Source organism: Geotrypetes seraphini, chromosome 19 (genome assembly GCF_902459505.1).
Source record: "Geotrypetes seraphini chromosome 19, aGeoSer1.1, whole genome shotgun sequence".
In the NCBI taxonomy this organism is placed as follows: Eukaryota; Metazoa; Chordata; class Amphibia; order Gymnophiona; family Dermophiidae; genus Geotrypetes; species Geotrypetes seraphini.
Window position 1 is genome coordinate 12,579,532 of NC_047102.1, and position 129,657 is coordinate 12,709,188.

The 129,657-nt window shown below is 43.5% G+C and overlaps 2 protein-coding genes across 4 annotated transcripts; one reads left to right on the forward strand and one right to left on the reverse strand.

Moving 5' to 3' along the window:
* The first annotated feature begins 396 nt into the window (after positions 1-396).
* On the forward strand, positions 397-29,489 carry MDK (midkine). Of its 2 annotated transcripts, none has more exons than XM_033927870.1 (5): positions 397-545; positions 24,313-24,389; positions 24,574-24,735; positions 26,612-26,773; positions 28,747-29,489. In XM_033927870.1, the coding sequence occupies exons 2-5, from the start codon at positions 24,314-24,316 to the stop codon at positions 28,773-28,775; spliced, it is 429 nt and encodes a 142-aa protein (XP_033783761.1). In that variant the 5' UTR covers positions 397-545; position 24,313; the 3' UTR covers positions 28,776-29,489. The 2 variants fall into 2 exon arrangements, with proteins under 2 accessions (XP_033783761.1, XP_033783762.1); XM_033927871.1 differs by having other exon boundaries at positions 399-545; positions 28,750-29,489.
* Positions 29,490-32,449: 2,960 nt separating this feature from the next.
* CHRM4 (cholinergic receptor muscarinic 4) lies at positions 32,450-81,901 on the reverse strand. 2 transcript variants are annotated; one of them, XM_033927882.1, is made up of 2 exons: positions 81,685-81,901; positions 32,450-35,410 (listed from the first exon to the last, which is right to left on the reverse strand). In XM_033927882.1, exon 2 carries the CDS (start codon positions 35,368-35,370, stop codon positions 33,934-33,936), a length of 1,437 nt encoding a protein of 478 aa, XP_033783773.1. In that variant the 5' UTR covers positions 35,371-35,410; positions 81,685-81,901; the 3' UTR covers positions 32,450-33,933. The 2 variants fall into 2 exon arrangements, with proteins under 2 accessions (XP_033783773.1, XP_033783772.1); XM_033927881.1 differs by having other exon boundaries at positions 81,247-81,901.
* Positions 81,902-129,657: the final 47,756 nt, after the last annotated feature.

Genomic DNA, 129,657 nt, shown 5'->3' on the forward strand with positions numbered 1-129,657 from the left:
TTGCAAAATGAAGTGGGTATTTGCAGAGCAGTGCTTAGTTCTCCATCTGGCAATAAGTGTGTAAGTGCACTTATGGTAGTGTTCTACACTTCTATGTGCACAGCGCCTAGTTTATAGGACTATCTGGGCCTGTTACTTAAGAGCAACCCATAAAAATGTCCATTCCCCCTCAGTCCTCTCTTTTTCAGAGAGTGCAGGTACCTGGGTGCAAAAGAAGTACCTGCATGCAGTTTGCAAACTGTAGCCAGCCCCTTTCCCAGCTCTGGGCTCCAGCTTCTGGAGCCGCCCAGTTCGCTTTTCCTCGTCTAACGAAGGGGGGCTGCGGTGGGGGGGGGAGGGGCTTTGTCTGCAGAGGGGCGGGACCCAGTTGAGCAAAGTTTGGGCAAACTACCTTTTGTTGGCAGCTGGGGCTGACGTCACGCTGCCTCCCTGGAAAGGTTGGTGCACATGTGACCAGCTCAAACTAGTTCTCGGGACACAAAGAGAAAGGAGACCAAGGAGGGGAGAGGAGAGGAGCCGGCCGAAAGCGAGCAGCAGCCAGACAAGTAAGTGGGAGAGGCACCGCTGGCCACAGCTGCACCACCTCTGCAGGGTGCAGCTGCGCCCCGGGTGCTGTCCAGCTCTTCCCGAGTCCCTGGACCCTTGAGCGACCAAGGGGCTCCCCCCTCCCCCGAGTCCACTTCTTGGACATCTGCGCTTTCCTTTGTCTTAGTCTTGTGATTCCCCCCCCCCTCCCTCCCTTCCCCCAGCAAGACGAGGAATCTCGAGTCTTTCCAACTTCAGACCATCCCAGTCCTGTTTGCAAGGACAAAAGTTCTGCAAATCGGTTGGCAAGAGAGTTGAGTTGAGCCTACCTAAGCCACCGGCACCTCTTCTCCTGGGTAAACAGTTGGCAGCCTCTCCTGTCTGCAGAAGTTGGTTGGAAGTTTTCTGCTTCCAGGCTTTGGTTGATGTCCACTCCCTCTCAGTGTCAGGTTTTTCTTCATCAACCTATTGGGCTTGATCTTTGCCTAAGAGGTTTAGGAGTAGGTGATACCCTGGGCTTGGACTAACCTGATAACATTTGTGCGCTCTTCCAAGGTGGCCACAGATTTTTATAGTTCTACAACAAGCCAGGCTTATAATAAGGTATCGCCCATGGGTGCTAGTTGAGGGGGAGGGGAGGTCTTGAGCACCATCAAAACTGAGAGCAATCCTTCAGTGTGTCCAGAGGAGGTATCGGTTAGGTTGAGTATAGCACCCCGAGTGTTTTGAAAATCTGGCTCCTATGGCTATTCTCAAAAATGTAACACTTTCTTCCCTCTATATTCCTCCTCTAACCCTTACTACCGTGTTCCCTCTTTATACTAAGTTCCTTTAAACCTTCTTCTTACTAAGCTCCCGTAAACCGTGCCGAGCTCTACGATTGTGGAGATGATGCGGTATATAAACTTAAGGCTTAGTTAGTTTAGTCGGGCTTTGTTTCTAGGTTCATAAGCCAGACTGGCACAGAAACCTCACTGCTTGATCCCAAGAGACAAGAAAAACACAGAACTGGAAGAAAAGCGGTATTTGTACATTTCTTTGACTATCATTTTAGTTTATTACTGCAGGCAATTTTTTGTTTATTTTTTTTTTTTGGGGGGGGGGCTACAGGTAAAGAACAGAAAAAGATCAAAGTCTGAGGGAGAGAATTCATTGACCAGGGCCATGAGGTCAACTATGTTAAACGCCATAAAATCCTCCTTTTCTGTTGCAGGACCACTTTTGGGAAAAGGTATATCTGGAATAATTAAGATTGTGCAAGAATGTGTTACGGTTTAGGAAATTACTTAAAATGCATTTCTTTATTAAGGCGTTTGCCCAAAGTAAAATTGGGAAGTTAGACCTCGGCCAACTGAGACCTTGCGAGAACAGGTGAAGAGCCGAGTAGGATAATTTTATTAATTCTACATATCATGATTGTGGTGTTTGTTTTTATTATTATGGCTGTTTTATTGGGAGCTGCTTAGGCTTTTTAAGTGGGTTATAAATAAATAAATAAAATGAGACAAGGAGGAGAAAAGTGCACTGACGGTAGAGAATGGAATAAGGAAAGGGGACAAGGGCAGCGAGAAGAAAAGGATAGTGAACCAACTGGGGAAGAAGGGGACAGCTTAGTGGTTAGAAAAGGAGGTTCTGAACCAGGGAAGCCAAGATTCAGGTCCACTTCTCTGGCTGACACTTTCTCACCTTGGCAAGTTACTGTGGAATAGAAATCACTGGTGTGCCTGAAAATGTCTTTTTGTTGTCTTGAGCTGGGAATTGGAAAAGGTGATAAGTATGTCTGAAATCCAAATCCAGGGAGAGGATAGAAGGGAGCATCAATGATGGGAAACTAGGACAGGGAGGGGAGAAAAAAGGACGTCAGTGGGGGGTGAATGGGACAGAAGGAAGGAGAGAATGGGAAAGGAGAGGAGGAAAAAGGATGTCAGCGGGGGTGCATGGGACAGAGGGAAGAAGAGGGAGAGACTTGGAAAGGGAAAAGTGGGAAGATGGCAGAACCAGGGGAGAATGGAATAGGGAGAGGAATCATGGGAGGGAGAGGAGGAAAAAGGACATCAGCGGGGGTGAATGGGACAGAAGGAAGGAGAGAATGGGAGAGGAGAGGAGGAAAAAAGACATCAGCGGGGGTGCATGGGACAGGGGGAAGAAGAGAGAGAATGGGAAAGGGAAAAGTGGGGAGATGGCAGAACCAAGGGAGAAGGGAATAGGGATGTTCTCATGGGAAGGAGCCTTTGAAACATAGAGGAGAGGGCATGGAGCATGTGACAGGCAAAGGAAGGCAGAATCCATTTAAGAGGGGAGGGGGCCACAGGAGGAGAACACGGGAATAGAAGAGGAGGGGACACCAGCAAAGGAAATTGACAGAGAAAGGGCAGGGGGAGAAAAGGGAGCTTTCTAGTGTCTAGAGCAGGGGGTTCTTAACCTTGGGTCCATGGATCCCTAGGGGGTCCCTGAGGGTCAGTTAAAAATTAACATATTCATTGCATGTAAAGTTGTGTTTATGTGAATATTTCTGGGGAAGGGGGTCCATAGCTTTCATCATATTCTTAAAGAGGTCCGTGAAGAATCGCTGGTCTAGACTCTAGAGGCATCCTGTTCTCTCTGGCTCCTACAGAGTCAGTTCACCGTTAGTCCTTAGTTGGAAGTTTCTCAGTGACGCTGCTTTGGTTGGGAAGTTATGTCTCCACCCCCCTCCCCTATTTCAAGACTTTCTGCAAGGTATATTTATTTGCTTCTGTCTACAATAGATGGACGTTTAGGGACAGATATTTTTTTTTCTTTTAAATGCTCTTTTTGGTCATGTCCTCAAAGGCAGAGCATGTAGTAAGCTCCCAACAGAGAGCTTGAGGGATGTCGTGAGTGTCCATCTTCATATAAAACCTTTAAAATTTTTAAACTTAAGCACTTGAAGCAACGAGGTTCTCCGTTTAATCACCATAGATTGATGTGGGCTGTAACAGGAGTTTGGCTTCCACAACACATGAGGAGCTCATTAAAATTCCAGTTTGAGCAATAATCCTTCACTCCTCTGCCCTGTATCTTTTGAACACACCCCTTCCCGGAAAAAAAAAAAAAAAAAGTCTCACAGTTGGAGCCGGAGGGCTTGATTGATGGTAGGTTTCTCGGGAGGATGGCTGACACGGCGGTAGCCTGGCACAAGCTGGGTCAGAGCTCTGAATAATCAGTGAATGTGTTGGTGCAGGTATGGCTTTTCTCAACATTGGGTTCAAGAGATAAACACAGTGTGAAAGGGCAGAGGATCTTACACCCAGAAGAACATTAACTATCCAATTGAAGTTCCCTAATCGTTGTTTGCTTTTTAATCTGGTCTAGTTCCTCTTTTGTTTTCTTCCTGCTCAGTTGGAAGCAATGCCTGGATCCTATACCCAAAAGCCTGGGGGAATTTTCTCACTGTTTTAAGAACCGCCTTCATCCCACGGTTTTCTAGTCCAATCTGTGTTTGGATATGGATTTTTCTACAACTCTTCTCCTGTCGGGTTCACTTCCGAGGCCTGAAAATTATAACCTTAAATTACATTAAGATATTCCTTGGGGATAGTATGACGAGAAAAGCTCCGACAGTCCCGAGGCTCAGGATCCACACAGGATCCATCCATCCTTCTGGAACCCTGAAACAGGCACTCTAAATCCAGGTCCCGGATGTTCGTGACTGCTGCTGCCATCCCTGGAGGCTGTGGATTTTAAGGTTACCCTATGGCTCCAGAAAAAGGAGGACGGATTGAGACATTCGGGTTTTTACTTCCATTGCTTTCAGTGGGAGTAAAACCCGGATGTCTCAATCCATCCTCCTTTTTTTGGAGCCATAGGGTAACCCTAGACTAGGGGTGTCAAAGTCCCTCCTCGAGGGCCGCAATCCAGTCGGGCTTTCAGGATTTCCCCCAATGAATATGCATGACATCTATTTGCATGCTTTGCTTTCTTTGTATGCTAATAGATCTCATGCATATTCATTGGGGGAAATCCTGAAAGCCCGACTGGATCGCGGCCCTCGAGGAGGGACTTTGACACCCCTGCCCTAGACTGAATTCTTCCTGTATAACACCCCCCCACTCCCAGCCGACCCGGTGTGGAAATGAAGCTTATCTGAGAATCTAACCTGGACTGAGATGCTGCCTGAAACAATATGGTAGATGTGTGAATCAGCCACTCGCTTTTGGCCTTCCTCCTACACTTCGCTAAGTTCAAAGACTCGTGCGCATTTATCTGGGCAAAAGGGAGACTGAATGGTTCTGAGGAACAGTTCACTTACCTGTAACATAGGTTCTCCATGGACAGCAGGATAAGGCAGCCACATATGGGTGACGTCACTGACAGCTCCCATTTGTCGGAAAAGCCCGCCTGGTTGTGGTTAGTCATAAGAACATAAGAAGTTGCCTCCACTGGGTCAGACCAGAGGTCCATCTCGCCCAGCGGTCCGCACCCGCGGCGGCCCATCAGGTCCACGACCTGTGAAGTGGTTTCTGAACACCTCTACAACCTACCTCAAGTTCTATCTGTACCCCTCTATCCCCTTTTCCTCCAGGAACCTATCCAAACCTTTCTTGAACCCCTGTTCGAGCTGGTTAAAGGAGGACACCAGTAAAGGTGTACGGAAACAGGTTTTTGTTTTACTGAGGTAGCACAGATGTAACATCTCGAGGGCTAAAATGGACTCCGGTATATTGAGTGAGCCGCCTTGCCCCTGAGGCAGGCGAAGGGAAACCCAATTACGGCCTCAACCCAGCCGAGCTAGTTATTACACTGGGTTCCTGCAAGTAAGATGTTACACTGCGCTACCTCAATAAAAGTAAAACCCGCTTCCCTATATCTTTACCGTGGGGAAAACGCATCAGTAAGACCAAGCTGCGCGTTCCTCGGCCAGAGAGTCACCGTATGGGGCTGACTCATCCTGTTTGTCTTAGGAGAAAGTGCAGTTGCATACCTGTAGCGTAGGTTCTCTGTGGACAGCAGGATAAGTCCACCACACAACCCACCCGCCTCCTCTACAGGCCAATCCACTAGCTAAGAACAACCTGAGGAAGGAAGGGGAAGTGCCTGGTCATGCCCGGAGGGGGTCCTAGCAGCACAGAAGCGCAGAGAGAGAGAGAGAGAGAAAAAAAAAAAGCCAACCTCTGAGCTATTGAAGTGCTTATCCAACAAATGAGAGCTGTCGGCGACATCACCCATATGTGGCTGACTCATCCTGCTTGTTCTAGGTACCATACATATGTCTCCTAGGGATTACACAGTTCACATATGCTGGACAGCGTCCAGAAGGGTGACTCATGCATGTTCACACTTGCACGGCTGCAGGAAATGCGTCAACTGTGAAACACAGTTTAATTGCATTTCTTCGGAAATAATGTTTCTTAAGGGACAGTGTTAGGTGGGATAACAAAGGTGTTCCTTGAGGAAATTGAATCTTTAAATAGCCTGTAGATAAGCTCTTTTAAGTGTGACTGATAGACTGAACAACACAGAAACCCAGGAACTTGAGATATATATATAGAGAGAGAGAGAGAAAATGTATCAAGGTATGTTTGATCACAGCACACGCACAAAAATAAAACCTCTTTACAATCTGCCACTAATTTGAAGTGAAATATGAGTGCATGAACCTTCAGAAAAGAGGTGCCATGTTTGTCGGCCACTACTGAGAGGAAGCCCATTTCCACTCCCACCACCCAGGGCCGATGGGGCAGCAGGAGGGTAATTGGGGGTGCTCTTGGGCCCCCATTGCCTCTGGGTTCTGTGTTAGGAGTCGCTGCCCAGGAAAAGGATCTAGGTGTGATTGTTGAGGGTACGTTGAAACCCTCAGCTCAATGTGCGGCGGCTGCTAAGAAAGCAAATAGAATGTTAGGCATTATCAGGAAAGGAGTGGAAAACAAAGATGAAGATGTAATAATGCCCTTATATCGCTCTATGGTATGGCCACACCTTGAATACTGTGTGCAGTAGAGGAATTAGAAAAGGTACAGAGAAGGGCAACAAAAATGATAAAAGGGATGGGACGACTTCCCTATGAGGAAAGGCTAAAAGTGGCTAGGGCTTTTCAGATTGGAGAAGAGATGACTCGGGGGTGATAATGATAGAGGTCTATAAAATAATGAGTGGAGTCGACCAGATCTCCACGTGCGCTTAAACGGAGTGTGCGCTTACTAGGAGTAGGGAGAGGCTGTAGTTAAGCCGGCTCAGTTTAAATATGGCGCCTGGGCTGCTGGAGCTATGCCCTGCAGCTTGAGTGGAAGCGGAGCGCTCACTTTCCCAGCGGTCCCAGCGCTCACTTTCCCAGCTGTCCCAGCGCTGTGTGAAGCCTATCCATTTCCAGTCAGAACGTGATTGCATATAACCGGAGTTAACGTAACGTGAAAGAATAGAGGTGGGACTGAGTGCTTATCCGAATTGCAAATATCCGGAGTTTACGTCCATTGACTTTAATGTAAAAAAAAACAACAAAAAACGGGACCGTGGTGGTAGGGTGCGGATAACCGAAGCGTGCGCTTAACCGACGGTGCGCTTAGGTGGAGTTGACTGTAATAATGGTCAGCCAACGCGCAGAGGAACGCCCCGACGTGAGAAGGCCCGAAGCAGCCCGTGTAGATTGCTTCCGCGACGCTGCCTTTTGGAAGTAGGCAATGGTATGTCAGTCTCGCGGTCGGCGTGGAGAGGGAGAGCTGGAAGGGTTGGCGGGGGTTTCGGCTGTGCGGCAGGGGGGATAGAAAGATGCTGTGGGTTTTGTGATTGGGCAGTTTCCCCGACAATAAGACCTAGTGCGTTTTTGGGGCCCAAAAATAATATACGATAGTGTCTTATTTTCGAGGAAACACAGTAGTAGAAGATCTGTTTTAATTTGCAGAAGAGGTTTGTATTTCATAATTATGAGCGGCCCTGACTTTTTGCATAAAAAGGAGTGGGGGGAGGTTAGATTGTTTACTGTAAAGTTTAATAATACTTTGTATATGTCATATATATATGAGACAATCAAATCTCGATAAATAAAGTACATTATATTTACCGCATGCGAAGTTGTGTTTATGTGAATATTTCTGGGGAAGGGGGTCCATAGCTTTCATCAGATTCTTAAAGGGATCCGTGATTCAGAAAAAGGTTAAGAATCACTGATTTCAGGATTTTCATATGTTGATATATATTGCTATGTATGTGGAGGAGACAAGAGTTGTAAAGGAGAACCTTTGGGCCACGAGATATTGTGCCTGAATTTCTATAGAAAATATCTCACACAGGAACAGGGGAAACAAATTCACAAAATACAAGAGAGCAAAACCAAGGTGGAAATGTCCAATCAGAATGGTGCACAAAAAGTGTCTTTCAACTCATCTGATTAATCCAATATCTTTATTCATCCAAAGTAACTCATTGACTCCATCCAAATTCACAAAATACAAGAGAGCAAAACCAAGGTGGAAATGTCCAATCAGAATGGTGCACAAAAAGTGTCTTTCAGCTCATCTGATTAATCCAATATCTTTATTCATCCAAAGTAACTCATTGACTCCATCCAAATTCACAAAATACAAGAGAGCAAAACCAAGGTGGAAATGTCCAATCAGAATGGTGCACAAAAAGTGTCTTTCAACTCATCTGATTAATCCAATATCTTTATTCATCCAAAGTAACTCATTGACTCCATCCAAAGTAACTCATTGACTCGACATGTACATGTTTTGGCTTCCCGGCCTGCATCAGGAGTCTTGAAAGTCTTTGGGGATACAATGGGATAAGCTGTTTAGTTTAGTAAAAAGTAGAAAGTACTTTTTACTTGCAGCAAGGCCGCGTCGTTACTTAGTGCTACGAAGATTCGAAGCAACGTTTTGAGTGGCTGGTATAAGATCTCATATCCCATTGCATCCCCAAAGACTTTCAAGACTCCTGATGCAGGCTGGGAGGCCGAAACATGTACATGTCGAGTCAATGAGTTACTTTGGATGGAGTCAATGAGTTACTTTGGATGAATAAAGATATTGGATTAATCAGATGAGTTGAAAGACACTTTTTGTGCACCATTCTGATTGGATATTTCCACCTTGGTTTTGCTCTATAGAAAGTATCTGCCAGGAGCATTCATGTCTTTGCTGAATCTCTGAATTCAGGACAGGATGATTGCGGTTTGGAAGAGCAGAACAGACCAGACACAAGGGTTGGGCTGAGGTTGAAGATGTGTGTGTGGTGGTGGTGGTGGTGGGGGGGGGGGGGTATATACATCATGGAAAATGCCTTTTCTGCTCTCTTCAAGGGCTCTACTAAAATACACAGTCCCCGGGAGCTTTGCCTTGCTCCCCATCTCCTTGTGACACTGTCACGGGCCTTTACTTTGCGAGTCCTGCCAAGTCGCAGAACAGTACTCAGTCTGTCCAAATGCGCAATTAGCTTGGATCGAGATGAAAAAGAAAAGTTCTGAGACCAAACTAAGAACAGATTTAGGAGAGAGAAGCCAGTGATTCTCCTGTGACAGCTGTCAGCTGTGCTGGTGCTCTGGATTGGAAATGATCACTAGCAGGGGTTTGATATTTGGATGAAGGGGTGTCATTCTGTGCCTCATCCCTTGTAGACGGCACAATACAGCCTTTGCAGACTTCATTTAGGGCCTGACCGGGCTTCATATCGATTCATGGGGCATCTGCCTGAGCGGCACTCAGCTTCTTTGTCAGAATCAGACTGCTGTGGGTTGTTATGAACTGTCTCTGAAGTCCTTAAACTAAACAGCTTATAAACAAAGCTATTTAAATAAAAGAACCCGGCTCTGAACAGCCAGACTGTAGTTGGAAAGTCGTTGTTTAAACATGATTAAGGGTAGGGAGAGGGAATTATTGTTTATTGCCTGGAAAGGTCAGTATGTGGACCAGTCAGACAGTGTGTTTACACTGGGGAATGTGGAAAAGATGAGAGTAGTAATTTGAAGTTAACAACAGAGAAATTTAATTTTAAAGGAGAGCTGATTTAATGTGGGGATGATAAGGATGTAAAATCCACACAGGGAGTACTTTCAAGAGAAAGGGGATCGTTTCTTGATTATGGACTTACTAAGGGATGTGGTGATGTAATGTAGCCCTAGGTGGCGCCAGACAGCTCTAGGTTGAAGCCAATGTCTGTGAGCCACTTCAGCTAAACACCCCTTGCTGCAATATGGTACATGGCTGCAATATGGTACATGGCATGGTTGTGTAGGGGGGGGGGGGGGAATGGCATGATTTATGGGTGCCCTGATGTGGGTATAGTGTGAGGGTGGCAAGGTTACATACATGGGCACTAGAATACTTTTATGTTTGTGGAGCCAAACAAGTTCACCCTCTGCCCCTGCCATCAAACTCCAGTCTAGACCAGTGGTCCCCAACCCTGTCCTGGAGGACCACCAGGCCAATCGGGTTTTCAGGCTAGCCCTAATGAATATGGATGAGAGAGATTTGCATATAATGGAAGTGACAGGCATGCAAATCTGCTCCATGCATATTCATTAGGGCTAGCCTGAAAACCCGATTGGCCTGGTGGTCCTCCAGGGTTGGGAACCACTGGTCTAGAATTTCAGTGCTCTTCAAAGAGAGAAAACAAGGCAAACAGACATCATTTGTAATAATTCTCATGCTTTAGAAAAACTGGTTTAGAAACATAGAATATGAGGGCGGAAGAGGGCCGGCGGCCCAACAAGTCTGCCCACTCGAGAACCCTCCCTCCCTGGTGTACCCATCCTTTATGCATAACTCTGTAGCGCCCCCACCTGTTTGTCCCATCGACTTTTGAAGTCGAGCACGCTACTAGCCTCGACCACATGGCGTGGAAGTTTATTCCATCGACCAATCACCCGTTCGGTGAAGAAGTATTTCCTGGTGTCACCATGAAATCTTCCCCCCTTAAGTTTTAGCGGATGCCCTCTTGTTACCATGGGGCCCGTAAGAAAAAATAATTCTTCCTCCACTTCAATGCGACCCGTAATGTATTTGAATGTTTCTATCATGTCCCCCCTTTCTCTGCGCTCCTCGAGAGAATATAGGTGCAGTCTACTGTCCCAGTGACCCGCCTCATTCTGTTGCCTATGGAGCGATATATGGATGCCCTGATGTGAAGGACCTTGTGCTGGTAGGCTGGTAGACTCAGTTCCAGTCCTTAGGCAGGCCAAGTTTTCAGGATATCCACAATGAATATGCATGAGAGAGATTTGCATGCCAAAGAGACGGTGCATTCAAATTTCTCTCATGCATATTCATTGTGGATATCCTGAGAACCTGACCTGCCTGTGGACCTTGAGGGCCAGAACTGAGTAGCCCTGCCACAGACGTCCGGTTTTCCTTTTGAGGACACGTTCGGGGTTTCGGACGGCTTTTCAAAACCCGCCACTTTGTCCGGGTTTTGAAAAGCTGTGTCAGGCAGTGAGAAAGTCCGCGCATGCACGGCCGTCAAGCGATGATGTCACACGCATGCTTGTGACATCATCGCATGATGGCCGCGCATGCGCGGACTTCCCGACAAGAGCAGGCAGGGGGGGCGGGGCTAGGGCGGGTGGGCGTAACTAGGGGCGGGGCTGGGGGGCGGATTTTCCGCAAGGAAAATTTGGCAATCCTATGTGTGTGTGTACACCAGAGTGTTGGGCAATTTCTGTGACATTGTTATGCAGTTGTGGCCTAATGATTACCATGATCTACACACCGTGCGATGAATGGTGACCTTTACGTAGAGTGGTAGGTGAGAGTAGTTGTGTGAGGTAGTGAAATAGGTATTTGGGTGTGATGCAGTGTGAGAATCAGTATTGGGGGAGGGATATAGAGTGAGGATTCTGTATAGAGACGTTTGGGCATAGTGCAGGATGTGATGATCGTAAGGTGGCCAAACGGGTTGAAACGGTGACGGCGAAAGCTAGAAGGATGCTGGGGCGCATAGGGAGGGGTATGGCCAGTAGGAAAAAAGAGGTGAGACCTCATTTAGAATATTGGGTACAATTCTGGAGACCCCACCTTCAAAAACATATAAAAAGGATAGAGTCGGTCCAGAGGAAGTCTACAAAAATAGTCAGTGGTCTACGTCTTAAAGCATACGGGGGAAAGACAAGAGAGGGAAGGTCTGATAGAGAGGTTTAAATACATACATGGAGTGATGGGATAAAGGTGAAAGGGGGATAGATTCAGAAGAAACCTCAGAAAATACCTTATCACGGAAAGGGTGGCGAGTGAATGCATGGAACGGCCTCCCGGTGGAGGTGGTGGTGAAGAAAAATGTATCTGAATTTAAGGAAGCTTAGGACAAGTACATTGCATCTCTAAGGCAGACTAGAGAAGCCATATGGTCTTTATCTGCCTTCATTTTTCTGTGTTTTATATGATTTATGTGAGTGTCAGTCTGGGTTTGTGGGTGTGGTGCATTGTGGGATTGGGGTCATTATAATTTTTGCACATGGGTCTAGGGTCAGTATGGATTTGTGGATATGTTGCTGTGTGGGACCGGGGGGGGGGGGGGGGGGTTAGCATGGGGTTGTGAGTGTGGTGCAGTGTGGGATGGGGTCAGTATAGATTTTTGGACACGGTTCACTGGGTTTGTGGGCAGTGAAAGTTTGAGTTGCGAGATGGTTTTGTGTGTAGTAATTCTCGCATGGCGGACTACCTGGACGCTTGCGCCCGGAGCGCCACAATGTATGAGAACGGATTACTTGAATAATCTGAGACAGGAAATAAAAAAAGGCCGTAAACTCCTTCCTGTAACTTTTTGCCTATATGCTGTGATTGCAGCCCTGCTCCGTTCTCATCAGTTCCTGTGTGAAAGAGCTCATTTCATCTCAGTTTAAACCAGGAGTCTCAAAGTCCCTCCTTGAGGGCCGCAATCCAGTCGGGTTTTCAGGATTTCCCCTATGAATATGCATGAGATCCTATGTGCATGCACTGCTTTCAATGCATATTCATTGGGGAAATCCTGAAAACCCGACTGGATTGCGGCCCTCAAGGAGGGACTTTGAGATCCCTGGTTTAAACTATACCACTGCGTTTGGGGATGGTTTCAAGTTTTTATTGATATTTGATGAATCGCTTATTCAATTTACTAAGCGATGTACAACTTTCTAAAAAGAAACCTAGTTACAAAAACCAACAAAATAACATCATTCTTACAAGTATATAAAACAAACATGAGTCGGGGAGTAAAGGAGGGAAAAGTTACAATTCTTTCTTAGAGGGAATAAACAAAAAAAGGGAAAGACGAAAGGGAGGGTAAAGAGATAAAGACCTAAAGCATTTTGTCGTATGTCTAAAATTTAAATGTTAAAAGCGTCTTTAAAAAGGTAGGTTTTTAAGGATTTTTTAAAGGAAGTAAGGTCCTTTTCTTCTCTAATGTATTGAGGTAATGAGTTCCACAGTTGAGGAGCCATTACCAAAAACATATCGTGGGTTTTTTTTTTTTCTTTCTTATCTTATTTTCAAGCCCTGCTGTTTTTTCCTACCGGGACCAGCAGAGTATGTGCGCCTTTGGGAGGCAGGGAGAGCTGGCGGTTGTGCTTAGCAGGGGAGACTGTGTCCTCTTCAAGGAGACGGGGAGAGAGGAGGTCACTTACCCTGGAAGCGAAGGAATGTTGTTTCAGGTGTTACTGACAGATGTCTTTGGTCATTTCTGAGTCCTGGAGCTCTCCATAGCCCCTCTCATCCCGCCTCTTTCCCATTCACCCTGCTTCTCCTTTTTTTTTTTTACTTTATTGAAAAATAATGCATTTAAAATCATCTAACTTATACAATTGTATACAAAACAATACATTGATATATTATATATCTTATATCATAATAAATAGTAAACATTTTTCCAAATTATCAATGATGACTAATATATCTCAACCCTCCCAGCCCGCACTCCTCCCCCACCCCGGTGGAAGGATGCGTGCAGGAGATTCATAAGATGTGGGATAAAAAATTACACATCAAAGATCTATGGGACTATCGTTTTGAGAATTAATCCAAATTTCATATGCATTCCAAATGGTGTTATAATTCTGTATCTGATTTCTCTGAAGAGCAGTTAATTTAGACATCGGCTATATATTGAACTTTAGCCAATACCTGCTTCTCTTTTTCTTCCTCGTTTTCAACCTCTCTCATCCTTTCCTGGCCCTTTTCCTCTCTCTCATCCTTCAGTATTCCCCGCCACATACGTAGGAGTTAGCTGTAGTGCTGTGGTCTTTGTACTCGTATGTTAATGTTTTACTTTCATGGGGAGGCAGCATTCTTAGGCTCCCCGTGGGACACCTTTTGTCTATTTTATTTTTAATCTCCTGTTTTATTTTGGGTTAAAAAAAAAAGGCTCCAGGTTTTCTGAGCGCCGCATTCTTTCTCCGCCTGATGAGGGCTCCATGGTAGCTCGAAAACTCCCTCCCTCCCTCCTCCAGATCTTTGCGCCTTCATTGGCGCAGGCCAGGAATGCCAGCACACCTGCTGAGCTGGAAGGCTAGGGGAGGCCGAGAGTCCTAGCTCAGCACAGAAAGCCGCTGTTTGGAAGCAGTAGGGGTGTGCTATAGTGAGGACTATTTCTGTGTTTCAGACCCCCCATGAAGAAGGGCAGGAGGACAAAGAGCAGTGCAGAAAAGAAATATGCCCCCAGCACCCCCAACGCACACAGGCACTCTTATTTTAAAGGAAAAAAAGGCCTGGCGAAGCAGTGGCCTCCCTTCCCACTAAAGAATGAGTGGAAACTCCTTAGGGAGGCTGAAATAACAGGCAATGTTACAACTTGCCACAAAGCCAGACATGTAACTTGACAAGAGATAAATAGAGAAGATCAGCAGAAATGTGGGAACTGGCTTCATTTCCCTCCTCATATGTCTTCTATTACTTAAACTATTTGAATGTGTGTGTGAGAAAGGGGTCAGGCATCGGGCTAGGATTGCCATGAGGGACTGCACGTGAGTGCGCGTGTCTATTCTAACATGTTACTACAACCCTGGGCCTCTCTGAGTCTTTACTTGAGTTGATCTCTCTCCACCCATCTGCATGTCTCTTTCTTAACATGTCACTGCAACTCTGCGTCTCTCTCTCTGAATCTCTGCGTGAGTCGATCTCTCTCCTTGAACCACCTGTGTCTTTCTTTCTTAAAGTGTCACTTCAGCCTGTGTCTCTCTGATCCTCGATTTGAGTTGATCTCTCTCCTTCACGCATCTGCGTGGCTCTTAACATGTCACCACAACTCTGTGTCTGTCTGTCTGTCTGTCTCTCTCTCTCTGAATCTGTCTTTCTTTCTTAACGTGTCACTTCAGCCCTGTGCCTCTCTGAGCCTCGATTTGAGTTGATCTCTCTCCTTCACCCATCTGCATGGCTCTTAACATGTCACCACCACTCTGTGTCTGTTTGTCTCTCTCTCTGAATCTCTGCTTGAGTCGATCTCTCTCCTTGACCCGCCTATGTCTTTCTTTCTTTCTTAACGTGTCACTTCAGCCCTGTGCCTCTCTGAGCCTCGATTGGAGTTGATCTCTCTCCTTCACCCATCTGCGTGGCTCTTAACATGTCACCACAACTCTGCGTCTCTCTCTCTCTCTCTGAATCTCTGCTTGAGTCGATCTCTCTCCTTGACCCACCTGTGTCTTTCTTTCTTAACGTGTCACTTCAGCCCTGTGCCTCTCTGAGCCTCGATTTGAGTTGATCTCTCTCCTTCACCCATCTGCATGGCTCTTAACATGTCACCACAACTCTGTGTCTGTCTCTCTCTCTCTGAATCTCTGCTTGAGTCAATCTCTCTCCTTGACCCGCCTGTGTCTTTCTTTCTTAACGTGTCACTTCAGCCTATGTCTCTCTGAGCCTCGATTTGAGTTGATCTCTCTCCTTCGCCCATCTGCGTGGCTCTTAAAAACCTCCATAGACTTCAGCTAATTCAGAACGCCGCGGCTAAGCTTATTTTCGCAAAAGGCAAGTTCGATCATGTCTCCCCACTCCTCTCCAAGCTTCACTGGCTCCCAGTATACTTCAGAGTCCTCTTTAAATGTGCCTGCTTAGCCTTCAAGATCCTACATGGCGTCCTTCCTCCCGTTATCCCACTCTTTTGGAATTCCTCAAAACCACACTCCACCAGCACTGACCCCTGCGGGACGCCACTCATGACCCCTTTCCAGTCAGAGTAGTGTCCTTTTACTCCTACCCTCTACTTCCTGTCCGCCAGCCAATTTCTGATCCATCTGTGCACGTCCCCTTCCACCCTTCCACAGTTTCCTTAGTAGGCGCTCGTGGGGTACCTTGTCGAAGGCTTTTTGGAAGTCCAGATATATGATGTCTATGGGGTCACCTTTGACAGGTGGTAAGAAGGGGGTGCTCTTCAGAGAAAGTACAGGTACCCAAACAGTCCAATTCACCCGCGTTCATCGACAAGCTTCCCGGAATCTGCGTTTCACTCCTCAAAAATCTGTTTTCTGTCCCCTCTATTCTGGAACTATTTCTCGATTCTGCCCGCAAAACCATTTTCTCAGTCGCTGTCCCCCCCCCCCCACCTTATGGAACGCCCTTCCGTCAGATCTTAGACAAAGAAACATCTCTTGGAAAAATTCCAATGTAAACTAAAAACATTCCTTTTTAAAGACACCTTCTCGGTTTGATTCCGTTCACTTAGAGCCCTATGTACTGAAATGAAACGCTTCTTTTGGAGCGACCCCTACTTAGTGTGCTATAGCCCCTCCGTTTCTTCCCTCCCTTTTTTTTTTTTATTTTTTCATTGTATTTAAGCTGTTACCTTTTCCATTTTGTTCCAGGAAGTCTATTTGCTCTGTCGTCCTCTCCACTTTTTAAAGTTTGTTTTATCTTAACAATATTCTGATAATTGTAAACCATTTAGGTATGTTTTTAACAAACTGTATATCAAGGATTAAATAAACTTGGAAACTTGGCTCAATTATAATTAGCTACATGACGGAGAGACTATAATGAAAGTGTAGCCCTGGGATCAACATCTGCCCAGAAGGCATCGACAGTCTGGCAGAATATGCAGATTTCTGTAAAACCATGCAGTGAAAACATGCGTTGTCAGCAATGTAAAGCAAAATTTGGCCATGATTTTGGCATGCAAAAGAATGGATCACTTAATACCAGGCCTAGATTTGCCCCGTCCTCCACATTTCTCTTCCCACGGGAACCCCTGCAAGGAGATATAGGGGGGAGGGAGAGAATGCCTCAGGGCCTGTCAGTACGTGAAGACTTGCAGGCCTTCCATTGAATTATCTAACTGGAATTGTTGCAGCTACAAGATCGGCACTGCTACAAAAAAAAAAAAATTAAGTGATACCACAACTCAGGTGTGGTAATACAACTGAGGGCGAGGAGGATGAGGGTGGGCAGGCAGTGGGAAGGAATACCCCTACTCTACAGTTTTTCAGAGGTTTAACTCCCCCACACACACATTTCCTGTAGTACTGGGCGTCTGACACATTTTAGTTGCTTGCCCTGGATCGGTGGCATGGAATTTTGGGTTTTTGCCAGGTACTTGTGACTTGGATTGGCCTCCGTGAAGACTAGATGGACCATTGGTCTGATCCAGTAAGGCTTTTCTTATGTTCTTAAGTATAGGACAGTCGCGCCATTGTGACATCACTGGTGAGGTTGGCTCTTAGGCACTGGTGCAATTGAGGCATTATGACGTCACAATCTCAGCTCTGGAATGTTGCTACTGTTTGGGTTTCAGCCAGCGACATGGATTGGCCTCCGTGAAGACTGGATTCTGGGCTCAATGGACCATTGGTCTGATCCAGCAAGGCTATTCATATGTTCTTACAAACTGGCACATCTGTTCCACTATCGTTTTGTTTTACGAGTTACCACCACCCATTTTGTAGGCAGTAAGGGCTCATGCAGTCAGTGGCGTGGTAAAGGGGGGTGGGCAGTCCACCCAGGGTTCACTTTTGGTGAGGGCGCAGGTACCCGTCCTCCTCTCCGCCCCTGCCACGTATGCACGCCGCTTTCCTTCCCCGTACCTCTGTAACGTTCCTGGTGTGAGAAGCAACCCCCAAGCTGCTGTCATGCCAGTGTTGACTCTTCATCTGACATCACTTCCTGGACCCACGCCCAGGAAGTGGCATCAGAGGAAGAGCCAACGCTGACATGACAGCAGCTTGGGGGTTGCTTCTCACACCAGGAACGTTACAGAGGTGCGGGGGGAAGGGAAATGGCACGCTTGCGGCAGGAGAGAGCGGGGAAGGAGCGCGTGGAGGTGGGGGAGCCACTGCATGCCGTATTCGCCTGCTAATCAGTTAGCTCGCAGTAATGTAGCTGGGCTAACTGGTTAACACTGGTCTTCTCCTGACACCCCCTCCCAAAAATAAGAATAAATTTAAGTGTGCACACATTTTGAACTTACCACATAGTACTCCATGTCTAGCTATGTTAGGCAGGAATTTTATTTAAGATAGACAAATGAAGTACATTTGGAATATGGTTGGTGGTGGCGGCAAATCTCAGTTTGACGTACCTCGTGTGGCCTTTTCCAGCTGTTGTCAGTGTACGTTTGCTGCTTCCGCTATTTTGGTCTGACGCTCCATCAGGAATTAGCTCTGCTTGAGTCAAACTCGAGCTTCTGTAACTCTTGAGGAAAGCATATTGGAACGGGCATGTTCATAGCCTCTGGAAAATCATTTACAAGTCTGCCTTGTACAGACAAAATGTAAGAACATAAGCAGTGCCTCCGCCGGGTCAGACCATAGGTCCATCATGCCCAGCAGTCTGCTCCCGCGGCGGCCCAAACCTGTCTGAATCACCAGAAGGGGCCCCCTTGCCACCTTGGTTTCCCATTTAAGTCCTATCTTCCCATCGAAGTCCTAACCCTCCGGTCTTGCACATGCACGACCTGGTCAGGTTTCTATACTTATTTCCTGGATACTTCTCTCAGTATCCCACGATCCCTTTATCCCTCAGGAATCCGTCCAATCCTTGTTTGAATCCCTGTACCGTACTCTGCCTGACCACTTCCTCCGGTAGCGCATTCCAAGTGTCCACGACCCTTTGGGTGAAAAAAAACTTCCTTGCATTTGTCTTGAACCTATCTCCCTTCAGTTTCTCCGAATGCCCCCTCGTACCTGTTGTCCCCTTCAGTCTGAAGAATCTGTCCCTATCCACCCTCTCTATGCCCCCTCATGATCTTGAAGGTCTCTATCATATCTCCCCTGAGCCTCCTTTTTTCCAGAGAGAAGAGCCCCAAGAGCCCATCAAGACAGGGTAGCTGGCTTTGATTTCTTACCTTTCCGAATCTGAGATGGAGGTGAGTTTCAAGCTCAGGTATTTCCTCGCCCCAGAGGGCTTGCAGTCTTAAATTTGTATGCAACAGAGGGTGAAGTGACTTGCCCAAGTTCACGAGTGGGGGAAGCAGGCTTTGACGGCCGGCTTCTCCTGAGCTACTTAACCTGCTGGTTTTAACCACTAGGCCGCTCCGGCCCTCTGGTAACGTAATTCATTACATGTTCCGTAGCTGAAACATGTCAGATAGTCCATTTAGTTTGGAGGTGACCTAAACCAATTCCAGTTCAGTCCAAGATCCTAGCTATCTTGCGAGCGGACTGCTGGGCACGAAGGACCAGCGGTCTGACCCAGCAGCGGCAATTCCTATGTTCTTAAGATAGCAATTCATGAAATAGCTCACTGGTAATGCAGTAGGTCACTCGCTGCTGGTCTCATGGTTTTTTCTAGAACATTCTTCAATGACCAGCAGGATACCATCGACTGTACAAGTATTGCCTGAGCATTTTCCCAGCAGCATCTGTCTGAAAGATGGCTTTGCATGGGTTTGTAGTTCCTTGGGCTTAGTAGGGATAAAGTTTGTTATTGCTTAAGGAAAGGCTGTCTATCAAATAAACCATCTTCATTTGTCTAAAAGGGTAAGTTATCAACACAGTAAAATGTGTTTTTTTGACTGTTGACCCCAGTCATTAGTCATTGTATAAAGTGAGACCTGTGCAAAAATAACATGAGTTAGTGATAATATAACACGTCTTCATGGCAACACACGTTGATAACTTCCGCCCTTGGTGTGAAGACTTTCAGTTTCCGGTAACCAAAGCTGGTCCTTGTGGCATCATAATGCCTCGTTCCACCAATGCCTAAGAGCCAACCTCATCAGTGATGTCACAATGGCTTGACTGTCCTATTACTTGGCTCACTTTTATTACATATAGCAGTGATTTTGATCGCTAGACACTTCTTTCTTCGTTAATTAAGGAGGGGGAGTTATCGGTGCAGCTAAAGTCAAGGCGTATTATTTTGCTGTTATCTTGGGTTATTAGTAACTAGGTCTTATTGCATAAATGGGGCCTGAGCTAAACTGGCCTATGTTAGATAACTTCCCTCCCCCCCCTCCCTAAATCAGTTAACGGGAAATGAATTGTAAGCCAGGAAACACTTTGGGCTACTCTTTGAAAAGCACAGCTCAGACACATTTAAGTTTAAGGTGGCCATTAAAATTCAAATGACATTAGATTCCTGCTTCTCTTTGGACCATGTCACCCTACACAACCCCACAAGAACGACCAGAAACAAAAACATCTTTGCATACCCAAAGATTACAGGCTGCAGATACAAATCCTTCTTGGACAGAACCTTTCAGTTCCAAGCGAACAGACAGCAAACCTGGCTGAAAAACCACATAAACGAACCAAATATGACTTATAATACTTTCCGCAAATCGATCAAAACCACCCTATTCGCTAAATTCATTGACTAAAACGGTCCCCTCCCCCACTAAGACCCCTCTCACGGATGTTCTAAATCTTTCAGACACTCATTACCCTTAGATCTCCAATTAATATGTAAGTTTACCATTTAGACTATTGTACTGCATTTAGACTCTTTGTTCGGTACTGTATTTAAACTTATTGTATGGTATTGTATTTAGACTCACTCTACTGTATTATATGTGGATTTATTGTATTGTATTAGTATTGTACTGTACTAAGACCTTTGTTATTCGCTGAATGTCCAGCCTTCTTACAATGTAAACCGCCTAGAAGTCGCCTGACTATGGCGGTATAGAAAAATAAAGTTATAACAAAAATGAAATGTCCCCACCAACGCAGACCACTTTAGGGCAGATAGAAATGGTTTACAAGCAACATCATGGGAAAATCAGATGTGTGTGAAGGAAAGAAGCGTCTTCCCTGGAGGTCCAAATGATTCCCTGCTGGATTCTAATTTCAGGGTCTGAGAATGCAAAATGTACAGACTTTTCACCACAGACATTAGTGTGCCATTTTCTGTGCAAAAGGCAGAACACAGGAGAAACTGTCGGTTCTGTAGCATTTTGGGGGTCTTCAAAGATAAAACAAAAAGAATATATGGAAGTGTCAGGCGACTCAGGGATTTTTATTTTTGAAGTTTTTGCAAAGACTTCTTGAGCTTTTTGTAAAATAATGGGTTATAACTTTCGTTCTGTGCAGCTTACCCTACTTCCATTTCCTTTTAGGGTTGTAACTGCCGCTCCTTGAAAGTTGCCCTTTCTCCTTGTCTTTTTTAGGGGCTGTTGCTGCTCCAGAGAAAATATTTCTTCACTCACAATGTTAATAAACCTCTGAGATTCATTGCCAGAGAATGTGGTGAAAGCAGTTAGGTTAGCAGGGTTTAAAAAAAATATATAAAGGCTTGGATAACTTCCTAAAACAGAAGTCCATAAGTTATTATTAAGATGGATTTCAGGAAATCCACTGATTATTCCTCAGATAAGCAGCATAAAATCTGTTTTACTCCTTGGGATCTTGCCAGGTACCTGGGACCTGGGTTGGCCACTGCTGGAAACAGGATGCTGGGCTGTCCCAGTATGGCAACTCATATGCTTATGTTCTTTTCATTTTAAGGTTGTAATTGCCACTCTTTGCAGGTTACCCCTCTCTATGCCTTTTTTTTTTTAAGTGTGAAATATGCTGAATGGTAGCGATAGCTAGGCTGACAGAGAGTTGCGTGGGGACAGAAATCCCACCCATCCCCGCCAGGATCCTCTCCATCCCCACCCGCCCCGTCAGGATCCTCTTCTTCCCCACCCGTCCCCGCCAGGATCCTCTCCATCCCCGCCAGGATCCTCTCCGTCCCCACCCGCCCCGTCAGGATCCTCTTCTTCCCCACCCATCCCCGCCAGGATCCTCTCCGTCCCCACCCGCCCCATCAGGATCCTCTTCTTCCCCACCCATCCCCGCCAGGATCCTCTCCGTCCCCACCCGCCCCGTCAGGATCCTCTCCGTCCCCACCCGCCCCGTCAGGATCCTCTCTGTCCCCACCCGTCCCCGCCAGGATCCTCTTCATCCCCACCCGTCCCCGCCAGGATCCTCTTCGTCTCCACCCATCCCTGCCAGGATCCTCTCCATCCCCGCCAGGATCCTCTCCGTCCCCACCCGCCCCGTCAGGATCCTCTCCGTCCCCACCCATCCCCACCAGGATCCTCTCCATCCCCGCCCGTCCCCGCCAGGATCCTCTCCGTCCCCACCCGCCCCTTCAGGATCCTCTTCTTCCCCACCCATCCCCGCCAGGATCCTCTCCACCCCCGCCCGTCCCCGCCAGGATCCTCTCCGTCCCCACCTGCCCCGTCAGGATCCTCTTCTTCCCCACCCATCCCCGCCAGGATCCTCTCCGTCCCCGCCAGGATCCTCTCCATCCCCGCCCGTCCCCGCCAGGATCCTCTCCATCCCCACACGCCCCGTCAGGATCCTCTCCATCCCCACCCATCCCCACCAGGATTCTCTCCATCCCCACCCGTCCCCGCCAGGATCCTCTCCGTCTCCACCCGTCCCCTTCAGGATCCTCTCCGTCCCCACCCATCGCCGCAAGGAATTACCTCCATCCCCGCCCGTCCCCATAAAATTTCCTTCTGACAGAATCATCAATTCCACAGTTTCTTTTGTGTTTGCGCTGCTGTTTTCCTTGTGGAATCTCTTTGGTGGAACCCTTTTTTTGTTTTCTGTTCAGGTAATTAACTTATAAACCCCCTCTTTTACTAAGGATGACGTGTCCATTATATTATATGGACGAACCCTGCTTCCAAAGCCTTCCATCCCTGTTGGAGTCCCGTTGGCTAGAGGGGGGTCCCCGTGGGAGTCCCGTGGGTTAGGGGGGGATTCCCGCGGGACTTCCACGAGACCCGCGGGATTCCTGCGATCCCCGTTCCCGTGCAGACCTCTCGTGTGAAAATCATTTAAGTTTTACTTTGAATGAAAATGCTCTGTACTTTTATTCAAATCCTCTTGCTATATAGGACTCAATTCTGTAAAGGGGGCCCAAATTAAGGCTCCCCCAAGCACGGACCAATTGCCATTCTATACACCGCGCTTAAATGGGGGTATCATTTATAGAATACCATTTAGCATTGGGATCTACGCCCAATTTTGAGTGTGGGGGATTTACACCAGCTAAGCCCTGGCGTACGTCCTCATGCCTAAATCGGGTGCGGATCCCTCAAATTCTGTCACACTGTGCGCAATTCCTAGAAATGCCCTTAACCTGCCCGCCCCCTTCTCCTGGCCATGCTCCTTTTCTGTTCCCCATGAGAAAAGTTATGTGCGCGTCATTATGGAATTGCAACTATAAAGGAGCGCGCGCCTTCTAATTATGACTGATTAGCGCCGATAATTAACGGAACCCGGTTATCAGTACTAGTTGGATCATTACGCAATGAAATTGTGCGTGCGATTCGGGCATGACCCAAATGAACGTGTACAATTTTCAGCACTATATGTAAAATTAGGAGGATAAAGATCCGTCGCATCTGTTCCAGGCTTTTTTTTGAATACCGTTGCCGATTTTGTGCCCACAGCAAAGCTAATATTTGCCCAGAGGTTTGAAGTTTGTGGGAGGGGTTGCCCTTCTTCCATATATCTATTGGTGACTAGAAGATATTATATTTGTCCATGCCATTGCAAGAGCTCGGTGACAACTCTTGACCTTCTTAAAGCTCAGCTTTGACCTTTGAGAAGATCTTCTGGCTAAATCACATCACAAACTTCATTCTCTAACTTCCTTGTGCTTCGCATTTTGCATGCAGGTCATCGAAAACATGTTACTTAGGAATACAGAAGAGTTCAGCAGATAAAGACCATCTGATGGCCCTCTCGTTCTCTCTACCTTGGAGAGGATGAACAATCTGTTTTTATCTGCTAAGTCTATTTCCGTTCATTATCTTGAATGTTTCGATCATGTCCCCTCTCACTCTCCTCTTTTCAAGGGAGAAGAGGCCCGGTTTCTCTAATCTTTCACTGTACGGCAACTCCTCCAGCCCCTTAACCATCATAGTCGCTCTTCTCAGGAGTCTGCTATGTAAGTCCGACGGCGGTTCAACCGTTTCCCACATTCACTGCTTCACCAGGGACAGATTGTAAAAATCATAGAATATGCAGATTTGCAGTCTTCAGTAATTATTTCCACATGGAGCCGGATCCTGCATGCTCCGTTCTCTGATGAGGCAGTGAATGTGTGATGCTTACCGTGTGCAGCTCTCCGCCAAGCCACCGTTGGACTTACATAAGGACTACATAGCAGACTGCAGCTTAAGGGTCTCTCTGGGCCTTTGGCCCTGCTTTTTTGGAGCTCCATGAATATGTAGTTACGGTTTTTAATTCTGGTAAAAAAAAAAATTAATTCACTTGATTTTTGCAATTAATAAATAAAATAATAAAAAACAAAAAATTAACAAGGTTTTTTTGGACCGAGGATAAAAATCATATCCCCGTAAGTCTCTCATTGGAGGGTGAGGGTTGGGTGTTTTTTGGTAAATGTATAACACCAATAGTATATGAACTTTCTCTCATTTTGGGGGGTAATATTTTTGTTTAATTGAGTAAGTTATTTTTTTTCTCCTTTCTCTTTTCAGAATGCAGTTGCGTGGGATCATTTTTATCCTGCTCTTGGCCGTTATTGCAGTTTCCAGCGCAGCCAGGAATAAAAAAGGTAACGTTGCTTTTCTTTTTATGTGGAGGAGGACAGAACTAGTTTGTTTGGTGGTTGTTGTTGTTGGGGTTTTATTTTTTTTTTTTTGGTGGGGATGGGGGGTTGGCATAACAGGATACAGCAGACATTTTGGAACGTGAGCATATCTATAATGTATCATAGCCGTTGTTTCTTTCTTGTATAGAGAAAGGGAAGAAGGGGGCCTCGGATTGCGCAGAGTGGCAATGGGGGCCCTGCACCCCTAACAGCAAAGACTGCGGGTTGGGTTTCCGTGAGGGCACCTGCAAGGAAGAGACCGCCAGACTCAAGTGCAAGATCCCCTGCAACTGGAAGAAAGAGTTTGGAGGTAGGAACCAAGTGATTTCTTCTTCGTAACACGGCGTAGTAGATGTGGGCAGATAAAGACCTGCACGACCCATCCAGTAACCGCAGTTGAATCTGGCACTCTACAAAGGTTCCATTTTTTTCTTGATTTGTATCACTTAAGCTCTGTCATTGCCTGCCAATTTTGGGGCACAGACCGTAGAAGTCTGTCCAGCACGGGTCCTACTTCCCAACTAAAGGAATTGCTGCTGAAGCCTACCCCCTGCCTTGATTCTGATCTGTTTGTTGCCCCTGCGCGATCATATTTCCCAACCTCCGAAGCCGCTGTCAAAGCGCACTCCAGTTATGAGGCCACTTAAGTTTTTGCTTTAATTGGATTCCAGCCTTCCTCTAGTTGGGGATCTCAAAGTCCCTCCTTGAGGGCCGCAATCCAGTCAGGTTTTCAGGATTTCTCTAATGAATATGCATGAGATCTATATGCATGCACTACTTTCAATGCATATTCATTGGGGAAATCCTGAAAACCCGACTGGATTGCGGCCCACAAGGAGGGACTTTGAGATCCCTGCTCTAGATAATGATCGTCTGCGTTTATCCCACCCATTCTTGAATTCTGTCATCTTTTTTGTCTTCACACCCTCTTAGGGGAGAACATTCCAGGCATCCATGAAAAAGTACCGTATTTTTTGCTCCATAAGATGCATTTTTTTTCCTGCAATAAAGTGGGTGGAAATAACACCCCCCCTCCCCATGTACCTCTCTCCCTGCCCCCTTTCTTTCTTTATGTCTGTCTTTATTTCTGTCTCTCTCCCTTCCTTTTACCTTTATTTATGTCTCTCTCTCTTCCTTTTACCTCCCCCCTGTCCAGCAGCACCCCTTCTCCCTTACCTGCTCCCCCTGTCCAACGTCTGCTAGGCCGGGCAGCCTCGGGGCTTTTGCTAGGCCGGGCTCGGATCGCATTATTGAAGTGGGCCGGCCTAGCAAATGACCCGCGGCTGCTTGTTGAAACCGTGGCGGCTGCTTGTTGAAACTGTGGCTGCTGCCGCTGCTGGTCCGGGGATGGGAAGAAGAGGCATCGCGGCAGCTAGTCAGAAGGCAGGAAGTAAATCGGAGATCAGAGCAGGAAATCAGCTGAGGCCGGCATCAGAGATCGGGGCAGGAAATCAGCTGAGGCAGGCATTGCGCATGCGCGGGCATGGCACCACAGATCACGGACCCACCGAGTTTGAAGTGCGCATGCGCGCTAAGGGTTTTATTATAGCGGATAAGACTGATATAGAAAGAGGAACGCAGGGTAAGCAGGGGCAGTTCTTTGCAAGAAGAGGAAAAAGAGTTTGCTACAAACTATTAACCTCTACGCTTTCTCCTTTCACTCCTCTTCTCTCCTAGCTCTCTGTCTGCCTTTCTCTTGCCTTGCCTCCAAATGCCTCTAAATGAGTTTATTTTGCACGTTCTGTGACCAGAACGAACATCACCCTTTTAACCCTTTCAGGACCAAGGGACATATTTGTCCCATAACTTTAAAATCCTATAAATTTTGATTGGGATAGTCTACAGTTCTAAATTTGATATGTACGGATTCCATATGATACTGCCTTTATGTAAACAAACTGGTTCCGACATTCATTCATTAGCGTCGTTGCCAGATTGACGAGAAGATTCACTTGCCACACTGTCCATAAGCCAGAAGTGTGATTTTTAAAAAAAAAATAATGATATTTCACAAAAAAAAATCAATATTTTGGCATCTGCAAGCCCTTTTTACCATAAAAATGTCATCAAAACCACAAAAATTGGCCTATGATCCTTATGGTCCTGAAAGGGTTAATAGGGTAGGTGGGGTGTGACAATTCAGCATTCTCATCAGGCCCCCCCCCCCAATCTTTTCTGTCTTTCAGCTGATTGCAAGTACAAGTTTGAGAGCTGGGGTGGTTGTGATGCAGCCACGGGGATGAAGGCCCGCTCTGGAACCCTGAAGAAATCTCTGTACAATGCCGAATGCCAGGAGACCATTCAAGCGACCAAACCCTGCTCTCCCAAGACCAAGTCAAAACCCAAAGGTGAGTCACAGCATCTGCCAACTTGACCCGTTTTAGCTTTGCAAACCGGTGTCAGTCTTCAACCTGAGAATGGTGCCTGGGCTTGACTCGGTATAATAATTCTCAGTCCATGTGTCAGACAAGAGCCGTTTCAAACTAGGTCATATGAGTGAAAAAAATATATATATTTTTCAGCTTTATATCTGCTTAAAAATGTGCATATTGAACAATGTTTGTATTGGTTCCAAAGTGCAATCAGTTTGAAGCAAATTGCCCCGGTGTTCTAGAACAGTGTTCTTCAACCACCGGTTCATGGACCAGTGCCGGACCACAGAAATTTCCTGCCGGTCCACAGGGCCAGCACGTGCATCAGGCCCAAAACAGTGTTCTTTAACCGCCGGTCCACGGTGCGATCGATGCGGCGTTATCTTCGAGCCAGCTCCCTCTTCCTAACTGATTCAGTGCACAAAGCCACGGGCATCCTGCGCCTGAACCGGAAGCCTTCTCCTGACTTTGCAACGTCAGAGGGAAGGCTTCCAGATGAGGCACGGGACGTGCAAGGTGCAATTAGTACTATTATGGGGGCGGGGTCTGGGGGAGGACATTGGGTAGAAATGGGTGGGGTCTGGCCCACGACTTAGCCCAGTGTTCTTCAACTGCTGGTCCACGGACCGATGCCGGTCCATAGAATAATTTTTTTTTATTTCTGCCGGTGCATAGGTGTACAAAGGTTGAAAAACACTGTTCTAGAAGACATGAAATCCAAAGAGGGCGCAGAATGAGCCAGGTCTTCAAACGAACCATGTAGACCAGGGCTGCCCAATTCCGGTCCTCGAGATCTACTGGCAGGCCAGGTTTTCAGGCTATCCACAATGAATATGCATGAGAGAGATTTGCCTGCACTGCCTTCTTGGTATGCAAATCTCTCTCATGCATATTCATTGTGGATATCCTGAAAACCTGGCCTGCCAGTAGATCTCGAGGACCGAACTTGGCAAGCCCTGATGTAGACGATGCCAAATCCCGAGCCTTTCCTGCTGGTGCAGAGGCGTATAACAGGTTCAAGGTGATTTACAAGATATCATGGAGAAGAGTTACATTACATAGAAGTACATTTCATGATTTGGCATCGTCTGCATGGACACTGATCGTATTCAGAAATGGAGATTTACGCCTGGCATGGACTCCTGAAGTAGGTACAATTGCCGAAACATGGACCGGGTCGGGCCCACTGCAAATCTGCATGCGCGGATATCCTCTCCCAACCTGATTTCTTTTTAAAACTCGGACAAAGTGCCGGGTTTTGAAAAGCCATCTGGAACCCCCAGACGTGTCCTCAAAAGGAGGACGTGTCCGGCAGAAATCCGGACGTCTGGTGACCCCAGCTAGGGTGAGCATGCTGGTCATAGGTGTTACTTCTTCAGCAGGTGGATTATTGCTGTATAAGGATAGTAATTTTGGAGGTGGTCATGGTGGTCTCAAGCGCACAGAAGGTAGTTTTGGGTGCTGGTACGGTTCATAGACAACGGCGCGAAAGACAAAGGCGTGCGCCGAAGAAAATTACAGTTTTTAGGGGCTCCGACGGGGGGTTTTGTTGGGGAGCCCCCCCAGTTTACTTAATAGACATCGCGCCGGCGTTATGGGGGGTTTGGGGGGTTGTAACCCTGCACATTTTACTGTAAACTTAACTTTTTCCCTAAAAACAGGGAAAAAGTTAAGTTTTCAGTAAAATGTGGGGGGTTACAACCCCCCACAACGCGGCGCAATTTTTATTAAGTAAAGTGGGGGGTTCCCCCCCCCCACGCCCCCCCAGTCAGAGCACTAAAAACAGTAATTTCTCCGCGCTGCGCTCAATTGTCTGGGCGCGCCTTTGTCCTGGCGCGCTTTTGACCTGACACCTGCTGGTACAGTAGCTTGGGCATGGCTGGCACGCTGTGATCATCTCGGACACCGAAATCTTTTTCAATGTGCCCTCTTTGTGTTTTTGTTTCAAGCAGCAAAGAAAGGGAAAGGGAAGGAGTAGAAGAAAGGAGCTGAAGGGAGCCCTGCTTCCGGACCATGCCTGGGACCTCTCCTTGGAGCTACAGCCCCTCTCCCCCCCACAACCCCCCCTCCCCCCCCCCGGGCTCAAGCCCTTCCCTGATGCACTCTTTAATTGCTAATCCTTGTAGAAAATTCAGAGGAAACCCGGAGCAGAAGAAGAGACCAACATTTGCCTTAAAATACTTTCTCCTTGCTCTCTTTTTTTATGGCCGATTTAGTGGAATTTTTTTTTTTTTTGTCTGTGTGTCATTGTTGGTTTTCTTTTTGTTTAAATGTACAGCGGGAAACCTTTGGAACGAAGGTCCTATTCTGTTGCTTTTGCTGTTCCTGTTGAATTTGGAAGAGCCATTCCGACCTTTTTGCGATTCTGCTGCATATGTGCACCGGAAAACTGGGTCTAGGACAGTGAGAGAGAGAGAGAATACCACTATGTATCCAGGCCAAGAAAGCCCAACTTAGCTAGTGAGGCAAGAGGAGCCGTGTCATTTCTCCCCTTGTGCACTATTACCCTGCTCTTATGTGTATAATGTAGCCTGATCTCACCTCCACAGAGGCCCTGCGTAACAGGGGGAGGTGGATGGGGTAATAAGGTACAGAAGGAGAATTCCGTTCTTCTGAGCCAGGAACATCACACAGAAAAGCACATGTGTAGGTATCTCACATGAAATCCTCTGTATCCTTGTAAAAATTGCAACGTGAGAGACAAAAAGGAAATTAGAGGCAAGACAAGGGAACCTCTCAGCTTTTAGCCTTATTTTCTCTTTGCCTCCTGGCTCCTTCGCTCTCTGGCATGTTCCCTGCTTGTCTTATCAATCAATGACGGAGCTTTCGGTCTGTGGAAACACAGGGTCAGCTCTTTTTTTTTTTTTTTTTATACGTCATGTTTAAAATTTCCAATAAAATTTTTTTTTAAAGGATCTCTTTGTTCTCTCTCCTAGCCTTTCCTGGTACTGACAGCAAATCCTATAGACTGTTAACCCCAACCGCTTGACCAAGGAAGTCTGTTAGAGGCAAAGTCTAGCATAGACTGACCTGAGCTCAGGTTGCTGGATCATTGGTCCTAGCGCTTGATCCTTCTGGTGGACTCTCACGCTTCCTGAGTGTCCGTTCAGTTCCAGGGAGGACTGAGGGCCTAGAGTCTGAATTAGAGAATGACACGGGGAAAAACTTATTCCCATCCCTGTGGGAACTCATTGTCCCGTCCTGTCCCCACAAGTTCTTTTCCCTGTCCCTGCCCCTTTCCTGCAAGTTCTGTCCTCATCTGCACAAGCCTCAAACACTTTAAAATCATAAAATCTTTTTTTTTTTTTTAATTTTATTGTGACCCGTTCTGGGCTCCTGGGGAGGACGGGCTATAAAAGTGAACAAATAAAAAAATAAGTAGCAACATTCTGGAGCTCAGATTGTGATGTCATAATGCCTCATTCCACCAATGCCTAAGCTCCGTCCTCAACTGCACAAGCCTCAACCACTTTAAAACCATAAGTAGCAACATTCTAGAGCTCAGATTGTGATGTCATAATGCCTCATTCCACCAATGCCTACGAGCCTTCCTCATCAGTGATGTCACAATGGCTTCATTGTCCGACACTTGGCTCACATTAGAACATAAGAATTGCTATACTGGGACAGACCAAAGGTCCATCAAGCCCAGTATCCTTTTTCCAACAGTGGCCAACCCAGGTCCCAAGTACCTGGTAGAAACCCAAAGAGGAGCAACATTCCAGAGCTGAGATTGTGATGTCATAATGCCTCATTCCACCAATGCCTGAGAGCCAACCTCATCAGTGATGTCACAATGGCTTCATTGTCCGACACTTGGCTCACATAAGAATTGCTGTACTGGGACAGACCTAAGGCGTTGGCAACAGTGTCTAACCCAGGTCCCAAGTACCTAGCTAGATCCCAAATAGTAAAACAGATTTTATGCTGCTTGTCCTAGGAATAAGCAGCGGATCTCCCCAAGCCATCTCAATAATGGCCTTTGGACTTCACTTTTAGGAAGTTATCAAAACATCCCTTCTAAAGCTAACAAAGCTTTTAAACCACCACTAACCCAAACAAAGTGAAAACAGAAAGGGACCCCCTGTGTGCCACCTGCATCAATCGTTCTATTGTTCAGTATTTAAATGAGCCTCTTAGGCGTGAATTCCTCCTCATTCCGGACCCTACTGGGCAGGAGATTGACAAACCTGCCTAGTCAGATGCCTTGTTTCTAACAGAAAGCAAGCTAGTATATATCTGACAGGGCAGGCGTCAAGGCTACCATTCCTGTTCATAAGAATAGCAAAGCAAGAACTCAATCTTTCCTTCTTGTGTATCGGAGCGGTCCCAGGTTTCTAGGGTGGGACAGATGAGCCTACTGCCAGCATGGAGGACCCAAAGGTGGTGTCCAGCCCGGCTGCAACATCCTTAGTAAACGTGAAGGTTAACCAGTGATTCCCAACCCTGTCCTGGAGGAACACCAGGCCAATCGGGTTTTCAGGCTAGCCCTAATGAATATGCATGAGAGAGATTTGCATATGATGGAAGTGATAGGCATGCAAATCTGCAGGGTTGGGAACCATTGCTCTAGATCAGTGATTCCCAACCCTGTCCTGGAGGAACACCAGGCCAATCGGGTTTTCAGGCTAGCCCTAATGAATATGCATGAGAGAGATTTGCATATGATGGAAGTGATAGGCATGCAAATTTGCTTCATGCATATTCATTAGGGCTAGCCTGAAAACCCAATTGGCCTGGTGTTCCTCCAGGACAGGGTTGGGAACCACTGGGTTAGACCAAGTGGCCATCCTGTAAATTTCTGCAGGTGAGACTGCCTTAGAGTAGATAGAGAAGGGGTAGGAGACAGTGCGAGGAGGGGATGAAAAGTAGAGATGAACCAGGAGAAGGTGAGCTCTGAGAAGAGGGCATGTATACATGGGGAGGAGAAGGGGACAGGCGATTTGGGGAATGGCACATGGAACTGGTTTGCTGGAAGAACACCACACAGTGACTGTCTATTTATATAATCCTTTATTTCAATGAGTAGTAGCTGTAATTAGAGAATGATGCGGGGGAATTGTGTCCCCCGTCCCCATGAGATCTATCTCCATCCCCGTGACTTCTGTCCCTGTCCCATTCCTTCAAGCTCAGTCCTCATCTGCACAAGCCTCGAACCCTTTAAAATCCTAAGTAGCAACATTCTAGAGCTCAGATTGTGATGTCATAATGCCTCATTCCACCAATGCCTGAGCTCTGTTCTCATCTGCACAAGCCAACATTCTAGAGCTCAGATTGTGATGTCATAATGCCTCATTCCACCAATGCCTAAGCTCCGTCCTCATCTGCACAAGCCTCAAACCCTTTAAAATCCTAAGTAGCAACATTCTAGAGCTCAGATTGTGATGTCATAATGCCTCATTCCACCAATGCCTGAGCTCTGTTCTCATCTGCACAAGCCAACATTCTAGAGCTCAGATTGTGATGTCATAATGCCTCATTCCACCAATGCCTAAGCTCCGTCCTCATCTGCACAAGCCTCGAACCCTTTAAAATCCTAAGTAGCAACATTCTAGAGCTCAGATTGTGATGTCATAATGCCTCATTCCACCAATGCCTAAGCTCCGTCCTCATCTGCACAAGCCTCGAACACTTTAAAATCCTAAGTAGCAACATTCTAGAGCTCAGATTGTGATGTCATAATGCCTCATTCCACCAATGCCTAAGCTCCGTCCTCATCTGCTCAAGCCTCAAACACTTTAAAAATCATAATTGTTCGAGGCTTGTGCAAATAAAGACAGCTTACAGGGATGGAGATGGATCCCAAGGGGATGAGGACAAATTTGTCCCCATGTCATTCTCCAGTTGTAATACTAATTTTAAAAAAATGCAATGTATTGTGGGAAATGCTATGCAAATTATGATTCAAGACAAGTCTGATAAATAGGGCAAAGCAGCCTTGTTATAAATTGCACAGTATTTCCTGTATGAATCATATGCAGCATATACTCGTACCCACACACACACACACCCGGGGGTTTGCTCCTAGTACAGCATGTATGTACGCTAGTCCCCAGGGAGAGGTGATTCTGCTGCTTGGCTGCTACTGAATTCCGTTCATTGTGGGGACATTTATTTAAATGTGTATATGTGCAAATTCCCTCTTATTCACCTTACAGCACTTAGGGAAACTCAAGCATTCAACTGTATATGAAGGAACAGAACCCTGCATGCGGGGATGGGCTATTCACAACTTGACAATGTCCCAGAAACCAGCAGCCACCTGCTTCCAGGCCCAACGGGATCAATTACACACTTTGCTCTTCTGACAGGGAGCTTGGATCAGAAAGAAGCAGGGGCTGGTTCCTGCGATTTACTCCTCTGGCCACAGGTAGATCTGGCATGGGCCGGACGAGTCAACACAAGCTTAAGTCACCCAGACCAAAGTTAGGCCATGCTTTCCCATGGTCCTGAAGTGACTAGTGGGCTTCGTTGTACTGTGCCTGCACACAGATAACATGGCTTCTAGAATCTAAATCCCAAGAAGACTCGGGGCTGATGTTATGATGAATTGTTGGTTTGAATATTCCCAGAGTCCTCTGCTGACATCCTGAATATCAGGAAAGGAGAGTGCACATTGAGGATTTCCTCTTTTAAGGGCATCTTTTGGCAAATATCTGATTTAGTTTGCCCTAAAATGTTGATCCCTCTTTAGCCAACAGAGACTTCCAGAGGGTGAGACATGAAGGGCACTTTCTAAACATTAGTCTTTATCAGCAGAGGGCAAATCACCGCTGTAAAACTCATCTGGAGCTTGGAGATAGGTCTCAGTGGCTGTGTAGCTACAGATCATGGAATCAATCTCTGTTGAAAACCAGTTTAATGGGTTCAAGGGTGCTCTTGTTCTTAGTTCTTTCCAGTGTGTAGCAGAAGTGTACAAAGTTCCATACTTCTACACCTCAAAAGTTCCTGGCATTAGTTGTGAAAGAGTTAAGTTTGATGATTGTTCCCCCCCCCCCCCGCAGCTTCCACTAGTGTCCAGGAAAGAGGGGTTCCTTTCTTCTGAGGAGTGAAATGAAAATTGAGGAGGGTAAACTCCCCAGCCCAAAGAGTTGACAGTGGCAAGTTCCTGCTGTTTCCAGTTAGTCCTCCATCACTTATCTGGCAGTTCCAATATTCCTGTACTGGCACATGAGCAGATGCTTGAAGGTCTTCTTGAAGGTAGCATTGCAGAGAGCATAGCACGCCGGATTTATCGTACTGTTGACATAGCAAAGCCAATAGCCAATAACCCATACTGTCTCTGGTACACATGGATTGCAGAAGGTGCTGATGAGAACCATCACATTATAGGGTGTCCAGGTGAGGATGAAGGCTAGCAAAATGGCAAAAATAGTGCGGGTGACTTTCTTCTCCCTGGCTGCCATCTGCCGCTTCTTGCGCACCTGGTTTCTGGCAATGTTGGCAAACTTTCGAGCCACGTTGGTTGGACGGGTGTTGGGGAGAGTAGCCTTGGTTGAGGATACCACTTCTGGCGGTATGATTTCAATGGCTGTAACGCACTCTGTGCCAGTCTGCTTTGTGACGATCTTGATTTTAGACCACTTAGAGGAAGGATTCAGGCGGGGATGGGTTGGACTGTGCCCTGTTCCACCAGAATGGTCTTCCAGCAGCTGCTTCTCTTTGTTGTTCTGGGAGATACTGACGGTGCTGGATTCATTTGATGTCTCTTTTTCTTCTGGCTGGCCCTCAAGGTCAGGTCCCGTAAAGGATTTGTCATCCACCTGCCCCGTTTGCACGTCTTCTTTCACCTCCACTGCCCTTTTGGGCGAGTTGTTGTTCTGCTTGATTAAGGGGCTCTTCAAGAACGAGAGGGGCTTAGGCTTCTTCTCTGACCTGGCTTCAGGCCTGTGCTTTTTGACCCTGCTTCTGCTGGCCAAGGAAATATGAATGTACAGTACTGTCATAATGACCACTGGAAGATAGAAAGCAGCAATAGCAGTGCCAAAGGTCACAACCGGGTTGGAAAGAAACTGAATATAGCATTCCCCCTCCAAAACTGTCCGCTTCCCAACAATGAACTGCCAGAACAAGATGGCAGGAGCCCAGAGCACAAAGGAAAGTATCCAAGCAGCTGCGATCATCAGCCCTGCCATTTTGGTGGTTCGTCTTGCTGGATAGGTCAAGGGTTTGGTGACGCAGAAGTACCGGTCAAAGCTAATGATGAGTAAGTTCATCACTGAAGCGTTGCTTACTACGTAGTCTAGAGACAGCCAAAGGTCGCACACCACAGCACCAAGTGGCCAGAAACCTTTGATGATATACACTGTGTACAGGTTCATGGAGAAGACGCCAATGATGAGGTCAGCACAGGCCAAGCTGAAGAGAAAGTAGTTATTGACAGTCTGAAGCTGGCGATTCACCTTGATGGACAGCATGACTAGAATATTGCCCACCACAGTGACGAGGCTCAAAGATCCCGTCACCGTGGCAATGAAGATCATCTCCACCATCTTGAACTGGACAGTTGGTTGCTGGATGGCCACGCCATTGTGGCTGCCGGTGGTGACATTGTCGTAAGTGTAGTTCTCCATCTTTATATGCCAGTCCTGGAACTGATGTTCTGCAGGGAGCCTACAAAGGGAGGGAGAGAGACAGAGGTGAGAAGGATGACAGCGTAGGCTTGACGTTTCATTGACAGAGCCATGTGTGGGTGCTAGTTCTCAAAAAGCTACAAGGCAGGATTGAAGCGCATTGTGAAAGTTTTATATAGAGGTCTCAGTGCAGAGCTGGGTGTGAGGGGGGTGTGTCTGTCTCATTTTCAGAGATGTGAGAACAGGATTAAGGTGCAATGGCAGAGCTGTGTTTGGTGGTCTCAGTACTCGAATACTATGGATGTCTGCAGGATAAGAGTGAAATGCATTAGGAAGGATTTGGTGTAGGCCTGGTAGATCTCTGTGAGGATTTCGGTGCTGGAACAGCAGGGGGAGCTACAGGACAGAGAAGAAACGATTGACAGTCGCAGTTGTAGGACAGGACTGAGGTGAATTGGCAGAGCTCGGTGCAGTCTCAGTAATGAAACAGCAGGGAGCGCTGCAAAGCACAGAGAACATTTTCCTTTCTCTAAACATATGTATGGGCAACATGCTCAACACTTTGTTTTAAAAACATTTGTGTGGTATCAAGAAAAGAGGTTCAGATTTTGCATTATCAAAACTGATTAAAAAAACAAAACAAAAAACCCAGCAACAAGCAAATCCTTTACTCAAGAGTGCGCTTCAAAAATGAACTCAGTTTAGGCCTTGAAAATAGAAATGCTGAAAAAATGGGCTGGACCAGGGGACTCGGTGGCATGCGGGACCTGATTAAATCCCTTACTTGAGACTTCTGTTCCCTGATTTGTTCCCCGGAGCTGAGGATGCTCCAGCGACAATAGTGACAGCCTCTGGAGCAGGGGGACATCCACCTAGCAACATCTAGGGCAGGGGTAGGCAATTCCGGTCCTCGAGAGCCGGAGCCAGGTCAGGTTTTCAGGATATTCACAATGAATATGTACGAGATGGATTTGCACGCACTGCCTCCCTGAGATGAAAATCTATCTCATGCATATTTATTGTGGAGATCCTGAAAACCTGGCCTGACTCTGGCTCTCGAGGACTGGAATTGCCTACCCCTGATCTAGGGGGATAAATCTCTATAGTCCTCTTAAAGTTTGGCACTGGGATGATGCGCTGAATGCTAATTCTATACGCAAGCAATTGCTGTTAGAGAATACTGGCGTAAAGCATAACTTCAAAAGCACGGCATTTATAGGAGTTCACGCCTAACTGCTGTAACCTCTGTGCACGAGTGACCTGCCCACGCCCTTCCTTTTGTACTTAAACACCTTGGATTTTGCACTCACAGTTTATAGCAGGGTTGCCCAAGTCCGGTCCGCGAGAACTACTTGTAGGCCAGGTTTTCAGGCTATCCACAATGAATATGCATGAGAGAGATTTGCCTGCACTGCCTTCTTGGTATGCAAATCTCTCGCATGCATGTTCATTGTGGATAGCCTGAAAACCTGGCCTGCCAGTAGATCTCGAGGACCGGACTTGGGCAGCCCTGGTTTATAGCATACCAACGTAGGCCAGTTAAGCACATAACTGCTTTTCAGTGCCAAGTAGGACCAATTATACCAATTAATCAGATGGCCATAACCTGCATAGTCAGCATAAAGTTGCATGCACGTGTTTTTAGGAGTAAAGGGCTAGTGCTTGATTTAGAACCCAATGATTACAGAGTCCTTGAATCAGCCCTGACCTGATTGGTGGCTTGGCTAGTGATTGCAGAGTCCTGGGAGTGGCCCTGGAGTGTGGCCTCTAATCTGAACGGAGGCGCAGCAGTTTGATGACTTGACTAGTGATTGCAAAATCCTGGAGCATGGCCAGGGGCCTGAGCTGACGCTCAACACGAAGAATGACTCGGCTACGTGACCTAGGAAGGAAATCAGTTGCATGGAAACCTCTAGGTAAGAGGAAGATTCAGTATCAGCTGCTACTGAGCTAGAAGGCCAAAAGTAATTGAATAAACCTGTCATACTCCCCCCCCCCCCCCCTTAGTTAACATATATTTGTTTCACATTGTTTAGTCTTATATTGGGATTTATTTTAGTATTTATACACTGCTTAAGCCTACACGGTTTACATTCAGGTACTTGTCCCAATCTGTCCCAGTGGGCTCGCACCTGGGGCAATGAGGTGTAAAATGGTTCGCCCAGGGTCACAAGGAGCAGCCCTGGGAAGTGGAACAATTGCATTTCTAGATGAGTGCATGTGAGATTAGCATGGATATCACAGAAATGCCAAGTGACCTAGTTCCGGGCTGGAGATTGGAGGACAGTCCTGGATTTCTGAGCATCCCATCCAGGTGCATTATGGGAGTTGCAGCACTAGTTCCAATGGGAGTATCAGGCATTACAAATCCCACTTTTTGGGGATGTAATTTCAAACCAGGGCTGGTTAAAAAGTCTTTAGTCTAGAACTGGGTAACTTGGCATCTCTGATATTGGTTTTAACAAACAAAAATGATATTGCACAATATAAAGTACTACAACTGTATATTTATAGGGTTTAAGAATCTGAAATTCCCCCTTGTGACCACCAGGTGTCCTCCTTACTCTGCATATACACAGAAGATAGGCTATGTTATGTGAGGCTATGAAACAGAATACACAGATGCTGCATGGCTCACACTTATATATGGCAGTACATGAAAGTACCTGAGACATCCATCCTTATGTTAGCCAGTTACAGGCACAGCATAGAAAAGGCATGTTTCAGGGCATAAGAATGATTTCACCCATCCAGTGTACTAGCTGATTCTTCCACAGTGCTTTACTTTAGTCATCACCTTTCCTGAACCTTATCCCACTATGCTAAGCATACCTGTCAGCTGTCAGATCGCAAACCTGACCCCCACCTGCAAGAACTAGCACTTTATCCTAAGATGAAGAAATAGAGTCAGGAGGTTCATAAGGTCTATGTGCTGACGCCCAAACCCCACTCACAACATATCCAACAAACAATGATAACCTATTTTGGTTTGCTTTGGTAGCAAATAGAGTTGCACATCAATTAATCATGATTAAAATTTTTAATCGCATAAAATGTCCGTCCCTCCCCCCCCCTTTTTCACATTTCCTTCTGTACTCGTACAGTGGCAAATATAGACAGCAGAAGAAAATTCTTGGAACTGACATGTTTTAATTACTAAAATGAAATAAATCATTTTTCTTACCTTTGTTGCCTGGTGACTTTATTTTTCTAATCATTTCATTCCATCTTTAAAATCACCAGGCAACAAAGGTAAGAAAAATGATTTATTTTCATTTTAGTAATTAAAACATGTCTTTTCCAAGAATTTACTTCTGCTGTCTATATTTGCCACTGTACAAATTTAAAAGGAAATGTGAGGGGGGATGTTTTATGCCATTAAAATTTTTAATCGCGGTTAATCGATGTGCAGCCCTAGTAGCAACCAATCACAAGGCGTATGACTTCAGAATGCTGCTGCTGCATGGCCTCTGATAGGGTTATATGGGTAAAGGAAATAGACTATGAAGGGCAGAGAGTGAATAGCGCCCAAGACATGCTGCTGTCTCTTGACCACATACCTCCTGTACATTTGGATATCGCTAGCAATTCGGTTCGTTACTGAGCAGAGATCCCTCCTGCCATTGTATAACTAGATTTATGTCTCGGACAGACAGCCTCAGAGGTGTTTACTCAATTTCACTGCGTGTCAATGGAAGTGTTCTACCCTTGAGACAAGATCATGGAATCGGAGTGAGCAGCTGCCAGCAGTCCTGAAGTCATCAATAACCCCTTTCTAGTGGCTAAGAACAAAAAACTCAGCTGAATCCATGTAGGGAATAGTATCATATCATATAGTCCTATTTCTGTGATCCTTTTCAACCAGCCAGGCCTCCCCCCCCAAAAAAAAACTGTACAGGTTAATTCTTTATAAATAGCTATTCAGGGGCTCCTTGAAGGAGAGTACTCTGCTCTTTTTTCCCCTGGGTGAAAGACTCCAGCACAACACTGAAGCCTTGAAAAGAGGAGACTGAGAGGGGACATGATCAAAACACTCAAGATACTGAAGGGAACAGACTTAGTAGATAAAGACAGGTTGTTCACCCTCTCCAAGGTAGAGCGAACGAGAGGGCACTCTCTAAAGCTGAAAGGGGACAGATTCCGTACAAACGTAAGGAAGTTCTTCTTCACCCAGAGAGTGTTGGAAAACTGGAACGCTCTTCCGGAGGTTGTTATAGGGGAAAACACCCTCCAGGGATTCAAGACAAAGTTAGACAAGTTCCTGCTGAACCAGAACGTACACAGGTAGGGCTAGTCTCAGGGCGCTGGTCTTTGACCAGAGGGCCGCTGCGGGCGCAGACTGCTGGGCACGATGGACCACTGGTCTGACCCAGCCAGCAGCGGCAATTCTTATGTTCTTATGTCACCTTTACATTAACAGAGAAAACTGCAGAAGAAAAAGAAGCAGATAAGGGACCAAAATCCCTGCAGACCATGAGGCAGCTGCATTGGTACGAGCAGGCTAGGATGCCTGAGAAACCTACAGTAGGCTGGTTATGATCCCAAGCAACTGGGTAGATGTAAGAGGTCAGATTTGCTGTGAGTTTGGTAGTTTAGATTTTCACAAAGCTTGGCTGAGACCTCAGGAGGAGGTGATGTTTGAATTGCCTCTAGGACGCTGTGTGATTATGATTTTGAGGAAGGGAGGGGAGGGGGAGGGAGGAGGATGATGAAAAATGTCTAGATAAGGAATGATAACCCATAAGCTGTGACAGGCAGCTAGAATATCTCCATAGCAGTCTGGATGGGAATAACTGCTATTACCTGCTCAATTACAGTGCGGAGCAGATTAGAGAATGGCACGGGGACAAATTTTTCCCTGTCCGCACGGGAACTCATTTTCCCCCACAAGTTCTTTTCTCTGTTCATGCCCTATTCCTGTAAGCTACGTCCTCTTCTGCACAAGCATCAAATGCTTTAAAATCCTAAGTAGCAACATTCTAGAGCTCAGATTGTGATGTCATAACGCCTCATTCCACCAATGCCTAAGCTCTGACCTCATCTGCACAAGCCTCGAACGCTTTAAAATCACAAATGTTTGAGGCTTGTGTGGTTAAACTAGAGCTTACACGAATGAATTCCTGCAGGGACGGAGAAAAAATGTGTCCCCCTGTCATTCTCTAGGTGCAGTGTTACAGATAGAAAAGGTTCTTCAGCAGAAGAGCCTGTGATTTCTAACAGATTAAAGCATTGCACCTGGAGTTCTTGGCATAATAGTTACAGTGCTGGAATAAAGTACCCTAGTGACATAGTAAACATTGGCAGATAAATGACCTGTGTGGTCCATCCAGTCTGGCCAACAAGGTGGCCAGAACTGTGTCTGGCATTCTGCACAGGTTCCACTTCATGATTAGATATTGGCATTATAAACAAGGCAGTTGGCGCCTTGCTCATGTCAACTAGGCAGTTATGAGATGCAATCTTGGAACTTAATACTATGATAACGTTGCTTTCAACCCTAAGAAAGTCCTCCCCTCCCTCCTCCGTCGTGTCTGACCCTTGGATACTCCGAAGACCAGTCCTCGCCTTGCTTCCCTGTTTTCCACGGTTTCTTTCAATTGCTTGATGTTCATTTCCTTGCCATTCTTGATGGTATCCAGCCAACGGGCCTTTGGTCTCCCTTGCTTCCTTTTACCACCGACCATTCCGAATAGCACTTCCTTTTCTAGTGAATTCGCCCTCATCACATGTCCAAAACAGGTCAGTTTCTATCTGGCAATCTTGCCTTCCTAGGACAACTCTGGGTTTATATGAACCACTAACTAGCATCATTTATTTGATAATAGCAAGTTTATGATTTTACCCCCTCCCCTATAGATAAACGCAATATTTTCTATCATGGCATATGCTTTGAATGTTATATACCATACACATACTTAATCTCTATATCTCCTTGTCAATTTTGGAGCACAGACTTTAGAGGTTTGTCCGACACTGGTCCTACATCCCAACTATCGGAGTTGTCATTGATGGCCGCTTCAACCTTGATCCTGATTTGTCTTTTGCCATTTATGGGACCCAGATCGTAGACGTTTGCTCGGCATTGGTCTTACTTCAGAACCTCTGGACCTGCCGTCAAAGCTTACTCCAGGTATGGGATCATTTGTTTTAATTTGATTCCATTTTGTATCAAAAAATTAATTCTATGACAGAATATATCAGAATCCCTGGAGAAAAAAACATCTCTAGCTCTTTTCACTTTGCATCTTGGTTTCCACGGCGTGATACAAACCATCTCTTCTTATCCCAATCCCTCAGACCCCTTTCTTCGCCTTGTACCTCAGGCTTCACTACTACACTTCACCCTCCGTAGGGGATCAGCTTGGCTGCAAATTCAGAAATACCACAAATAACTTTTTGTATGTTCTTTGCTGTTTTTCTGTAAAAAGCCCGAAACCCCCCCCCCCCCAAAACCGCAAATAAAATTACCTGTTCCTGTCAAGAAAATGCTGCAATTTCCTTTGTACAACGCTGAGAGGATCGATTTTCTCTGTGCATCACTGGGAGCTTCCTTTGATGTAAATTTAGGGGCGGAGCCTGTGCACGAAAAACCCTGAATAACCGAAACTGCGGACAACGAAACCACGAATATGGAGGGAGAAATGTACATATATTCACACATCCCTGCCCCCCCCCACCAATTTCTTATCTTTTCCCCTGCATCTCAGACATATCCCTATTATCGCCTCCTTTCCTTACACCCCAAATCCCATCATGGACAGGACCATACCTTTTCTGTTCCGAATCCCACCCACCCCCATCCATGGACTCTCTATGCTTAAAAATAAGGAGTTCCACGAGGCTACGAAAGAAAATATGGTTAAATGTGTGACATATTTGTTCCTTAACGATGTAAAGATGAGAATGACCGTTTCCGGGACTAAACCCTGAGAGGTACTATACAGAAAAGATTCTGATCTCCTCATTATCCAACTGCTGCAATGTGTCCCAAGGCACCAGTGGAAAGGGCCTGTCAACGAGGAGACAACAGGCAAGAAGACGGAGCAAAGATTTCTAAGATAGGACAAGCAAGCGGCAACCTGAAAGTCAGAGAGAAGGAATGTTAGGAGACGGACAGAAGAGGGAATGTGTGAAAAAAACAGCTCCGGGTTCTCGTGTGTCTGCAAATGAACAGGGATTCGCTAACATTAACCTGCAAAATCTCTCACTTTGACACTTTATGATCTTGTTTTTTTTTTTTATGATTTACTGTCTCTTCCTGGAGACTAGAAAGTGTTTTCCATAGCTCTCGGGCCGTGCTTATTTTCCATTACGGTCTAGAAAGTTCCTCCCCTTGTCTTTCTGGTACAGGCTTTCATCGGTGAAGGAGCGGGGCCTTTCGCTAACCAGAGGCATTGCTATGAGATGGCTGAGGGGGGGGGGGGGGGGCAATTGAACAACAGAAGGGAGCGTGGTAAGTTCCAGACCACTAGCCCTCTTATTTGAATCGGGATTTAACTCGTACGTCTCGGCAGGGGCTCTAGGGGCGTCACATTCAGGATACAGTAAGTTCTTCCCTGCCTGCGAAGGGCATAAAGGGGCCGTCACTAAAGTGCACTAAAATCTGGGCTTAACGCAGTATGACGCAAGATTTTACCACGCGCTAAGCCCAGATTTAACCCAGTACCTGGGGGGGGGGGGGGCGTTTCCTCTATTTTTACTGGAGATTGAGCATTAATGTTACCGTTAGAACATGGTACCTACAGGACTTGCAGGGCCTGATTCTCAAAAAGGTGCACTAGAAAACTTTGTAACATTCTCCTCGCTACTGCCACTCATCTTATAACGGGAAAGATAATACTAAGCTTCATTTTAGCGAGTGGCGGAGTTATGTGTGCTCTGTACGAGAATATGAAAGTATTATCGCTTTATAACCTTGTAAAATAGCACACTTTTGTAAAACTTGGGCACCCTTTGATAATTTCTGTAACCGCTATTGCGATTTTTACCTTTTTGTATAGTTTGCAGCTTGACCGCATATTTAAGTAACTATCTATATAGATATACATATATCATATATTGCATGTAAATATGTTTATGTGCATCTATTGTTAAGTTTAAATAAAAAAATGTGCATCCCAATGGCAGGCAGTGGCAGGTGTCTGGCAGCCAATCAGGATGCATTTACCATATTCTCTAACACTGTGCAAATTCTAGGGACGTCCACGATGCACACATTTCCGCACACCCTTTTGGAAAAATTTGCACGCACAATTTAGGGTTGTCCAAAAAAACCTAAAGTTGGAAAAACTGCGAATTGAAGTTTGTCCTGTGAATCGGGTTCTGCTTGATCAGAAAATAATTTTTAGAAGCCCGTCCTGGGGCCGCTCAAAGCTACTGATTACATAAAGCTCCATTTTTCTTAAAACGGGAATAGGGCTGGAGATATGGTAGACCCTGATCAATTTTCAGAGGGTTGTGTTCCTGAGGAGCTAGCTAAATTAAAGTAGACAAAGCGATGGAGCCAGATGATGCGTAAATTGAACCACCAAGAAGCTGAACTCTGCATACAATGCAACACCACTGACTGTCTTTTTCAGTGCTTCTCTAGAATTGGGAGTGGTGAGAGGCATGTCCTGTAGGCAATCAGCCAGCGCCTCTCCTCCCTGGCCCTCTTTCCTGTTGTCTCCCCCCCACTGGCATCTCAAGGCCCGTCTGGAGGGCCTTCATGCATACGCAGACGTGGGTGTAATGACATCATCCCCGCAACGTCCGTGCACTTCCAGAGGCCTCAATCCGTGTGCCGCAGCTCGAGAAAGTTTGTGGGTCCTTGCTCTAACAGAAAGTGTGTGGCATTTGCTGATGACCGTTGCAATCTGGTAGTTGGTAGACTTGATGATGCAAAAAAGGAGCATCTGTCCTGCTAAGCTGAACCGAAGCAAAAAGGGGCTTTGCATAACCTATAACCTACAAATAAAGAAGAGTGCGCATACACAGGGATATGACAAGTCAATAGTGTGGCAGAACACCTGAAATTATACTTACAGCCACACTGGAGTCCTATCAGTTTTGTCTGTAAACCACCATTCTTCAAACTGTTGCACTACCAGTGGGAAAAGTGTGATAACACCATGGCTGCTGATATTTCTGGCTATAACACAGTAAAGTACACCTTTGTGCTTCTAGGGCAGACATGGGCAACTCCGGTCCTCGAGGTCCAGAATCCAATCAGGTTTTCAGGATTTCCCCAATGAATACGCGTGAGGTCTATTTGCATGCACTGCATATTCATTGGGGAAAACCCGATTGGATTCTGGCCCTCAAGGACCGGAGTTGCCCATGTCTGTTCTAGGGTGAGGTGGAAGCACGGGGTTAATAATTGCTTCTGTCTTTCTCTGGGGACTAGAACTTGTGTTTGTTTGGGGTTTTGGGGTTTTTTTTTTTGCTGTTTCTGAATCGGAAAACACCTTCTTCTGCAATACACAAGTGCAATCCATTGACTTACATCTGTTATGATGCATAGCACTACGGAAAACAAAAAACCACATCTTTTGTGCTTCAAGGGTTTCTGAAAACAGGTTATTTTTGAAGATGAGCTCTCTCTCTCTCTCTGAAGTCTTATGCTTATCTGAATTTGCGCTTGTAAATCACCAGCACCTTTATCTTTCAGAGAGATATAGGAACAGATTTGCAGACTAAGCACTCAGCTTTCCAGTCATCTTGAACCTTCTGAAAGCATGGAAATTTTCTCCTCATTTCCTAGCAAAGTGACGCTTGCATTTGGCATTTAATTCACAGATTAATTTAACTTCATATTATAGAGAATTACACTGGCTTCCTGTTGAGGCCAGAGTGCTGTTTAAAGATAGGATGTATGTGTTACAAGGCCGGGCGTGGTGTGGCCACGTTTGATCACTTTCATTTTTTTCCAGTTTCAGACGCTCTTCACGTATATTAACTACATTTGAATTTCCCTCGGCCAAGGGACGTCAATATATAAGATATCATAATCGATTGCTTTTGTATCCAAGCTGCTACTTGGGATTCTGACCTTTGTCGACTATTTTCCACCTCTACGCCTTATGCGAATTGTTAAAAACTTACTTGTTTGCTAAATTCTTATCATCGGAAAGTCTAGAAAAAATGTATCTTAGAGTTCGCTGATGATGTTCCGCTTTTTTAAATTTTTTATATTTTTGTAAAGTGTTAACCGCAAGGATCCGTAAGGTTTTGCAGTATATAAATGTTGTTATGTTATGTTAATACAATGTCACATCCTAAGCGCTCCTAGGTGCTGTTAGGTGGAATTCTTTAAGCAGCGCCTAATCTAATCTAAATCTTAGACTTATATACCGAATCATCTCATAAAGTTAAGAACTCGATTCAGTTTACATAATTAGAGGATGTGATAGGCCAGAGCACATTACAGGGGTTCAAGCAAGGTTTGGATAGGTTCTTAAACATAGAAACATAGAAATAGACGGCAGATAAGGGCCACGGCCCATCAAGTCTGCCCACCCCAGTGACCCTCCCTATCTATCTTTGCGGATAGATCCCACCTGTCTATCCCATCTGGCCTTAAAATCTGGCACACTGCTGGCCTCAATCACCTGAAGTGGAAGACTATTCCAGCGATCAACCACCCTTTCGGTGAAGAAGAACTTCCTAGTGTCACCGTGCAGTTTCCCGCCCCTGATTTTCCACGAATGCCCCCTTGTTGCCGCGGGACCCTTGAAGAAGAAGATGTCTTCTTCCACCTCGATGCGGCCCGTGAGATACTTGAATGTCTCGATCATATCTCCCCTCTCTCGACGTTCCTCGAGTGAGTAGAGCTGCAATTTCCCTAACCGCTCCTCGTACGGGAGCTCTTTGAGTCCCGAGACCATCCTGGTGGCCATTCTCTGGACCGATTCCAGTCTCAGCACATCCTTGCGGTAATGCGGCCTCCAGAATTGCACACAGTACTCCAGGTGCGGCCTCACCATGGATAAGGGGATCGAGGGGTACAGATAGAACTAGTGGTATGTTATAGATAGAACTAGAGGTAGGTTACAGAAATAGTCAGAAACCACTTCACAGGTCACAGACCTGATGGGCCGCCGCGGGAGCGGACCGCTGGGCGCGATGGACCTCTGGTCTGACCCAGTGGAGGCAACTTCTTATGTTCTTATTACAGAAAAGAGAATCTGTTAACACTCGTTGGAACTATTACCTAAAAAATGCTGGAACAAGTCAGTTTTCAAGGTTTTTGCGCTGAGCAGGAATTTGCGCAGTGTTATAGAACACCAGGGATGCACACCCAAATTAGGCGCCAAGAATGACACCAGCCATACGTCCTGGCGCCTCCATTTAGGTGTGGGAGTCGGCACTCCGCATTTTAATTTCTGTCGGTGTAAACCACAGACCTTTTGGCCTCGGCCAAGATTTAGTCAGTGACATGTAAGATCGAAGTGAGGGCGGGAGGTGATCCTGGTGTGAGATTTTAATCTGCCGGACGTTGATAGGAGCATTCCATCTGCAGAAACAGAAGCAGAGACGATTCCTAAATAGGATATGGAGAAAGTGCAGCCTTCCTTGGTTTGAAAGGATTCACAGCTTAAAGATAAATATTCTTCCTTGAATTAATTACCGTTTCAGATGCGGCCCGTGGAGGTCCAACGGATTGTATTGTGAAGTTTACAAAAGGAGATATTTGATCTTATCTAAAGCTGACAGCCACTGCGAGTTGCTTAGGCAGTGCTTTGCTGTTGTAGGGAGGGAAGGTCAAATTGTAAGAACTCCAGCTTCAAACGACGGCAACATGTTATTCTTTCCAAAAAAGAGACTTTTAGCAACAAACACCCCATCAGTAGAATGCCTTAGATTCCTACAAAGTATGAGATAATAGGAGCGCACCAGTGTATTGATTTATCTGTACTGATACGGGACAGGTTTAAGAATGCCGCAAGATTAACGAGGGACTTTTTCTGGTCCTGTGGCTCTGAGAGGCTTTTATCGATCAGGGAAATTTAAGTTAAGATTAGAATAGATGGTCTTTAGCAGTCTTATTCAAAAATTCCAAATAAATATTAATAACGATTGCCCATCTGCAGGCATGCCACCTTTTCAGCTGAGGGTAAGTAAAATATCACTTATGCTGGCCACAAATGTTAATGGGAAAATTAAGACCTCTTAGTAACTCACCCCACCCCCCCCTTTTAAAAAAAAACCGTAGCGTGTTTTTTTTTAGCAGCGGCTGTGGGGGTAACAGCTCCAATGCTCATAAAATTCCTACGGAGCTGTTACTGCCGTGGCTGGCACTGAAAACTGCGCTACGGTTTTGTAAAAAAAAAAGGGAGGGGGGGTCAGCTAAGAAGCCCTTATACTGACATGCACTAACATAAGAACATAAAAATTGCCATACTGGGACAGACCAAGGAGCAAATTCTATAAACGGCATCCCGATTTTAGGTGGCCTACTGCTGTCTAACCACCAATTGGGATGCACATTAAAAAAAAAAAATCATCCCAGGCAGGCCGCCTACATTGTAGGAGCCTCCATGAGCCTAGGAAGGCGCATAGAGATGCCTAAGCTCGCCTAAGGCTAGGCGTGGGTGTGGTTTCACCCAGAAGTATCCTTAGATGAGCTTAGGTGCCCCTAGGCGCTTTCCTAAGCCCGTGATAGGTGCCTGAAATGTAGGCCAGCAAAATGTTAGGTGGGCTTAGGCGTCTGTCCATGAGGATAGCCGCAAATCTATATAGGACACCCATGTGCGATTCTCTAAAGCTGCTTAGGTGGCTTCTGAGACTGGGCGTCCTACACAGAATCTGGCCCCAAAGGTCCATCAAGCCCAGAATCCTGTTTCCAACAATGGCCAACCCAGGTCCCTAAGTACCTAGCTAGATCCCAAGTAGTAAAACAGATTTTATGATGGAAATCCTAGGAATAAGCTGGATTTCCTCAATCCATCTCCATAATGGCCTGTGGGCTTCTCTTTTCGGAAATTATCCAAACCTTTTTAAAACCCTGCTAAGCTAACTGATTTCACCACATTCTCTGGCAACGAATTCCAGAGTTTAATACACGTTGGGTGAAGAAATATTTTCTCCAGTTTAATCTTCTACGTAGTAGCGTCATTGCATGCCCCCTAGTCCTAGTATATTTGTAAAGAGTAAACAAGTGATTCACATCTACCCTTTCCACTCCACTCCATATTTTATAGACCTCTATCATATCACCCTCCTCTCCAAGCTGAAGAGCCCTAGCCGCTTTAGCCTTTCCTCATAGGAAAGTCGTCCCAACCCTTTTATCCTTTTCATCGCCCTTCTCAGTACCTTTTCTAATTATGCTGTATCTTTTTTGAGATATGGTGACCAGAACTGCACATGGTATTCGAGGTGCGGCCGTCCCACGAGACATAGGCTCCCCCCATTATCAAGGCGCGTTAGGGTTTTTTTTTTTTATCGCCGGCCACTGCAGTAAAAGCTCCAACGCTCATAGGAATTCTTTGAGCGTTGGAGCTTTTACCGCAGCAGCCGGCAATAAAATCCCTAAATGGGGGACTTAATGTGTGGTAACTATTACTATATGACTATACAAAGTAGGGTAAGTATAGTCAATTACTGATATTCAATTCATTAAAATGCTATACCAAGAATACCATAACATAAAATTAATTAAATATTTAATTTAAAGATTTCTTTAATTCAATTCCTATCCTAAAAACTAACAAAATTTATTTCATCTACATTTAAAATCTATCATAACGTGTAATACAAAGTGCAAAGTGCTACTAATAACAAAATCAAATAGGCTCGGGAAAGCTACTGTTACTGTCTAAAGCTTTTAAATAGAGTCCATCAATCAATCTTCAAGGTTCTTAATGATGTTAAGTTTTGAAGCCCTTCAGGCCCAATGAAGCTTAGTTAACTTGATGATGAGTCAATTAAATATCTCCCAATATCTCCTTGACTCTCAGCCGGAGATCTGTATCAGAAGTAATTTCAGGTAAAAGTTATAATTTTAAATAATTTAAACAGTGGTAAGTTAGGTATTCATAACTAGGAACTGAGGATTAATGGTTATTGAATGTATTTGACTAGTGTAAATGCACTAGTTGTAGTATTTAGAAAACTCTTCTTGGTATCTTAGCACTTATATCTTCAACCTCCCTGATGATGGACTCAACTGAAACTCAGCTGGAGTTGGACGCTTCTGCTGATTGAACCATATAAGTAATTAAAACTGGAAAACTTTAAAGATTAAGAAGAGAGAACCTCAGAACTGATTAAGCATTTCTAATTGGATCATTAATATAAGGAACAACTGGCTTGGTCAAGCTTACAAATTACTACTCAATGAGATATTGGGTCTTTAATTGACTCATCATCAAGTTAAGTGAGCTTCATTGGGCTTGAATGGCTTCAAAACTTAACATCATTAAGGACCTTGAAGATGGACTCTATTTCAAAGCTTTAGAAAGTAACATAAGAATTTACATAAGAACATAAGTTTTACATAAGAACATAAGAATTGCCACAGTTGGGTCAGACCAGTGGTCCATCGTAACAGCAATCCACTCGCGCAGCGGCCCTTAATCAAAGACCAGCGGCCACCTGCATATGTTCTGGTTCAGCAGGAACTTGTCTAACTTTGTCTTGAATCCCTGGAGGGTGTTTTCCCTTATAACAGCCTCCGGAAGAGCATTCCAGTTTTCTACCACTCTCTGAGTGAAGAAGAACTTCCTTACATTTGTACGGAATCTATCCCCTTTCAACTTTAGAGAGTGCCCTCTCGTTCTCCCTACATTGGAGAGTGTGAACAACCTGTCTTTATCTACTTTGTCTTGAATCCCTGGAGGGTGTTTTCCCCTATGACAGATTCCAGAAGAGCGTTCCAGCTTTCTACCACTCTCTGGGTGAAGAAGAACTTCCTTACGTTTGTACGGAATCTATCCCCTTTCAACTTTAGAGAGTGCCCTCTCGTACTCCCTACCTTGGAGAGGGTGAACAACCTGTCTTTATCTACTTTGTCTTGAATCCCTGGAGGGTGTTTTCCCCTATAACAGCCTCCAGAAGAGCGTTCCAGTTTTCTACCACTCTCTGGGTGAAGAAGAACTTCCTTACGTTCGTACGGAATCTATCCCCTTTGTTATTAGTAGCACTTTGCACTTTGTATTACATGTTATGTTAGATTTTAAATGTAGATGAAATAAATTTTGTTAGTTTTTAGGATATGAATTGAATTAAAGAAATCAATAAATTAAATATTTAATTAATTTTATGTTACGGTATTCTTTGAACTTGGTGGAAAATATATGTGCCTGGGTGTGTCTACATCATAATCGCATCTCTAACCTGTCTCTTATAGAATTACCCCTTAACAACCAGCACAAGGATTTCCTATTAGTGACTGGATAGAATTAAAAATTCTTGTTATGATATTTAAGTTTTTACAGGGGATGGCTCCAGCCTATCTGTGTCTGTGGATTTGGCACTATATGCCAACTCAATGTCTCTGTTCACCGAGCCAAGTCTTATTGGAAGTGACAGCAGATATTAGCCTGACATCTTCTAAAAATAGAGCTTTTTCTTCTACTGACCCAAGGCCCTAGAATCAGCTCCTTTGTGCTGAAAATTAAGTCTGATCCTTTTTTGGAAACACTTGTGAGTCTTTGTGCTGTTTTTAATGTTTGATTTGGTTATTGTTATATTGGAAAAGGGAATTGTACACCACTTTTTTGTGGCTACACATTCAAAGCAGTTTACATATTGTGACAAGGAGATCCCTGTCATGTCATGCAGTGCTCTAAAATTTCCCCTAAACCGGCTCCTAGAAACAGGCAGGGAAGGGAAACAACCCTGCAGAATAAACCCCAAGTGAAAGGTAGCACTGTCTTGACCCAATAATACTTGCCTAGCTCTAGTTTAAGAACTGCTAAGGGCAAAGAACTACAAGTTCCATCATGCACTGGACAGGTGGTAGCAAACCCCAAAAGTGGATTAGCTCCTGCAGTCAGCAGGGAAGTTTCCATGGCTCAACAGCAAAGAGCCACAGAAACACAGCTGAACCTAGAGACAATCAGCCCAGAGTTAGAGAAAATGGTGTGGTCTCTAGGCAGTGGAGGCAGCCACAAACTTTTGACCAACCTGAATCCTTGGAAAGAGGCAGACCTGGACAAAGCCAGGGTTCAGAAGCCAGCATTTCCCACAGAAAGCAAGGAGAAAACCTCAGGGCTGAAACTTCTAGACATGCTTCTGAAGGTAATGATGAATTTGAAATAAAAATGCCAGAAGAAATGTTTGCAAATGATGTTGTAATGGAGCCTGAGTTATGCTTATTTGAGAGCATGATTGCAGAGTAAAGTCTGGGGAAAATAAATGCTGTTTCTGATAAGGTGGTGTTGCCTCACAAAACTATTGATAAGAGTCAAGCATTACTGCTTCTGACTGAATTAATGATAACAGAAGAGTTGGAATTACTGCTTCTGAATTTTGCAACAAATCATAGGAGTACTGTGGGAGAACCTGGCTGAGCAGTGCAAGCAGGTTTCAGGACTTAAACTTGGAAAGTTTTGTTTTTGTGATTTAAAGACTGGAAGAGCACATAGCTGGGTGAAAGCACCTTTTTATGGAGTTCTTGATTTGCCATCAATTGTTGGGCAGGGGATCTAAACAACCCAGACCTATAAGGGTAGGAAGAATCCCATGCTCAGGGTGGTAAAGCTGAGTGCACCCTGAGAATTGCTCCTGAGCCCAGCTGTGGAAAAAATGCCAGATTGTTTGGAACTGTAAAGTTAATGAAGCATGGTGGGCTAACAGGCTGAAAAGTTTGTGTTTGTTCTGCACTGCGCCAGAATATAAAGAGATAGTTCACACTGAACACTTCTTTCTTGATTTTTATTTGATGTGGACACCCCTCTACCCTCCATACCTCGCTCAACTACTTGACCGAGGTTTGGATGACCTGGGTCTGGGCTCTGGCTAATCAAGTCCAGGCCTTACCCAGTCACAATATATACAAGAAATTATTTTGTACCAGGGGCTATGGTGGATTACGTGACTTGCCAAGGGTCACATGCAACAGCACTAGGATTTTGATCTCATCTGTCCTAGTAAGGCAATTCTTATGTGAGCTGAGTAAAGGACCATCAAGCCTTTGTGACATCACTGTGTAGTGTAGGTTGGCTCTTAGGCATTGGTGGAATGAGGCATTATGACATCACAATCTGAGCTCTGGAATGTTGCTACTCTTTGGGTTTCTGCCAGGTACTTGTGACCTGGGTTGGCCACAGGCTTGATGAAAGGGAAAGGGAATGGGGACTTGTATACTGCCTTTTTGTTGCTTTGGCATTTCAAGGCTTACCTTCAAAGCGGTGGGCACGGGAGGATTGAGTGACTTGCCCAGGGTCACAAGGAGCAGCTCACAACTTCTGGGTTGCAGAGGCAGCAGCTCTACCACTAGGCCACTCCTCACCTCAATTCAGTAAGCGCAAATTGTATACATATAACATAGTAAATGACGGCAGATAAAGACCTGAACATAAGTTATGCCCTTTTAAAAAATACATGATTAAATTAACTCGTCTCTTCTTTGATATTTCTGGGCCATAGACTGTAAAGTCTGCTATGGTCCCAGGTTCCAGCTGCTGAAGCTGCCGTCCAGCCTATCCAACCATCCCGTTGTTTGCAGGATATCTACCGTAAAGTCTGGCCAGTGACGTCCTCGGCTTCCAAGTTAGTGGAGTTCCCATTGATGCCCTCCCCATCTCATCTTACAGTGTTGTTCACTGCTTCAGAGCCTCAGGGGAAAGCAATATAGAGGAAGGAGAAATACGCAAATCTAATAACTAAAAATGCTTTTACATTTCTACTTAGAGCTAGAAAAACTGTAAAGGTCAAGTGCACTGCGTAGTCCCGTATGCGCTGTTTTCTTTTTCTCTTTTGTTTTCCTTCTTTAATTGCATTTAAGATTATGGTAGGTCTAGCATAGCTTATCCATGATGACAGGCGTCCCGAAGGCATTAAGTAACAGCAAAGCTAGGAAGGGAACGCGGCTTATCGGCATTTGTGCTTCCGGAATGTGTGGTCGCAACTGTAAGGATTGCTATGTGTATGAAGCCGGTGATTATAGACTGGTTTAACCAATTAAAAAACAAGAGGTTGAAGGGGCTCTTTTCAGCACAATCAACCTTTGCGTGGTCTTGCAAAAGCTGTTAACGGGCGCATTCACACACTACTTAGGAGAAACTTTTCATGGCGTAGGATCGGCCAGATTTTCAAAGTGAAGGGGGACACTCGATGAAGTTACAGGGAAATACTTTTAAAACCAATAGGAGGAAACATTTTAACTCTGAGAATAGTTAAGCTCTGGAACGCAATGCCAGAGGTCGTGGTAAGAGCGGATAGCGTAGCTGGTTTTAAGAAGGGTTTGGACAATTTCCTGGAGGAAAAGTCCATAGTCTGTTATTGAGAGACACATCATTAGTGGCGCGGCGGCAGAGGGAAGGCCCCGGGGGAAGGTGGCGAAGCAGCCTGTTCTGTGCTGCCGCCACTGCTACTTTTCAGAACCGAGAATTGTTTTGCTTCATGGTCGGCGGGGTTCTGGCTGTGAGGGATGGGCTTTCGCGGCCCGGCTGTCAGACAGCCGCGGTCCGTTAGTGGGCCATGGACTGGGGTTTGGGGACCCCTGCTATAGAACACCTACTACAATTCATGCCCCCAAACCTCTGTTGAACAGTGTTACCAGCACCTACCCGGATCTACACCCAAGCTCTGCCCCTAACCATGCCTATTTGCCGGTAAGCACCAGTAAACCTCTTGGCGTAGACGCCTACGTGCAAGCTGTAGGCTCCTACAGAGTTATGAGGTGCCTACTGACAAATTCATTTTTCAAATCATTTTTCATTGGTTTTTAATGACACTTTCAATTACCAGCACCAATTTTTTAAAAAAAAAAAATTTAAGGCTACCTTTTTATCAAGCTGCGCTGGGGTTTTTTTTATTGTGAGTCGCTGCGGTAAAAGTTCCGGTGCTCATGGGAATTCTAAGAGCCTTGAAGCTTTTACCGCAGTGGCCTGAGATGGGAAAAAAAACCCCTAACACAGCTTAATAAGAAGGGTCTAAGCTAGACGTCCCTAGACTAATAGATGCCCCGATCTAGTCACTTACCTGTAGGCAACATTTATAGAATCAGGACCTATATCAGGGGTAGGGAACTCCGGTCCTTGAGAGGCCGTATTCCAGTTAAGGTTTTCAGGATTTCCCCAATGAATATGCATTGAAAGCAGTGCATGCAAATAGATCTCATGTATATTCATTGGGGAAATCCTGAAAACCCGACTGGAATACGGCTCTCGAGGACCGGAGTTCCCTACCCCTGACCTATATGAATGATGCTGCCAAAAATCCCTTTAAATGCTCTGTACTATTTGGGCAGCAAATTGATGATGCTACTACTATTTTTCACTTGTATAACACTGAAAGGTTTACGCAGCACTGTATATTTTGACATTTAATATATGGTCCCTGCTCAGAAGAGCTTGCAACCTAACTTGGACAGACAGACATCATATATAGCAGGGATCTCAAAGTCCCTTCTTGAGGGCCGCAATCCAGTCGGGTTTTCATGATTTCCCTAATGAATTTGCATTGAAAGCAGTGCATGCACATTCATTGGGGAAATCCTGAAAATCCGACTGGATTGCGGCCCTCAAGGAGGGACTTTGAGACCCCTGATATATAGGGTTAAGGATGCAGAACCCAAGGTGAGAGGAGTTAGCAGCTGAAAGCAGTCTCCAAGAGGTGGGCTTTTAACTGGGACCTGAACACTGCCAGCGTAGAAGGAACGGAGTCTGACACTCTTACTAATATCCAGATAGTGGAGGGAGGGAGCTCTTCCTAATTGTATATATTTAGATAATATTCAGCTGAATGTACAGTATAGCAATGAAATATCACAGCTACACATTTAGCTATCAACAATGCTTCCATGCATATTCAACACCGCTGCCTACCCTCATAACAATGCTGAATATGTGCATTTTTGAGTGCCATGGTTTGCATTAAAAAAAAAAAAAGCTTAACGCTGGTTCTGAATATTAACCCTCTAATTTCCAAATTGTAAATTCAGTGATTACTGCTGGTCGTAAATATCTTCTCATGATTTATCAGAAACCAGTTTTAACAAGAATGTTTGATTTTTCCTGCTTTATGGAAGATTAAATAAGCCCGAATTCTTCTCTCACTACAAGGAAATTTATTCCACAGCTGGGGACCAATTATTGTAAATGCAGGCTCACAAGTTATCTTAAGCGCACTTTTCTAGACGACCGTGTTAATAAGTTCAAGTTCAAGTTTATTGATTCTTAATGAATCGCCTATTATAGATTACTAGGTGATGTACAAAACCATAAAACATGTAAAATAAACAATGGTGATAATGTAAAAACTAATTTTTGTTATAAGTTACTTTCAAAGGCCTTACTGCATGGCTGGGGCAATAAGGTACAGATAGTTTTCGCCTTATTTAGATTTAAAAACTAAGAGGCTCTTTTCTGAAGTGTGCTATGGTTTTGAATTTAGGAGGTGGCGGCCATGTTAGCCCACTTTCTAGGGCAGGGGTAGGGAACTCCGGTCCTCGAGAGCCGTATTCCAGTCGGGTTTTCAGGATTTCCCCAATGAATGTGCATGAGATCTATTTGCATGCGCTGCTTTCAATGCATATTCATTGGGGGAAATCCTGAAAACCCGACTGGAATACGGCTCCTGAGGACCGGAGTTCCCTACTTCAGTTCTAGGGTAATATATAGAATTAAAACAAAATTTAGGAAGGATTTAGGAGGGAATTCATCAGAGGGCGCTAAGGCCTGGATTCTGTTAATGGCACCGGAAAAAAAACTTAGGCAGGGTTGTAAAGGCCTACATTACTGGTGCCTAAGGGGCCTCTTCTATTATACTGCACTAGCAGTTTCTAGCACGGGGAGCCGCGCTGCTCCCGACGCTCATAGAGTTCCTATGAACGTCGGGAGCAGCAGAGGCCATTCAGCGCGGCTCTCTGCGCTAAAAACTGCTAGCACAGTGTAATAGAAGAGGGGGTAAGTTATTTTGGGGGGTAATCGGGCCTAGCGGCACCTACATTTTATAAGCGAGTTTTTAATTGGCTTTAAAAGACGTCACTTCCAGGACCCGCACCTGGGAAGTGACGTCGGAAAGAGCGCCGAAGCCTACGTGGGCAGTAAGTTGGTGGCCGCTTGCGCACAACTGTGAAAAGGTATAGGGCAGGGCGGGAGAGGGGCACCGCTCACCCTTGCTACGCCAAGGCCATGCGCTCCCAGCTAATGTCTGAAAACCTCCCGGCTCTACCATGTACTCTCGAACGACTGATCTTCCAGCAAAGGCCTGTATCGTAGTGAGTAACTTTTTCACTCTTGCTTAATCATTCTGTTCTCTGGCAATATTTTATCTAGTAGCACATTTTTTTCCCCTTGTTTTAAAGATCCTAATTTGTAACCGCCTCTCCTACTCCACCTGTCTGATCTTATAAATAGATCTGTTCTGTACAAATGAATTTCCAGTTTGTCTCCACATGCTCTAAGTTCCTGTTCTTTAATATTTATTATTCAGAGCTAAGCTCTGAAACGGGCAGGGCTTTCTCCAAATTAATCTCCCTCTTCATAAAATATAATAATAATAATTTTATTCTTGTATACCACCATACCCAATAAGTTCTAGGCGGTTCGCATCCGTTAATTAAGATCCGCGATGACACACGGATTTACAAAATTGTAACAAAGTTACAGGCAATGAAGAGGGGAGCGTGGGAACGCTTTAACTGAGATTTAGCAGAGGTAAAAGTAATACAGAAGGTAGGGTTGGAAGGTATGAGATAACGAGAGAGAGACCAAGTGGGGGGAGGGGGGAAGTGGGGGAGCAGAAGGAACGGGGCGAGTGTGGGAAAGGGGAGAGGGCAGGGGGAAAGGGGGTTAAAAGACCTGTCTTTGAGAGTGATGAATTATTCTTATAAGCATATAATAACTTTATTCTGGCCTCGTGATGCATGAGAGATGATTTAAATATTTGGGGCACAGTCACTGATTCCGTCACTGGTGCGACATTGCGACCACTAAGCAATGATGAACCTACGGATGGGGAAGGCTTTGGGGGCAAACTTTGGCCAAGGAATGGACAGCTGCAATTTGGCCAGTGGAGTGGGCGGAGTCGGGTGTAGTGAATGGGATCACACCGGTCGTGATATTGGAGGTGTGAGACTCGGAAACAGGAAAGCGGCGTTGGCCCTGTGACCAGCCTGGAAGCGGCGGAAGTAATCGACCGGCAATGTGGAAAACGTTTGTGTATGGCAGACTTATTCCATGAGTTTGTGTTAGAAGGCTCGCAGCCCAATTTAACAGCATGATCTAAGCACATACCGGAAGCGTTTTAATGCAATCGCCGATGCCTGATCTGGTTCCAAGCGATTCGCCTTCCGGATTCTGACTTCAGAGCATGGGTTACCAGCCCCCCTCTCATCTCTGACGCTTCGGAATGAGGAAATATGGGAATTGTTGATGAGCCCTGTAGCACCTGAGATGTACAACCTTTAGAAAAATTTCATAAATAAATACTTATACTGTTCTCCCAGGTATTCAAGCATTTGTCCCTGTCTGTCCTGGTGGGTTCGCAGTCTGTTTAATGTGACTCGGACAAGAGGACATGGACTGAAGCTGAGAGGGGACACGGCCAGGACAAATGTCAGAAAGTTCTGCCTCGCACAGCGAGTGGTGAACGCCTGGAACTCTCTCCCGGAAGAGGGGGTGGAGGAAACCACCGTTCTAGGATTTAAGGAAAAATTGGACGCACATCTTCTTGCGGGACACATTGAGGAATACGAGTGATCGAGGTATTCACCGGGGTACGCCTGGCCGAGCCACCGCGTGTGCGGATCACCGGACTGGATGGAGCCCAGGTCTGATCTGGTGCAGGCTTTTCTTATGTTCTTATGGAACAATAAGGGGATTAAGTGACTTGCCCAAGGTCACAAGGAGCAGCACGCGTTTGAACCCTCAGCCAAGTACAGGACCATCAAGCCATTGTGACAACACTGATGAAATTGGCTCTTAGGCATTGGTGGAATGAGGCATTACGATGTCACAATACCAGTTCTGGTTATCAGAGGCATAAAATCTGTTTTACTACTTGGGATCTAGCTAGGTACTTGGGACCTGGGTTGGCCACTGTTGGAAAAGCCTTAGGTCTGTCCCAGTACAGCAATTCTTATGTTCGCCAAGTATAGGACCATCAAGCCATTGTGACATCACTGAGGAGGTTGATTCTTAGGCACTGGTGGAATGAGGCATTATGACATCACAATCTCAGCTCTGGAATGTTGCTACTATTTTGGTTTCTGCCAGGTACTTGGGACCTGGTTTGGTCTCTGTTGGAAACAGGATACTGGACTTTTTGGACCTTTGGTCTGTCCTAGTATGTTACCCCCTTGATGTGCATCCTGGTCGGTGTGGCATTTGTCTGATGCAGGATTTTGTGCTGAAGATCAAGGCTTCATTGATTCGATTCACGTGTAGTACTATTATATATACTTCAAAAAGGGACAGAGGTGGGTTGCTTGCTTTTTCTGCTTGCTGGATGATTTATTTTTGCTTTTCTTATTGTGGGTGTTTGTGTGGCCTTAAGAACTTGTGGATTTGTCCTAGCTAGTCAAAATTTCAGGAATGTGTCAGGAAGGGGCCTCGAGGGCTGGCTTTTCTCGAAGCACGCCTCTCTGTGGACCATGTGCACCCTGGAAATGGAGTCCATTTAGATCCGAGTGCTACATCTTAATTTCTTTTCCAGCACTCGGGACAGATGCATAGAGTTGATCTTCAGATTTGTCTCCCAGCTAACCCAGCATCTCCTAAAAATGCTTTTTTTTTTCTGGCAACTACTGAAATATGATAGAAGAACAGGCGTAAGGACAGGGCTTCAGGCATCTTAATGGAGCCTTTGTTAATTAAGTACAACTTCTTTACTTTCATTAGTCACTGTTATACTTTGCTCATTTATAAATAAAACATAGGCAAGATGTGTTCACTAATTAAATGTTCAATCTTTTCTCCTCTGAGGACATTGCCTTGTCCCTGATGGCAGGTTAATTCTAGTGGTTTGCTTGGGCTGTGAGGCAGGGCTGCTAGTACGTTTCAAAACCTGTGATCTTACTAGGTCCTGCAGAAGTTGAGGTCCGGGAGGGAGCGGAGTAGGTGTGATTGACTGGGTGACAAGTGCTAGAACATTGGGTCAGATGTTTATCAGTTTAAAAAGACAGATCTGAAATGACATGGCCAAATGCTTTCCTTTGAGATCCTGCAAACTTATCAGAGTGCTGCTCTGTGCCCTTCCAGGAATTCTACCTACCATGATACGCCGTAAGGATGCACTAAGTAGAAGAAAAGAGGATCGCAAACGTATGAAGGCATCCTAGTGTACATGAGGCAAGGCCGGCCCAACTGTTAGGCAAGACTAAGCATTCCTCTAGGGGAGCAAAACCAAACAATCTATCCTGACATCAGCACTAGAGAATGACACGGTGACAAAATTCATCACCGTTCCCGTCCCCGCGGATAACCGCGGGAAATAATCCCATGTCATTTTCTAGTGTCTATTTCAGCCTCAGTCCTTCTACACCAGCATTCTTCAAAGCAAAGCTTGCGGGTCAGTGGTTGTGGCCATTCATACTCTGATTCTTATGGGAGCCAAGGATAATGAAGCCATTGTGACATCACTGATGTGATTGGCTCTTAGGCACTGGTGGAATGAGGCATTATGACATCACAATATCTGCTCTGGATACCAGAGACTGTCATTCTGTAGTGTCTGTTTCAACCTCAGTCCTTCTACACCAGCATTCTTCAAAGCAAAGCTTGCGGGTCAGTGGTTGTGGCCATTCATACTCTGATTCTTATGGGAGCCAAGGATAATGAAGCCATTGTGACATCACTGATGTGATTGGCACTATGACATCACAATATCTGCTCTGGATACCAGAGACTGTCATTCTGTAGTGTCTGTTTCAACCTCGGTCCTTCTACACCAGCATTCTTCAAAGCAAAGCTTGTGGGTCAGTGGTTGTGGCCATTCATACTCTGATTCTTATGTGAGCCATGGATAATGAAGCCATTGTGACATCACTGATGTGATTGGCTCTTAGGCACTGGTGGAATGAGGCATTATGACATCACAATCTCTGCTCTGGAATGTTGCTGCTCAATCTCAGCATTCTTCAAAGCAAAGCTTGAGGGTCAGTGGTTGTGCCCAATTATACTCTGATTCTTTCCTCTCTCCTTAAAGAATGACATGAAGATGGTTTCCCGTGATTATCCGCGGGGATGGGAACGGTGATGAATTTTATCACCGTGTCATTCTCTAATCAGCACAAACTCATAGAACCACCAACGGCACCTTTACATGCAGGAAGGTTGGGCAATTTTCAAATAGTACATTTACAGTCCTAGATAATGACTTTGGGGAAATTGCCTTATTTTATGTAACTAAGGGGTCCTTTTACTAAGGTGCTCCAACCGATTTGGCGCATTCAAAATGCTAACGTGTCCACAGAATATAATGGACGCGTTAGCATTTAGCGCATTCTAATCATTAATGCGTGCTAAATCGGTTAGAACGCCTTAGTAAAAGGACCCCCTAGATATATTAGGGGAGTATAATTTCTCAGATCTGCGATTAAAATACTCAAACTCCCAAAATATCACAGTCCAAATAATTATTATATAAATATATGTGTAGTGCTCAGACCCATCACCTATATGGCGTTCAACGTGAAGTGAACAGAGCACAGGTTGCCCAATCGGACCATCACTGCAGACTCTTGTTCTACCGCCATTGCAATGATCATAATTCAAAAAATATACTCCGAAAAAAAAACTTAGCCGAATAAGCGTGGCTGGTCCCGCACAGTGCTTTAAAACTCCTGAAGTTTGCCACACACAAAATTTGCACACCATCAGCTTTTTGCATAGCATGGTATTACGAGGTGAAGCCTGGCCGAGTGGTAGAGCTGCTGCCTTGGGATCAATTCCCAGCACAGCAGCTTGTGACCTTGGTCCTCCATTGCCCTAGGTACACACCAATTACCTGTTTACTCATATATGTAAACTACTTTGAAGGTGTAAGCACAAAAAGGCAGCATACAAAGGGTTACCAGACATCTAGGAAAACCCAGACTTGTCCTCTTTATAGAGGACTGCCCGGACTCCCGGACGGACTTTCCACAGCCCGGCATTTGTCAGTAATTAGAGTGGAAGCATTCTCTATTGCTTAGAGCTGCAAGCTGGGAACTAGAGGATTCTGGTTTGAATCGCACAACAGCTCCCCCTGATCTTAGGAAGTTACCTAACTCTCCCCTAAAGGCTTAGATACAAACCTACTGTGTCTGAATATGCTACACTTCTCCCTCCGTATTCGCTGTGATAGGGGATTAACAGACCCGCGAATAGAGAAAAACCACGAACAGCATGGTGGGGGAAACCTGCCCTGTTCCTGAAGGAGAGGCAAAACACGATGAAGAAAGTGCCGGGAATTTGAGATTTTTCTCTGGTAAACGCTTGGAATCGGCGATTTCTCTCTGCGAGCTGACGTAATTGGGAGAGGAGCCAGCAAGCTAAAAACCCGCGATTGCTGAAACCACGAATACGGAGGGAGACGTGATTTCTTCAATAAAAATGTTATAAATTTAAAAAAAAACAACAAAACCAACCCAAAGCTTCCTTTTCTTGTATCTCTCGCTTCTGTGCGCTGTTCGTTGTATCAGGATGTTCTAGGGCACTGCTTCTGGCGCTTTCAAAAATATTTTGCATGCGATCTGGAAAAGGGAGCAAATGAACGAGGAGATCAAATCTGCAAATGAGGCAGAACGGTGGAGCCATTGCAGAAAATACAGTAAAATATTCATCTCAGTGTGCCATTGCACTCATAAAGCAAATGCAATATATGTAATTATTCAGAAAGACACAGAGAATAAAACAGATTATAATTCTTCTCTCGTAATTAACAGTATGCTTGTGCCTCAATGCTGTGTTGCAGCTTCTTTCTTTTCTTTATAAGCAATTGCTGTCCTGCTTTACAGCTATTAATATTAATGTGGTTAAGATGAAATGGGTTTGAGATGCTGCTTTTCTATGTTACAACTCAAGCAGTTTGCATATACAGTTCTATTTGGTACGTCATTGATGTAGTGGGAGGGGCCTAAGGCACTGATTGGCCCGGCTACATAAAGCCCCTCCCTATTTAAAAAAAATGTACTTTTCTTGGCCTAAATCTCCTTCCCTAGTTTGACGGAGCATTGGATACAGTTATCTAGGGCTGCATGGCCCAGCTTTTATATTGCGAGTCCATGTTTTCATGCTGAGGAAGAGACGTGGTGTGGCCAGCAAAACTGGAACGCTCTTCCGGAGGCTGTTCTAGGGGAAAACACTCTCCAGGGATTCGAGACAAGGTTAGACAAGTTCCTGGCTGAGCCAGAACATTCGCAGATAAGGCTAGATTCAGTTAGGGCGCTGGTCTTTGACTTAAGAGCTGCCGCGGGAGCGGTCTGCTGGGCACGATGGACCGCTGGGCACGATGGACCATTCGTCTGACCCAGCAGTGGCAAATTCTTATGTTCTTATGTTCTATTCTTGGGCTATGTGTTAGGAGGAAGTAGCAGTCTTGTACTTGGAGTTTTTTGAGTTCTGATCATTCTTTCTTCTGTTGTTCTGTAGCTCAGCTAGAACCAGCGCCAGGGTCCTACCACCATCAGCCCTCCTGTTTTATAGGCTGTTTGGTCACTGCTGCAATATTTAGGGTGTTTGGTTTTTTTGAGCCCAGAGCAGGATACAAATCAGGTCCTCAAGCATTTTCCCTCTCTGTCCCAGCAGGCTCACAATCTGGGGCAACGGGAGGATTAAGAGACTTGCCCAGGGGTCACAAGGAGCAGGGTGGGTTTGAACCCACAACCCCAGGGTGCTGAGGCTGTAGCTCTAACCACTGCGCCACTCTAGAAATCATAGTGTAGTAAAACCGAGCTAAGTACAAGACAATCCAGCCCTTGTGACATCACTGATGAGGTTGGCTCTTAGGCATTGGTGGAATGAGGCATTATGACATCACAAGAGGATGAAACTTGTTACACTCTGTATTCACATTTCTATTCTGTTCTCCCAGGGGAGCTCAGGATGGTTTACATGAATTTATTCATGTATTTTATTATTATTTTATTTTAAAAATGTCTATACCATTTAAAACTAAACGGTTTACATAATTTACATACATAATTTTGAAACAAAAACATGATAAAATAAACATACAAACAATCCTCAGAAATCATGACTACAATATAATACCATTTGTCCCTGTCTGTCCGGTGGGCTCACAATCTATCTAATGTACTTGGGACAATGGAGGAAATGAAGTGGCTTGTCCAGGGTCACAAGGAGCAGCATAGATTTGAACCCACAACCTCGGGGTCCTGAGGCTGTGGCTCTAACCACTATGCCACGCTCTCCTTGCAGAAGTCTCTCATGTGCTCTAAATCTGGTGCACTTGTTTATAACTAAAAATGCCAGTCACTTCTGCCTGGTAGGTGTTCATTGGATAAAAATGCTTTACTATCCCTGAGACATATGTCCAACCAGCACTTTAAAGGGCTCTCCAGAGGGGAGCACTTTCAGCAAAAGAGCACAGTGGCGTGTGAAAAAAGCACTTTGCCCCCAATGAAACAAATCTGCCGTACCATGACAACACTAACTCCCAGAACTTAAACAACATCAATCTTACCTATGAAAAGGCAGCATAGCAAATATTACAAAAGACCCTAGAACATCAATACATGGCATGTCCCTCATCCCCACGGGATCTATCTCCATCCCCCGTCCTGTCTCTGCGACTTCTGTCCCTGTCCCATCCCTGCAAGCTCTGTCCTCATCTGCACAAGCCTCAGGCACTTATGATTTTAAAGGGTTTGAGGCTTGTGCAGATGAGGACGGAGCTTAGGCATTGGTGGAATGAGGCATTATGACATCACAATCTGAGCTCTAGAATGTTGTTATTTTATGATTTTAAAGGGTTTGAGGCTTGTGCAAATGAGGAAGGAGCTTAGGCATTGGTGGAATGAGGCATTATGACATCACAATCTGAGCTCTAAAATGTTGCTACTTAGGATTTTAAAGCATTTTGAGGCTTGCGCAGATGAGGACGGAGCTTAGGCATTGGTGGAATGAGGCATTATGACATCACAATCTGAGCTCTAGAATGTTGGCTTGTGCAGATGAGGACGGAGCTTAGGCATTGGTGGAATGAGGCATTATGACGTCACAATCTGAGCTCTAGAATGTTACTACTTATGATTTTAAAGAGTTTGAGGCTTGTAAAGATGAGGACGGAGCTTAGGCATTGGTGGAATGAGGCATTATGACGTCACAATCTGAGCTCTAGAATGTTGGCTTGTGCAGATGAGGACGGAGCTTAGGCATTGGTGGAATGAGGCATTATGAGTCACAATCTGAGCTCTAGAATTTTGCTACTTACGATTTTTTTTTTTTTAATTTTTTATTCATTTTCAAATTTATAATTAGTGTAACAATATATCCAAACAAATTAACAATAAATATAACACTTAATAAGTTATTATTATTATTATTAGAACAGAAAAGATATCCCTCTAGAAAACAGGTTTTAAAAATAGTGAGTTGGAAGGGTTTGGCAAGTAAATGGTCCATCTGCCCCTTGATACCACTCTTTGGACGTTTTTCTCTTTTGAAAATGAGCCCCATAGTGAAGCAATGCTGGGCATCCTCAGACCCCGGGGCTCTATAGTGCCATCAGGGGATCTCTTGTTGCTAATTTTCTGGCATGAGATTTTCTCTCCCCCCCCCCCCCCCCCCCCCACCCTCTGTGCCTTTCAGTCTCATCACCTGTTTCCCCACCCTCCCTTGCACTCTTTCCACCCTGCTTTCCTCTGTTGCTCAAATAATTTAATATGTTAACTGCCGTGATTACCACAGGCTTGGCATGACTTCTGTACTCTCGTCAACTAATGCAATTAACATCGGCACGTACAAAAGTGGAAACTAAATACATTTTGCAAAACTGATGTGTATCAAATATGTAGAAATAATTTATAATGTATGAAATGAGGCATACCATATTAACAAAGAGGTGAGTTCTTAGGAAACAGCATACCTGGGGAAACTGGCTGTGGTCAGTACATGTTACAAGGTCAACAGGGTTGTCTCTCTTTCTTCAGTATGTCTTTCCTCCGTCTCTTGTTTTGTTGCAGCTCTGCATCTGTCCTTTTGTTTCTTCACTTATTAGCCTCTCTCCCTCTTCCTCTCATCCTAAGATGAAGCTCTGGGTCTCTTCCTGCCCGTCTGCTCTCGTTTCCGTCACTTTCTGTCCCTGATAGCTGGTCGGTTGGGTTTTGAGGTTTCCACGCAGTGTTACGGGCCTGCTTTTGCTACTGGAAGTGCGTTCCACAAAGGTCTGTTTTCAAACTTTAGCTTTCTTCTTCGAAATGGCCCTGATGCTAGCAGGTTTTTGAGAAATTTTGAAAAAGTTTTTCACCCGTAATTTGGGGGAGGAGTGGGAGATAGGAAAATAAGTTTGTCCTCAAAATCCACGAAAACAATTCTTTTCCCCCCCCCCCTTTTTATTTCTGCGTTTTCTGTCTTCTGGGGTTGATGCCAACATTTTGAGAACTTGGCAAACTGCTTTATGTAATTCACCTCAGCAACCCGCTGTACTAGGTGTTATAAATTTTAAAATAACATGTAAATGCTAAAGTCTCTGTGTCTGGTGAAAATATGTATCGAGCATGAAAAGGCCGTTGATTTGCCCATAGAAGTGTCATGATGCCCCAAGGGTCGAAAAGGTTAGACAAAATTCAGGTCTCTTTGCCCAAGGCTGAAATGATATAGAAATGTGTTTCAGAAAAACTGCTCCAAAAACACCCCTCACTTTTAATTAGCTCCCATTTGCCTAGCTTCCCTTGCCAATTAGGATATAATGGCAAAATTTCTCTTACAATTTCTCAGCTTATTTAACGATGCAAGGATGGCACATGATTTTGACTTCAGCAAAACTCAGGCATGAAAAAAACCCCAATCATTTGCAGGCTAAAAGGTGTGGCCATCTCCGGACCGAATCCTTCAATCTGAGTCCTGGTCTACGGGCAATTTGCCCCTCCGATTTGGGACCATACTCGGTTAGCACACCTTAAAGGACCCTATGTGACAGAAGGGAGGTTGACTGGAAGGATCTTAATCAATTTGCTCAAATCCTGCCTGAAATCCCATCTTTTCTTCACTGCTTTGCATTCCTAAACTGTTGCACCCCTTAAGTCCCAAAATGTCCATGGGTGTTACAGTTCATGAGTCTAGAGGATGAAGGGGTACTGTGGTATTGTTTATCTACAGTAGCGATAATAATGGAACGAGGAGTCGCTTAGTGATGAAGTTGCTGTCTCGGCACCCTGAGGTTGTGGGATTGAATCCAAGCGCTGCTCCTTGTGACTCTAGGCAAGTCACTTCATTTTCCATTGCCCCAGGTACAAAACAAGCACCTTTACAGTATATGTAAACTGCTTTGAGTGTGGTTGTGTAACTACAAGAAAGGTGATATACAAGCCCCAATCCCTTTCCCTAATGATAGTAGTCATCACTTTCCATGACTGCAGCTGTGTTTGCTCGGTTTGACCTCTACGAAAAGTTCCTGCTACAGATTTACTGCAAACAGCCATCTGTCAGTGGGTCACACAGCAAAAGCGAGTGAGTAAATCCTGACTTCAAGGGCCATGTTTGCACTTCAGCCTCTGCCTGTTCTCAGATTCCCTCTGACTAGGCTGCCGCCTCTGTGTGTACAAAGCAAAACAAAAAGCAGCGGTGGACCAATGATACTCACACAAAAAAAAAAAGGAAAAGAGGACACCAGAGGTCAAATAAGGGTAAACATGAAAATGTATTGATCTAAAAAAGTCAAGCCAGGCTAATATTTCATCACGAGGCAACCATGTAAATACAAGTAGGCTTCACAGATAGGCTTGACATGAAACTGTGTTTTGGTGAAGAGCACCTGCTTCAGAAGCCACAAATCTAAAACTTAAAATATGTGCAGTAAGCCTCAAAATACAATTTGAGCAAATTTCTCTGCAGCTCAAGATACAGGAGTAGAACGTAAGAATAGCCTTACTGGATCAGACCAATGGTCCATCTTCCGGGAGGCCAATCCAAATCACAAGAACCTGGCAGAAACCCAAATAGTAGCAACATTCCAGAGCTGAGATTGTGATGTCATAATGCCTCATTCCACCAATGCCTAAGCGCCAGCCTTATCAGTGATGTCACAATGGCTTGACTGTCCTATACTTAAGAACACAAGAATAGCTTTACTGGATCAGACCAATGGTCCATCTTCCGGGAGGCCAATCCAAATCACAAGAACCTGGCAGAAACCCAAATAGTAGCAACATTCCAGAGCTGAGATTGTGATGTCATAATGCCTCATTCCACCAATGCCTAAGCGCCAGCCTTATCAGTGATGTCACAATGGCTTGACTGTCCTATACTTAAGAACATAAGAATAGCTTTACTGGATCAGACCAATGGTCCATCTGGCCCAGTATCCCATCTTCGCAGAGGCCAATCCAAGTCACAAGTACCTGGCACAAACCTAAATAGTAGCAACATTCCAGAATCCTCAGAGTAGCAAGATTCTGGAACACCTTTAGGGCCATCCCAAACCACAACATAAATGCTCAGAAAGGTGGTTTCAAATCTACCGCAAACCCTTCTAATACTTTCACACCCTCATTTTGGTCTCATACCGGAGGACTTTGGCATTTTATTTTTGCACTCTGTCACTTCCAGGGTCCAGAGCTGATGTGGCTCAGTGGTTAAGGGCACTTCTTCCATCCTCCCAAGGTGCTGGGCTCAAATCCCCATTCTTTTTTAGTGACAATCTTGGAGCATTATCTATAAATTGACGGCAAGATTTACAGGTCCTGATGCCAACTTTATAATGACTTCTTGGCACCAGCATTCCATTATATAATGCTGACATAAGTTGGCGCTAGCACGCCTACAATTAGGAGGCAATAGTTACCCCAAGTCATTAGCAGTTGATTCAAAGGCAATGTTAGGAAATTCTACTTTACGGAGAGGGTGGTGGATGTCTGGAATGCGCTCCCGAGAGAGGTGGTGCAGAGTAAAACTGTGGCTGAGTTCAAAGAAGTGTGGGATGAGCACAAAGGATCTGAATCAGAAAATAAGATTAAATATTGAACTAGGCCAGTACTGGGCAGACTTGCACGGTCTGTGTCTGTATATGGCCGTTTGGTGGAGGATGGGCTGGGGAGGGCTTCAGTGGCTGGGAGGGTGTAGATGGGCTGGAGTAAGTCTTAACGGAGATTTCGGCAGTTGGAACCCAAGCACAGTACCAGGTAAAGCTTTGGATTCTTGCCCAGAAATAGTTAAGAAGAAAAAATTAAAAAAATTTAAATTGAATCAGGTTGGGCAGACTGGATGGACTATTCGGGTCTTTATCTGCCGTCATCTACTACGTTACTATGTTACTATGGACATCTAATTGTGTAGTTCAGGGCACATACCTATTTGACTACTGAATAGTGGAGGGAGGAGTGGCCTAGTGGTTAGAGCTACAGTCTCAGCTCCCTGTAACCTTGGGCAAGTCACTGAACCCTCTATTGTCCCAGGTGTTGCAGCAGTATATAAGCTTATTGTGAGCCAACTGGGACAGATAGGGAAAACGTACTATGATTCTATAATGTCACTGAGCGCTAATCTATGGAATTGCTCTTCACGTGTTCAATGGTAGCAGAGTACAGGGCCATGCTTCTACACTACTGAACTTTGCATTAGCAAATCCCCTGAGATCACCAGTTACACAATGAACTTGCTTTTCAATCCTGTTCATTTGCAGGGCAAGTTACTATAAAATTCGGCACTCCAGAAAATCCTGTCACTAGCTGGACAAAGTACCTTAAAATTGCTTTCCGTGCTTTTGGATACGAAGTCGAAATGAGAGTACAATGAATTATGAAAAAGCTAGAGGTTCTCCAGGGATTTTCAGAAGATCATTTCAATTAAGAAGTCATTTTTTAACAAATGTCCTTCTGTTAAAAAGCACAAGAACTCTACTCCGAGCAAGGCAATCGTGAATATCTCTAGCAAAATGTCAACAGCATCCATGACTGAGCTGAAAAGGCTCCAAGGCAACCCATGATGAGATACAAAAGGCAAGCGGTAGAATTATTCCAGGATAATCCATCACAACATAGGAGATATGTGAGACCAAAAAAAAAGGCAGAGCGGCCTCGGAAGAAACCTTGCCAATGCATGGGTGAAAGAGGTTATAGAAAGGCTCCAGGATGTTTCATGATCACATACAAGAGTCAAGAGCTGAAGATTCTGCAAGATGATTCATTAGGTCTGAGAAATAGATATTGAAAGAGTCTGGGACAAAACTGATTCATCTGCTTGCCTGTGCCTTAAAGCTTATGGTCGCAAGTCAGATGCTGCTGTATTTGAGCATTTATTTGAAGGGGAGTTTTGAGACAAGCTGGGTGCCAGAAACTTGAGCTAAATAGTTAGGAGAAGCTGCAGAGGCTGAAGGAACTGATGGGAACAAGAGTCTTGGGGAGCTTAGAGAGATGTGAAAATGACGGGAACAGGAGGAAAGAGAAGCTTGAGAATGGGATTTTGAAGTTAACAGGATGACCTCTTTCACTTGATTTGTTCTAATCGGTGTTTCTCAACTCGGTCCTGGAGTACCCCCTTGCCAGTCAGGTTTTCAAGATACCCACAATGAATATGCATGACATACATTTGCATATAATGGAGGCAGTGTATGCAAATCCAGCTTATGCAGATTCAATGTGGAATTCTGAAAACCTGACTGGCACGGGGGTACTCCAGGACCGAGTTGAGAAACACTATGTTATATTAATAAGTGGGCCATGGAGAGTATAGTAGGGTTTTCTTTTAAATTTCATTATTTTGAAAATAATTTGCCGTTTCTGTGTGATACAGAAGGAAAGCATTTGCCACAGATTTGTGTATCTTTCCACGTGTTCACCTCCTTTCAGCCGTATGCTGTTAGTAGCAGTTTCCCTAAATGTGTAACCAAGTAATGAGATTCATTTTCATCTTTGTGTCAGCTTCTGCTACACATACAGCTTAAGATCTAGCATTTAATGTCAGGAAAAGGAGGATGAAAAGGAGAAATGGGTTAGAAAGGAAGAGAGAGAGAGAGAGAGAGAGAGCGGAAAACTAAAGAGAGAAAATGGGGAAAGGGTGGGAAAACCCTACACAGTACACTTGTAGGACATTTCAACTTGATTTTGCGTGCAAAACAAACTCTCCAAATGCAGAATAAGTGACCTCGTTAGACATGGAAATAAGCAACCAGAAACTCCAAAAAGCCAGATTCTACACGTAGTGCAACGCAAGAGCGAGGCCGAAATGCAGTTCTTCCTGAAATGTGCAAAATCCAATGAGATTAGAGTTGCACATTTCCCAAGCTCGTAATGAAATTTAAGACTTGGTATAAAAGAATCTTAAGAATGGTCTTACTGGGTCACACCAATGGTCCATCAAGCCCAGTAGCCTGTTCTCATGGCGGCCAATCCAGGCCACTAGTACCTGGCCAAAACCCAGAATCCCAAAGAATAGCAAGATTCTGGAATCCTAAAGTGCAACAAGATTCCAGAATCTCAAATAGTAGCAACAATCCATGCTACCGATCCAGGGAAAGCAGTGGCTTCCCCTATGTCTTTCTCAATAACAGATAGCGAGCCCTGGAGAGAATGATATTTAACAACTGCGCCGTGTGGATCCTGGACACCCCCAATGAGAAGATCTGGCTGGAAATCACAGAACTCCCTGATTAGAACAAGATCTCCTTCAAGGAGAACCCCCACCGATACCACTGGAACACATTGTACCAGATGCATCTCCTCCAGCCCTGGACCTGCTCAAGCGCTTCCTAGTGTACCTTGTTGCACCCGTACTTCTTCGCAGAACCACTGCCTGCCCATCACTCGGAGCTCCCCATCCCCCAGCGCAGTGGGAAGAAAACCCGTCAACGTCTACAGCATCAGCACGAATACCGCACTGATCAGCCCCTGGAAGAATCTGTGGTTGATCCTGAATTGATCGCTCCATATGCCTTGCGATGAGGGGAAAAGCCCCACCCTCCAATGTAGGTGGAGTTGGGTGGAATATATCAGAATGAGAGCAAAAATTGTCTATGTGTCCCAGTAATAATGTTGTTTTATAATCCCCTGTTTTATCAGATATGTTTTTATTAAATAAAGGGGGGTATATCAGATAAATAATAAACTTGAAACAGGGGATGCTGACCAGGCCAGAATTGTAAATGATCAGCGGCAAAATTAACCTGCACAAATCTCAGGACTTGTCTTATTTCTCTTCTGTACCCCATATATTCTTTCTTGTCAGACCAATAAAGTTTTATTGAAGTAATTTGAATGGTGGAAATAGTAAATAAGAGGAAAGCATGAGAGAGTGCAAACGCTCCAATGGCTCAGTAACAAAGCTGTGGAATGCCGTTAGATGTTTGCAAGTCTTCGACTCCCTATGTCGTCTCCATTCAGGATGCTGAAGAAGCCTGGGTCACGGTCCCTGGGGTGGAAGGGCACGCCGGTCATTTCATAATGTAACTTGGGCTCATAGCTGTAGAGTTCCAGAAGGAGCCCCTGATCTTTGGTCACCGAACCCTGGCACTACACTGACTAAGCTAAGCAGTTTGGGGACGGGGAGATTGCCTGGGTCATTGCGAGTGAAGTCTCATGTCACCAGGTCCCTTGCTCTGGTTCTAACGGAGCTGCGAGCTCAAAGGAACCAGGTTCAAGGCCCCACCGCATTTTCTGCAAGGTTTGGTGCATGATTTTTAATTATTTTATAGAAGTTGCAGTAAATGATATCATTGGTCCAAAAAAGCAACAGGGCAGCTGATCCATATGGTAGAGAAAAAGAGATTAGATGTGAAGGTCCTTTCGAAAAATATGTATTAATAAGCTACACTTAAAATAGACAGTAGCTACTGTTTATTTTAAATGTAGCTTGTTAATAATTATATCATTGAGCAAGGGACATGCTGGTTTATAAGAAAAAAAATCCCAATCTGTCAGTATATGAGAGGTCCTCCATACCCTTTATTAGTCCAGAGAAGAGCAACTAAGCTAATAAAGGGTATGGAGGACCTCTCATATACTGACAGACTGAAAAGGCTGGGGCTTTTCTCCCTGGAAAAGCGGAGACTTAGAGGAGACATGATAGAAACCTTCAAGATCATGAAGGGTGTAGAAAAAGTAGACAGGGACAGATTTTTCAAATTATGGGCAACTACAAGTACAAGGGGGCACTCAGAGAAATTAAAAGGGGAAAGGTTTAGAACAAACACCAGGAAGTTCTTTTTCACCCAAAGGGTGGTGGATACATGGAACGCGCTACCGGAGGATGTGATAAGCAGGAGCACGCTAGAGGGCTTCAAAGAAGGATTGGACAGGTACCTGGAGGACAAAGGGATTGAGGGGTACAGATAGGAGTAGAGGTAGGTTATAGGGATAGGATTAGAGGTAAGTTACAAAATTAGTCTGGGACCACTGTTCAGGCAATAGGCCTGATGGGCCGCCGCGGGAGCGGACCGCTGGGCAGGATGGACCTCTGGTCTGTCTCAGCGGAGGCACCTTCTTATGTTCTTATATGAGTATTTACACCTTTTTTTGGCCAAACATTGAATCGGGTCCTAAATTATCAGGGAAGGAGGTGCTTTATACCTTCATTTTTAGGTTGTCAAATTGTGAAGTCTGCAAAAAAAATTATGCACAGAAGCATTGCAGAAATTAGCAACCATTTGCTATACTGCCTTTTTGTTACTTTGACAATTGGGATGGAGGGCACTGGAGGATTAAGTGACTTGCCAGGGTCACAAGGAGCAACACTGGGGTTTGATCTCAGAACCTCGGGCAACATCTCTACCATACCTTTGTCTACCTTCCTATCTTTTCTGCAGCATGAGAAAATGTATGGACTCTTATTTGGCTATTTTTTTCTAACTTTTGATAATTTTTGCAAAATTGACAATGCAGTAGGTCTGAGTCAAGGGAGGGACAGAAAGCTTAGGGAGGAGTTTGAGGCGATCTGGGGGAGGAGTTTGGCTTTAACAGAGAAAGAAATACATGCCCAAGAGCTGGTCTCGTTGGGCGATCATAACACGGGGCTGGGAGGCCCGCGTGGTCGCCCGTCAAGACCTTCTGGGGAAGGGCTCAGGGCGGTGATTGGCTGGCGGCATTTCCTGCCATAAAGATTTAAAATAATTGGTAGGGGCCGCAGCCATGAAGGGCACTGGGGGGGAGAAGGTTATAAGCTGGGACCTCAGAGGACTCAGGGCTTACCTGGTCCTCAGAGGTGGCTTTTCCCGCCCTTTTCTGGTTGGCCAGCAGTGGCTGGTCATGAAATAGCTCAGGAGGGTAGTTATCCCGAGCTACTGGTAGCTGGGATCATCCAGGGATGAGCTGTGGGCCGGCTGGAAGCTGTGCCTTGGGGTCAGGTGACCCTGGAAAATGGAGCATGGAGGTACATGCCACCCCTCAGACCCTTGCTGACATGGCAGGGTTGGGGGGGGCTATAAGTATCACGCTTATTTTGGTAGCTTGAGAATGTTATGGTTGCCAATAAACAGAGCTGCGGCCATTTTTTCCAAGAAATGTTTTGGGTGGTGATATATTTTAGGAGTAAGTTTCGGGATTGTGGGTTGCTAAGGGTACAGTGGGGCAGTGGGGAGGGGAGGGGGAGAAAATAATGAGTGGCAAGCGGACCTTTCCAGATCCCGCTGTTAATGGGAAATGTGGAGAAAGTGGCAGGTTCAAAGTGCACTTTTTTCCCCTTTCTTGAACCTCATGTTTACATTTCAAGTACCTTCTATATCCTAATTGCAAGAGATTTTAAGAGAGATTAAGTGATAGAGGTTTCCTAGCGAGGAGCTGACATCAGAAATCGTTACTTTGTTATAAGAGCCACACATTACAAACAGTTTTAGAGAACCAATAAAGAAAACTGTAATGTAACCTAAGAAAATAGAAAGTGGGGACAAAACCCTCAGGGAATGTCAAATGACGATCCCACAATTAACTACAGGAAGCCATCCCCGTGTCTTTCTTTAAGGAGAGAGGGAAGAATCAGAGTCTGAATGGGTTCAGCCACTGACCCTCAAGCCTTGCATTGAAGAATGCTGGTGTAGAAGGACTGAGGTTGAGATAGACACTAAAGAATGTCAGTCTCTGGTATCCAGAGCTGATAGTGTGATGTCATAATGCTTTATTCCACCAATAAGAGCCAACCTCATCAGTGATGTCACAATGGGTTCATTATCCTATACTTGGCTCACATAAGAATCAGAGTATGAATGGACACAGCCACTGACCCTCAAGCCTTGCATTGAAGAATGCTGGTGTAGAAGGACTGAAGTTGAGACAGACACTAAACTAAAGAATGACAGTCTCTGGTATCTAGAGCTGATACTGTGATGTCATAATGCTTTATTCCACCAATGAGAGCCAACCTCATCAGTGATGTCACAATGGCTTGACTGCCCTATACTTGGCTCACATAAGAATCAGAGTTTAAATGGGCCCAGCCACTGACCCTCAGACCTTGCATTGAAGAATGCTGGTGTAGAAGGACTGAGGTTGAGATAGACACTAAAGAGTGACACGAGGTGATTATCCGCGGGGACGGGGACAAATTCTGTCCCATGTCATTCTCTATGACTAGGCCCACGTGAATATCTCAGCCTAAATAGTGGAAGCTCATTTTCCTAGTGAGCTCAGCACTAACCAATAAGATGGGAGTTTTCCCAGTGGCTGATGATGTCAGAAAGATGAAATAAGAGAGTTTTTCCATTTAAGTTCAGATCAGTTTTACCAATCCTGCCTTACAGAGCTCAAAATCTAAGAGGTTCGTTTACTGAGCTGGTAAAACCTGAAGCCTTAGCATGATTTTTATTAAGGAGAAATCCTCAACTCTTGTCCCAATCCTGTGGGGTGTGGAATACTTAAGAGACCCATTCAAATCACTTGAGTGAGCATTCCCGTGATCTTGGGTCTGTTGCAATGTAATGACAAATAAATCATACTAGAAGTAACTGGATGATGAAGAATTTACAGATTGTTTCTCACTGCCCTCTTCTATGTGTCCAATGAGTTATTTCTGTCTAATTTTTTTTAAAGTAAATATGTTTTTCATTCTCAGCTAAAAAAAATAAAACAGAGAGCTACAACCAATAAACAACGGGATTCAAAAGTAAATCTCAAAGATAAGAAAAAGAAATCCCTGAAAGGTATATACCACAGAAAAATACTATAGTATCAGAGCAATGTACTCAAATTACAAAGTTAGAAATATTGTACATATTTATTCATTTAAAATTAGCAAAAATATCACAAAATTTTCATAGAATAGCATACACAGAACACCATACAAACACTACAAACAAACCAGACAAGATATAATAACATATAACAGGCACTATCAAACCAGGCTGGAAAAGGCCACACAAAAAAATCATACAATGATATATAAATAGAGCTGTGTTCAAAAGTTCGTAAATCACTTAGCTTGAGAGTTCGATGTCTTCCTGGAACAGTGTCCACGAGGAATGAAGCAAGCAAGATGATTGTGGGCCATCCAGAAAGGAAAAAAATCAAAAAACCAACATCCCAAACAGATTAGAGTTCAAATCCAACCTCCATAGCACAAAGTGCAGATGGAAGTGCAAACGTGCTGTCAGTAAACCGTATAATGAGTTAGATAATCAAAAAAGTCTCAAACCAAGAGGACAGAGAGCATTTTCAAAGCCTTCACAAGCAGAGGTGAAATGCCATAACAGGCAACCGATCTTCTAACATCTCCTCCCACTTCCTTGATAGTGCCTGTTATATGTTGTTATATCTTGTCTGGTTTGTTTGGTTTGTTTATAGTGTTTGTATGGTGTTCTGTGTGTGCTATTTTATGAAAATTTTGTGATATTTTTGCTAATTTTAAATGAATAAATATGTACAATATTTCTAACTTTGTAATTTGAGTACATTGCTCTGATACTATAGTATTTTTCTGTGGTATATACCTTTTCAGGGATTCCTTTTTCTTATCTTTGAGATTTAATTCTCAGCTTGCATATTTTCCTGGGAGGGGGGGGGGTCCTTTTAGCTAAAGCCTTCGCAAAAGTGGCCTTGGTGCACAGCTTATAAGTGTCTTTCCCCTGCTGCTAATGCTACTTGTGCCGCGGCCTGAAAATGGCTGACATTTCCGTTTCTCAATTAATGGGCCACACGCTAATCTCGCCACTGGGGCTCAGCCAATGAACCAAGGCTACCCCAAGAGCCCTTTTCGGCAGTAAGAGGCTAGCTGTGCTAATCGGAGAGCACGCGGCACTGCCTGATGCGCCGTCAGACTCTCCACCTCTCCACAACGCCTTAGAGAAAATTAGGAGAAATAATTTTAGCGCCCAAGTTTACCATATGTCCTGTAGTAAGTCTGTTTAACTTGCGGTAAAAATTGCAACCCAAACCCCCAAAAAGGGAGACCCAATGATCCACAGTAAAAGCAATCCAAAGTTCAAATGTCAAGTTTATTAAAAATTAGATATACCACGTTATCATATATTTCAAGGTGGTTATACATTTTAAAATAGGGTAAAAACCAGATAATACAATTATACATAACTTTAACAAAATAAACATACAAGATTAGACAAACGGGTACGAGCGGAAAAAAGGGGAGAACTGCAATGATTAAAGAAAAGTAAGATATAAAGGTATAAACAAAAGGGCGGGATTAAAAACAAGTAAGCCCAATACGAGTGGGCTTATAAAAGATAAAAAAAAAAAAATTTAGAATTCTTAAAAGGACATTTACACTTGAAAGGCATCTTTGAAAAGGAATGTTTTTAGAAAAGATTTAAATTTCTCAAGATTGGATATCCTGAAAGACGATTTTTCATAAATGTATCATAAATTTGAATCATATGCTTATGAAAAGAAAAATATAATTCGACTTTCCAAAAGTTTGATACAATGTAAATCACCCTGGAAATTCCTGGACTCATATGTTCAATCTATTTCATAGACACCCCTGTCTCCTTCTTCTTCTTCATCCTCTTCTTTTTCTTTACCTTCATCTTTTTCCTCATTTTATTCTTTTTCTTTCTTCCTTCAATTTCTCTTTCCTCTTATCTTTTCTTTTATTATTTTTTCATGAACAGTCCTAGTACTTTGGATCTTTTAAAATGATTCAATTCTACATTGCACACTGTAACTGAATATTTGTTATACTAAATGTTTTGTTTTATTTTTTGATATCTTCTACTTTGAACTGTTTCTTATATTTTTTCAAAAAACTCAATAAAAAATATTGAACTAGAAAGATGATTTTTATTCGCTCTTCAGAATAAAAATACAAATAAAAGCCTGAATTAGTAGGTCACGTATGGTTGCCTTGACGGACCCTCCGCGCTCCGTGTTTCGGCGAGACCGCCTTCCTCAGGGGTCCTGATGATGTAGGGCACAAAGATAGAAATATGAGCAAAGCAAAGTACGTGTCTATGAGCATGAAACTTGAAAATGGCTTGAAACGAGCAGAGGGGCGCGTAAAATTGCTCAAAGACGCAGACATTGTTTTGATCATATTTGAGGGAAGATCGTGCCTAACGAACTTATTGCACTTCTTCGAAGGGATCAACAAACGGATGGACAAAGGAGACCCCATAGACATCATATAACTAGATTTCCAAAAAGCCTTTGACAAGGTGCCCCATGAACGTCTACTCCGGAAACTGAAGAACCATGGGGTGGAAGAGACACACATAGATGGATCAGAAACTGGTTGGAGGGTAGAAAACAAAGGGTAGGAGTGAAGGGTCACTACTCCGACTGGAGGAGGGTCACGAGTGGTGTCCCGCAGGGCTCGGTGCTCGGGCCGCTGCTATTTAATATCTTCATAAATGATCTAGAAACAGGGACGAAGTGCGAGATAATAAAATTTGCGGACGACACCAAACTATTTAATGGAGCTCGGACTACAGAGGACTGCGAAGAATTGCAAAGGGACTTGAACAAACTAGAGGAATGGGCGGCGAGATGGCAAATGAAGTTCAACATTGAGAAATGTAAAGTATTACATGTGGGGAGCAGAAACTCGAGGTACAACTATACAATGGGAGGGATGTTATTGAATAAGAGTACGCAGGAAAGGGACTTGGGGGTAATGGTGGACATGACAATGAAGCCGTCGGCACAGTGTGCAGCGGCCGCTAAGAGAGCGAATAGAATGCTTGGTATGATCAAAAAGGGTATTACAGCCAGAACGAAAGAAGTTATCCTGCCGTTGTATCGGGCGATGGTGCGCCCGCATTTGGAGTACTGCGTCCAATATTGGTCGCCGTACCTTAAGAAGGATATGGCGTTAGTCGAGAGGATTCAGAGGAGAGCGACACGTCTGATAAAAGGGATGGAAAACCTGTCATATTCTGAGAGATTGGAGAAGCTGGGTCTCTTTTCCCTGGAGAAGCGGAGACTTAGAGGATCATGAAGGGCATAGAGAGAGTAAAGAGGGACAGATTCTTCAAACTTTCTAATAATAAAAGAACAAGAGGGCATTCGGAAAAGTTGATAGGAGACAGATTCAAAACAAATGCTAGGAAGTTCTTCTTTACCCAACGTGTGGTGGACACCTGGAATGCACTTCCAGAGGACGTAATAGGGCAGAGTACGGTACTGGGGTTCAAGAAAGGATTGGACAAATTCCTACTGGAAAAGGAGATAGAGGGGTATAGATAGAAGATTACTGCACAGGTCCTGGACCTGTTGGGCCACCGCGTGAGCGGACTGCTGGGCACGATGGACCTCGGGTCTGACCCAGCAGAGGCATTTCTTATGTTTTTATGTTCTATCTTTGTGCCCTGCATCATCAGGACCCCTGAGGAAGGCGGTCTCGCCGAAACAAGGACTGTGTAGAGTCCGTCAGGACAATCGTACGTGAACTACGAAGTCAGACTTTTCTTTGTATTTTTATTGTGAAGAGCGAATAAAAATCATCTTCCAGTCTGTTGTTTATAGCTTGTGGCAAATGCACAACGGTGCTTGCCACCATTTTGTAAAAGGAGCCCCTGGTAGCCAAGGCAGATTAAGCGCATATCCTGAAACTTCATTCTTTTAGAACTTACTTGGGAACAGGTCTTGCCTAGAAGGAATTTGGGCTTTTATTTACCCCACCCCCTTTTTTTTTTTTTTTTTTAACAAAATCGTAGTGTGGTTTTAGCACCAATCACACGGCGGTAACAACTCTCATGCTCATAGAATTCCGATGAGTGTCGGACCTGTTACCTCTGGTCCTAAAACCCACACTATGGTTTTGTAAAGTGTGTGGGGGGGGGGGGGGGAGGGGGATTAGCTCCTTTTAGCCTGAGCTAAAATGGAATAATGGAGGTTATTAGAGTGTGAGCTCACCAGGACAGCCAGGAAAAATTGCTTAAGTACCTGAATCAAGTCGTGTAAACCGTTCTGAGCTCCCCTGGGAGAACAGTATAGAAAACTGAATAAATAAATAGTGTGATAAGTTTCAGCCTGGTATTGTGACATCATAATGCCTCATTCCACCAATAAGAGCCAACCTCATCAGTGATGTCACAGTGGCTCCATTGTCCTAGACTTGGCTCACTTCTACTACATTTTGATTTCTGCCTTGTGACTCTGGGCAAGACTGTGATAACCAGAGCTGGTATTGTGACATCATAATGCCTTATTCCACCTCATCAGTGATGTCACAATGGCTCCATTGTCCTATACTTGACTCACTTTTGCTACCTTTTAATTTCTAGAGTGAGACAGGTGATTAAAGCTACAGCCTCAGCACCCTGAGATTATGGGCTCAAACCATCCCCCCCCCCCCCACCACCACCACCACCACCACTGCTCCCTGTGACCCTGGGCAGGTCACTTAATTCCCCCATTGTCTCAGGTCCATTAGCTAGAGTGTGAGTCCACCAGGACAGACAGGGGAAATAGCTTGAGTACCTGAATAGAGTCATGTAAAAATGCCTATTATGTTCCTGTATGCAGACGTCATTTTGCCTCATCCGCCTTATTTCCTTTAGCGCGTGTTATTTAGTGCGGGCTAAACAGGCAGATCCACGAAAGCGCACCTTGCTGCTTCAGGGGAGCTCTGCAAAGGATTAAGAAGCGGGGACGAGCAAAGCTGCAGCCTAAGCAAATGAAGGGATGCTCAAACCCGCAAAGCCGGCATACAAGGGGAAGAGAGAGAACCGACAGAGACTGGCGCAGGTTTCTCAAAGTTTTGCTCCAACGCAAATACTGATCCAGATTTACCAACGAAAATCTGGTCTAGGCAACGTGAAAAACGCTAGAAGGTTGGGTTTGTCCTGGCAGAAACGTTTAAGAAAGCCTTCCTTGCAGCTAGATCGAGCCTTGCCCAAAAGGCCAGATCTCTCCCTCCCTCCAGCTAGGAGAGGGAACCCAAGAACTTTTTGTCTGTGCTCCAAGAAGCTTTGGTGGCTTATTCATTCTTGACTCCCCCCTCACTAGCCCTGAATGAAGGTGCTTGAGTACAAAAGAAGCAGAAACAACCCTTGAGACCAATATTCTCTGGTAGTGAGAAAAGCAGAAAGAGCTTTAAGCGTGGGTAAAGTAAAAAAAAAAAAAAATGTATTCCAAGTCGGAGCAACACTCCAGCCCTGGCTGATTCACACCCTACCTCCTACCGCCTGAGCCTTCTATACGGCTCCTGGCGTCGGTCCTCACCCATCCAAACAGATCCAAGAACTTACCAGAGAGCTTCCAGACCGTCGGCCCCTCTCCGGTGGCACTGTCAGGGCTCATGGTGCATTTCCCTGCAGGTTCTGTAAAGTCCGCAGACCGAACTCCAGGAAGTCAAGCCCGGCGCTGGGGTCTGGACTTGGAGCTTCTAGTTTTTGTTGGTTCCTTAAATCCGTTTGGGGGGGGGGAGGGGTATCGCTCTCAAAGGAGGAAGACAACAGACCCGGAGCAAGCCCCCCAACTCTCAGTCCCAAAGGAAAACAGTAAGGAAGGAGCACACTTCTTCATCCAGTTCCCAACCCAGATGTGGCTCCTCCAGAGAAAGAGCAGAGTTCTTTCCCTCTCGTACCAAAGCGTTCAGGCAGCCCAGAAAAATGATGTAATGCAATTTCAGCCAATGGTTAAGGCTGCAACAACTACTTTCTTCAGCTTTCACCCTAGGATCATACCTTGATTCTGTCAAATCAGAGGCGGTAAAGGCGAATAGCGGAGTCCAGGGGAAGGGAAAGGAGGGACAAGGCGACAAATCAATGGCTTCAGACCGGTTTGCTCACTCGAGATTTCCTAAGCCTGCCCCTGAGTAATGCTGTATGTGCACCACCTTCACAAATCGAAAGAGATCCAGATGCTGGTATTATGCAGACCTCGTGTGTCACATTGTTTGCTTGGCAGAAAGGGCTGGGGGGGGGGGGGGGGAATTAAAGCAGACACGGGCAACTGCATAAAAATGCAACCCATGCACCAGGGAGAGAAAGCCACCGAGCTCGCTGCTTCTAAAAATATATTGCAAACAGTTCATTCCTTGTCTCAGAAAGAAATACAAGGTCGGGATAATGTTTATTCCATATCTTTTAGTCTTGCTACCAGCTGGTTGCCATGGCGTGGAGGCAGCTGATATGCCATGTCAAGGGGAAAACAAACAAACGACATCGACTCCCCCCTCCTCCTCCCCCCCCCAAAATAAAAAAAGACGGGTCTGTCCAAGGCGTCTTCTAGCCAGCAGAGAGGAAGAGCTGAGACTTTCTCCTCCAGATTAAATAAAAGCCAAGACCGCAGATGTGAACAGGGAAAGGGTTAGATAGCAATTATTACCTGGTCTGATCTGATTCTGCACTTGCTAATTTTAGCTAAAGTACTATAAATCTTTCTCTGATTCCCCCCCTCCCCATTTTTCCCCCCTTATTTATATAGTTTTCTCTCATTTTGTACATATAGAGATTGATAGATCAGACCCTTGAATGTTGGAAGTATATCTTTGTTTCACCACTATGCTGTATACTGTTTATTACATGGAGGAAATCAATCTCTTATAGATAGGAGAACTGGCCTCCTAAAAGAGTCGTCCGGAGCGGCTCCAAATGCCGACAGAAGCGGTTCTGCGCTGACAGACTCGCCTAACAAAGCCTTGGAATGGATTAAAGAGACATCTGGCTATAGGTAATTTCATTAACTCCCCAAATAAAGATGAACTGATCCTGAAATGGCAAAGGCTGCATTGCTAAGAGAGCCAAACCGGTCTGAGTAGAGATTGATCCTATCTGGGAGCTGCTCCCTCGTTCGCTTCTCTAACATATCCCCAATAGTGACTCCCCCCCCCCAACACACATCACTGTATATACACCCTCTGTCATCTGTTTAGATTTGCCACACCCACACCCACCAAACTAATGTACCAGACCTTAATTTTTCTTGCGTAAACAAATAAAGCTAGGGAGGCGCGGTTTGGTGCACGGGTCTAATGCGCACGCTTGAATTTTTTTCCCGCCTACAAAAGCTGTCGGTCGCCGGCAGATTGCCGATGAGCGAGGAAGTGTAAGTGAGCGCCGTCGGATTTTTCGTTTTGGACAAAATGACCAGGAAAAAGTTGACCAACCCTACTGCATTAAATTTTGCGTAAAGCTTGGCGATTCCCGCGTGGAAACGATCCGCAAGTTTCAACAGGCCTTTGGGGGACGAAGCAATGGGCACCACCCAGATAAGAGTGGTACAAACCACTTCAACGATGGCCGCACATCAGTGGAGAGTGAAGCGCGTTCTGGTAGGCGCTCTGTCTTCCATCGAGCTGTTTCAAGACCTCTTAGTATGGCAACACTGGAGCAAGGCCAAGTAACAAACTGAACAAACCATCAGATGGATAATATCCATCTGAGGTGAGATAATGTTAGAATTACAGGGCTATTCTATAACTTGGTACCTCAATTTCAGTGCCACAGTGGAGCATGCTTAGTACCAACTGACATTTAGGTATGCGTAAGCGGTGTTCGAATATTTCTGCAAAGGCTCACTAGTGTGCTGAAATTTTGGTGTGTCCACCTAGGGCAGGTCAATGGTTGGGGCAAGCTGGCATGCCTAGGTGCACCATGCAACCAGTGCAACTGATAGTCTCATGTCAGCTGGGCACATAAGTGGTGACACACCCATGGTTTACCTAGACTCTAGACAGACCACCCCCAGAGCAGTCTTGGCGGGGGCACAGTCAACTCCCCTTTTCAAATCGTTCACCGGCAGCTGGCAGCAAGCAGCGTCTCCTCTCTGCTCCTCATGCCGGCTTCAGCTATCCTTCTGATGTCACTTTCTGGCTGTGGAACCAGGAAGTGACCTCAGAGGGAGAGCCGAGGCCAGCAAGACAGCAGGTAGGAGACGCTGATCACTGCTGGTGGCGATTTAAAGAGGTGTGGGGGGTGGGGAGGGGGACACGCGCAGCAGGCAAGGCATGAAAGAGTGCAAGAGACGCTAGGTGCCACCGCCTTGGGCGCTTCTTCCCCTCACTACACCATTGCGCCCACACATTTATCCCTTTGCAGTTAGACGCTAGATGAAATTGATGCATATCCACTTGTAAATGCCAATTACTGGTACTTCTGCAATCGATCCGCATATTTGGCCTCTAACATTAGACATCGGCTTATATAATTGTCATATTAGGGATAATTCTGCTCAATTTGCCCAAAGTGTGTGCTGAGCATGAATTCTATCCCTGCAAATAAATGCTTAGAGCATAAGAGTTGTCGCACTGGGACAGACTAAAGGTTCATCAAGTCCAATATCCTGTTTCCAACAATGACCAACCCACATCACAAGTACTTGGCAAGATCCCCAAAAGATAAACAGCTCTCGTACTGCTACCATTCCTACTACTAATTTCTATAGAGCTACTAGAGATACGCGGTGCTTTACATCAGTACATACTTACGATCTAGTCAAGATAGACAAACTGGACAAGAAGGTGCATCGATACAGTGCTCGGGTGGGGGGAATTACGGAGAGAATGATAAGACAGATATTGGTGCTTAGAAGGTGGGTTGGAGTTTGGAACTGAAAGCGGCTTCAAAGAAGTGGACTTTGAGTCTGGATTTGCGAGGAGAAATTTTCACGGCAGGGAATTGGATGTGGTCGAGGTCATCAGCAACGCCTCGGAACAAGAGATTTCAATGCAGAAGGACACCGATGTGGTCTAGCCATCAGCTGGCATCCTCGAAAGAGGCAATGTCGAATGAAGGCTTACCTTTTATTTCTTATTCGTTATATGATGTTTTTGGTCTGTGCCCTAGGATAAATCCCATTGGATATCCCCAGGTCAGCTGGATGCTTCACTGTTAACGTTTAGAAGATTTGTATTACAAGATATGCAGAATTTGGAACAACTTCCTTTTTTTATTCTTAACTAAGATACAACTGAAGTATCTGCTTTTGAATCTCTTTGACGTTTAACGTCAGTGGCGATAACATAAGCTGGTAAGGGCGGGGCTATTGTGCAAAATTCTTCAGATTATGTAGCGGAAGCACGGAGACAAATATCAGTGACATCTAACGGTGCGATACTTCAAGATGATCCAACATCTCAGTTACAAATGGAAGTATTTCATCTTATTACAGTGGATCATTCAAAGGGTTTTTTTTGGGCAGGAGGGGTTTGAACATTTGCCCCCTCTTCTACAAAGCTGCGTGGCAACAGCCCTGAAGCCCTTTAAATCTCTATGGGCTTCGGGGCCGTTACCACGTGGCAGCCGCTAGCGTGGCTTTGTAGAAGAGGGTGTTGGAGTTTAAAGGTTTTAACCCACAATATCAAAAGTTTCCAATATTTTATATGCTACCTATAATCCATAAGAATTAAAAAAAAAATCTTCCAGGCCATCCAATTGTTTCTACCAGGGAGTTTAGTTGGAATGAGGGAGCATTTATGGGGAAGTCTTATTTGAAAATATAACTCAATTTTTATCGCATTTGCAGCATAAGTGGGATCCATTTTCTGTTCAATTTTTGGTTACCATGGATGTTTGCTCATTGTATATGAGATTACACAGGAGGCGGCTCTGGAAGCAGCGTATGAAGCTGTAGAGAATTGTTCTCATTCAGTTCTCATTCCCGCTGAGTTTCTTATACAGATGATTAAAGTGGTTCTTACTATAATTTATTTTTCTTCTGAAGGGGTTATTTACCAGTAAGTTACAGGAACTGTCATGGAGTCATGGTTCTATGCTGCTTATCCTAGGAATAAGCAGTGGATTTCCCCAGCCATCTCAATAACGGCCTATGGATTTCTCTTTTAGGAAATGATCCAAACCTTTCTTAAACCCTGCTAAGCTAACCACTTTCACAACATTCTCCAGCAATGAATTCCAGAGTTTAATTACCCGTTGAGTGAAGAAATATTTTCTCTGGTTTGTTTTAAATCCACTACTTAGTAGTTTCATCCCACGGTTTGTTTTATTTAATAAACCGCCCTTCCATATACAATAACAGATCAGTTCACATACTTTGCAAAACATACAAAAAAATTAGCTACGTCTCAAATTTAAAAAAAAATTAAAAGTTAAAAATTGCAGGCTACAGTGCTAGTAAGTCCAAACCATATCAGAGACATCCAAGTAAATAGAAAAAAGCCCGTTCAAAAAGATAAGTCTTTAATAAATTTCTAAATCTTAAATATGTAAATTTAAGATGTACTGAGGATGGAAGAGAATTCCAAAGAGACGGTGAAAGGCAAAAAAAATGCTCGCTCTGGTAAGTTTATAATGGATTGAATGAGGAGAAGAAATATGAAGACGTTGACCATTCAAAGAGCGTAAAGCTTTTGTTGGACAATAAAGGCAAATAATTAAATAAAGGTATGACGGACTATCGCAATGTATTGATGTAAAAGTCAAAATAAGAATTTTAAATTTAATACAAAGCTGAATTGGACGCCAATGATATTGAAGATATAAGGGTGTAAGATGATCATAATGTTAGAAAGAAGATAAATAGCTGCATTTTGAACAGTTTGTAATTGTCGAATCTGAGTCTGGGGGAAGCCAGCATGCCCCTAGTCCAGGGGTGGGTAACTCCGGTCCTCGAGGGCCGGAATCCAGTCGGGTTTTCAGGATTTACCCATGACTATGCATTGAAAGCAGTGCATGCAAATCAATGTCATGCATATTCATTGGGGAAATCCTGAAAACCCGAATGGCCTGGTGACCCTCCAGGACAGGGTTGGGAACCACTGGTTTAGTGCATAACTGCTTGGCATACCTTCCCTGCCCCTGTCTCTTCGCTGATTAGTGCACAAGTTTATTTACTTATTCAATTACAAAAACTTATATTATGCTTATACCTAAGAAGATTACAGAAAAAAGTAAACATAATCATTCCAGGGAAGGGGGGGGGGATGATAGTAATATGTATGGAAATTTTAATTGTTTATTTGCTTAATTCCTTCAATACAATGTTATAAATTGAAATAAAAAGAATGAGGGGGGGAAGGGGAGGGAGGAAGGGGAAGGGATCAAGGGGGGTGTAGAAAGGAATGGATTAGGTCATATGGAAATATATTTTGGAGGAATGATAGAAATATGTATGGAAATATTATTATTGAGAATCTAATTGTAATGAATATCTCTTTGTATTATATCATTGTATATTTATTTGATTCCTTCAATAAAATGTTATAAATTAGGCAAAGGAAATGGGAAAAGTAAAAAAAAAATCATAAGATAAAAACACACAAAAACTACCCAATGTAAAATCTAATAATATACAGAGAACATTTCCATGAATCACTTCATTCCTTCAGTCACCCACTTAAAAATCTTCTATAAAAAGATGATTTTTTTAACTTATATAACATTTTTATTGAAGAAATCAGTAAATATACAATAATATAATGCAATAAAATAGTCATTAAATTAAAATTCATCATATTAATTTCCATCAAAAATCTTTCATTTCTTCAAAATATATTTCCAAAATACCCATTACATTAAAGATGATTTTAATAATTTTTTTAAAACTCTGAAAGTTATTATTTATTCTCGTTTGTCCAACCAGATTATTCCAAAGCTTCACTCCTACCACTGAAATAGGCATAGGTCTGGTACAAACATACCTCACATGCTGAAACTCACCAATAGATAAACATAGAGGGGCATAGTCCAAATATACATCTAAGTCCGAAGTGGGCGGATGGCGCTAGATGCCCATAGTCGGCAGTGGGAAAATGGCCATTTTCAAAAAATACGTCTAGAATTTTTTTTTTTTTTTAAATCATCTATCTGGATGTCCAGGCTAACGTTCGTCCAGACCACCTCCTTTATACCACATTTATGACCAAAATATTGTCCATGTCCCAAATCCCCAGAACAAGACCATTTGGACGTGGGCGGGGCCAATCTTGTAATGGACTGGCCACCCAGACATGGCAACAGAGCAGTGAGTTATACAAACTACTAGGGAGAAAACTTGATATTACTCTGTGATGAATTGACTTTTAATCACATTTATATCACAGCTTTGTATTATATCAATAAACAAACTTATAATAAAAATGTTCAAACCAATTGTCCAATAATCCAGTGATCTCACCCGTCTGGAGCATATATAGGAACCTACATATGTCTTCAATGTTCCTATCACACTCCTGCCTAAGTTGTTCAAATAGCAGGAGGGATTAAAATTTGTAACCCCAGTGGTATTAAAATATTGTGCAAAATTGTGCAAATAGTGCCAATGGTGCATAAATACGTGCTAGTTCGATGCCTGGTTCCCCCCCCCCCCCCGACTCGAGTTTCGTACTCTTCATCAGGAGGGGACTCTGCATAGGCGTTCTAAACCGGGGACAGCACCGGACCAAGAGCAGTGAGGCAATGCTGTCAACTTCACAAAAAGGGTGCCAGATTAACATCTCACCAGAATTCCCTTTTAGGTTATGATGAGCTCCTCCCCCCAAAAAAAAAACCCAAAACACCTGTCTACAACCCCAATAGCCCTTATGGGTGCAGGTGGCACCTATATGGCAGTACAGTAGGATTTTGGGAGGTTTGGGTGGACACATGTTCCACCATAAATATAGTAGTAAGAGTGGCTTATGGGCCTGGGTCCTCCTCTCTATGGCTCACTAGCCCACCCCCCCAGACTATTTAAGACACCTGTGTGCAGCTCCACTAAGCTTTCCTATACCTGGAGACAGGTATGTACTTTTTTATTTTGATTTTTATAGGGATGTGAAGGGTCAGTGAACACTGGGGGGAGTGTGTGGGGGTCTTTACTTTGCCTCTGCAGTGGTTATCTAGTCATTTTGGATACCTTTTTGGCACTTAAACCTGTTTTTACATCATCTAACTCATAATATATAAGTTTCGTCCAGGAAGTCTCGTTAAACATCCCTGCAGGACGACTTAAGTCTAGGCCGGCCCACATCCCTAACCACTCCTCCAGATATGCCCCTTTCAACTCTGGTGCACAGCGGCATTCAGAGGCCTATAAAGTCCCTCAACACGTCTAGAAAGTTGGTTTGATTATCGGCACATGGATGACCTGTCTTTTAGGTCATCCAAGCGCCGACTTGGGCGGTTTTTAGACTTGTTTAAGTTTTGATTATGAGCCCCATTGAGTTCTCCGATCTTAAGGACCAACATGGCTGATGTCACTTCCCACGGTATCCCTAGGTGAATTACTTGAAAAATCAATACCAATCCTTCAAGTTCCGCACACTTTGGATTTGCATCTCATTAGCTTACTGCATTGCTGCAGAATATTTTCTCATTAATCTCCTGGTGTAAGTTGCATGCTCAGGAATCGGCTGCGGCTCTGACGCATGATCTTCCTGCATTGACCCCTCGGTGAAATCAAAATAGCTGATGTCACAGGAATTCAGTGAAGTGTCTTTTGCTGATCCAGACGTGTGTAAAGAATCTGTATAGCAATGAACTCCTTCTCTCTAAAGGGAATCGCAGCTCTTAAGCTAAGAAGCAGATTTTTTTTTTTTTTTTTTTTTTAGTGATTACTTCCCTTGAGTGTTTGCAGGGAAGAGATGCAGTGATAGCGACTCAAGAGTGAGCCATTCTCAAGACTAAATCAAACTGCTGAACAGAATTCTTATAATAGCCAGAACCATAAATCATTGTGATGTTAAAGGGGAGAGAAGACACGGAGGGGGGTGGGGGAATGAATGGCAAAAAAAATAAAAAATAGAAATGTATCTTATTCTGTAAAGTAGACTTCAGTGATAGAAAGTATTTTGAAGTTTTATTGCCTGTCAGGTTTTAAACTTTTTGCTAATATTTATGTCTGCACAGTTGAAAGAGTTTCTTATCCTGAATAATAGTCTCTTTTTCTTCCTGTGCACAGGGTTTATCTTAGATATGCAAAGTTTTTTTGGAGTTTTTTTTTTTTTTTTACAATAACCACAAGCAAGCAGAGCCAAGAAGAAGCTGGCATGAAATACCGAAGAAAAGCCACAAAACCCCCCAGTCACTGATTCAAAGTTACTTAAAATTAGATAATGGTGGCAGATGAAAACCAGTTTGCTTCAGAAAGGGCTGTACTGGTCTCTCCCTGCGGGTTACCCCCTCCCCCCCCCTCCTTGATAAGGTTGTACCTGTTGCTCTGTTAAGGTTATTAAATAATTTTTTGTTTGGCATTATGGGATAGGAATTTGACTTTCTGAATTATGTCGACTGAGTCTTATCTACAATTTCGACGTGTCTTAAAAACGTATCTTTTCACGAAATACTTAGAAAATTAGGCCTACCTTGCCTTTCTTCTCGTCTTATGTACTCATAATCTTTTGTGAACCGCATAGAACTTAGCAGTATTTGCGGCATAGAAGTGAGTTTTATGTTATGTTATGTTTTTCTTAATTAGTTACTGTACGCTTGTATGCCATCCTCTTGCCATATAGGGATGTTTCTGTCTTTATCCTTTTTTTCAGTTGCCACCGTTTGTGTCCCCACCACCTCTTGCAAAAGGCCAATCCAAATATCCACCACCTTCTCTGTGAAAAAGTATTCCCTGATGTTAGTTTTAAATTTACCTGCTTGCAGCTTTATTTCATATCTTTGAATTGTGTACCCTCCCCACTTTGGAAAAGGCTTTTCGTACATTGACATAGTATTATAGTAAACGACAGCAGATAAAGACCTGAATGGTCCATCCAGTCTGCCTATTAGTCATTCTCATTCAAAATACATGATGAAATTAACTTGTCTCTTCTTTGATATTTCTGGGTCATAGACTGTAAAGTCCACCTGGTATTGTCCTAGGTTCCATCCAATCAAGCCATTGTGACATCACTGCTGAGGTTGGCTCACAGGCACTGGTGGAATGAGCCATTATGACATCACAATCTCAGCTCTGGAATGTTGCTACTCTTTGGGTTTCTGCCAAGTAACATAGTAGATGACGGTAGATAAAGACTGAACGGTCCATCCAGTCTGCCCATTAGTTATACTCATTAAAAATACATGATTAAATTAACTTGTCTCTTCTTCGATATTTCTGGGCCATAGACTAAAGTCCACCTTGTATTGTCCTAGGTTCCAAATGCTAAAGTTGCCATCTAAGCTCACTCCAGCCTACCCAACCATCCCGTTGTTTGCAGGTTATCTACTGCAAAGTCTGGTCAGTAACGTCTTCATGTTCCAAGTGAGTGGAGTTCCCATTGATGCCCTCCCCAGCCCATCCTACACCGAATCACCATATATGGGGCGCAAACCGTACAAGTCTGTCCAATTTATACCATTTGTTTTCTAACGAGAGATCCTCTGTGTTTATCCCACGCTTTTTTGAATTTCATCACAGTTTTCCTCTCCACCACTCCCCTAGGGAGGGCATTCCAGATATCCACCACCCTCTCCGTGAAAAAGAATTTCCGAACATTACTCCTATATCTTGCTCCCTGCAAGCTCAAGTTATGCCTTCTAGTTTCACCATTTTCCCTTCTCTGGAAAATAATTGTTTCTATATTAATACCTTTTAAGTATGTAAACGTCTGTATCATATTTCCCCTGTCCCTCCTCTCCTCCAGAGTATACATATTTAGGTGTTCCAGTCTCTTCTCATACTTCTTTTGGTTCAAACCCCTTACCATTTTTGGCACCTTCCTCTGGACTGCTTCAAATCTTTTTACATCCTTTGCCAGATATGGCCTCCAAAACATTTGTTAAGCAATTCAGCCTTATCTTTGTCAGCTTCTACATATTTCTTTCCCTTCACCTTTGAGTCTCACAATGCCACTTTTGCACTTCTTCCTATTACTAATATACCTAAGAACATAAGAATGGTCTTACTGGGTCAGACCAATGGTCCATCAAGTCCAGTAGCCTGTTCTCATGGTGGTCAATCCAGGTCCCTAGTACCTGGCCAAAACCTAAGGAGTAGCAATATTCCATGCTACCAATCCAGGGTAAGCAGTGTCTTTGTCAATAACAGACTATGGACTTTTCCTCCAGGAACTTGTCTAACCCTTTCTTAAAACCAGCTACGCTCTCCGCTCCTTACCGCAACCTCTGGCAATGCGTTCCAGAGCTTAACTATTTCTCTGAGTGGGGAAAAAAAATTTTCCTCCTATCGGTTTTAAAAGTATTTCCCTGTAACTTCATCGAATGTCCCCTAGTCTTTATTTTTGACGGAGTGAAAAATCAAGCCACTTGTACCTAAAAAAAATATCTTGTTTCCCCATTTTACTATGTTGCCTATTTTTTCCTTTCATTTTCACGACCAGCCTCTATTAACTGGTGTCAGGTCAAAAGCGCGCCGGGACAAAGGCGTGCCCAGACAATTGAGCGCAGCGCGGAAGCGCGCGCTGCTCAAAATTAATGTTTTTAGGGCTCCGACGGCACTTTACTTAAAAGACATCGCGCCGCGTTGTGGGGGGTTGTAACCCCCCACATTTTACTGAAAACTTCACTTTTTCCCTGTTTTCCCTGTTTAAGTTTACAGTAAAATGTGGAGGGTTACAACCCCCATAACGCTGGCACGATGTCTATTAAGTAAAGTGGGGGGGTTCCCCAACAAAACCCCCCATCGGAGCCCCTAAAAACAGTAATTTTGAGCGGCGCGCGCTTCCGCGCGGTGCTCAATTGTCTGGGCGCGCCTTTGTCTTTCGCGCCGTTGTCTATGAACCGAGATCTCTTCCAATTTGTTTTCCTTATCTTCCCACTAACCACACATACCCCCAGACCAGTCAGATATTTCACATTACAGTATATATATATTTTTTCCCCCAAAACAATTTCAAATCGGTGATTAGTTTTCCAAATGTCATAGAATCACACAGACCCTTAAGGAAAGTCTCATCCTGTAATGTAATCAGTTACAAATTGGTTTCAATGTTATTCAGAGCTTGTTACAGGGAAATAATGGCTATGAAATAGCAACCTAACTGAATAAAAATAAAAAAAAAAGCTCAGTGAGTGCTGGGAAGTGTCTCATGACACTGCCAGAAACTGAAGCTCTTTGGGTAAGAGATGGACATTACATAGCTTACAACTTTTTCTGCATCAGGATTGAAGTATCAGAGCAGATTGTAGACAGTGAAATGAGAGGTAAACATTTTATTCCAAGGATGTCAGGTCCAAAAATTAGGCAAAGGACTATTCCCTACCTGATGAGCAAGAGCACACCAGTGCACAATAATGAGACTTAGAAAACATGGTTAAAAGTTGGGTGATTCACATCACCTAACGCAGGGATCTCAAAGTCCCTCCTTGAGGGCCGCAATCCAGACGGGTTGTCAGGATTTACCCAATGAATATGCAGGGCATGCACATAGATCTCATGCATATTCATTGGGGAAATCCTGACAACCCGACTGGATTCCGGTCCTCAAGGAGGGACTTTGAGACCCCTGACCTAACGCAATGGTCCCCAACCCTGTCCTGGAAGATCACCAGGCCAATCGGGTTTTCTGGCTAGCCCTAATGAATATGCATGGAGCAGATTTGCATGCATTTCACTTCCATTATATGCAAATCTCTCTCATGCATATTCATTAGGGCTAGCCAGAAAACCCGATCGGCCTGGTGGTCATCCAGGACAGGGTTGGGACCACTGACCTAAAGCACAATGGAACAAAAAAATATATATATTACTATACTATCAGCTGTCATTTCATCATGGAGTGGAAAAGTAGCTTAATGATTAGGGCAGTGGGCTGAGAACAGGAGAGGGGGGGGGGGACCCCTGGTTTCAATCCCGCTGTAATTGCTTAAGATTCTGGAACCCTAACTAGTAGCAACATTCCAGAACCCAAAGAGTAACAAAAGATTCTAGAACCCCAAAGAGTGTCAAGATTCCAGGCAGAATCTCAAAGAATAGCAAGATTCCGGAACCCTAAAGTAGCAACATTCCAGAATCCCAAAGAGTAACAAAAGATTCTAGAACCCCAAAGAGTATCAAGATTCCAGGCAGAATCTCAAAGAATAGCAAGATTCCGGAACCCTAAAGTAGCAACATTCCAGAATCCCAAAGAGTAACAAAAGATTCTAGAACCCCAAAGAGTATCAAGATTCCAGGCAGAATCTCAAAGAATAGCAAGATTCCGGAACCCTAAAGTAGCAACATTCCAGAATCCCAAAGAGTAACAACAGATTCTAGAACCCCAAAGAGTATCAAGATTCCAGGCAGAATCTCAAAGAATAGCAAGATTCCGGAACCCTAAAGTAGCAACATTCCAGAATCCCAAAGAGTAACAACAGATTCTAGAACCCCAAAGAGTATCAAGATTCCAGGCAGAATCTCAAAGAATAGCAAGATTCCAGAACCCTAACTAGTAGCAACATTCCATGCTACTGATCCAGGGCAAGCAGTGGCTTCCCCCTTGTCTTTCTCAATAACAGATTATGGACTTTTCCGCCAAGAAATTGTTCAAACCTTTCTTAAAACCACTCTTACCACAACCTCTGGCAATGCCACAACCACAACCTCCTATTGGTTTTAAAAGTATTTCCCTGTAACTTCATCGAGTGTCCCCTAGACTTTCTAATTTTTGATAGAGTAAAAAATCGATCCACTTGTACCCGTTCTACTCCCCTCCGAATTTTGTAGACTTCAATCCTATCTCCCCTCAGCCGTCTCTTTTCCAAGCTAAAGAGCCCTAACCTTTTTAGTCTTTCCTTTTTAGTTCCATCCCCTTTACCATCTTGGTCGCTCTTCTTTGAACCTTTTCTAGTGCTGCTATATTTTTCTTGAGATAAGGAGACCAGAACTGAACGCCCCATGGAGCGATATAGAGGCGTTATTATAACATTCTTAGTCTTATTAACCCATCCCTTTTTTAAATAATTCCTAGCATCCTGTTTGCTTTTTTGGCCACCACTGCACATTGGGGCGGAAGGTTTCATTGTATTGTCTATAATGACACTGCTTGGATTGACCATTCATACGATAAAGCAATCTATAAATTATAAACCCCTATCAGCTAGTCTTATCTGGCATGTATTTAGAACATGACTTCCTGCCACTGGGTATGCAATATAGTTCTGATGTACACAAATTACTCCTGTGAATTGGGCATTTTCAGAAGCAGGCTACTACTGCCAGTATGCAAGTTCTAAATTAAATTTTTTAAAAACTTTTATTCACAGCCCTTGGATTATGAAGATCTTGTCCTGGGGAGTGAACTGTGACTAGCGCAGACTTGTTAGGGGCTTTCACTACGTCTACAATCATCTTCCCAGCTCCTTAATCAAGTCACTTGTTTAGAAAGAGATCACGTGACCCGCATCGGTCTGTGGTATTTGTCCATATTCTAGCACAAATAAAGAAAGGAACAGCGTGATCCGCACAAGTGCACATTCACATCCACACACCACGAACACTCGGATGTGAATACATATTCAGATAGACACACGCAAATCCGCAGATGCACCACTCTGCCTCTGGCATAATGGGCACCTTCCTCTTTCACATTTCATTTTTGACATACTGATAACTGGTTCCCTGCGCTGCTCAGAAATTAAATTCCAGGACTGTTTTTTTCCCCCCCTCTTGCTTCTGCCTATCTGTCGTCAGATTTCAAAACCTGCACAGCGGGGTGATTTTTTTTTATCTCACATTTGCATATGAAGGAAGGAGAAAGGTATGTTCCTAGAGGGTCCCTCTGCGGGGGATTTTAAATCCAGAGTAGAATTAGAATAGTGATGCTGGGAGAGAAAAAAAAAGAAAAAAAAAAGCTAAGTCTTAATAGGCTGTGATTCCATTTAAGGGACTGAAGTTTTAAAAAAATATTGTACATTGACTTTTCTGACCGCATAGGACTCCAGACACCTTTTGTGTTTCAACTTTTTTTAATTTTTTTATTTTTTAAGGTATCGCAGCCTACAAAGATTATGGGTAAGGGTCCGCACGTTTTATATTACAGTATTATCAGAGACTGCAAATGCTAAGGCAATCCACAGCCTTACACATCCTTGTTTACTATAAGATAATTTATCGTTCATTTGCTCTCACCCACTTAAAATCTTAACCACACTCTTAGCTATGGACCAAAACCTGGGAGGAAAAGTCAGCCCTGATTGTGGCGCAGTGGTTAAAGCTACAGCCTCAACACCCTCCTTGTGACCCTGGCCAAGTCGCTCAATCCTCCACTGCTCCGGGTACGTTAGCCCGCCGGGACAGACAGGGGAAAATGCTTGAGTACCTGAATAAAATTAATGTAAACTGTTCTGAGCAATATAGAAAACTGAATCAATAAACAGTGTGACAAGTTTCAGCCTCTGATAACCAGAGCGGGTATTGTGACATCATAATGCCTCATTCCACCAATAAGAGCCAACCTCATCAGTGATGTCACAATGGCTCCATTGTCCTAGACTTGGCTCACTTCTACTACATTTTGATTTCTGCCTTATGACTCTGGGCAAGACTGTGATAACCAGAGCTGGTATTGTGACATCATAATGCCTCATTCCACCAATAAGAGCCAACCTCATCAGTGATGTCACAGTGGCTCCATTGTCCTAGACTTGGCTCACTTCTACTACATTTTGATTTCTGCCTTAAGACTCTGGGCAAGGCTGTGATAACCAGAGCTGGTATTGTGACATCATAATGCCTCATTCCACCAATAAGAGCCAACCTCATCAGTGATGTCACAATGGCTTCATTGTCCTAGACTTGGCTCACTTCTACTACATTTTGATTTCTGCCTTATGACTCTGGGCAAGACTGTGATAACCAGAGCTGGTATTGTGACATCATAATGCCTCATTCCACCAATAAGAGCCAACCTCATCAGTGATGTCACAGTGGCTCCATTGTCCTAGACTTGGCTCACTTCTACTACATTTTGATTTCTGCCTTAAGACTCTGGGCAAGACTGTGATAACCAGAGCTGGTATTGTGACATCATAATGCCTCATTCCACCAATAAGAGCCAACCTCATCAGTGATGTCACAATGGCTTCATTGTCCTATACTTGGCTCACTTCTACTACATTTTGATTTCTGCCTTATGACTCTGGGCAAGACTGTGATAACCAGAGCTGGTATTGTGACATCATAATGCCTCATTCCACCAATGCCTAAGAGCCAACCTCATCAGTGATGTCACAATGGCTTCATTGTCCTCTAGTTGGCTCCCTTTTGCTACACTTTGATTTGTAGAGTGGCACAGTGGTGAAAGCTACAGTCTCAGCACCCTGAGATTGTGGACTCAAACCCACGCTGCTCCTTGCGACCTATGGAAGTCACTTAATCCCCCCATTGCCCCAGCTACATTACTTAGATTGTGAGCCCACCAGGACAGACAGGGAAAATTGCTTGAGTACCTGAATAAATTCATGTAAACCATTATGAGCTCCCCTGGGAGAACAGTAGAGAAAACTGAATAAATCAATGATGGCTGGCATCCTTCATAAAAAACAAAGAGTCAGTTATTCATACTTCACTCTGTGCTGAACAATTTCACAAGGAGCTGATCATTTTCCAGCTGGGAACTAGGGTCTGGGGACCTGTAGCTAACAATGCAAGTTCCGTGCTGGCTTGTTTTCTCTGAGTCCAGGATGAAGGTGCATTTATCCTTCCTAATCTTGATCGGACTTCTGTATATTTCTTTATTTTTTTTCCTATGTAAAACTGCCTTGAATCATGTGCTAGATCCGGTGGGACGGTAAATACCAAATAAACCATAAATGATTTTTTTTTTTTTTAAACTGGATTTTTTTTTTTTTTTTGTAGATCATTTATTTTAATTATTTTTATTTATTCAAAAACTTTTGCATATCACCCTTCTAAAAACAAATCACAATGATTCACAAAATGACACAGGAAGGTCAGGGTAGCTTTTATTAGATCAGCAGAAGAAAATGATATACACATGCTTTCCAGATTATATTGACCCTTTCTTCAAACAGCAGACAATCTAAAAACTACTAGACAGCATGGATTGGCAAATCTGATCATTTAGTTCTTCTGTAGCCCTTTCAGGACCAAGGGACATATTTGTCCCATAACTTTAAAATCCTATAAATTTTGATTGGGATAGTCTACAGTTCTAAATTTGATATGTACGGATTCCATAGGATACTGCCTTTATGTAAACAAACTGGTTCCGACATTCATTCATTAGCATCGTTGCCAGATTGACGAGAAGATTCACTTGCCACCCTGTCCATAAGCCAGAAGTGTGATTTTTAAAAAAAAAAATAATGATATTTCACAAAAAAAAAATCAATTTTTTGGCATCTGCAAGCCCTTTTTCCATAAAAATGTCGTCAAAACCACAAAAATTGGCCTACGATCCTTATGGTCCTGAAAGGGTTAAGGACACTGCCAGGAAAACAGGATTTAATGAACATTCCCCCACCCCCTTTTAAAAAACCGTAGCGTGGTTTTAAGCACAGCCATAGCATCCCTCCTGCCGGCAATCTATGGGGGAACATATGAACATAAGAATTGGCACTGCTGGGTCAGTCTGCTCTAGCGGCGGCCCCCCAGGTTAAAGTCCAGTGCTCTATATCAGTGGTTCCCAACCCTGTCCTGGAGGACCACCAGGCCAATCAGGTTTTCAGGCTAGTCCTAATGAATATGCATGAAGCAGATTTGCATGCCTCTCACTTCCATTATATGCAAATCGGGGATTATGACGAGACAGTTGACCTGAGATTAGGAGTTGGTGCCATTGCTATCTAGGGATTGCAAAGGGTTAGAGGGTGGGCTAATTTAATCGAATATGTCTGACTCGTGACATGCCTAAACAAGTATAAGATGACGTACAATATAAAGAATTATTTAATTGATTCATTTGCTTTCTCTCCTATTGTCCCCAAAGAGCTCAGAATGGGATGCAGGTTGGACATATATAATATATTATACAGTTAACAGGTTATGATTTACCATAGTTATCTTTATGGTGCAAGTTTTCCAATGCAAGTTTTATCCTAATTTGACGGTGTACAGGTTACAGTACAGGATTTTTCAATTCACGTTTTCCTTACGTGACACATACCGGGATCTGGTACCAACATCTATTTCTTGTAATCCCTACTTTTGTTAAAACTTCACTGGCTCCCAGTAATCTCTAGGGTTTACTTGAAATGTTCCTGCCATACATTTAAGATTTTGCATGGCACTCTTCCCCCCTTTCATTCCTCTATCCCGGAACTCTGCGAGACCTGACATTACCAGATTTATCCAAAAGCTTCAATTATCTTTCCCCTCGTTAAAAGGCGTTATCTATATTGGGGAAATCTCTTTAAAATTACTGAGCTTTGGAATAACTTTCGTGTCCAGCTGCGTAACTTGGGCTCTTTCCAATTATTTCGAAAACATGGCTATTTTCAAAAATGTCAATTCCGCTGCTCTCTATATAATCACTAATTCTTATTATATTTGCCTTTCTTCAAAACTTGTAAACCCTGCCAAACTCTATCCTTATAGAGAAGATGCGGTATTTAAGGTTTAGTTTAGTTTAATCCATTGGTCATGGGGCAGCGGAGGTAGGTGAAGAGGTCTGTTTTTATTGCTTTCCTAAAGCTGAGGAGTCCTTCAAGGAATCTGATCTACAGGGGCAGTCGATTCCAGTGGCTCGGAATGAAGTGGGAGTAGGAACGTCGTTTGGCAGCTGAAGGGCACCACCAGGAGGCATTTTGAGGCGTATTTCATCTTGGGAGCAGAAGAACCTGTTCGGCCCGTACAGAGGAAGCTTAGCCATCTTGTAGGCTGGCGCCATGTCGTGCAAAGATTTGAACGCTAGCATCAGGCCCTTGAAGACGCAACGTTTGGCTACAGGCAGCCAGTGAGCCCACGCTAGAGCCTGGGAGAAAGGGTTGTGGGCAAGGAGATATTTTAGAAGCCTCATCGCCGTATTTTGTACACGCTGGAGACGTCATATGTATAGCTGCATTATAGCAGTTTGAGGAGGGTAGAGTTATAAATGGAGAAATAGTGAAGAGAGAATGGGGATTCTAAGGATATAAAGTTAAAAATTTTTTTTCAGAATCTGTTGTAGAATGTTTCCATCCTGTAGGGATGTTGCATTATAAACATAGAAACATAGAAATAGACGGCAGATAAGGGCCACGGCCCATCTAGTCTGCCCACCCCAATGACCCTCCCCTACCTTTCTCTGTGAATAGATCCCACGTGTCTATCCCATTTGGCCTTAAAATCAGGCACGCTGCTGGCCTCAATCATCTGAAGTGGAAGACTATTCCAGCGATCAACCACCCTTTCAGTGAAAAAGAATTTCCTGGTGTCCCCGTGCAGTTTCCCGCCCCTGATTTTCCACGGATGCCCCCTTGTTGCCGCGGGACCCTTGAAAAAGAAGATATCTTCTTCCACCTCGATGCGGCCCGTGAGATACTTGAATGTCTCGATCATGTCACCCCTCTCTCTGCGTTCCTCGAGTGAGTAAAGCTGCAACTTATCCAGCCCTTCCTCGTACGGGAGATCCTTGAGTCCCGAGACCATCCAGGTGGCCATTCTCTGGACCGACTCCAGTCTCAGCACATCCTTACGGTAATGCGGCCTCCAGAATTGCACACAGTATTCCAGGTGGGGCCTCACCATGGATCTATACAATGGCATAATGACTTCAGGCTTACGGCTGAATGGTTTTGCTTTATTTTTTTAAGTGTCAACATTTTATTTTTTTGCAATATAGTCCAAGCTTAACAGAGCAAGAAGTTAAATTGAAATTAACATTGAAATAAATATTTCCTGTCTATTTTTTTTTTTCTCTCAGAAGCTTGCTACAGTTGTTCCTTTTTTCCTTCCCTTACAATACTTTGGCAGGGCCAGCATGAGATGGGGGTGGGGGGGGGGGGTGATAGGACACTTGCCCTGGGCTCCAGCATGTCTGACACTGGCCCTAGTAAAAGCTATTTATACTGTATATGGCTCTTCAGTTGTTCTGTGTCTATGCATGACTGGGCGTTACCTACGTTACAGCAACACATTTTTAAAAAAAATATCAGAGCCCTGCAGATGGTGTGTCATTTAAAAAAAAAAAAAAAAAAATTTGTTCCACTTTCAAAACAGAAGCTGCTAAAGTCTCCGATTGCCAAGAGCAGCTCAGTGTGAAACACAAGAGGACCAAGATAATATCAAGATCCCATTAGCTGAGAGAATCGCAGTCTCTCCATTGAGCACCGGCATTGAATAATAACCAAATAAAGGCAAATAAGTTCAGCTATTTTATAAAGAGGATTACCGAGGCCAAGGGTTATATGTATGCATAATAAACAGTAGCATAAAAAAATGATAACGCAAAATAACGAGGAACTAGAGAGATATAAGAAAAAGACAAGGCAACTCCTTGTCCTTTCTGGGTCAACTCACCTCAGCGCTTCACATCGTGTGAAAAGTGACCGAGCAGAGCTGCAATTCCTCCAGGTCTGCTCTGGTGCTCCTGGCAATCTAGGGTTACCTCCTCACCCAGGTGAGCCCCGACAGGCTGATCCCAGCCTGGTTTTGCCCTGTTGTATGCAAGACCTCATAAGCCTCATTACCCTATGAAGAGTTGGGTACCAAAGGGCAAAACCAGGACTTGGGTGAATTGTTGGGGGCCTGGGTGATGGGGCTAGTAGAGTGCTCAGACTTCAATTTATGTTCCTTTTCAGGTTTCTGCTATGAGGGAAAACCCCAAGAACTAGTATTAGCGGCGCGGGTGTCTCCTCCATGTGCCATAAATTCCATGCGAAAATGAACGTCGGAGCATTTACCTCGCCGGCCCGCAGTCAAAAGCTCTACCACGGTTTGATAAAAGGGTCCCTTAATTGGGTATTGGTGAGAAAAAAAATATCTTCTCTGATTTCTTTTAACCCTTTAATTGGCAGATGGTGAAACGGCTGCTTTACGTAACTTGACGTTCAACGAGAGCAACGGTGCCTAGTAACAGGCGTTTGGAGATGCAGATCTCGCATAAGAGCCATAGAAACACATGTTGCTTCTGAGCAACAATGCCAAATAGAGGGTTAAAGGTAGTATCTAGTAAATGCATGACGTGTCCCCTAGTCTTTGTAGTTTATGGAAGAAGAAACGATCGATTTACGCTTACCTGTTCACTTACCTTCTCTTCTCCGAGCTGAAAAGCCCCAACCTCACGGGGGAATCATTACTTTCCTTCTTTCATTTCGGTCACCCTTCTCTGCACCTCCTTCTCATTCTACACATCCCCCTCCATATTTGTGGGTTCAGAACGCGCGACTTTGGTTATTTGCGGTTTTCTTCTGAGTGACCCACCCCCGCCTCCCGGGCCTCTCCACTTACTTTTATAAACCTGGTGGTCTAGCGGTTAAGATCACTCCTGCCCTGTGCACAGCTGGGAACAAAAATGGCTGCCGCAAGAACTCCCGGCAGCTATTTTTGTTCCCGGCTCTGCACTATACACTTTTATTAACCAGCTTGCCTTTATCCACATGTTTATTTACACTTTGAAAAACTGAAAGAGAGTCTTGACTTCCATCACTCTTGGAGTTCCTTGTAATGAGCAGCCCATTGATTTGCCCATGGTCACAAGGAGAAGTACAGGGTTTGAACCCACAACCTCAGCATGCTGCACCACACTCTTCTTCACGGCCCTCCTGCAGAACTTTATAATTCACTATGATCAAAAGTTTCAGCAAATTAGGAAGGAAAAGAGTGGGATTCTAGTCTTTCATCTCCCAAACAGGTTTCGATAGCCTCATTAGTTAGATCTGTGCCAGCAATATCTTCTCTCCATAGAATGATCTTGAAACCAATTTTCACAAGCTGTGCCTGCAACTCAGCAATTTTCACTCCAACCATTTGCTGATGGAAGTACTCTTGTTTCTTCTCATCACTCTTTCATTTCCTTTTTTTTTTTTTTTTGAATTCTTTATTTAACACAGATAGTGAACAAGAAAAACACACGGAACCCAAGCTCCCGAAAAGCAACAGCAAAACAACAATGTCACGCCAAGCCCAAGAATTGTGTTGAACATTTTCAAAAGAACAAAACAGAATGAGCTGGAGAAGATGCAGTAATGGACTCCTTCCTCCTTTCTCTTCATTCTCACTTGCGCTTTCTACATGCGGGCCTGCCTTCCTTCCACCGGGGCACCGTGTCCATCTCCTGCTCTCGCACCATGCCTTCCTTATCCTGTCGCCCTCAGTCCCTTCTTATCATCTTCCTTTTCTTCCTCTCTTTCTGCACACCCCTACTCCAGTGGCTTCCATCCCCATCTCGCTTCATTTCTGCTTCTCTCTATCTGAAGTCTATCCGCTGAATCCATGTTTATTAAACCATTCCCTATGGACAGGTGACAACCGAAGACTCTGAGAAGTCTACTGAAAGTCAAATTTCTCTATCTAAGCCTCCTCGTCTTCTGCTGCTCTGCGTGCTTCTCACTTTCAGCTGTCTCGATTTCCTTTCGTATCACCAGGCTTTTTTTATACGGCAGATAATATTTAAGAACATTAGGTTGCTCCATGTCCACAGAGGGGTTACATCCGAAGGGACGATTTACTATAGTGCCCAATAAGTATAAGCATGCACTAATGCTGCTAACATGAATTATTAGTAAATGGGTCCCTCCCATTGTATAAACTAGGACCTGCAGTAAGGGGTCCTTTTATCGAGCCACGCTAGCGGGGTTAGCGTGTCGGACATTACATCACTCGCTAACCCTCGCGGCCGGCGGCCGGCTGCTCAATGCAGGCGTTAGCGGCTAGCGCGTTAAACCCCTACCGCAGCTTGATAAAAGGACCCCTAAATCTTATTTACCGGTATTTAACTATGTGGTTTACATATCGGTTACATACATATTATCCTGGTTGCTCTTTAGTCGCTAAACATTTGATACAAACAAAGGACAAACATAAATTTCCCATCCCCCCCCCCCGGGAAAAAATAATACAGTATCAAAAACAAACATTATCAAATCATAATTTCAACGAATAAAATGCAGAGAAGCATTGAATATTAAATTCAAGGCAGAAATATTCTTAACACTATCCCCCTCTGTTACAAAGGTGTGCTAAGCGTTTTAGCGCATGCTAACTGATTTAGCGAATGCTAAATGCTAACGCTTCCATTATAGTCTATGGAAGTGTTGGCGTTTAGCGCGTGCTAAATCGGCTTCCGCACCTTAGTAAAATGACCCGTATATCTTGAAACTGAAGAGACTACTGAAACGTTAGCATAGGAAGGCATTGACAAAAAGCTGCACTTTTAACATGCACGAGATCTATTAGCATCCAACAGTGGTTCCCAAACCTGTCCTGGGGGACCCCCAGCCAGTCAGGTTTTCAAGATATCCCTAATGAATATGCATGAGAGAGATTTGCATACCTGTCATTTCCATTATATGCAAATCTCTCTCATGCATATTCATTAGGGATATCTTGAAAACCTGACTGGCTGGGGGTCCCCCCAGGACAGGTTTGGGAACCACTGCTACAATGAAGTCAGCGCATGCAAATAAATCTCATGCATATTCATTGGGGAAATTCTGAAAACCCGACCGGATTGCAACCCTCGAGGAGGGAACTTGACACCCCTGCTTTAAAGTGATCCTCCCCCCCCCCCCCCAGAATCGCAGAATGCCAGGCAGGGCATTCCAAAGTTTCACACCATCCACAGACATCATTGATGCTCCAATCCTGACATGCGCAATAGACGTCTGGCCCTCCGTACTCAATTTCATTGTATTTTCGGATCTTAAATGTCTTCTGGGTTGGTAAATTTCAAGCAACTCTTTGGTAAAGCAGCAGCACCTTAGCACAGCTTGCCCTAGGTTAGGGCTAGGCTAGTCCGGTCCTCGAGAGCCGGAGCCAGGTCAGGTTTTCAGGATCTCCACCATAAATATGCATGAGATAGATTTGCATCTCAAGGAGGCAGTGCATGCAAATATCATGAAAACCTGACCTGGCTCCGGCTCTCGAGGACCGGAATTGCCTACCCCTGCCCTAGGTTTATATTTGAGGTAATGGAGCCCAGTGTCACAACCAGCATTAACAAGACTTGAACCCTGGTTTCCAGCCTACTGTACTCCCAGTTGGCTCCCACTCCTCTCTTCTGTAAATATGTCTTCATTGCAGAAATATGCTCTGATCTTACCCCTTGATCGTGAAAAATAACAACAGATGGAAGCGACTTGTTTCTTCTGTTGATTAGATCTGGAAATTATGTCATTACAGCTACTTAACTATTTACGGGTAAACAAATCAAACCTCATTAGATCTCCCTTAATTGCCAGCCCAGTTTTGGTGTGTTCAAGTAGAAGGGGATTTCGCTCACTATATTGTTGAAATGCAGATTCTTAATAAGAGCAGGCCGTGCCTTTGCCTGATGTGTTTTAACTCGTCTGTTTATAATGCTGTGTTTGAGCGCTCTGCCATATTTGCATTCATTCGGCGGTAAAGGTTTAGGGTGGCAGCTCCAGAAGGGTGGATCTCTGTGAATGTGTGTGTTGTGTCAGCTGGTTTGGATTAATGTAACATTGTCCCAAACTCTATTATTCAAACTTTGGGACTGGGAAGTATGACCATGGAGTATAGAGTGAAGTATAAACTGGTACATCACTTGTCACCAAAGAACCTATGTGATTGTATGATGCCCTATGTGCCCTCTCGAACATTGCACTCAGCTACACATTGTAATTTGGTTATTTCAAATCATAAGAAATTACGCTTACAGACTATGAGACCTTGTACCTTCTTAAGAACATAAGAATGGCCTTATTGGATCAGACCAATGGTCCATCAAGCCCAGTAGCCCGTTCTCAGGGTGGCCAATCCAGGTCCCTAGTACCTGGATAAAACCCAAGGAATAGCAACATTCCATGCAGAATCCCAAAGAATAGCAAGATTCCGGAATCCTAAAGTGTAACAGGATTCTAGAATCCCAAATACTAGCAACATTCCATGGTACCGATCCAGGGCAAGCCGTGGCTTCCCCCATGTCTTTCTCAATAACAGACTATGGACTTTTCCTCCAGGAACTTGTCCAAATCTTTCTTAAAACCAGCTATGCTGTCCACTTTTACCACAACCTCTGGCAACGCGTTCCAGAGCTTAACTATTCTCTGAGAGAAAAAAAAATCTTTCCTCCTATTGGTTTTAAAAACATTTCCCTGTAACTTCATCGAGTGCCTCCTACTCTCTGTCATTTTTGACGGAGTGAAAAATCGATCCACCTGTACCTGTTCTACTCCACTCAGGATTTTGTAGACTTCAATCCTATCTCCCCTTCCAGAATATATCGAGCAACAAAAAGATTTGTGTAAAATTTTAAAAATTGTTAAAACATAGAAACATAGAAATAGACGGCAGATAAGGGCCCACGGCCCATCTAGTCTGCCCACCTTAATGTCCCTCCCCTACCTTTGCCCTGTGAAGAGATCCCATGTGCCGATCCCATTTGGCCTTAAAATCAGGCACGCTGCTGGCCTCAATCACCTGTAGTGGAAGACTATTCCAGCGATCAACCACTCTTTCAGTGAAAAAGAATTTCCTGGTGTCACCTCGTAGTTTCTCGCCCCTGATTTTCAACGGATGCCCTCTTGTTGTCGTGGGACCCTTGAAAAAGAAGATATCTTCCTCCGCCTCGATGCGGCCCATAAGATACTTGAACGTCTCGATCATGTCCCCCCTCTCTCTGCGCTCCTCAAGCGAGTATAGCTGTAATTTGTCAAGCCGTTTTTCGTATGGTAGATCCTTGAGTCCCGAGACCATCCGGGTGGCCATTCTTTGCACCGACTCCAGTCTCAGAACATCCTTGCGATAATGCGGCCTCCAGAATTGCACACAGTATTCCAGGTGGGGCCTCACCATGGATCTATACAATGGCATAATGACTTCCGCCTTACGACTGACGAAACCCCTTCGTATGCAGCCCATCTCTTTTGCAAGATGAACGTTGATAGTTGATGCTTTTTTTATCTATCCTGTACATCCTGTATACAAATCTATGACCTGTATCAATACTCTAATCCAATTTCTTATATTAACACTGTTTTCTATATCATTTTCTCCAACGCTTTATCTCAATGAACTTCTTTTTGTTACTTCCCCAACCAACGCCATCAAACATAAGATGATAAACAAGTATATCTAGCCGCACTTACTTCCTCATCGGCTATGGTGGTTTTTTTTTCTTTTTTTCAAATCTTTTAAATATAGAAGTTTTTTTTATAGATTAAATTTTTACTTATCTTATCAGTGTACTAAAGTTTTAATGCTGTCCCCCACTCCCCATTCTTATCTTTTCCCTATATATATATATATATATATATATATATTTATTTATTTATATATATATATATATATATGTATATATATACCCTCCTCTACCTTCCATCTCTCCTCCTCTTATCACTGCCTTTCTCTCAACACTTATCACTTCTTACTCTCTCCTTCTCCTGCGCCCTCCTTTCCTTATCTCCGCCATCCCTCCACTTTGCTCTCCGTCACCCTCCACTTGTCTTTCTCGGTCTCCTCGGCGCTCCCTTCGCTTCTTTTCCTCCACCTTTCCTGCCACCTCAGCTACTAGGCAGATTAGCGGTTTGCTCCAACTAACAAGAGAGTTATTAAAAGCAGTCTGCAAAGTAAATCCTTCCATCCTCTCTCACCTGCTTCTCCCATACAAGACGTGACTTTATGAATATTAACGATGTGCTGATTGGTGAAGCAACTCTCTCTTCACCTCTCAGCCTGAATAAATATGCGAAAACAGATGGCAGATATGAGACGGCACAGAGACTGCAGACAGCGTGCACCAGAGAACTGAGACATTGTATACAGTATAGAAGCCGCGCAGATATCCACGTTTAGGGAAGGGGTAAAACGCGGACCTCACGGACCTGACGGACCTCGCGGATCTAAACCCGTAGGGCCTTAAAAAGCTGAGGTCCGTGTCCGTGCCGCTTGTACTGTCTGTCGTTGACAGACCTTGATGAGATTTTAGCGCTGACGGATCCGTCTCAGCATAGGGAGGGAAAAGTATTAGGATCCGTCAGCACTAAAATCTCATCGAGGTCTGTCAGAGCCAGAGACTAGTGCTGGAGTTTGGAGACTTCTTTTCCATAACACACGTCCAAAACCTATGTCCCCGCTCTCTTGGCTTCTGCTTTGCCGCTCCAGCACGAGTCTCTGGCTCTGACAGCACTTGAAGAGATTTTAGCGCTGACAGATCCTAACACTTTTCCCTCCCTATGCTGAGACGGATCCGTCAGCGCTAAAATCTCATCAAGGTCTGTCAGCGAAAGACAGTACAAGCGGCACGGACACCGACCGACACGGACCTCAGCTTTTTAAGGCCGTACGGGTTTAGATCCGCGAGGTCCGTCAGGTCCGTGAGGTCCGCGTTTTACCCCTTCCCCCACGTTTCCAAGTTTATTCAGTTGCTGCCCTCCCACACCAAGGGTGAACCTTCTGGGCGGTTTACATTCTAAAACATTAGACGAAAGGGCAGGGGGTTGTGAAAGCAGAAAAATAAACTATGACACAAAAGTGAAGGTGGGGGGGTGAACTACAGTTTTGAAAGGAAAGAGGGTAGGGTAAACACAATTCATTAACCATGGAGCTCATAATCAAAACTTAAACACATCTAAAAACCCGCCCATGTCGGCACTTGGACGCCCTAACAGATAGGTCGTCCAAGTGGCGATAATCAAACCGGCTTTCTGGACGTGTCGCGGGACTTTTTTGTGCCTCTGAATGCCACTATGTGCCCAGAGCTGAAAGGGATGTATCTGGCAGAGTGGTTAGGGCAGTGGGTGGGTGGGATAGGGGGGGGGCCGACCTAGACTTGGTCATCCTGCAGTGATAATCGAATGTTTTACTAGACATTGTGAGTTAGAAGATGTGAAAACAGGTATAAGTGCCATAAAGGTATCCAAAATGACCAGAAAACCACTGCAGAGACAAAGTAAAGACCCCCACACTCTCCTCCTGTGATCACTGACCCCCCTCACAAAGATAAGAATAAAAAAGTTCATACCTGTCTCCAGGTATAGGAAAGCCTAGTAGAGCCGCACATGAGTGTCTTAAAGAGCCTTGGGGAGGGGGGCCTAGTGAACCATAGAGAGGAGGACCCAGGCCCATAAGCCACTCTAACCACCACATTTATGGTGGAACATGTGCGTCCACCAAAACCCTACTGTACTGCCATATAGGTGCTACCTGCACCCATAAGGGCTATTGGGGTTGTAGACAGGTGGGTATAGTGGGTTTGGGGTGGGCTCACCACAACCTATGAAGGAGTTCCGGTGAGATGTTTATCTGGCATCCTAAGGTGCCCAATTGCTCAGTTGCTATGTCTGGGTGGCCAGTCCATTACAAGATTGGCCCTTCCCACGTTCAAATGGCTTTATTCTGAGCATTTGGGACTTGGACGAAATTTTGGTCGAAAATGTGGCATGAACATAGACATCCTGGTAGTTTGGATGAATGTCCAGATAGACTATTAAAAAAAATAAAAAAAAAGCTAGATGTATTTTTCGAAAAGGGCCATTTTCCCACTGCCGACTTTGGGCATGTAGTGCCATAGGCCCAAATCGGACTAAGACGTATGTTTTGGTTATGCCCCTCCCAATGTTTTGGTGAGACCCATCTAGTACTGTTGGGAAGCGATATGTATGATTTCAGTTTTGATAGGTGTCTTGAAAGAGGAATGTTTTAAAGTTGGTTTTAAATTCGTGAATGGATCCCTGAAGTCAGAGTGGCGACACCCCATCCATTACGGATAACACATCCTCCAGCAACGGTACTTACGAAGGGCCGCCGAAAAGTTCTCAGCCCAACCAACAAAGTTAGGGTAGTCTCCATCGAGGGCTATTCACTTAGTCTAGCGATTTTCCACTTTTTTCGTTCTGTATTTTTCACTTTTGTTGGTTGGGCTGAGAACCTTTCAGCGGCCCCTCGTATAGAATAGAGAATTCATATTCTAGTGAGGCAGTGCAGAGAAGGCTGGGGACTCCCCTGCCTAAGAAGGGCAATGTTCCTGGTGCTTACACAGGACCCCACTGACATCAAAGCATGGCCTGAATAAGGAAACAGGAGAGAGACAAGACAAACAATTCAGTTGTGAGTACAATGCAATGATGCAACATTTAATACAGCCTAGCGATCAGTCCTACAAAGAGGGAGAATCATTTCACCTTCTCTTTTGCTCTCTTTCTCTTTCCCTCTGTCATTTGCTTCCTTCACTCCTTACTTACTCCTAAGAGCCAGGCCTTAATTTGGGCACAGACTAATAATGCTGAAGATACCAAGAACCCAAACCAAAATGGAGTCTGCTTTCAGTTCTTTTATGACCATCTACCAGCATGGACTTTGGTCCAACATCCACCCTTGTCTTCCAGTCTCCAGAAGACCCCTGCCAGCTTTCCAAGCTTCAAGAGATGATCCCCTGCTCTCACCCTCTAAGTCAAAATCTTAATCTGCTCTTGCTTATAGCCAGGAAAATCTAAACTTGAATTTAAAAAGCTATCCAAGGTGAGGCACAACCTCCATTTCTAGTATCCTGCTCTTGTTTTCCTCTCCTTCTCCCCCCCCCCCTCCACCTCTCACATAAACCCCCTAAACTGGTTACCAAAGAGAGAGAAAATGAAAAAGCAGAAAGGAAAGTGTAGGGTTGCCATATGGCTCCAGAAAAAGGAGGACAGATTAAGACATCCGAGTTTTACTTCCAGTGAAAGTAAGGAAAACAATGGAAGCGAAAACCCCGGATGTCTGAATCCATTCTCCTTTTCCTGGAGCCATATGGTAACCCTAGGAAAGTGAGCCTGGAGCAGAAAGCCTTCCAGTTAGTTCTCCAATGGACTGTTCCTAGTGCAACATTCTGTCTAAAGCCAAGCAGTGATGAGGTGCTGCTGTACGAGTCCAACAGATCAACACTCAGTGTAACACTTGCCAGTTCCACCTCTTATCTTCCAGCTGGGGGACCTTGTGATTTCAGCCAACAACCATCTGATGCTAAAATAAGGGAAGTGTCTGCTGAGCAAAAAGGAACTCGCTGCCTTAGCTGAGCCAGTATGAGATTCCTAGCTTCTTTTGCGGTGGGCGATTCTTTTGGGCTTGAAAGCTATTCTCTTTCTATGGATAGGGCCTCATGGTCCAAATTATGGCCATTGGCGAGCCAGTGTGCTTCACCTTCACCTATTGCTTATGGGAGGCCATGGCTATCTCTGATTGGGACACAAAGCAGGGACGTGTGTTGCTCAGGGTTTGGCAGCCCTTCTTGGACACCTTGACCCCGCCACTGCTCGCTGTCGTATTTTCTTAGGTAGACCTTGACTTGATTCATCATGTGTTGCTCAGAGTTTGGCAGCCCTTCTTGGATACCTTGACCCCGTCACTGCTCGCTGTCGTATTTTGTTAGGTAGACCTTGACTTGATTCATCTTTTTTTTTTTTTTTTTAATTTATAATATTTTATTGAAGGATTCAAATAAAGAAACAACAATATAATATAATAAGAAATTCATTACAATTATATTCACAATTCAATTTTCCATACAAATTTCTATCAATATATATTTCCATATTACCTAATTCATACCTCTATACACTCCCCCTGTTCCCTTCTCCCCTTCCCTTCCCCCCCCCATTGTTTATAATTCCAATTAAACCTTGTAATAAATGAATTAAGCAAATATATAATGTAAGTATTTCCATACATATTACTATCATCCTCCTATTCCCTCCCCTCTCCCGGAACGGAAGAAGACACAAATTATCAGATGTTGAAATGCAATGAATGTTTCCAAAGCTTCAGTATAAAGCATTAAGAATCATACTTTGTGCTCTAGAGTAGTGTTTTTCAACCTTTTTACACCTATGGACCGGCAGAAATAAAAGAATTATTCTGCGGACCGGCATCGATCCGTGGACTGGCGATTGAAGAACACGGGGCTAAGTCGTGGGCCAGACCCCAACCTCCACCCCAGACCCCGCCCCCATAATAGTACTAATTGCACCTTGCATGTCCCGTGCCTCATCTGGAAGCCTCTGACGTTGCAACGTCAGAGAAAAGGCTTCCCGTTCAGGCGCAGGATGCCCGTAGGAGCCACTGCCCGTGGCTTTGTGCACCGAATCAGTTAGGAAGAGGGCGCCGGCTCGAAGATAACGCCGCATCGATCGCACCGTGGACCGGCGGTTGAAGAACACTGGGCTAAGTCGTGGGCCAGACCCCGCCCATCTCTACCCAATCTCCACCACAAACCCCGCCCCCATAATAGTACTAATTGCACCTTGCACGTCCCGTGCCTCACCTGAAAGCCTTCCCTCTGACGTTGCAAAGTCAGGAGAAGGCTTCCGGTTCAGGCGCAGGATGCCCGTGGCTTTGTGCACTGAATCAGTTAGGAAGAGGGAGCTGGCTCGAAGATAATGCCGCATCGATCGCACCATGGACCGATGGTTGAAGAACACTGGGCTAAGTCGTGGGCCAGACCCCGCCCATCTCTACCTAATCTCCATCCCAGACCCCGCCCCCATAATAGTACTAATTGCACCTTGCATGTCCCGTGCCTCATCTGGAAGCCTCTGACGTTGCAACGTCAGAGAGAAGGCTTCCAGTTCAGGCGCAGGATGCCTGTGGCTTTGTGCACCGAATCATTTAGGAAGAGGGAGCTGGCTCGAAGATAACGCCGCATCGATCGCACCATAGACCGGCGGTTGAAGAACACTGTTTTGGGCCTGATGCATGTGCTGGCCCTGTGGACCGGCAGGAAATTTCTGTGGACCAGCACTGGTCCATGGACCGGTGGTTGAAGAACACTGCTCTAGAGGAAAGATTTTGAATATATGGGTTCCAAATATATATTTTTTAAATGTAGTCCTGGGAGGGATGGGAGGGTGGGCAGTTGGTAGTCATTATCTTGTTATTTGCTCTGGTTTATTAAGTTTATTTATTAATTAAGTTTTTATTAAAAATTTGATATACCCCCTTATCATGTATTTGAAGGTGGTTGTACAATTAAAATTAGGGTAATACAACTGGTATTTAAGAGAAAATGGGATACTCACGTGGGATCTTTAAGGGAGTAAACTCAGGGGGGAGGATACTTGGAATGGGCAGACTTGGTGGGCTATAGCCCTTTTCTGCCGCTTTTTCTATGTTTCTATGTTTCTATGTATCTAAAAAAAAAAAAAACAATTAACATAAGAGGATAACAAACAGAACACCTAGACAAATTATAAAAAGACTGAACAAACAGGTACAAAAGGGAACAGGGAGAACTGCAATGTAATTTTAAGGAATGAGACGATACCGGGAAAAACCAAGAGTGCGGGGTAATAACATGTAAGTCCAAAAGAAACAGACCAAGAAAAGTTTTTAAATCCTTATAAGGACAGTTGAAAAGCATCTTTACAAAGGAATGTCTTAAGAGAAGACTTGAATTTCTCAAGAGTTGTTGTCTCTCTTAATGTGATATCGTCTTATCTTTTGTGTGTTCTTGTATTGCATTGCTTTTCATGACTGTAGATATATGATAATTTAATAAATATGATATAATAAAAAAATAATAAAAATGCATAACTGAACATCATACTTCAATATTAAACAGTTTTACAGATTTAAAAAAACAAACAAAAAAAAACTTGGTTCCTAAGGCTCTTCATCTGTTTACCCTGCTGCCCTCCTATAATGAACATCATTATAGATCAGGGGTGTCACAGTCCCTCCTCGAGGGCCGCAATCCGGTCGGGTTTTCAGGATTTCCCCAATGAATATGCATGAGATCTATTAGCATACAATGAAAGCAGTGCATGCAAATAGATCTCGTGCATATTTATTGGGGAAATCCTGAAAACCTGACTGGATTGCGGCCCTCGAGGAGGGACTTTGACACCCCTATTATAGATGCAAAAGACAAATGATACCAGCCAGTCCAGATGTCATTTAATTGGGTTTGCAGATGGGATTTTCTACTTAAGCCAGTACACACTGGTTATTTTCAGCTGTGTGTGCATATGCATCCCACGTTCCGTTCAGCGAGTGCAGAAGGGAGGGGGGAAGGCTAGTGCTTTAAGCAGGTCTAAGAGCTAGGGGAGGCTGAATTGGAATCTGCCTTCCCTCATCAGCACTCCTTGCGACCTTGGACAAGTGGCTTCACCTTCCATTGTCTCGGGCGTCAATTAGATATAAGCCTTCTGCTGGCAGGGACTTACCCAACTATATTTGAAGTTGTAACTCGCTTGGATTGCGAAAGATGAGTCATTCAAAGCGATAGCACCTGTTCTCGGGCTAAATGAATCATTTTTATTTCCTTCCACTAGCAATTACTTAATAGAATAAACTACGGACAATCAAAAAATATTTTGATATAACATCATTTAGATTAGTAGTTCAGACTTCCATTCTATCAGTTCTTGATTACTGTAACATAATAGATCTAGGGACCCATAAAAAGATTTGTCACAGATTGCGTTTAATACAAAATACGGCAGTCCGTTTGATTTTCGGTCTAAGAAAGTTCGATCATGTGAGCCCTTTCTATCAAAAGCGACATTGGTTGCCCTTTGAGGCGAGAATTCTGTTTAAATTTGGATGTATCTGTTTCAAGGCATTATTTGGCTTAGCTCCTGAATATCTTTCCTCTCAGTTTAAAGTATGCAATTCTAACAGGAATTCTCGAAATAACAACGTGATTATGTATCCATCTATAAAATTTGTTCGATATATGAGATTTCATGAACGAACGTTTGCTTTCCAGGCAGGGAAAATGAACGTTTGGTTGAGTCTTATTCCTTTAGCCGAATCTTATTATTCTTTTAGGAAGGTATTAAAAACTAAATTATTCTAGAAAAAAAAAAGTGAAACTTTATGAACTTTTAACTGTTTTTTATCCTTCACTGAGTATAGCGCTCATTCTTATGTCAATTGTTTGTATGGATCACTGAATGTCCAGTGTTCTTTTTATGTAAACCGCTCAGAACTTATGGCAGGGTGGTATAGAAGAATAAAGTTTATTATTATTATTATTATTATTAACGGCTGAAGGAGGAAAGTGACAAATGGGGAGACTCTGAATCGGATCCTCCTTCCTGCTCTTGCTGGGTTACCTTGTAGGTCAATTCCTCCTTTCCCCTTTCCTCTACCTCGCCCCCCCACCAGGCTCACTCCAAGATTGTGAGCTCTGTGGAGCAGGTACAGTATACAATGCTCAATATTCAAAGGAGGGTGGGCTTCTAAATATACCCCCCTTCTTCTACTAAACCAAGCTAGCGGTTTTAGTGCGGGGAGCCGCGCTGAACGGCCTGTGCTGCTCCCGACGCTCATAGCATGGTTTAATAGAAGAGGTCCTTAGGCTCCTAAGTTAGAGGCATATATTTGCCCCTGTTTTTAGTTAGCTATGGGAGCCTAAGTTTTTTGCTTGAAGGTTCCACTCCTAAATTTTGGCCTGCCATTGATTTGCTCAGATTTATGAGCCTAATTAAGGTACCTAGGGCTTAATTCTGTATAGCGTGATCAAAGTTCTGCGCACAGATCTGTGCACGTTGCTGATTTGTACGTGCAATTTGCTTAACGAGCCAATCAGCAATTACACAGTAATTGGGCATTAATTAGAAGTCGCACACACAACTTTCTAAGTATATTCTATAAAGTGGTATGCATAAATTCTAGTGCATGGATCTCAAACGTGGGCAGGTATTTAGACTCTGGAATTCGTTGCCAGAGAATGTGGTGGAATCAGTTAGCTTAGCAGGGTTTTAAAAAGGTTTGGATTATTTCCTAAAAGAGACGTCCATAGGCCATTATTGAGATGGCTTGGGGAAATCCACTGCTTATTCCTAGGATAAGTAGCATAAAATCTAGCTAGGTTCTTGGGACCTGGGTTGGCCACTGTTTGAAACACTGCTGAGAATGCCTTAGGTCTGTCCCACTGCAGCAATTCTTATGTGAGCCAAGTATAGGACAATCAAGCCATTGTGACATCACTAATGTGGCTGGTTCTTAGGCATTGGTGGAATGAGGCATTATGACATCACAATATCAGCTACTCTTTGGGTTTCTACCAGGTACTTGGGACTTGGATCAGCCACTTTTGGAAGCAGGATACTGGGCTTGATGGACCTTAATTCTGCCCCAGTATGGCAATTCTTATGTTCATTGGCATCGATGGGTGCACCTAAAATATTAAGCATGCAGACAGGCACTATGTGCGAGTCCATATACGGCCAAAGGTGTTTTATAAAATTGTATTAATCACCGTTCTTTTCTGTAACAATATTTCAGGCATGATATATAAAATGTGGCCCCTAGTGCTGAAAAATCGGCCCTAAATCTGCTCCTCTTGCCATGCCCTTTTAAGCCCCTAAATGTAGATATATAGTGAAATTTTGAGCATATATCTAGGAATTCAGCTTTAGTTAACTTTCCAAAAAGCTAATTTACCCCTCCCCCTCCCCCTTTTTTTTTTTTCCACAGCCAATCATCACAAGCCCTGAAGCCCTTGAAGTCTTTATGGGCTTTGGGGCAGCCACTAGCGCAGTTTTGTAAAAAGAATGGTTAGTTAGAAAAGCCTAAGTGAAAGATAAGAGCCTGAAACCGTTGACTTATCTGCCTGATGTTTATCTGCGAGAACAGTGCAGACGGAAATCCTGCATGGTGCATGGTGATCTCTCTGCTCAATTTTTTTCCTGGTCTATGTTGTCTGTTCACTGTATATTTGGGGAGAGGGGAACAGGTGCCAGCCCTATTCATCACCCTGTGTCGTATATACTTTGGCAGAGAACATGAGGTGCCATCCCCATCCATCATCCTATGTTATCCGTTCACTGTATATTTTGGCTGAGGGAAAGAAGTGCCGACCCTATCCATCACCCTGGTACTGAAGGGAGATTTATTTTCTGTTCAAAGCAACTCATTATCTTCTCTGATAAAAAATGTATAAAGGAATTATATTTAAAACCAAACCAAACCAAAGCAAGGGCTTCGTGTCTGTTTACCCTATAAAAGTCCCCTCTAGGCACAGCGATGGTCTGTGTTCCAGAGGCAAAAACAAAGGCAGCTTGGCATTTTGTTTATTACCTGCTTTGTTCTGACACCGATGGGTATAAAACTGTCTTTATTAAGGCCGTGCAAAGGGAGCAGATCTGTGCCATCTTGTACTGTGGTCTCCCCCTCTGGAGACCCGGAAATAAGAGAAGTCACTCCGAGGTGGAGCAGAAGGTTTCAGCAGGATCAGGAGAAGACGAGGAGGGCAAAGAGAAATAGAGAAAACAAGAGGGTGGGAGGAGAAGGGATAAATGAGACTGACTCAGTATGGAAGGAGAGGAGAATAAAGGGAAAGAAGACAAGTGAGAGATTAAAAAAAAAAAAGAAGTGAAAGAGAAATGAAGGCAAAGGAATGAGGGGAGGAGAGTGAACAAAGAAGCAAGCTTAGGGTGGAAGAGCTGTTAACAGGGGTGGGCAGGGTGGGCACACAGTGGCATCATGGGTGACTCATGCCTTTGCTGCAGTGGAAGTATGGAAGCAAGCTCCTGTATGTTTATGGCTGTCTTTATTTCTGCCTCGCTGGTGCAGCTGCATTGTGGAAGAGGAAATCTGTCTCCCCTCCCTCAGCCAGAAGAGAAACCGCCCACCCAACCAGCTGTAAACTCAGAAGGAGACTTCTCCTTGTCCATCGAGGGTACCATGTAGCCCGGCAATGACCCTGGGAGGCGAGAAAAGATTATTAGAACCTGAAAGAGGAAATTGGCCATCTAGAAACTTGACGTTGACAAGATAAAAACATTGCAGGGTAGTCTGAGGTCAACTCTCACCCAGATCAGTATAGTTAACTTTAAAAATGATATGCCCTGCCAATTGGGGTTGGAGATACTTGGTGCATTCTTTGGCCTCGGAGGAGGCACGAGAGGCGACAGGCCATGCCCCGTAGGCACAAAGGTTTTTTGCTTGTTTGGGGAGCTTATTTGGCTTCCTTATCACCTCGAGGCCGTAGCCTACTTCTGAATATTATCTCTTAAGGAGTCTCATGCACTAATTGCTTTGCTTGGGATCGGACACTGCCATTTTTTTTCTTTGGGGGGGAGGGAGCTTTGAGGTCCCAGGGGCCACAAGAGTAAGAGCCCTTGGAGTACTCGCAGTCTATTGGTTGCTTCAGGTTTTGTTCTGGATCTTTTCCTTCCTTCTTTCTTCTCTCTTTTCAGGGGGGGGGGGTTCTGGGGACGGGTTGGGGGGTAGGGTGGGGGATTTTGTTCTTTGGACTGTGTTGTTTATGGATATTGTTATTTCTAGCTGTTACTTTTTTAACATAAATGATATGCCTGCCAAATAGCTGATGATGTGGGTTGACCCTCAAAGTATTGGTTGGTCTCTACAGTATAAAGTGCTACTAGCCTCTGTTTGTTTTGGTTGTTCCTGGTGCTTTTGGGTTTTTTGTTTGGATGAGTACATTAACACGCAAGAGACAATCAGTCCCTGCTTGAAAGAGCTTACAATTTAATTGTGACAGACAAACAGGACAAAAAAGGGTGAATCTATATGTGCTGCTCAGATAGGGTAAGGAATTAAGGTGATTAGGGGGAGAGTGTGGTTAAAGCTACAGCCTCAGCACCCTGGGCTGTTCCTTGTGATCCTGGGCAAGTCACTTAATCCCCCTGGGAGAATGGTATAGAAAATTAAATAAATAAATAGTGTGAAAAGTTACAGCCTCTGATAACCAGAGCTGGTATTGTGACATCATAATGCCTCATTCCACCAATAAGAGCCAACTTCATCAGTGATGTCACAATGGCTTGATTGTCTTATACTTGGCTCACTTTTGCTATACAGTATTTTGATTTCTAGAGTGGCGCAGTGGTTAGAGCTACAGCCTTAGCACCCTGAGGTTGTGGGTTGAAACCCACGCTGCTCCTCATGACCCTGGGCAAGCCACTTAACCCCCCCCCCTCTCCATTGCCCCAGGTACATTAGACAAACACGTCTTCCTCAGAAGTCAAGCAGAAATGTGGATGCTGAAAAGCCGGCATAAAGCCGGAGCGTGAAAATATGCTGTAGATATCTGCGTTCTCCTGAAACAGTGAAAAACGGATGCCGCAGGAAAACCCAGAAATAAGGATGCTGGGAAATGATGTAAGAAAAGCCTGGCATAAATGGGAGTGTTTGTTTATTGTTCATACTACTCCCTACTTCAATTCATATTTTGTGTCTGTATCATGATCTATGATATTCATCTTGGAAGTACAAACTTTCTGATAAATCTAGTTATTTGTGCTATGATTATCCCCTGTCCCTATTGTGTTTATCCTACAGATGTTCCTAGTGGGGACTAGCCAACTACCTCTTCTTTGTTACATTATTAGCTATAGTATTCTGTGGAGAGGATGGTCTTCATCCCTTTCTTGAACTCTTCGGAACTAGTTTTAGTTCCATAGGAAGGGCAGAACTTAAAAAACCAGTATAGTTTGCCATTCCTGTGCTTCCAGACAGACTTCCTAGGTCATCAGGCTGCCCAGTGGTAGAAATTAATATCTGATTTTTTGAATAAAAAAACCCAAAATTTGTCTTAGAGACATTTGGAGTATTGAGACAAAGCAGCAAATTTCTGCATCTCAATGGCCACAAATTTGGAATTGGAGGATGAGGTGTATAGCATCAGCATCTATGAGACAGACTTGGTTTTTCTTATTGCATAGATCTTTTTGGACCCCCGGTTAGGTTGCATCGGTTACATAGTTCGAAATCTAATAGATGCTGGCATTGTCATCTTGATATAGGGACGTTGGATCATTTGCTTTATTACTGTCCTTTGATACTCAACTTCTGGAAAACCATTTGGGGGTCAAATTATTGTAATATTGGAAGTTCCACTATCAATATCATACGATATAATATTATTTGGAATGACATTTTTCTCTAAGAAACCTATAAATGCAAATAAGAACAAATTGCTTCTTATCATGACAGGAGTGGCCATGCAGATGATAATGAAAAATTGGAAAATTTGTGATAATTTGAATTATAGTTTTTGGTGGGAGTCCGTTTGTCAAATTTATAAGTTTGAAAACATTTTTTCTTTACAGAGGGGTCATCATAGTAAATTTAAGGAAATATGGGACCCATTAACAAAATATTGCAAGTTATGATATTGTAATATTAATTCCCTTTGGTTTATGAAAGAGCGTAGGGAGAGGGGAGACATGATTGAGACATTTAAGTACATCACTGGCCGCATAGAGGTGGAAGACAACATTTTCTCTTTCAAGGGTCCGTCAGCAACAAGAGGACATCCGCTGAGAATCAGGGGCGGGAAATTTCATGGGAATACCAGGAAGTACTTCTTCACAGAAAGAGTGGTAGACCATTGGAACAAACTTCCAGAGCAGGTGATCGCGGCCAGCAGCCTACAAGATTTTAAGAATAAATGGGATGCCCACGTCGGATCTTTACGAGGGTAGTGTAGAGGTGATGCCACCTGTGAGCGACCCCTTAGGAGGTTGTTAGGGGAGGGTTAATGGAGTGGGCAGACTTGATGGGCTATGGCCCTTTTCTGCCGTCATCTTCTATGTTTCTATGTTTATATATCCAGGAGGGTGAGTGAGAGGGAGGGTGGGAGGTGGGATTTAATAATTGTATAGTATTTGATTGAATCACAGTGCAGTTGGATATGTTACTTGTTTGTTTAATTGTATTTGATTTTAAAATGAATAAAGAATTTAAACCAAAAAAAAATAGAAAGGGCGTTCTACCACCTTGGAACCATCAATGAGAACATTCTTTTCCTGATGCTTTTGTATCTGATGTCTCTAAAGAAGGGAATTTCCAGCAGGAGGTTTTGGTTCAAGCGTAGTGTGCGTGATGTAATCTGTTTCGTTAGACATTGTGGTTCCGAGAGATGAACGATTTTGTGCGTCGGCAACAAGATCTTGAATGTCACCCTGCTTTCGATCGGGAGCCAGTGGAGTTCTTTCAGTACCGGGGTGGCACTCAATTTCACAGCAGAACTCTCGCTGTTGCATTTTGTACCTGCATTTGAATCTGCTTTTAATTTATAACATTTTATTGAAGGAATCCAATAAATATACAATAAGATATTCATTACAAATATATTCACAATTCTAATTTTTCCATACATATTGTTATCATTCCTCCAAAATATATTTCCATATGACCTATATCCTACCTCTATACACTTCCCTTGTTCCCTTCCCCCTTTTTCCCCTTCCCTTCCCCTCCCCCCCCCCATTGTTTTATTTCCAATTTTAACCTTGTAATGAATGAATTAAACAAATGCACAGTTCAAGAATTTCCATACATATTACTATCACCCCTCCTATTCCCTCCCCTCCCCCAGAATGGAGGATAGCACAAATTATCAGATGTTGGAATGCAATGAATGTTTCCAAAACATTGCCATTGGAGTTGATTCCTCCAATGGCAAAAACTAGGAGCATCTTTCAGTAACCAATATTGCAAAATGTATTTATAACCAACCATACATGCCTTATAACATAAACTGCTTCTTACTTGTCCAAACACCCTACAAGCTTTACCAAATAACACCCCCCTCCCTTAGAGATTCCACCAATTGACTATTCCATAATGAACCTAAAAATAATAGGATGGCAGACCAGAATGATTTAATAAGAGGACATTGCCACAATGCATGAGATAAAGTATTCAGATCTATCTTACATTTGATACAAATAGGAGAATTAACTAATCCTGCATGAAATGCTTGTAAACCAAAAAAACTCTGTGGAGTGACGATGTTCCCAAATGGACTTTATTTGAAAATATCAAAGTTCCAAAGGTACACTAAAATCATCCTCATAAAATAAATTCATCCACATAAAAGTAAATCATCCACATAAGAGCCTTAAAGGACCTAGTCCGCTAGGGATACAGGACCCAACACGGTCCGCGTTTCGACAAAAAGTCTTCTTCAGAGGTCCCTGGGGGTCCTATAAAGGTGAGTACGTGGGAAACAATTGTGTGGTGAACCGGAAGTGAGACACTGCTTGCATTTGCAATGGAAATGCTTGTACCTGTGAGAAATATGCCCTATGCAAAACTCTATATGTACATTCCCTTCAAACATAACCCTTAATAATTTTAAGCAATCGATAAATAGCTTGACTAAAATCTTGAAGTGATATTTGAGTCCCCAACTCATCACACCATTTTTGTATAATGCTATCATATGTTCTATTTGGAATCAAAGAGCACCACCACTTATGCAACAAAGATTTAGAGATAGGAACCTCATTACATTGATTTAAAAAATCTGCTTAATCGTGTACTTTGGAATGCACAGCAAGATCGAATTACAGTAGTCAAACATTGAGAGTATCAGGGTTATTACATAAACACAACTGTCTTTCATAGGGTAAACTGAAACTACTTTGCATAAGAACATAATATCAAAGACTATAAAAATATTAGGAGTGAGTCACTTTAGACGCCCACTTGACCATTATCGAACATACAAACATGGTGGCAAAAAAGTGCTTCTTTGCACTATGGAAATTAAAAACCATCAAAAAATATTTCGACCCCTCTATCTTTCAGACTACTGGTACAGTCATTGATTCTATCCACCCTGGACCACTGCAACATCATTTACGTGGGTATACCTAAAAAAAAACTGTGAAAAATTAAGAATAGTGCAAAACACGGCCGTCCGCTTAATATTCTGACTAAAGAAAAGTGAACACATTCGTCCCTACTACAAACTGCTATACTGGTTGCCAACGGAGGCACGAATAATATTCAAATTCTCTTGCTTTTGCTTCAAATTGTTGTGGGGTAATGGCCCCTACCTATCTCTTACCGCATTTCGAGCCGCACATCCCCACGAGGACAACCGGAAATCGCAATCTTTTTGCCTATCCAAAGATCACTGATTGCAAATACAGGTCCTTTCTGGACAGAACCTTTAAGTTTCAAGCTAGCAAACAGCAGACCTGGCTGGGCAATTACATCAGCAGAGCCGGGTCGACCCATGGCGCATTTCGGATAGCTCTGTTCGATAGATTTATCTCCTAGTCAGATGCCCCTTCTAAAACTTATTAGCAATATGTCGATACCTTGTATTCTCACTAATTGTACTCTGTAATCACTGACTGTTCAGTGACATCTTCCCTATTTTCTACTCTGTAATTCGCTGATTGTCCAGCTCTCTTCACTGTAAACCGCCTAGAAGTCCGAAAATTGTGGCGGTATAGAAAAAAAAAAGTTGTCATTATTATTATTATAAGGTTAGCCTTACTAGGTCAGACCAAAGGTCCATCAAGCCCAGTAGCCTGTTCTCACGGTGGCCAATCCAGGTCACCAGTACCTGACCAAAACCCAAAGAACAGCAAGATTCCGGAATCCCAAATAGTAGCAACAATCCATGCTAACGATCCAGGGCAAGCAGTGGCAACTCCGGTCCTCGAGGGCCGGAATCCAGTCGGGTTTTCAGGATTTCCCCAGTGAATATGCATGAGCTCTATTTGCATGCACTGCATATTCACTGGGGAAATCCTGAAAACCCTCGAGGACCGGAGTTGCCCACTCTTGGGCTAGTCCTATGTCTTTCTCAATAACAAACTGCAGTCTGCAAAATCTCAAATCCGCTTTTCTGCGCACCATCAGCTGTTTGTGCTGTGTATATACAGGGTAGAGTTAATATAAGTTTGCTTACCTGTAGTCTGAGGGTTTTTCCTCCATATTAATATTTTTGGTGATTGGTGTTAATATAGAGTGGAGTGCCTTCTATTTTTTTATACGTTATACTATACACTATGCATGCCAAAACTTCTTCGATAAACATAAAACTTTTTTAATGACTTTCCTGTGACTTATTTATAAGTTAGATATCCTGAGGTAGCCAGAGTGGTGACATCTGCCTCGTTGGATGTTTGTAGGGGAGCATCTTTATCAACTTATTCAATTAACCGCACCGAAGGAATTTCAGACTGTAGAACGCTAGCTACAGCTAAGGAGTTATTCCAACTGCACATTATATTGTTTGGAAAAAAAAGATTTCTAGCATAAATAAGTCACAGGAAAGTCTTAAAAAAGTTATATGTTTATCGAAGAAGTTTCAGCATGCATAGACTACGAGGTCTGTTCAAAAGGTTCCAGGACTGATTTTATCAAAATTTATTAAACAATCTTAAAACTTATTCCCTTGGGTCCCCTTCAAAGGACTCCCCTTCTCTACGTATACACTTTTCCCGATGTCGTTTCCACTTCTGGGAACAGTCCTTAAACGCAGCTTCAGGACTCATCAAAAGTTGCTGCGTTGAACTTTGCCTTATGTCTTCAACGGTGTCGAATCGCTTTCCTTTCGGCGTGGATTTAAGTTTTGGGAAACAAGAAGAAGTCAGCAGGGGCCAAGTCAGAAGAATAAGGTGGCTGGGGAAGAACACTCATCACGTTTTTTTGTTTTTTTTTTCAGGGGGGGGAAATTCATGAATTCTGACACATTCAAAACGCCTTCCACGACTCATAACAATAATTCACAGCACATAATGTCAAAATCAAGGGCTCCTTTTACTATGGTATGCTAGCGTTTTTAACACGAGCTAACCATGCGCTAAACGAAAAATACTAACGCAAGCTCTATGAAGGCGTTAGCGTTTAGTGCGTGTGGTATTGTAGCATGCACTAAAACCACTAGTGAGTACAAAGAGCCCCAAGTGTTTCAGTCACCTTGGAGATAGAATCTGTAGTTTATAGATATCTCTTCGAACCTCGGATTACCGGTTCCTGTTTTTTAAGTGAAAGTGTCTTCTCTTAACGGGCTCCTTTTATCAAGCCGCACTGGCGGTATAATGCGTGTAATAGCGTGCGCTAAACCGCTGACCATGGTAGCCGCTACCGCCTCCTCTTGAGCAGTTTTGAGGCCAGCGCAGAGGTTAATGCGTGGTGAAAAGTTACGCGCGTTAACCCCGCTAGCGCAGCTTGATAAAAGGAGCCCAAAATGCTTCTCTTAAGGTGCTTGGCTGTTCAATTTATCATGACATTATTTTCAAATCAATTGAATTAATTACTGTAGCATATTTTGGTATAAAACTTATCTTATGTATACATAAGCATGTAGATATTACCCTTTCGCCGTGTTTCAGCAGCTTTCTTCATGATCGGGGTATATTCAGTGATTAAACTGCAACACCAAATTAAAATTGACTAATCTTATCATACCTGCATTTACTTTGAACTGTTTAAGCTCTAAGTTACTGCGGTGACTTGCTCGGACTACTGGCATGTAAAGTAACAGTCGGGCTGTTCACATCAGAACACAGACCCATGAAGAAGCCAATTCTTTGGTGAAACGGGTCCTCTCGGGCAAGCTGTTCAAGCTAAGATAGAAACCGACCAGCTATTATACATATATATATATATATATTATATTATATATATTATATATATATATATTTATATATAAGTATATAAATATAAATATATTTATGTATATATATAAATATATATATATACACACACACATATATATACATGTATATATAGACACATGTATATATACACACACATATATATACATGTATACACACACACACACATATATATACACATATATGTACCTTTTTTAAAAAAAATCATAATACCCACCCCTTATACCTTTTTTTTAAAATCATAATACCCACCACTTGTACCTTTTTTTTACAAAAATCATAATACCTACCCCTTGTACCTTTTTTTTAAAAAATCATAATACCCACCCCTTATACCTTTTTTTTTAAATCATAATACCCACCCCTTGTACCTTTTTTTAAAAAAATCATAATACCCACCCCTTATACCTTTTTTTAAAAAAATCATAATAACCCCCTTATACCTTTTTAAAAAAAAAATCATAATACCCCCCTTGTACCCTTTTTTTTAAAATCATAATACCCACCCCTTGTACCTTTTTTAAAAAAAATCATAATACCTACCCCTTGTACCTTTTTTTTAAAAAATCATAATACCCACCCCTTATACCTTTTTTTTTAAATCATAATACCCACCCCTTGTACCTTTTTTTTAAAAAAATCATAATACCCACCCCTTATACCTTTTTTTAAAAAAATCATAATAACCCCCTTATACCTTTTTAAAAAAAAATCATAATACCCCCCTTGTACCCTTTTTTTTAAAATCATAATACCCACCCCTTGTACCTTTTTTAAAAAAATCATAATACCTACCCCTTATACCTTTTTTAAAAAAATCATAATACCCACCCCTTGTACCTTTTTTTTTAAAAATCATAATACCCACCCCTTATACCTTTTTTTAAAAAAATCATAATACCCACCCCTTGTACCTTTTTTAAAAAAAATCATAATACTACCCCTTGTACCTTTTTTTAAAAAATCATAATACCCACCCCTTATACCTTTTTTAAAAAAATCATAATAACCCCCTTATACCTTTTTTAAAAAAAATCATAATACCCCCCCTTGTACCCTTTTTTTTAAAATCATAATACACACCCCTTGTACCTTTTTTTAAAAAATTATAATACCCACCCCTTATACCTTTTTTTTAAATTATAATACCCACCCCTTGTACCTTTTTTTAAAAAAATCATAATACCTACCCCTTGTACCTTTTTTTAAAAAAATCATAATACCCACCCCTTATACCTTTTTTTTAAAAAATCATAATACCCACCCCTTGTACCTTTTTTTAAAAAAATCATAATACCCACCCCTTGTACCTTTTTTAAAAAAATCATAATACCCACCCCTTATACCTTTTTTTAAAAAATCATAATAACCCCCTTATACCTTTTTTTAAAAAATCATAATACCCCCCCTTGTACCCTTTTTTTTAAATCATAATACCCACCCCTTGTACCTTTTTTAAAAAAAATCATAATACCTACCCCTTATACCTTTTTTAAAAAAATCATAATACCCACCCCTTGTACCTTTTTTTTAAAAAATCATAATACCCACCCCTTATACCTTTTTTAAAAAAAATCATAATAACCCCCTTATACCTTTTTTAAAAAAAATCATAATACCCCCCCTTGTACCCTTTTTTTTAAATCATAATACCCCCCTTGTACCTTTTTTTAAAAAATCATAATACCCACCCCTTGTACCTTTTTTTTAAAAATCATAATACCCACCCCTTGTACCTTTTTTTTAAAAAAATCATACCTACCCCTTATACCTTTTTTAAAAAAAATCATAATACCTACCCCTTGTACCTTTTTTTAAAAAATCATAATACCCACCCCTTATACCTTTTTTTTAAAATCATAATACCCACCCCTTGTACCTTTTTTTAAAAAAATCATAATACCTACCCCTTGTACCTTTTTTAAAAAAAATCATAATACCCACCCCTTATACCTTTTTTTTTAAATCATAATACCCCCCCTTGTACCTTTTTTTAAAAAATCATAATACCCACCCCTTGTACCTTTTTTTTTAAAAATCATAATACCCACCCCTTGTACCTTTTTTTAAAAAAAATCATACCTACCCCTTATACCTTTTTTAAAAAAATCATAATACCTACCCCTTGTACCTTTTTTTTTAAAAATCATAATACCCACCCCTTGTACCTTTTTTTAAAAAATCATACCTACCCTTATACCTTTTTTTAAAAAAATCATAATACCTACCCCTTGTACCTTTTTTTTAAAAAATCATAATACCCACCCCTTATACCTTTTTTTTAAAATCATAATACCCACCCCTTGTACCTTTTTTTTAAAAAATCATAATACCCACCCCTTATACCTTTTTTAAAAAAATCATAATAACCCCCTTATACCTTTTTTTTAAAAAATCATAATACCCCCCCTTGTACCCTTTTTTTTAAATCATAATACCCACCCCTTGTACCTTTTTTTTAAAAAAAATCATAATACCTACCCCTTGTACCTTTTTTTAAAAAAATCATAATACCCACCCCTTGTACCTTTTTTTTTAAAAAATCATAATACCCACCCCTTATACCTTTTTTTTAAAAAATCATAATAACCCCCTTATACCTTTTTAAAAAAAAATCATAATACCCCACCTTGTACCTTTTTTTAAAAAAATCATAATACCTACCCCTTGTACCTTTTTTTAAAAAAATCATAATACCCACCCCTTATACCTTTTTTTTTAAAATCATAATACCCACCCCTTATACCTTTTTTAAAAAAAATCATAATACCCACCCATTATACCTTTTTTTAAAAAAATCATAATAACCCCCTTATACCTTTTTTTAAAAAAATCATAATACCCCCCCTTGTACCCTTTTTTTTAAAATCATAATACCCACCCCTTGTACCTTTTTTTAAAAAATCATAATACCTACCCCTTATACCTTTTTTAAAAAAATCATAATACCCACCCCTTGTACCTTTTTTTTAAAAAATCATAATACCCACTCCTTATACCTTTTTTTAAAAAAAATCATAATAACCCCCTTATACCTTTTTTAAAAAAATCATAATACCCCCCTTGTACCCTTTTTTTTAAAATCATAATACCCACCCCTTGTACCTTTTTTTAAAAAATCATAATACCCACCCCTTGTACCTTTTTTTAAAAAATCATAATACCCACCCCTTATACCTTTTTTTAAAAAAATCATAATAACCCCCTTATACCTTTTTTAAAAAAAATCATAATACCCCCCCTTGTACCCTTTTTTTTTAAATCATAATACCCACCCCTTGTATCTTTTTTTAAAAAAATCATAATACCCACCCCTTGTACCTTTTTTTAAAAAAATCATAATACCTACCCCTTGTACCTTTTTAAAAAAAAATCATAATAACCCCCTTATACCTTTTTTAAAAAAATCATAATACCCCCCTTGTACCCTTTTTTTTAAATCATAATACCCCCCTTGTACCTTTTTTTAAAAAAATCATAATACCCACCCCTTGTACCTTTTTAAAAAAAAATCATAATACCCACCCCTTGTACCTTTTTTAAAAATCATAATACCCACCCCTTGTACCTTTTTTTAAAAAAATCATAATACCCACCCCTTGTACCTTTTTTAAAAAAATCATAATACCCCCCCTTGTACCTTTTTTTTTAAAAATCATAATACCCACCCCTTATACCTTTTTTTAAAAAAATCATAATACCCACCCCTTGTACCTTTTTAAAAAAAATCATAATACCCCCCCTTGTACCCTTTTTTTTTAAATCATAATACCCACCCCTTGTACCTTTTTTTAAAAAAAATCATAATACCTACCCCTTGTACCTTTTTTTTAAAAAATTATAATACCCACCCCGTATACCTTTTTTTTTTAAATCATAATACCAATCCCTTGTACCCTTTTTTTAAAATCATAATACCCACCCCTTGTACCTTTTTTAAAAAAAAATCATAATACCCACCCCTTGTACCTTTTTTAAAAAAAATCATAATTCCCCCCTTGTACCCTTTTTTGTAAATAATACCCCCCCTTGTACATTTTTTAAAAAAATCATAATACCCACCCCTTGTACCTTTTTTTAAAAAATCATAATACCCACCCCTTATACCTTTTTTTAAAAAAATCATAATAACCCCCTTATACCTTTTTTTAAAAAAATCATAATACCCCCCCTTGTACCCTTTTTTTTAAATCATAATACCCACCCCTTGTACCTTTTTTTAAAAAAATCATAATACCTACCCCTTATACCTTTTTTTAAAAAAATCATAATACCTACCCCTTGTACCTTTTTTTTAAAAAATCATAATACCCACCCCTTATACCTTTTTTTAAAATCATAATACCCACCCCTTGTACCTTTTTTAAAAAAAATCATAATACCTACCCCTTATACCTTTTTTTAAAAAAA

Bases quoted from the DNA above. Each gene is read 5' to 3' on its own strand.
- CHRM4 (XM_033927882.1), bottom strand. From the start codon at position 35,370: ATGGAGAACTACACTTACGACAATGTCACCACCGGCAGCCACAATGGC.
- MDK (XM_033927870.1), top strand. From the start codon at position 24,314: ATGCAGTTGCGTGGGATCATTTTTATCCTGCTCTTGGCCGTTATTGCA. The intron at 24,390-24,573 runs GTAACGTTGCTT...TTTCTTGTATAG, and splicing joins CGCAGCCAGGAATAAAAAAG to AGAAAGGGAAGAAGGGGGCC. The intron at 26,774-28,746 runs GTGAGTCACAGC...TTTTGTTTCAAG, and splicing joins GACCAAGTCAAAACCCAAAG to CAGCAAAGAAAGGGAAAGGG.